The 144,179-nt window shown below is 44.1% G+C and overlaps 1 protein-coding gene across 3 annotated transcripts; it reads left to right on the top strand.

The window, feature by feature from the left end:
- Positions 1-39,228: 39,228 nt before the first annotated feature.
- Positions 39,229-108,773, top strand: LYPLA2 (lysophospholipase 2). Of its 3 annotated transcripts, none has more exons than XM_085648314.1 (10): positions 39,229-39,357; positions 44,077-44,180; positions 45,071-45,102; positions 49,046-49,111; positions 51,157-51,204; positions 52,344-52,414; positions 71,225-71,298; positions 71,592-71,693; positions 72,082-72,258; positions 107,608-108,773. In XM_085648314.1, exons 2-10 carry the CDS (start codon positions 44,103-44,105, stop codon positions 107,659-107,661), a joined length of 702 nt encoding a protein of 233 aa, XP_085504440.1. In that variant the 5' UTR covers positions 39,229-39,357; positions 44,077-44,102; the 3' UTR covers positions 107,662-108,773. The 3 variants fall into 3 exon arrangements, with proteins under 3 accessions (XP_085504440.1, XP_085504439.1, XP_085504441.1); XM_085648313.1 differs by having other exon boundaries at positions 39,267-39,398; XM_085648315.1 differs by having other exon boundaries at positions 39,313-39,424.
- Positions 108,774-144,179: the final 35,406 nt, after the last annotated feature.

Below are 144,179 nucleotides of genomic sequence, written 5' to 3'. Positions count from 1 at the left end.
AGCATTAACATAGACAAAACGTCTCGTAATTGGGACCTTATAAGTGTTTAGTCACGCAAGTGTTGATGTTGTTACACCAAGGATATTGTGCTCAATAACCAAATACTTATAAGGTCCCAAAAAAGAGACACCTATACTACCTCAGTACACATTTACTACCCCTCTTCTAACCCACTACACCTCTTTTAGCCCTCAAACCCTCTACTACCACTACACTACCCCTCTTCTCACCCTCTACCCCTCTACTATCCCTCAACCCTCTACTAACCCTCAACCCCTCTACTGTCCCTATACTACCCCTCTTCTTCCCCTCTACCCCTCTACTACCCCTCTACACTACTACAACCCCTGTAGTAGCCCTCTTCTACCCCTCTAACCCTCTAGTACCCCTCTACCACCACTATTCTACCCCTCTACCCCTCTCCTACCCCTCTTCTGCCCCTCTACTACTCCTATACACCTCTACTACCCTTCTTCTACCCATCCACCCCTATTTTGCCCCTCTACACCTCTACTACCCCTCAAGCCTTCTACTACCCCTTCTACCACTCTACTACCCCTCTACTACCCCTCTTCTACCCCTGAACACCTCTACTACCCATCTAACCCTCTTCTCCCCCTCTACCTCTCTACTACCCCTCAACCCCACAACTACCCCTATACTACCCCACTTCTACCCCGCCACTACCCCTGTACTACTCCTCTTCTACCCCTCTACTTTTCTACAACCCCTCTTCGACCTCTCTACCCCTCTTCTTCCCCTTTACCCCTCTTCTACCCCTGTACCACTGTAACTAGCAAACACAGTATGTCACGGCACCACCACAGCATCAGTGTGCACCACAACAGCATTACTCAGCACCACCACAGCATCACTAAGCGCTACCACAACATCACTCAGCGACACCACAGCATCACTCAGCGCCACCACAGCATCACTCAGCGGCATTAACAGTTCACCAAAAAAGTCAAACTTATTTTGTACAAGAACACTTACACATAGCAACACACACAAAAAAAGGTACACTCATAAGTAATGTTTCTTTATTATGTATTAACAACAATTTTGCATCTTATTAACGCTTTTCTTCAAAAATCTTTACAGAGTCTTTGGTGGGGGAATACGCAACCAGACGAAAAGGTAGGGGAATTCATTAATACTCATCAAACACTTAAAAACAGATTAGTATTTGCGTGAAAAACACATCTATTTCATCACAGAGGTAGTAACCATAATCTATCTATACCACTTAGTACATACCACCAATACATATAATATGCATAAGATTTTACAGGCTGGTTATCATCAAGGTAATGGGAAATTTGATAGCAAGTCACAAGGAAAACAATGCCTACCAAATAGTACTTTTGCAATTTTACATAGCTTTTACAAACCGGTTATTACATGGAATTCAAATGATCTACATTATATTATGGACCTTGAAGATGCTTTATATAGAGAAATGCATTCCATTAACAAAGAAACAATTATGCATCCAGATGATTTACCTAAATATATAGAACACAATAACAACATATATTCTATTACGCTAAGGAAACCTTATTATGGTAACATTCTACAACGTTTTGATAGTTTATATCCAGATTTTAGAACTGCATTAGAATTAACAATTAATAGGCATTGTGGCATACTACTTTGTATGAGTGTATATGTTGTTTCAATTTTTAAATATATGCAAACATACTTTGTATTTGATTCACATAGCAGGAACAACCAAGGCATGCCTCACCCTAATGGGACATGCATTACTATTGAAATACAAACCTTGGAAGGAGTAATTGACTATATTTTAAAACTTGCACACTGCATTAAAGTTCCATCTGAGGAATGTGTTGCATTTGAATTAACTCCAATAGATATAAGTACCATTATGAAGAAATCACTACAAAATGCAGTTAGGAAAAACAGCAAAAAGACATATTTAACCGAAAGTGAAAGACTTTATGTACATAAAACAGAACAAACTTTACACCAAAGTAAAGATAAATTAATCACTTCTTCGGAAGCTATAGCAATAATGCAAAATGAAACTAATGTTAATAGCATTTATTATTCACATCCTTCGCCAACTACTATTTCTATAGTACAAGCAAATCACCAACCAGAAAATATTATAAATATAGGGGAAAAATTAGTGCCAAAACAACTAAAAAAAAAAGATGTCCTATTACTACTGCAGAAGAGTTAGGAACAAGCAAAAAAAGGTGTGTGGAACCTAACATACACAATGTAGTCAGGATAGATAAAACAAGGAAAACAAACACACAAACTATTAGGGAAATAATTACTACTTTTCATAAGGTTATAGTAGATGGACCAGAGTATATTTGTACTATTTGAAATCAATTATGGCATAAACAGTCTTTAATGAATACACGGACTATTTGCACACAGGAAATATTTGTCCAATGTAACATTAGTAGCAACAAAACTAACTATATTTGTAGGACTTGCTATACTTACATTCTTAAAGATAAAATACCACCAAGTTCTTTCTTAAATGGGAAGAAGTTTCCAAATGTACCAACACAATTACACTTGCATAATTTAGAAAAAGATTAGTTTTTCGTCTAATTCCTTTCCTACAAATTAGATCTTTACCACGGGGGTTTCAGAAATCATTATCAGGTGCAGTTGTGAATGTCCCTGCAGATGTTATGACAGCCATTACTATTTTACCAAGGCAAATATAATGACACCATGACAATTCCGGTCAAATTAAAAAGGAAGTTAGCTATAAATCATACACACATTTTGAAAATATTAGACCAAATATTGTAAAACAAGCAGCTATATGGCTATCAAACAATAGTGCCATGTTTTTTTTTGTGTTGAATTTTTTTATTGAATTTTATCATGAAATACATAGTAACACAGAAATAATAAAACAATGAATTATTGATAGTATTAAATACATATATTGATGATAAATATGAACGAATAAATAAGAAATCATATTATATATAAATATTAAAATGAATAAATAAGTGAGTAGATATATGGTATAAAGAACATGAATAAGAACTGGATATTATACATATTATAATATATAAATTATAAATAAATCTAAATATAAAAAAGAGAATGACTTTGTACAAGATAATTAGAATAATTAGATCAGAGCACACATTTTTTTTAAAAAAAGGAGAAAATTGATATGAAAAGTGGAAGAAAGAAGAAAAGAGAAAAGAGATAAACTGTAAAGAAGAGAATAAGAGAACAGTGAGAGATAATAGAGCCGAAGGGAGGGTGGAGAAGGAGGACGGGAGTGGGGGAAATAAATTGATGAAGGATAAAGGAAAGGGAAAAAGAAAAGAAATACACAAAATATAAAATAATGAATTAGTTAATTCAAGTGTTTGCATTAGGAGAGAGAGTGGAGTTGGCATCAGTGTTAATTTCAGTTTTTTTAAAAGAAGACGGAGTCTGGAGAAATGCATCAACTTGATCTTGAAGGTTATAAATTGTGCGCTCATGTAGGGCCGTTTGCATCATCGCCACCAGCCATTCTTCCTAAGAGGGTGGAGAAGGAGCATTCCAATGACGCAAAATACAGATTTTAGCTGTAGCCAATGCAGTGTGTAGTAGACGTATTTGTGATTTAGAAAGTTTTGGAAAGTGTCGAAAATCATGTAGAAGGATTGTGGCAGGTGTAAATGGTAAAGATAATGGCATTGTGGAATGTAAAGTCTTGCCAACAAAGGACCAAAAGGACCTTGTTCCTTGGCAATCGCAAATGATATGAACTATGTCACAACCAGAGGTGGAACATCTCCAGCAATTAGTGTGTGAAAGCAATCCAGCTTTATGTAACTTAGTTTGTGACCAGTGCAATTCATGAAGGATTTTAAATATATAACATTTAAGCCTTGCTTCACGAACGCCTTTATGTAATCCCTCCAGTATCTTGTCCCATTCAGAAGCCGTATATGAAATAGATAAACGAGATTGCCATTTATTTTGTAGAGCATACGAGAGAGATTGTGAAAATAAAGGAGACATAAAGGTTTTATAAAGACCAGAGGTCACTCCTCTAAACTTTCCCCACAGATTTAGGTAAGATAGTATTGGGGACACCTGCAACACCCAAGGGGGAGATCCCAAATGTTTCCTCAGACATTGTTGAAGTTGAGAGTATCTAGAGGAGTGTTGTATGGGAAGATTAAATTCCTCACATAATTGAGAAAAGGATTTAAAATTTCCATCATGAAGAAGTTGATCTGGGGAGTAAATACCAGCTGCTTGCCATAAAGGCCAGGATAAAGTGCGACCATTGATACGGATACCTGAATTGTTCCAAAGAGGAGCCTTAACATAAATACGCCCATTTGAGCCTAGTATACGATGCCCCCTTTGCCAAGATTTGTGCACGACTGATAAGATCGGATTCTTGGGATCAGAAGAACTAGTGCCACTACCATATAAAAGAGAAAGATCTGAGTTCTTGGATAAAAGCTGACGCTCAATGGAAACCCATTGTGGGACATCTTTAGTTCCTGGCAAAAAATAAGAAAATTGGGAGATGTGTAGGGCAAGGGAATAGTGTTCAAAGGATGGAAGACCCATACCTCCACATAACTGATGGGCCTTTAATTTTGTTATAGCAAGACGTGGTTTAGCTGAGCCCCATATAAAAATCTTATTCTTAGAATCTATTAATCTAAGGGTAGCTAAAGGAATCTGGAGGGGAAGCATACCTAAAACATAGATGAAACGGGGAAGGGTGACCATTTTGATAGCTTGTACTCTAACCCAAAGAGATAAACCCAGAGCTTTCCACTTATCAAAATCCCTCTTCATTTAAGAAAGTAAAGGAGCTAAGTTATCTGCAACCATATCTTCAAAACCTTTGTTGACCAAAATTCCTAGATATTTAAGATGTGAGGACTGCCAAGGAAAAGGGAATCCTTGTAGTGCCATTAGAAATGGGTAACGCTTCACTTTTCTCCCAATTTATTTTATAACCCGAAAAGGAGGAGAAATCATTAATAATTTGAAGAAGGGATGGAAGAGATCGAGGAAGATTAGTAAGAGTAAGAAGAATATCATCTGCATATAAATAGATTTTAGAATGTCCAATTGGGAGAGGCACACCTATAATATCATCAGATTGACGGATAGCAGCAGCAAGTGGTTCCATAGCTAAAAGAAAAAGAAGGGGGGACAACGGGCAACCCTGACGTGTTCCCCTCTGAATTGGAAATGCATTGGACAAAAAACCACTGCAATTAACATGAGCTGAGGGGTTGTCATATAATAAACGCACTTTATTGATGAATTGATCACCCAAACCAAATCTATGCATAATAGTAAAAAGGTATTCCCACTCAATGCGGTCAAACGCTTTTTCTGCATCAAGCACAAGGGCCAAGGTATCTTCTGAAAGATGTTTAGCAGACCACAAGGTGTGGGCCAGGGTGCAGAGATGGTTCCGAGAAGAACGCCCTGGTACAAAACCTACTTGAGTGAAATGTATTAAAGAAGGCAGTACTTTGCGGAGTTGAGACGCCAAGATGGTAGCCAAGATTTTAATATCACAATTTAATAAAGAAATGGGACGATAGCCACCGCACAAAAGAGGGTCTTTGCCTGGTTTAGGTAGTACAGCTATAACTGCTTTATTAGAGAGAGGGCCCAATGATGATTCTTTATCAGCCTCAAGAAATGCAGCATGTAACGTATCAATCATACTATAACCTGCCCATCTATGAAATTCAGCAGGGAAGCCATCTTCCTCAGGACCTTTATGATAAGGCAGAGCAGTAATAGCTTTAGAGATCTCATTTCTTGTGATTTCACCATCAAGCACAGCTTTCCATCATCAGAAAGACGCGGAAGACTCACCTTCTCTAAAAAAAAGGACATCTTACCTAGGTCTATTTGACTACCTGGAGTATATAAGGATTGATAAAAGGAGGCAAATTCATTAACTATCTCTTGGGTCCTTGTAAGTATGTCACCTTGAGTCGATCGAATAGCTGGAATAGCCATTGCTGCTTCCCTTTGACGTAATTGTGCAGCTAACAACCTCCCGGCCTTCTCCCCTTGCTCGTAATCAGCCGCGGTGCGTCCATTGGGGTGTAGGGGCGTAGCCCCACCAGCCCTGCTGCTTGGACCCGCGGCTGCCCTACGGTAAAATAATTAAAATAAATGTTTTACCATTTACTTACTTAGCAGCACCAAAATTATTCCGGCGCCGCCGGGCAGCACCCGACTGAATCGGGAGTGCGCAGGGGGGGGCGGGCTGGCTGGTGATTGAATGATTGACACACACTGAGGTCTTTGAAAAAAACTTTTTTTCCCCCACATGTATCCTTCGGGCAGCAACTTGCCCTAGCATGCGCACCCAGGCCGGCCCCATTAGCTAGTAGGGGGGGGGGGGTGCAGGACCTGCTGGCGGCAGCCCTGGCAGCAAAAGGGCGACAGGGCGAGCAGTTACTGTGCCCTCCAAGCCAATCCTGGCGCTACATGCAGCGCCAGGATTGGCCGGTCACCGCGCAGCACAGCAGGGGCAATCCATATTGGATGCCGAGCGTGGGTGGCTCAGCCGCCCTGCACAATGGCCAATCACTGTCTCTGACTTAATGTAGTCATGCAGTGATTGGCCATTTGCGGCGCGCGGCGCTGCAGTGTCGTTGCGTGCGTCGGATCCGGTAACGGTTCACTTCACTCGCGTCGCCTCGTGGACGGTGTGTGGACACGCATCGGGCCTGCTGCTCCGTCTCCATCACTTCACGCCTGGGGGGACACACAGGTATTATGCCGGATGCGTCTTCTGACCTCTAGAGAATTTATCAGCAAGCCTGTATAGTTGATTTGGCAGCAGTTCACCGCCATTGAAGCACAACAATGCAGAGGCTGGTTTAGAGAAAGCTGACGCATTGAGTGCGCTTTTAGCACCAGCGCCTCCAGCAGGCAGCTTTTTTTTTAATGTGTATGTCTGGCATGACAGTGCCGCTGTCTGCAAGATCTAGCCTACCAATTCTTTAAAATATGCATAACGTGAGCTTCAGCTTCGCCCAGAGGCGCATATCTCACCTTGTGCTATTGCTGTTTGGTTTATGAATCCTGTCCTGAGTTCTATTATTACAATGCATGGAAGTCTATTTTACCATCCCAAATGTTTGGTAAGTCATGGCACATCCAATGATTTGTCTTGTAATTTCAGTGTGTACAGAAATCTATTGTTTTTGTTTTGGTTTATACACTGCAGCTTGCTCTTTTAATGCATTACTCAGGACTGAACATGCAAACCGTTTGGCTATGCCAATGCTTTTCTAGATTGGTTTGTGGATTGCTTGTTACGTTTATGAATGTGCGGAATGGTAATGATAATGCCTTTTAGGTATCACATGGTCTTTGAATGCTTGGATCAAAATAAGAGGCCAATGGGAGTGCTCAGCTGGAAACGTTTGCAAACCCCTGTCAGTGCTGGAGATCCGAATGCAGGCTGGCTGGAGGCAGAGATTCCAGGACAGGGGCTAAGATGGAGACACATATTCAGCATACACTGGAGATATATTTGCTGTGGGGTTTTATAGAAAGCATGACTGAGAAGATGGACATTGCACACTCTGGGGCTTACTTACAGGCCCCTTGCGCCTTCGGACGTCCCTTTTCCCATGTTAAAAGAGACGCGCTGTGCACGGTGTACCAAACGCTCACAAGGGAAAGATACCTGTGGCGGCACACCCTCCTATACAACTAGCTGAAGGTCTTGTGCATCAGCTATAGACTCAGCCTTGCCCTTGTGCCAGCCGCAGGACTATCACAGTCCCTGCTGCTTCTTTCGTGGCAGAGGACCCTAACTGCTTGCAGGACTCTCCACCCACCACAAATAATTTCTTTTGTAAGGGCTTATTAAGAACGATGTGAAAACACAAAGTTTCAAACAGATATAGACCCAAAAAGAATATTTATAAACAGTGGTTGCTCCCTAACCCCGAACAAGTTAATATATTTGATTATTTATTTATTTGGGGATACGATTGTGCTTAAATTTATAAAACAAACCTGCAAATTCAGAATATCATACTAGTCCTTGCGCAGTCTGACTTCAGGATCATTAGATTTAGCAAAAATTCTAGCTGTGGAATTTGTTCATATATTGTACCTGCGCCCCTCCTGCACAATTGCGGCTCTTCTCCTGGCCCCGTCCCAACAGCGTTCCTGCTCTCTTCCCGCGCCGTACCACCCCCCTCCAACAGCGTTCCTGCTGTCCTCCTACAGCGTTCCTGCTCTCTTCCCGTGCCATACCACCCCCTCCAACAGCGTTCCTGCTGTCCTCTAGTCCTACAGCGTTCCTGCTCTCTTTCCGCGCCGTACCATCTTCTCCCCTTCTGCAGGAGTTCTTGCTCCGCCCTGCATAGTCCTCCTGACCCTGCCTCTCTCGTGCAGATTCCTGATCCTGCCTCTCTCCTGCGGAGTTCTTGCTCCACCCTGCATAGTCCTCCTGACCCTGCCTCTCTCCTGCAGATTCCTCGATCCACGCAAAATATAATTTCGCTGTTGGAGGTTTCCCTGAACCATAAAATTCACAAGATGTTATGGGACCTGGCGGTGGCTTCTACGACATTTATTCGCCCTATAGAATCGACAATCCTGTTCCTCCGTGAACAGATATTGTCCTTTTCGTAAAAACGTACCCCCTCTCTCCTATGCAGCCAGCCTACTCCCCTTCTTTATTGCCCCTCCAGCTCTGCCCACTATGCCTTCCTCGTCCATTGCTGCCTGCTGCTCTTGCAGAATGAGGGGCACGAGTAGGAGTGACAACCGTGAGACGGTGAGAGTGGGGATAAGTGGGAGATAAGAGTTGGAGAGAGTGACAGAGCTGAGAGTGAGGGGCAAGAGATGAAAGTGAAGGGTAGCTGCCGATAGAGGCAAGGACTGAAAGTGGGGAGGCGGGGAGCAAGAGTGGCATCTGGGTAAGACGACAAGTTACTGAGGGTGAGAGACAGGGGCTAAAAAGAAAGGTACTTGCGAGCTGCATGTAAAAGACAAGAACTGGAAATGACGGGTAACACCTACGGGGGGAGGCAAACAAAAATAAGAATGCCAAGATCTGAGTGATGGAAAGGATAAAAGAGTGAGCGAGAGGAACTGAGAGTGACCTACAGGGGCCCAGCGAGATGAAAGGGTACTGAAGGAGACCGAAAAGAGGAGCGAGCGAGGGAAAGGGACTGAAGGTGTCCTAAAAGAGGAGCTAGAGGGGTGAAAGGAAAATCCTCTAATTGTCCCTGCAGTGCCTGGCGGATTCTGAAACATAAGAGGATTCGGGGACATTTCCTTCCTGGCACATAAATACAGAATCAGTGAGGGAGAATGGATGCATTGATCCTAATCTACCAGGGACAGGACTAGGAGAAGCAGGCTTCAGTTAGGAAGTGGTCCCAGAAGGGAGGGCACCGGAGGTGAGGGGGTACGGCCTCTTATTGGTGCACTGCGGGTGGGTGGGATAAAGAACTCTGGGTGCTTCCAGTTATAGAGAGAGAGCATGTCATGTGAGTGAAAGAAAGCTGTGGGCCAGCAACGCTGTAAACGTCTGTATTCTCTCTGATCCTTTGTAGGAGATTGGCGAAATCCTGAGCCAAAAACCAAGAAACATTTACCATTCCATACAAAGTATTCCTGCTTTTATATCATAGAAATACCATTCAAACCCACCTTGAAAAAGAGCATTTACCCATTAGAGCTTGCTAGGGAAGCATAGCTTGGTCCAAATGTAGGTAAGGGCGTCAATTCTGGCTTTGTCACATGGCTCAGATTCTTAGAGCGCTGAATACATTATAAAAAGCTGAAAGAAGAACTCCAGGCGGTGGGAGTTTTAAGTGGTTAGCATTTTATGTGAAGCGCAATCAATCCACCAACATCTTTTTTGCCCTCTTAAATGCCTGTTTTCTGGCACTCAGAGTAGGAATCCGAATTTACAGAAATAATGGACGTGAAGTGAATGTGACTAGAGGCAAAGGAATGCATATTCGGGGAACAGGAGTGTAAAAGTCTTTCTTCCCTTCCCACAGAGGTGATTCAGGGCAGCCTATTTATCTTTGCTGAGGATTAGGCCGCTATAAAAACAAGCAATTGCAATGCAATAGGTCTCGCATTTGCAAGAGTTTGAGCTATTGACAATGCCTTTTATTTATGTGTTTTGAAAACCTGAAAGCGGTGAGTAAATAAGCACTTTGTACTTGTAGTCCTTGCTTACGACAAGCAAGTCTGGCAGTAAACGAGGCGCAGTTACTGCCAGCCTTGGTTCTCGTAAGCAACGACGAAAACTAGAAAAGTGCGTGTTTACAACCACTTGCAAGTTTTTACAACACATACATAAAATACATGCCCGATCCGATGTCTCGGGTCTACTTCGCTATATAAAACAAAAAATAGAAACATCAGTTGTTGGCCTATATATGTAGGAGCGTTGGCAGTCTGCCAGACTATGTTTGTGGTCCCACCGTCCCAGTAGTGAACTAGCAGCAGGCGGCAGCGCAGAAGCTTAATGTGCCTGCTGCAAAGAACATATACACCTGATGCAGATCACAAAATGCATATGATGTAAATAGGTCAGTGAGGCACTGCTTTTGTCAGAGAGATCCTTTTGGTACTTGCAGTTTCTAAGTTAAAATCCTAACATACAACGGACTCTCAGAGAGCTATTAACTGTCATCTAAGAGCTGGATGCAAACTGCAAGGAAAAAATTGGAGCGTTATGTTTTTTCCCCACAGTCTTTGTTTCATTACCCTACTGTTTCAAAAATAAATTATTATCTTTTCATTTTCAGCACCTGACAACCTGAAACATTACCGCATTTTGGGGCAATTTTCCAGCAAACAACAAGAGGACCCCAACCTCCTTTGCTGCTCTCTCACCCGACCCTGGCTACAACCCAGCAAACACCAGTGTTAAAGGTAAGGAAACTGATGCTATATATTTTTTTACATGGTAGTTAGGGCTATGTATGTGGTCACTCTCAAGGCCCTCAAGCAGTGTCTTTCAGTGCCTCCAGCAACCACTATGGCACAGAGAGGCAGGAGGCAGTACGGCTCTATTTTTAGCAGTCATTTGAGATGTATTAGGATAATGCACAAGATATATGTATAATGTATTTATACTGAAATTTGAACAAAAACTACAGATAAAACAATTAGGACCTCATCAGCCTGAAATAAACCTACAGCAAACTAACCAGGACAGAGGAAAAATGTCAAAACGTACATTCTCAAATGCCTGGTACACAAAAGCTGATTGGCTTACAGGGTGCCCTATAAGAAATTCTCTGTTCTGCTTCCCCTGCTTGCTGTTTGGCGATGACTTTTCTTGGACATGGCAAGGAATGGTCGACCTGAAGCACATCGCTGAAAAAATAAAGAAGCATGCGCTCACAAGAAATCATCTGGAAAACCTGACAAGACTGGGAATGTTGGGGGAAGACGCACCAATTGAGCAGCAGATAAATGATGAGTATCGCAAATCCATTCAAAAACACAATGAAGCTGTTGATAAGAACAGACAAAATCTATCCAAGATCATTGATTGCATTCGTTTCTGTGGTGCTTTCGAACTGGCATTGCGAGGCCATGACGAATCAGAAACTTCCTCAAAACCTGGGATCTTCCGAGGCCTAGTGGATTTAATGTCAACCATAGACCAGGATTTGGAAAGACATTTAGCACATGCTACAGTCTTTAAGGGCACCTCTAATACAATACAAAAAGAACTCCTTGACTGTATGCTCGAAATTATAAGAAGCCATATTGTGCAAGAGTTGCGAAACACAGACTTTGTGGCTATTCAGGCTGATGACACCACTGATGTGTCCACTCAAACACAGTCCGTGTTAGTGTTTCGGTACCTTGACAGTGACAGAAACGTTGTGGAAAGATTTTATGGCTTCACGCATTTAAGTGACTCTAGTGCAGCAACCATCACTGAAGCAATACTGTGTCAACTGGACTTAATTTTCCCGGACCTGCCTCAAAAACAAAAACTTATCGCACAAAGCTATGATGGTGCGTCCGTAATGAGTGGAAGCCTTAGTGGAGTACAAAAAAGAATTCGAGATGTGTACCCTAATGCTCATTTTGTGCACTGTTACGCCCACCAACTCAATCTTATTATGCAACAGGCGGTATCAAAGATCAGAGAGACACGAGTTTTCTTTCAGGATATCGGAGGCATAGCAGCATTCTTCACACGTTCCCCCAAAAGAACAGAAGCCCTTCATGAGATTGTGGACAAAAGCGTACCAAGGGGATCCTCAACTCGTTGGAACTTTCACATTCGTACAGTCAACTTAATCTTTGAACAGAGGGAGGGCCTTGAGAAATGTTTTGTCGCCATAGCATCCAGAGCAGACTTTGATCACACAAGTCAGAGTGAAGCCCATGGCTTTATTAGAACACTACAAGACAAAGAGTTTCAGTTCTTACTGTTTTTATTTCATGACATAATGATTCCTGTTGATGTGTTATACGATCAGTTGCAAAGAAAAGACCTAGATACTGTCTCTGTGAAAGCCAATACATCTGCATTTGTACAACAGATTATGAAAGTGAGAGATGGGGTTGAAGATTTAGAGAGCAAACTGCCGGAGCATTCTATTTTTGCAAACTGCAGACAAAACATCACCTCTCTGGTTCAAATTGGAAAGGAGATATGTGACATTGTAATTGTGCAGGCGAAAGAACGTTTTTCATTCACAAAACATTTGGTGAGTGCGACTTTATTGCAAAGTAAAGAGTTTGCACAATATGATGAATCCTTCCCTGAGCGTGCTCTGAATCAGGCTGTGGAAGCATATCCTATGCTCAAAAAAGAGCAGCTGAGAACTGAGTTAACTGTGCTCTACGGAATGCCTGTGTACCGGAAGGCCACAAGCGCCTTGACTTTGCTGAGTTTAATTCATAAACTGCATATGGAAAACTCACTTACAGAGACAGTGACTTTACTAAAAATTGTGATTACGACTCCAATGACAACAGTAGAAGCTGAACGATGTTTTTCAGCCTTAAAGCGCATAAAGACATTCCTCAGGAACACCATGCTAGTGGAAAGACTAAATGCTTTGGCGATGCTATCTGTAGAGAGCAAGCTGGTCCAAAAGATACCGGACTTCAACATGAAAGTAATTGATAAGTTTGCTAAACTGAAAGACAGACGTGCGGATTTCATTTACAAAAAGTGAATTCTGCTACTTGTTTGTTGAATACAAGTACTTGCGTGGACCTATGTGAAGTGTGTGTACAAAGCTCAGCTCAACCAGAATCACGGTAACAGCGCATTGCGCTGCCTCTTTTATATTCAGTATATTGTAAGACTGTTTTTCTTCCCCCGCCTTTCCTTGTTTTGTTTCCCTGTTTTCCCCTTGCTTGCCATTTGTTACTCTAGAGTCTAATATTCAGTATGTTGTAAGACTGTTTTTCTTCCCCCGCCTTTCCTTGTTTTGTTTCCCTGTTTTCCCCTTGCGTGCCATTCGTTACTCTAGAGTCTAATAGAGTCGGAAGGCCGTAGGGGAAGACTGTGGACTTTTCTTCAAGTTCCTGACGCTCCTGCGGAACGAGCCTGGCAACCATTACACTGCTGTGCAACTTCTTCTACTCTTAGAGCTGAGATTTCCATGAGTCTTATAGTCTGAATTCAGCACCTGAGCATAATAGGACAGAATGTATGAAGCTCTGTGGTAATACTGAATAAGCAGCTACCTATGTTATGCCATCTATTAATGTAATAACTGCACTTTCACAGTTGCTTTATTAACCTTGCTGCTTTTTCAAATTTGCTTGAAAATGCACGCTTTTTCTTCTTTTTTTTCAAAATTTTCTTGGGGGGGGTAAACCCCCCTTTTGGGGTTCGGGCTCGCTCGCTGCGCTCGCTCGCTACGGTGCTGTATGCTAATTCGTTTGCGCCCCACCACTTTAAAATCTCACCCACCGCCCCTGCTCGTAATGTCTTCCCTTCATCCTTTGTAAAGCAAATTTAGCTTTGGATGTAAAGAGACTATTAAGAGACATACGTGCTTGCTCCAATAACTTGCGATTATGTAAGGTAGGATCCGACATATATGAAAGGGAATAGAGTTGAATATCTCGTTCTAATTCTGTCTGCTTTGCAATATTATTCTTATTGGCAAGTGCTGCATCGCGCATTAGTTGCCCTCTAATAGTGGCTTTATCCGCCGCCTAAACAGTTCTGCTGGAAGTGACAGAACCCTGGTTAATAGAGAGATAGTCCTGTAGATGGTATTGTAACTGAAGTTTACCCTTGGGCGTCCTATGTCTTTGAATGCTCATACGCCATGGTTTACGCCCTGGCTGGGATAGACCTAAATCTAAAGATAAAAGGACAGGAGAATGATCAGACAAGGCTGCTTCTAGGATACGTGATTCCGTGACTAATTGAACCGCTTTGTGCGATATCATAAAATAGTCTAAGCGGGAAAATGTACCATGTGAGGATGAGAAGAACGTATATTCTTTGTCTTGTGGATGACTAAGACGCCAATGATCAACCAAACCGTTATCCGAAAATATGTCATTTAATACCGCTCTATCCGCTGCATTGGCCTTATCAAATGAACCAGTTTTATCTAAAATAGGATCTTGTACCAAATTCCAATCCCCACCAATGAGGTATTGCGAGGCATCAATCTCTGTGAGGAGGCGATTCAATTGAAGGAAAAAATACTTTTTAGTACCAATCGGAGCATAAATAGACCCAAGACGGATGTAAGAATTCCCGATACGTAATTTGGCAAATACATATTGACCATCAGCATCTGAAAAGTCTTGGAGATCGTGACTGGAAGTGATCTGCGGAAAGGAATTGCAACTCCACATTTTCGGACAGGATTAGTATCTGTGGGGTCATTTTTAGGTCTCACCTAGCTATCGCGTAAGCGATCGCTATGCAAAACTATTGTAAGGGGCTCCCAAAAGTGCTCCCAAAAGCGGATTGCATGGCGAGCACGCGCACAATCACGTGCATCGTGCCACCATGCAATCCCTTTGGCATCCTACTTCAAAGGGTTCGCTCCCCCGCCTGGAATGCGCTCCCCCGCCCCCGCCAAGCGCGCGCGCCACACTCCGCCGGGCTTGTCTTGTTTTTCTTGTTTTTAACTGAGACAGAGCCAACTACAAGGCGGATTTTCCTTCTAGCACCCATTTGCGCTCTTCCTTTCTTGCTGTTTACTCCAATTTGATAGCTGTGCAATCATTCAGTCTGGATGCTCAAATCTATCTTTTTGTTGCTTCGCAGGTTATGTATATGTTGCTACTGCCTGCGATCGTTAGTCTTTTCTACAACTATGACGACTGCTGTGTACTTTGTATATGTTGCTACTGCCTGCGATCGTTAGTCTTTTCTACAACTATGACGACTGCTGTGTACTTTGTCAATGACATGAATTATTTTATCATGTGAAGGACATTAATTTTTACGATTCACAAAATGTGTAGTTATAATGTGTATATTTTGTTTTCAAATATTTTTTTCTGTATTTCATATGTTTTATATATACTTTTATGGCCCTAGGATAGAAAAAGTGATTTCGAGTTTGAAACACTGACAAAGAAGTGGGCAAGCCAAAAGAAAGGGAAAGAGAAATTAGCGTATGTATGTGAAGTTATTGAATAGAATGCTGAGTATTTAGGGCTATTTTTAGCATGAAATAAGTCCTTGTTTCCATATTTGGCACAAGAACACGTTTTATGCTAAAACCATTGCTAAACTGCTCATTATGCAAACAGCTGCTGCTTGCACTCTGGTCGTTCATGTTGTTACTGTGATCCCCAATAGGATGTTTCCCCCAGCGGACTGATGACCTATGGTGTAACTGCATAATTTCAGGCATTGCGTGTAACAAGCATAAAGCGAAATACTAGCAATTATGCAAGGTTACACCAGTGTAATAAACAATTCATCCTGAGACTACATATTAAAAGAGACCCATGGTAGAGCCAAACCATGAAAATGTTCAGCATGTAAATTGTGCAACACACGTCATATACAAATGTGATAGTCTCTTTAAAGAAAAAAAATATTTACCATGTGGAAGTGTTTCATTTTAGTTGAGCAGATATCACTGCATTGGGAGGCATTAAAAGGGATTGATTATAAACATAAACTTATAAATGTTCCCGCCTCCGCTCTGATGACCATGCCAATAATGAACTAAGAAGCAAGCGAGTTATCATGTAAACTCTATATTATACCAGGAGTAACATTACAGTCTATGAAATTACACCCAAGACGCTATTGTGTACTGCATGTCCTGATCTCTGGTATTTCAAGATGCTGTTCGATATGATAAATGGAAAAAGGATGCATGATTAAATAAAATATTTGCCTAAGATCACACAATTTGGTCAAGCGGGTATCACACTGTGCACCTCTGCCGCTAGAGAGGCATCTCTTTCTCGCTCCAGTTTTAACTCAACTGTTAATAATTTGGGGCTGATTTCTCAAGACATTGCGCAAAAGTCATGCTCACTCAAAGAAACAAAAAAAACTACAAAATATTGACAATACATACATTTACTTTTCACCTTGGGACTGGGGGACAGATTTAGGCCCAAAACAAATATAACACAGCTCAGAGCAGCAACCTAAGCTGCCGTCCTGCGTTGCACTAAGGGGAGAGTGCAAAAAGAACAATTGATGGTCAGAATGCAGAACGGTGTCATACATTCACCCCAGTACAGAGATCTGGGCCTAAATCCATAGTTTTTTTACTCCACATGCCATTCCAGTTTGGACCCAGCGATATGAAAATCAGTCTTGACCCTGCGCCCAATGGGAACAGTCCAGCCCGAACTGCCAGGTCAGGCCAGGTCCTCCCCTGACTGGAAACAAGCATCCTAGGACTGGTTTCAGGGTTTCACCCAACATCAGCCAGGATAGATTGACTCCAGTGGCATGGAGAGCATTTTAAATGACAATGCATTTTATTTATAAGTTTTGTAAACCTGCAAGCAGTGCATAGACACGCTCTTTGTACTTCTAGTCATTGCTTATGAGAAGCAAGACTGGCTGTAAAAGAGGCGCAGTTACTGCCTGCCTTGCTTCTCAAAAGCCACAACTTAAAAGTATAATCTGCGTGTTTACACACCGCTTGCAGGTTTTCAAAACACATAAATAAAAGGCATTATCATTTACAGTGCCAATAGCTCAAACTCTCCCAAATGCGAGACCTATTGCATTGCAAATGCTTGTGGTGAATGCTGCTGTGAATGACCTTCCCCACCCAATCTCTGCAAAGTTTGTCAGATTCAATCTCATCGAGGTGCGTTTCTTGTAATAAAGCTATGTCTAAATGTTTGGACTGTAAATAAGAAAGTACCTTCTTCCGTTTAATGTAATGAGTCAGGCCATGGACACTCCAAGTAATGGTAGATAAAGGATGAATATTAGCCATGATGGGATACAATCAAAAGGGATTGGAAATCAATGTATTAGTCAAAAATTGGAAAAATAAGAGGTAGGAATACATTGGGAGGGAAGAGGGTTGTATGGGAAGGGAGAGTACTCTGGTTGATAAGGAATAGAAAAGTGTAAGAAAATAAGTGTTTTACAGGTTAAGAAAGTTTAGTATATGAAAAGAAAAAGAGAAGAAAAGAAAAGAAAAAGACTTATGGAGGACAAACGTGATAAAGAAGCAAATAAAGAATATAATAAAGTATTGTATAGAACCATAGAGAAAGATATAAGAAAATGTAAAAGAAGGTTCTTATTGATATATATTAGAGGGATCAAAATGTTCTATGTAATCAGTATATTTCTGGCTGTTAAAATATAAAAGAGAATCAAACAAACTGATATAGATTCGTTACCTACAACTTTTAACCGCGGGTCTGGGCTCACTGGAGCACCACTACGAGTACAGACACCTTAAGGAGGGTAGACAATTAAAATGAATATCAGCCAGGACAATAAATTAGAAAAGCTGTAAAGAGAGTGAAAACTCCTGTGACCCAAATACATATAATAGTATGCGTTAGGAGGATAAGCACATTCCATTAAGAAACATAGATAAGCATTAAACGGGTCTAAAAGCAATAAATGAATGAGAATGAATACCAGAAGTTAAAGTAAACTATTAAAATGATCATTCATAAATACAATTCTCATAATATTTACATAATAAACAACATTTGATAACTTAAATTTATAAATAACTATAAGAAAAAACGTTGGTATTATTTAAGAAAGAATATCAGCAATGTAAAGATGGATAAAGAGCCTGTTCTTAAAAAGTGAGATAGTAATACAGTAAAAGCACATATCATAGCATATAACATATGACCAATGTGAAATAAAATTATAAATAATGTTTAGAATAAAATTATTTTGATAAAGGGACGGAAATAAGATACATATTAAAATACATAGTAAGTATATCCATAAGGAAAAACACTCAGTAATATATTATAATCATCTATAATAAATATAAGTAGAACTTATTCATCTTTCTGGCTGAAGATTAAGATGTAAGTAAACACAAGGAGTAAGCATTAACTGAACTTAAAGAGTCAGGTAAGTTGATAAAATGATATTAACTAAGACCGTAACTATGAGGATAATAAATAGGGACTCAACTCATTCTCCATCTGGAGCAGATTTTAAGGGAGATCTGGACTTATCTCTACGTTGATCTTGTATGGTAGTAATTCCAGACTGCAAGGCGGATGCTTGATCCTCGTGTGTACTAAAAGGCCGCTCTGTTTCTCTACCTCAAGAACGCACATCCCCAAGGTTGCGACGCCTTTCATCTGTCGACTGTTGAGGTTGTGTAGAACTTTGACCAGACTGCTCGTGAGAAATATGTTGTACATCCATGTCCTGAACTGTTAAACTGTCTAGAAAATGCTGTAAGTCTTCAGGGTTGTAAAAGTCTTGTGATTCACAATTTTTAGTAAGGCGGAAGCGAGCTGGGTCAAACAGACCATACTTAATATCCAACTTCCGCAGTTGTGGTCGCATAGCTAAGAATAGTTTCCTTCTTTCGTTGGTTTCTCTCGAGAAGTCAGCTGCCATATGTATTTTATGACCATCATAGATGTAAGATGTTTGCGTGCGAGCTGATATTAGTATCTGTCTGACTTGCTCATGTCTCAGAAAACAAGCAATTAGAGGCCGTGGTCAAGAATCCAGGTTTGGTCGTGGAAGACCAATACGATGAGCACGTTGGATTTCCAATGGTGGGTCAAAAGTAGTACCAAGTAATTTGGGAATAATTTTACATAGAAATAACCGAGCATTTTGGCCTTCAATTTTCTCCGGAAATCCAAAGAAGCGAACATTGTCTCTTCTATTGCGATCTTCCAAGTCAACAAGCTTACTGCAAAGAAGTAGAAGATCCTGGTCCCTGTTTTGTACTGAGTCAAGCCTGTTTTCCACTACAGTTAATCGCCGATCCAGCCCATCATTTTTTTGATGAAATTTCGCAATATCCGCTCTAATGGATTTGGTTTCTGTCGTGAGGGAGGAAATGTTATTATCCATTTCTGTCAGACGGCACTAATAGTTGAAATTTCCTGCAAAATACGGTTCATAGTTGCTGCTGACTCAGCGGTTGAGTTGACCAAAGATGAAGTAGGTGGTGATGGGGGTGGGTGAACCTTTAGTAGGCATAGTGCGCAGTTGCCTATGTGTGTCTACAGGAGGAGACAATTTAGAATTTTTGTTATAATTTTTGGGATTAGACATCTGTAAAATGTGTCCGCAGAGTTTTGAAAAAACCAGACACAAATGAAGCGATTAACAATCAGATGCAAACAATTAGAGCACGTAGGGGTTAATATGAGGGTGAAAGAGTAAACTTATCACATTTAATCCTGTCGGCTCACGTAAATAAATATTTTAGTCTCTTACCGATAATAATGACAAAAATAATCAGTCACAAAGGACAATGTATGGCATCTAATAATAAAATATTTAGCGTCTGTCACTGAAAAACAAGCATCAGAAACTAGTAAGATACAAATTATAAGAAAAAAGAGCTCAATCTTCTACTGCATTGTGTATAAAATCTTTAGACCTTCATAACACGCAATATAAAGCTGACAGTGTGTTCAGATCATTGAGTGAAAAAAACGCATAATATGTCATAGAAATTCCAAATAAATAATACTTCATAGGCGGAAAGATATTTCCACTGGACAGTGAGGTGGTATTAAGTGAAGATATTGCGCATTACCAACATGAAAGGGCGCTTTGAAATGAAGAGTAGCAGTCTATCTGAAAGCATGTTGGAAATAAATATATCACAGGAGAGAAAAAAGTATTAGTTTACCTGTGAACTCCATTGTTGAATTTTACTCTCTGCAGGTGTTGGCAAACGAAGGTTAGAGAATATAAAAAAAGAAAAGACAGTGAAGAACTTTTACATTTCACACATTAATCGAAGCGCAAAAGGTTGTGTGTGAAGTTTCAATAGAACAGCTGAGTTCCGATACCTCAGAAGTATTTGGTGAAAGAATAATTGTTCCAGGTTGAGATAGCCTTGAAAAGGGTCATGTAATTGCAGGAATTAATTACAGAAGCAGAAGGCAAAGATACGTCTTACCGGCTGAGAAATATTGAAGCACTGAACGAAGAGAGCCTTTTTCCGCTATGCCCGGTAATAAAACCCTCTCAGGAATGCAGCCAGAGAGGCTCTCCGGTTACGCAAGAGCCGAGGCTTCTGAGGCCCAGGAGGTGCTTGCCGGAGCAGAAAGTATTTCAGTCAGAATTAACCCTAAAAAGGGTTGTTCGACTCTGAAATTCAGCCACAAGTAAAAGCGCTGCTGTAGGAAGGCATAGCTGTCACAGGGGTGATCCTAGCTGAGGTGTAAAGTGTGCCGCCTCCGTCAAGGGTCCGTCTCGCAGTGGAGCCTCATGTACAGGCGGCCATCTTCTTTCGTGGCCAGACCACGCCCCTAATAGTGCCATGTTTAACGAATATGGAGTCACTGTTAATCCAGATTGGGAGTATATACCACCGAAACAAACGCTGATGCTGAAACATCTGAAAAAGATAATTCTTCAGATGCTTCAGACAACAGAGAAGCTGGAAATTTAGATACTATGTTAGCAAACGAAACAATTACCACTGATAATGTTAGTATCTTAAGTTTAGCACCAGCAGAACATAACACACCAAGAGGTTTATATGAAGACAAAGATTCAGAATTTTTAACTTTCCCATCCATTGTTTTGTGGTGAGCGAAGACCTAACAATAAAGATAGACACGTACCTGTACATTATAGTACCATTTGTCAATGGGAATTAAGAAGTTGTGATAGTAGAGTAGCTAAATCGATAAGTAATGTTTTCTTTAAACTAAAATAATTACATATTAAACAAATCCAAGATAAAATTAACATTTCAGTAAGGAAAGATTTTACCGGTGGGAAATGTATTACTGCAAAAGACATTAAGTATAATTTGGGGAATATTTTACAGAATAATGAAGGTTACAAAATCTTAAAAACTATACGCAGTTCCCCACCATATTGGGAAAGTTGCAAAAAGGATCTGTTTGCAATGATAAGGCAACTTGGAATACTAACTTTTTTTCTACCGTTATCTGCAGCAGCAACTAAATGGCACCATTTCATAAATATACTATTACGAGAGGAAAAACTACAAGAATGCACAGAAGAAGAGTTTCTTGGGAAACGAAGTGTAAATTAATACAACAAGATCCAATTACATGTGCAAGGCATTTTGACTATCAAGTTAGGAAATTATTTAATTGCGTTTTAATGCATAAAAGTAATCCCATTGGGAAAGTAGTTGACTACTTTTACAGAGTAGAATTTCAATAGAGGGGTTCACCACATAGACATGCATTACTATGGATTGAAAATTCTCCAATATACGGTGTGGCAACCGTAGAGGAAGTAATCAGCTTTATTGATAAATATATCATATGTAGTAAGTGTCAATAGCCACAATAACAGCCTTTGATTTCTCTACAAATGCATGGACACACCAAAAACTGTAGAAGGAAAAACAAAAGAACATGCAAATATCAATATCCTAAATATCCAATGTCAGACACAATAGTACTAGAATCTTTACCACATGACGAAACAGATAAACAATGGAAAGAAAATATCCAAGTTATCCATGAAGCTATGAATAGTCCTAATTTTAATGGGTTACATTTTAAGGAATTTTTTGACGTGATAAAAATGGATAATAAGCAATATAGTAATAGTATAAGGTCAATAATAGAAAAAAAAACTATTTTTTTAAAGAGCACACCGGGAGAATGTTTTATAAATAACTATAATTGTACTATTTTGGAGGCTTGGAGAGCAAACATTGACTTACAGTTTATATTAGATGCTTATGCTTGTGCTGTCTACATTATTTCATATATCAGTAAATCACAAAGAGGAATGAGCAAACTCATTGTACAAGCTGCAAAAGAAGTAAATTGCAATACTAATGTAAAGGAACAACTTAAACACATAGGGAAAAAAATCCTAAACTGTACAGAAATAAGTGCTCAGGAAGCCGCTTACCTCATTCTTCAAATTCCATTAAGGAAAAGTTCATGCTCATTTGTATTTATCAATACTAGCCCTCCAGAAAAAAGGACTTATTTAATGAGAGATATCGATAGTATCAATGCTTTGCCAGATACATCAATTGACATCCAATGTGAGGATATTATATTAAAATACTGCAAACGGCCAAAAGTTTTAGAAAAATGTACATTAGCTGAGTATGCGTCTAATTATAATTATACTCCTACAAGAAAAATTTTGAAGGGATAAAAATGACAGTGAAAACTTACTCATGGAAACAAATTTTTACAGTTCAGATAAGGAAGAAATAGAAATAGAAAGCACAAAAGATGAGGGGGAAAATATACACATAGACACAAAATATACCTTGAAGAAGCGCCCATGTAGTTAAATTATACGTTACTGCAGATTTAACAAAAAAATGACCCCAAAAATTATTATAGAGAAATATTAATGCTTCACTATCCATGGAGGGACGAAAGTAAAATAATATTAAATAACAACACATACTATGAAAGGTATGTACAAGTTAAAAACATTGTAGATATGCAACTTAAAATGTATACTAATAATCATGGGGAGATTAAAAACATTAATACTGAAAACACTAATGATATACTATTAACACCTCCTCTCTCACCAGTAATAAGACCTTCGGGAAAAAATAATAATGGTGGAAACAATAACGAACAGCCAATTATATATGACTTGTCATTAGATTTAGTTATTAGAAGAATTATTGAAGAACAAAGCCTAACAAATTCTATTTTACCAGATGAAAAATACTATGACATTATGCATAATTTAATTGTGTATAATGCAACGTGTATATCAGTGGCTGTGTATGGGCTCTGGGGGTATGCCAATATAAACGCTATGCAATTAATTGAAAATAAGTTTATGCGGTACATGCTGTCTGTACCCGATAGTATTGCAACCCTTAATTGTCATGAAGAGCTGGGGCAGCCGTATATCTCAGATATAATAAGAATTCAGCCCATTTTACTATGGCACAGGGTTTGGACTGTCAATGAGTGTGTTGTAAATCGTGCTATACTTCAGGATGTGCTACAACTTGAAAACGTAAATGTTTTCAAATGGTTAAAGTATGTGAAGACCTTTCTGACAGAAACTCACCGCCAACAATATTTTGAGGATCCAATTTCAATGGCACACATCTCTAGAAAATTACTGAAAAAACTATGAATGGAACACCTCAGGAAAAAAAGATTGTTAGAGGAAATAAAGAAAAAGACAGTGTGTTCTCATCAGCTGATACTGAGTGGTGCTAAATTACAACCATACTTATGCCTCTCTATGTCAAACTATGATAGATTTTGCCTTACACGTTTTAGATTTAATATTGTTTTTAGATTATTAACTTTCCCAGAAATGAACTCTTGGTCTAAGGAACTGTGTTTATGCCCATGTGATGAACTATCTTCGCAATCTGACATTCATGTGCTGTTTTTCTGTAGATTTTATACCTTGCCCCGTAGGAAATTTATTGTCCCAATTCTTAAAGAGATGATGGTAAAAAGATGCCGTCCAGCGTTTTTAGAATTGCAAAGAATGGACACTGTATTTATTGTTGCTTCTCTGACAGAATTTCTTAAATATGTTTTTAAACTGCGTAAATCGATGGATGGATAATTCTTAACCGTCCATATAGAAAACTTGCACTTCTCCCCTGTAATAGCAACTATGTATTGAGTCATTTTTAATTGTATTTGTATTTTTGTTGCTTTTATGGTTACTGTTTGTTAACCGAATAAAGTACATTTTGACCTTGACAAAACTGAGGAGCAATTAAATTTTGTTTACCATCATTTGCACTTGTTGAAAACTAAAGACACTCCATGCTATACTTTTTGCACAGGAGGAGCAGGAGTTGGGGAAAGCTTTTTAATAACTGCACTATATCAAACATTAGTACGTTATTATAATACAAAAGCTGGTGAGAATCCAGACAATATTTCTATATTGCTTACAGCTCCAACAGGCAAAGCGGCACATAATATGAATGGGAAAACACTGCATAAAACACTCACAAAGTATGAATTATGGGTTGAACATTTTAAACTATTTGAACTTACAAAAATAATGCGGCAGAAAACTGACCTTCAATTTGCAGAGTTACTAAACAGATTAAGAGAGGGAAAACATACTGAAAAAGATATTTCAGAAATAAAGCAGCGAGAAATGCAGTCAAATGACAGCCTTAGCAAAATAATACCATATATAATGTCAACTAATATAGAAGTGAATGAGATCAACAAAAACATTTTAGAACAACATAGCCAGCAATATCCAGTTTTCACAACAATAACTAAAGATACCGTCAGTTCAGATCGTGCAGAGAAAGTTAAAGAAACTATACTAAAACAATTACCAAAAGATCCTACTAAAACAATGGGACTTGCACACACATTACACATAGCTTTAAAGCTACGCTATGATTTAACTTGTAATGTTGATGTTAATGATGGATTAACAAATGGAGCTTCAGGTTTAGTAGCGTTAGTTGATTAATAATTATTAATACTCCATTTATTGTTTGGGTAGCATTTGATAATAAAAGTGTTGGGAAAATGACATCAAAGCTAATAAACACTTTTATCACTCACAAATATTGGATACATGTGTAGGAGAGTAGGGTCTGCTTTCTATGTTCACCCCCACTTTTTGCTTTTGCTTTACTGGTTTACGACTTAGATGTGGCTGTGGGCCTGCTAATCAGACCCACAGCCCTGCTGTTCTCTCTCTAAATTAATACTATGTACTTTAGGTGCATAACCCATTTGGATAGGATCACCTTATTGGCCCCTGTACAGTGTACCCTAGGTACCCAGGGCATAGGTGTACCCTAGGCCTACCAGGGGCTGCAGCATGTATTGTGCCACCCCTGGCCTGGCCTTCCATTTTGACACAACTGGCTGATCACTCAGCTGGGGCAAGGTCGTGTAATCACCCCTTGCTTAGGTGTAGTATTCCTATACCTAACTTACATATAGACACATTATTATTATATTATTATTCTGAGTTTTGTATAGCGCCTGGTTACCAGAAAGGCATCCCAGCGCTTGACGGCACAAGCCACTACTGCAAAAAAAAAAAAAAAAAAACAGGGCCTACACGGGAAACAGAAAAGTTTTTAAAAGTTTACGAAAACGGAGAATACTAGCTTCCGCGCGCAGTTGGAGGGGCAATGAATTCCACAGGGAGGCCACATTTATAGAGAACCTTCTGCCACCAGTTCTTGCCTTTTTCACCCTGCCAACCTGAAGGAGATGTTGATGGTCAGAGCGGAGAGAGCGAGAGGCCTTGTAAGGCTGGACCATTTCCTCCAAAATGGGTGGGCCCACCCCATGCAGAACTTTGTGGGCAATGCAAAGTGATTTGAATTTCACCCTGTCCCTCACCGGGAGCCAGTGCAATGCTCTCAACGCCGGGCGAGCAGATTGGCACCTAGGGAGACCCGTCAGAAGCCTAGCAGCCGCATTCTGCACTTGCTGCAGTTTATTCAGGGTAGCTTCGGGAGCACCCAGGAAAAGCGCATTGCTGAAATCCAGCCGCGAGATGATAAGTCCCTGGATGAGAAGCCTGCGGGTGGCTACTGGGAGTAAAGGCAGAATCTTCTGGGCTGAGCGGAGCAGGCCAAAGCACACGCCAGCAGTCTTTTTGGCGTGGGTTTTAAAAGAAAGGTCCTGCTCCAGCCAAACCCCCAGGCTCTTAATCTCCCGCTTGGGGGAAGGTACCGGTCCCAGACAGTCTGGCCAGCTGCTGGGGGACAGAGATGGAGAAGAGTTCCCCAGCAGCATCAATTCCGTCTTGGAGCCATTTAACTTTAGGGCAGAGCTGCACATCCAAGTGTAGATCTTTTCAAGACACGTGTGCAGCCGGTCGGGATGGTGTGCCGACTGGGAAAGGCCAACCACCAGCTGAGTATCATCAGCATAACTGATGATTTTAATACCCAGCGGCAGTACCACACTCTCCAGGGGGGCCATATAAATGTTAAATAAGGTAGGGCTCAATGAGGAGCCCTGTGGCACACCACACTGGAGAGGGGATGAAGATGATTTTTCCTGGCCTTCCCATACCTCAAATGAGCGACCTTCCAAGAAGGAGGCGAACCATTTGAGGGCCAAACCCGTAATCCCCACCCCAGAGAGCCGTTGGAGAAGCACCTGATGGTCCACGGTGTCGAAAGCAGCGCTGAGATCCAGGAGGATCACTGCCACTGATCCTCCCGAGTCCAGCATGCTTCTCGCATTCTCCACAACCGCCAGCAAGGCGGTGTCAGTCCCCTGACCAGGGCGAAAACCCGTTTGGGAATCGCCCAGAAGGGAATTGATTTCCAGAAAGTCCGAAAGGCGGCTGTTCGCCAGCTTCTCAGCCACCTTACTGATACCCGGCAGCAAGGAGATAGGCCGAAAGTTAGCGAGGTCAGCGGGATCAAGGTTAGGTTTTTTCAAAAGGGCCTTGACCACCGCGCCTTTCCAACTAGGGGGGACTACCCCCTGGACGAGAGACAGGTTTATCAGGTCCGTCACAGGGCCACCAATTATAGATGACACCTGTTTGAGATATTTAATCGGTACTGGGTCTTTCGGGGAGCCGCTCTTCATAGACCCCAGAACCGCCAAAACTTCCTCCTTAGTGACCGGACCAAGGGAGGCCAGTTCCACCGATTGCGACTTACGTTGGAAGGTGGAACTGTCCTCCAAGGACAAGACCTCCCCTGGCCGAGGAAGGGAGGCCAGTATGTTGTCAATTTTACTTTTGAAAAACGAGGCCAGTTCTGTACATTTTTTACGAGGATCCTCGTGGCGAACCGGAGGGTCGGGGGCATTCAGTAGCTCCTTAATAACCCTGAATGACTCTTTAGAAGAGTTAGCCGCCGAGCCTATACGCTCTTCAAAGAATCCTGATTTTGCCACCCGGATAGCAGATTTATACCTGCTTAGTGCCGCACGATATTCTTTGCGACTCAGCTCACTCCAGTCTCTCCTCCAGGACCGCTCTAGTCTCTTGCATCCCTTCCTCAGGGTTCTCAGTTCAGGTGAGTACCAGGGCGCAGAGCCCGTTCTCTTCCCCCTCGTGAGTTGTATCTTTTTAGGTAGGAGAGTATCCAGGGAATCCACGAGCCAGGTATGAAGGTTTGCGTCAGCAACTATAGGGTTAGATCCCAGGGAGGGCTGCGTGGCCTCCAAATGTAGCATCCAGGTGTCAACTGGGAGCCTCGACCAGGCTCTCTCCAGGGTGTGTACCCGTGAAACCACTGCAGTTGGACTATCGAATTGCCATATAGCGGACACCAAAAAATGGTCTGTCCAAGGCAGGGCAAGAGCCGAAGATGAAGTAAGATGGTCCAAGTTGGAAAATATAGGATCGAGCAGATGGCCCTTCTCATGAGTCATGCCCGAGTTGGCCAGACTAATTCCGAACGATTTAAGGTCGTCAAGCAAATCGACTCCCGCGGCATTAGTGGGGTCCTCGAAATGGATATTGAAATCCCCGAGGACAACAAAGTTGGCAGTCGAAGAGGCAAGGAGTGCAGTAGTTTCAAGAAGGGAGTTATGGAAGCTACCCAAAGGTCCAGGGGGGCGGTAGATCAACAAACCAACCAAAGACACAGTAGGAGACACCCGAAGGGAGAACTGTAAGCTCTCACAATCAGTCACCCCTCCATTCTGAATCTTACAGGCAAGCGTGTCTCTATAGAGGACAGCAATTCCTCCTCCCCTCCCTTTAGGTCTATCAAGATGGGCTATGTGGAAGCCCGGGGTGAGTGCTCTGACCATATCAGGACCAGAGCTGGGGGCGAGCCACGTCTCAGTAAGATACAGTACATCCAACTCGTGGTCTAAGATAAGAGAGTTAATTTCAATGGCATGGCTTGGCAAAGACCGGCAATTTAGTAAAGCCATGGAAATAACAGATTTCACCGCCACAGACTTGTGGCCGGTGGGACAGGCTCTACACGGTAAAAATGGAATAATTCCCATCTGAGCAAAGCTACAACTAATGGGGTGGGGCGACCGCAAAGCCAATAAGGCGTCCCTCCCATATCGAAGCCAGGTGGTAAAAGGGGCAACAGAGTCGGGTATAATGACAGACCCTGGGCCCGTCTGGGCCCGGACGGGCACAGACGGGCTTGACTCTGGCGAAACTCCGGCGATATTCCGGCGATGACGCTGCGTGATGACGCTGCGCGTCAACATGGCTGACTTTATACTCGTCGCGCGCGAGACTCTAGGGAGACTAGAGCGCTACCTACGCCTCCTACAATATCCCCTCCCAAGATGGCCACTAGAACGAGACAGTGGGCAAGGACCCGCTAAAACGCGGTGCTTTATCCGGAATTAGGTGGAGGTAAGGTGGCAGCAATGCGGGTGTGTGAGTGGCTGAATTATAAAACCAGGGGAAAAACCGAGTAACTAAATTAAAATAAAAGACAAAACGGGACGTTTTTAAAAAAAATATTTACAGCAACGAGCTGCAGCGAAATGGCAGTGAGTGCGAGGCAATCCAAAGGTGTTAAGGGTACTCACCTGGAATTTGCCTGACTTTATACTCGTCGCGCGCGAGACTCTAGGGAGACTAGAGCGCTACCTACACCTCCTACAATATCCCCTCCCAAGATGGCCACTAGAACGAGACAGTGGGCAAGGACCCGCTAAAACGCGGTGCTTTATCCGGAATTAGGTGGAGGTAAGGTGGCAGCAATGCGGGTGTGTGAGTGGCTGAATTATAAAACCAGGGGAAAAACCGAGTAACTAAATTAAAATAAAAGACAAAACGGGACGTTTTTAAAAAAAATATTTACAGCAACGAGCTGCAGCGAAATGGCAGTGAGTGCGAGGCAATCCAAAGGTGTTACCTATCAGTCACTCCTATGGCAGGCCTTGACAATCCTGGAGGCAGAGTGCTTGGTAACATGTGAGATGGTGCTCTAGCATGAGCTGAGCCTGTCTGCAGCTTTCGGAACCTTGTCCTTATAGCTGTTCTATGATATAGCCTACCATATACTCTTAAAGTGCCTTATAATCTTAGACGGTTATGGTAACTATGGTTTGGCTTTATCAAAACATGTCGTGTAAGGTGTCTAACACTCGGGAATAATACCCCCATGCCATTTCTGGACATGAGAATATTATTCCCCCCTTCTAGAGGGAAAGACATGTTAAAATCATACTTCAACTGTTAGCCTCTGACCAAAGCCTCAGCATCACAAAATGGATGCTGCTGCCACGACACAAGTCTGACCTCCTGCAGCTGGGAGTGATCCCAGCCAGGGAGGCCTGGACAATAGGTTTCCTGCTTGGGGAGGTGCTAGCACCTCCCCAGACAGCCTTTAGTGTATTGGGGCAGGGTGGGCTGAAAGGAATGAGACATGCCTGGGGCACACAAGGTGTTCCTTGCATAGTCCAGTTCAAACCGGCGCTGGGGCACTCCAGCCCCAGCTCTGGCGCGAAACTGGACAAAGGGAAGTGGGTGTAACCACCCCCTCCCAGGTCCCACCCATAAGGCGTGACCTAGCAGGTATCCCAGCCCCCCAGATTAGTATAAGAGTGGGAGTTGGGCCTCAAAACTTTAGATTATCCTGAACCTGCAAACTTGAACAGAAACTCTGGACCTTCGACATTCGACGAAAGAAGAAGACTGAAGAATCTCCCTTGTAGCCAAGGAGTGGCTACCCTGTGCAAACAGGCACTATCAAGAGACTACCCTTTGCTTTGCGACCGTTCTACGAGGAACCGACTGCAGAGCCCGACCAGAGCCTTGACTTCCAGACTTCTCCGACCCTCATCCACATCTGCAGCAGAGCTGAGATCCGTGGAGGCGACGAGCGACGTGGGACCGGCTACCTGGGAAAAGTGGCTAGTAACTTACAGCGCAGCTTCTGAGGTACCCTCGAAGTTGTGCCCCGGGGATTGAGAAGCCCCAACCCCAAGCACCATCTGCACCGAAGATCAGCCCCCCACACTCCACGAGTCCTGCGTGGGGCCCTTCAGCATTTTCCTGCTTGCCGCGTCTGTCCGGTTGCTTGCCCGCTGGCTAGTGGCCTTTGTGACGACGCTCCCTGAAATCTTCTGCGCTGGTTTGGCTCCTCCAGACTGGCTCCCGCTTCTCTGCAAAAAAGAAGCACCCCAGACCTTCCTGGTCTGCACCAGAAGCAAGTCCTTTGTTCTTCGTGGGTTCCGCTTGCCAAGGCTTGGTGAGTCCTAGTCCAACTTCGACGCCGCTGACAGCAAGAGCCTTCGTGGGACAGCTCGCCTCCTGGTCCTGGTCGTCCTCGACGCTTCCTGGTCCTCCTGGCTGCAGCGACAAGCTTCACCTTCACCTGCAACTCTTCACGACATCGCCTGGTTCCTTCCTGGTTCCACGTGGTCACTGGCTAGTGACCTTGACTCTGTCCCCTCTGCTTGCAGGTTTCTTCTCTTCTTGATCCCAGCCTTGGGATCCACCGGACACTCTCCCCTGACTGCCTGTCAGCATCTTTCTTCAGGCATCCATAGGAGTCGACGACGAAAACGACGCATCTTCACCCCTATGCACCCGCAGCCTGTGGGCTAGGTAACTTGGGTACTCCGGTGCTCATCAGGATAGTGACTATCCTAGTGTCTAGTTTTCAAGTCTCAACTTCCTAGCTACTCCGGAAGTGTCCTAAATCTATCTATTTCTAAACTGTAACATTGCTATTGACTTTTACGCATTACGCGTGAGTGTTTCCACTCTGCACACGAATCCCGTGGGCCTCCCACTTCCTAACTAACGCTAGTGTAGTGTAGCCCCAGCGATTCCCTAGGCCTAGGCCTATTCTATTTCCGTGACAGTGGTTCTTATACCACTTACTTAGTATATGGTTTGCGTGGCCCCTAGGGCCTAACTGTATTACTTACCTGTGTGACTTACTGTATGCATTAATAAGACTGTGTTGTACTTACCTCTAAACTCATAAAGAGTGCTGAGGGTTTGCTTAGAATAAATACACTTTATTTTATATATATATATCTGTTGTGGTGTCCTTTCATTTGGTATTCAAGGGATTATATATGGTATCACAGCTGGCTTCACATGCCATTCAGAGTTTAGCCTAAGACTGCTCTTGTCCATGCTACCCCTAGGATAGCTGGTCTATAAGGTTGACTTTACAACCAATCACCATAAGGGTATTTGGACTGATATAAGGTGTACACTATAACTAGTGACATCATACATCAGGCCAACTTCTCACAACATGGACACCAATACATCCTATAGCAAGACATTTCCAATATACTAAAAAATGTATTACTATTATACGCAAACAATTTCCTTTACGCCAAGCATCGGCAAGAACTATACATAGGACACAAGGGGAAACTATAGAACCACTTTATATACACTTTAATAACAGTAAAATTCATCATTTGCATTATGTAGCTTTAAGCAGAGCAAAATCTATAGAAAACATATATATTCAAAACTTTAATGAGGAGAAAATTATAGTACATCCCAAAGTAAATTTAGAAATGGAAAGATTAAGAACACATATCCCACTAGAAATTGCTGTACCACAATTAGAAACATACAATACACATATTAATATTATCACACACAATATATGGTCACTTCAGAAACATTTTAGATCTATGTTATCGGATAGAAACATGTTAAGAGCAGACATCATTTGTTTAACTGAGATAAACACTACAAAAAAGGCCACACAACTTGATTTTTTAATAGAACATTATCATCATATGATATTTGATAAATTTCATACACAAAATACAAACCATGGGATGATGCTTTACTACAAAAGGGATATTTTTATTCTACCTATTTATGAAACACAACAAGGGGTTGACATTATACATTTCACATTACATATTAATAATATTGATTACCTACTGGTAATCATATACAAACCACCACATATATTAATACAATCACTATTGCAAACAATTATAAACATAACAAACTTTTACCAAAACTACAAATACATCATTATGGGGGATTTTAACGTAGATTTGAAAAATAAAAATACTGCCACTACTGAACTTCTTGATTTCTTTAAAAAACAATTAGGATGCATACAAATCATAGACAGTTACACAACGAACTACCAAACTTTATTAGACCACATATACACAAGTGATATACTGCAAAACTATGGGACATTAGAATGCTATTACAGCGATCATAAAGCTTTATGGGTATCCATTTGATATGCTGCTAACTTTTCTATCATTTCAGATGCTGACTATTCAACAAATTATTAATAAGCCAGCAGAAGACAACAAACCGTATCAGAAACCAATCAGAGTCAACGTTATCAAGTGCTCTGAAAAAACATACTACAACAATGCTAAACAAGAAAACAAAGTCCTGTTTCATTTGGCATTAGCAGATGCAACTGGACAGATCAAAGTTACGTGTTATCAAGAAGAATTGCACAATCAAATTCAAGAAAACAATGGACTCCTAATACGCAAGTTCTTAATAAAAAACAATTCAATACTCATAAGCAAACAAACAAAAATAACAAAATATAATGCAATGCCAATATCAGACTTTATAGTCAAACAAGCAGAAAATATATTGCAACCGCCACCAGCATCACCTATTAAGGCGGTAAAAGAAGCAAGCTTACAAAGCCTTATGACAGTTTGCGGAACTATTGCAGAAGTAAGTATCAAACGCACTTTAACCCCTTCAGCGCGGCGGGAATTCCTCGCGGTGCTGAAGGGTTCGAGCGCGGGCGGGGCCATGACGGAACGGTTCCGTCATGAGCACAGCGCAACCGATGCTCATGACGGAACCGTTCCGTCATGGGCATGGAAGGGGTTAAATTACTATGCCTCTAACTCACTATTCCTCTACTAACTATTAACCCTAAATAAACAACCCATACATCATCATCATAGATATCCATCACCCGATTCCTTCAAAAATCATCCTATACCACTCTCACTATTCTACTAACTATATACAAATACATCTAATTCAAAGTTTCTACATCTAAAGCGTACTCTCTCCCTCTACATCTTTACATCCAATATATCTTTAACTCAATACACAAACAATCTGTCCCTAGCAATAACTAAATGTATCACTCACTAACAAAACCATATCTACATCTAAGACTCACACATTAAATCACTCACTAGCAACAACTACTAACAAATGCTTACATTGTATTACTAACTAACTATTGCTGTAAATAACTCACTAACTCTCTCACTAACACTCTACAGAAATAAAAATGGAATTTTAATTATGTATTTTTTTTAAAAGGAAGAACCAATTAAGACGGGCAAACAACTAACATTAAATCAATAACCTTAAAAGACTCAACGGATTTCAAGGTGACATTATGGAGAGAGGCAGCACATTTTGATACCAACATCGGAGAATACGTTACATTAACACGTCACTGTACATGAATTCAATGGACAGAAAATATGAAATACGACAAGGCACAGCAAAATCCAAGTGAGTACAAAAAGTTCAAACAGAAAAAAAACTACTTCTAGGACAGTTGCAATAACTATCACTTCTGTCGCTTCTAACACACTTCTATCCCTCTTCTAACCTTCTAACCCTCTACCATGCTAATGCCCATCAAAAAATATTCTACCCCTTTAACCCTCTTACAACCATATACCCTTTTAATACCCCTCTACCCCTCTACTACCCCTCTAGCCCAATACCACTCTTCTAACACTAAACCCCTCTAATAACACTGTACCCAACTACCCCTCCAATAACACTCTTCTAAACATCTTCTGCCACTATTCGGAACATATACACCTCTTCCACACATAAATTACACCGCAAATCCCATTCTACCCCTCTAATACACTTTTACTATACCTCTAAACTTCTAGTGCCACCTAAACTTCTTCTACACCTCTATCCCTATAACACTCTTATATCCCTCTTCTAACTTTTACCCCTCTACACCTCAACTATATTCTACTACTAAAACAGTATTCTACCCCTCTACCCCTTTACTACCCCTCTAACACTACACTACCCCCTCTACCCCTATACTATTCATCAAACTCTATAACCCCTTTTATACCCCTCTACTACCCCTCAAAACACTTCTAGCCCTCTACACTTCTTATACCACTGTCTACACACTTCTACACCTCTACCCCGCAGCTACCCCACTACCCCTCTTCTAATGATCTTATATCCCTCTTTTACACCACTACCCCTCTAATACCCCTCTAGCCCTCAAACTATCTTCTACACCTTTACCGCTACACTACCTCGCTTCTAAACAACTACCTCCATTATACCCCTCTACCTCTACTCTTTTCAAAACTCTGTCTCTATTTTACATATCTAACACTATTCTACACTTTAACAGGTCTTCAACACCTCTAACACTCTTGTACACTGAACATCTTGTCTAACCCTCTAATTATATTCTGCTTCTATTATAAACATCTAACCCTTTTCAACACCTCTACTACCCCTCAACTCCTCTAGTACCCCTCTGCTACCGCTCTACTACCCCTATAACACTCTACTACCCCTCTACAACTCTTATACTAACTTTGAGAAAAAAAATCTCATTAACACCAATAGTAATACTTCTTTCAATTCTATTCACAGGTAACAACCACCACTGGAAACCATTGAGATTGAAATATATGGCATTGAAAAAACTGAAGGCACAATAAGTACTATTACTACCCAAGTAAAAAACACGGACACGTTCCAATCAATGGATATAAGCAATAAACTTCTCATCAATTGGTTTATGCTTAATGAAGATATAGAACACTTAGCAGATGCTCTTATACACCATTTGCCACAAACATGTGAAGCTATTTTTTGCAATGGGAAAATTATTGAAATAATAAAAGATATTGCAACAGAGGAAATGATTACAATTAACCATGCATAAATTTGCAAAGTCAATACTTCATACTAATTAATAATTTGCCAATGTGAATATATAAAATATGTTAAAAATTTTGAAACTTGTACAACAATAAAAATATGTTCTGTATTGCAAAAAAAAGTATGTTTAGTTACATATTTATTTGCAAAGAACTATGTTGTATGTTAGACTTACTAGCACAACATCAATAAGTATAAGTATAATTAACAAACAACCCTTATCTGCGTATGAGGTTCACACATCCTACAGACACAACGTTCAGACACAGACTAAACTAATCTCAAAAGGTTTTATGTGTTCATGTTCTGGGAAGTTCCCCTCTTACTTCTCTTCATCACGCAAGCAAGCAAAAAGCGCTGTTCAATCACTTTAAATGGTACCATAGTACCTTTATTTAGTTACTATTTTTCTTTTATTTGCAGACTCTAATCGTAATTCTTTTTAAATAAATTAAGCTTGTCCATGCAACGTTTAGCATGAATGAAGCACTTTAGCAGATATTCCTGTAAGCTTTTCCACCTTAGTTACACATGTACTGTTTTGCTCCTTAATGTTTAAGAGTCATCACACATTTGTTAGCCTTCTTTTATGTACATAGGGACAGCTTTATCCGTGTTTAGACACTTCAGTATTCATACTAATGTTGGGACATCACTAAGCACCACCACAGCACCACTCAGCACCACCACAGCACCACCACAGCATCACTCAACACCACAACAACATCACTCATCACCACCACAAAATAACTCAGCACCACCACAACACCACCGCAGCGTCACTCAGCACCACCACCGCAGCAGCACTCAGCACCACCACAGCAGCACTACCACAGCAGCACTCAGCATCACTCAGCACCACCACCACAGCAACACGCAGCACCATCACAGCACAACTGAGCACCACCACAGCATCACTAAGTACCACAACAGCATCACTAAGCACCACCACAACATCACCTCTTCTACTCCTCTACCCCTCTTCTAACACTGTACTACCCCTCTTCTACCGCTCTACCCATTTTCCACCCCTCTACTACCCGTCAAACCCTCTATTACCCCCAACCCCTCTACTACCACTACACTAACACTCTACTACCCCTCTAGCCTTCTAACGCTCAGACCCCTCTACTACCACCCTACCCCTCTTCAACACCTCAAGCCCTCTTCAACACCAAAAACCCCTATTCTAAACCTCTACCCCTCTCCTACCACTCTACTACCCCTTGTCGACCCATCTACCCCTCTTCAACACCTCAAGCCCTCTTTGACACATCAACCCCTCTTCTAACCCTCAAACACTCTTCTATCCCTGTACTACCCCTCTTTTAACCCTCTACTACCCCTCAATACCGCAACACCTCTACTACCCATCAACACCTCTACTACCCCTCTACACCTCTATTAACCCTCTAACCATCTTCTACCCCACTACCCCTTCTCTACTCCTCTACTACACCTCTTCTACCACTCTACACCTGTTCTACCCCACTACCCCTCTTCTAACACTCTACCCCTCAACTACCCCTCAACCCTCTACTACCGTGCAAACACACTACTACGCCTCTACTACCCCTCTACTACCCATCTTCAACATTTCTACCCCTCTTCAAAACATCAACCTCTCAACACCTCTTCTAAACCTTAATATCTATTCTACCCCTCTACCCCTTTTCTACCCCTCTACACCTCTAATAACCAAATACCACCCCTCTACTATCCCTGTACTACACCTCTAATACCACTATAATACACCTCTACTAGTCCTCTACTACCCCTATACCCCTCTACTACACCTCAACCCCTCTTCTAACCCACTTCTACACCTCTACTACCCTTATTCCCTACTACCACCCCAAACCCTCTTCTCCACCTCTTCTAACCCGCGAATACACCTCTACTACCACTACACCCCTCTACTACCCCACTACCTCTCTACTACCCCTCTACCCCTCTTCTACCCCTCTACCACTGTAACTAGCAAACACACTCTGTCACAGCAGCATCACTCTACACCACCACAGCATCACTCAGCGCCACAACAGCATCATTCAGCGCCACCACAACATCACTCTGCGCCACCACAGCATCACTCAACGCAACCACAGCATCACTGAGCGCAACCACAACATCACTCTACGCCACCGCAGCATCACTCAGCGCAACCACATCACTAATCATCGCCTTAGCACTAATACACCACCACATCATCAGTCACCAACCACTAAGTATCACTCAGCATCACCTCAGCATCCTCTCGGCGCTAGTCACCACCACCTCAACATCACTTAACACCATCTCAGCCGCCTCTCAGAATATACCATCTGTTGATTAGCCGCTACCGCCTAGCCACTGCTAGTGTTATAATACAGATACTACTTCACATCCTTTAACCACCAATTGTTTATTCCCCCTCAAATACAAATTTTTAAATAATTTTTTTGTTGAACATACATTTTAACATAGAGTCGTTTGGTTCGACATAATGCATTTATACTGGGAAATGGCCACTAGAACGCGGCCGTTTCCACGCATAACCATAACCACGCATGCATTACAACACATGCATGGTTACAACGAAAAGCCTTTACCACACATGCCTTTACTACGAAATTCGTAGTAAAGGCATGTGTGGTAAAGTTAAAAGAAAACAAGCATTGGCATAGCCAACAGGTCTCGTCTTTGGGACCTTATAAGTGTTTAGCCATGCAACATTTGCATAACTAAACACTTATAAGGTCCCAAAAGCGAGACCTATTGGCTATGCCAATGCTTGTTTTAACTGCTGCAATCTATTGAAGCCTCACGGAGAACATCAAAGCGGCCGTGCGGCGCGAAAGTGATCGCGATCAAACATCAAAGCGCCGGCGAAAGTGAAAGTAATCGCGGTAAAGCGCGACGGCCGCGCACATGCACTGTAGCTCTAGGCTACAATGGTGGCACTTTTTGGAGCCCTCACAAAATGTCTCGACAGACCAGCGCATGCGCTGGGTCAGGCGAGACCTAAAAAGGGGGGTCTCCCCCCCACACAAAAAAACATGGGATTAAAAAAGAGGGCTTGGGGGGCACCCCCCAAAATAAAATATAAAAAAAACCGCACCTGATTCCGTCATTTAAAGAGAGATGTGGAGACACTTCCGCTTCCTCTTAACGATGTGAAAAGTCACCAAGGAAGATCGAGGAGAGGAGAGGTAAGGGGGAATGAGGGGGTGGTGTCACGCAGGGGTAAATTTAAAAGGGAGATTTTTAGTGTGATAACCTTTAACAAGAAAATGCCATTAACATGCATAATTTACCAACGAAAATCATTGTAAGAGTATGCGTGCTAAAGGCATTTTCGTGGTAAAGGATATGCGTGGTGATGGCATTCGCATTGTAACGCATGCGTGGTAAAGGAATGCGTTGTAAAGTCATACAACCATTTATACTCATATATAAAGTAACAGGAATGCTTCTAACACTTTTTTATTACAACTTTTAAGCATGCTGCACAGCACACACAATTCTCAACAGCACAGCACACACAATTCTCAACAGCACAGCTTAAACACATTTTGCAAAGTTAATTGCTCTGCCTAAATACTTAAAAGACCCCAAAGGCGAGACCTATTGGCTATGCCAATGATTGTTTTTATCGCTTACACTGTGAGACATGACTTGAAACAAAATCGGAAGTAAACACAGAAGGCGGACCGGAAGCATCGCCTGTAGAACTTCAGCAGTTGACATAGAAGAAGGACAGCGGAGCTTAGCCTGTCCCCCTTCTATGTCCATTGTTCTTTCTCGTCTTTGGGCTCTCTTTCGGAGACGTGAGACCCATACCCATGATGACGTTACTATAGGAACCGGCGCAACCTCCGCGTGACCCAGACGTAAGCGGAAGTTCCGCTGCGTTAGGCTGTGGAGAGAGGAGGTGAGAGAAAGGAGAGAAGAGGAGATAGAAGGCGAGAGGAGGTGAGAGAAAGGGATTTTCAGAAAGGGTGAGCAACTGTGTTTGAAAGCGAGAGGATGGGGGTGGGGTCTGACAGTAGGGGAGTAGAGGGTGTGAGAAGAGAGGGAATGAAAGGAGAGGAAGAATAATGGTGTAGGGACCGAAAAAGAGAAGGTTGGGGGTCTGCGAGAAGGGAGAGATTGGTCTATAGGAATTCAAAAAGGAAAAAAAAGGTTAAGACGGGGGGGAAGTTACCTATGAAAGGAGACGAAAGAACGGAGTGAAACAGTAGGGTGGGAGAGAAATGGAGAGCATGAGGTCCTATGTGGGGTGGATTGAAATAGATAATTACAAAGAAGAAGAAAGGGAGTCGAGAGGAGAATAATAAAGTGGATGGAGTGTCTTAAAATGGGGAGAGAGCGTGCTTTAGCAAACGTTGAAATTAAAGGGTAGGTAAGGGGGACGTAAGGCTAAATTAAAACTCAGAGGGGGGAGAGAAGAAAAATAGGAGACGTAAGAGGGGATAAAGGAGCTGGTGGGGAACAGCGCAGATGAAGAGTTTGATAAAGGTATATGGGTTCTTTTGGGATTGTAGCGACACAGGAGTCGGGTTAGTCCATATATTTTGTAAGAAGCTTGGTGTTGCTTTGTTTCGGGGTTTTCAGACCCTCTTTTGGTAACTATGAAGAGCAGAGCTCCCAGCATGCCCAGCTCTTACTCCTTCCAAGGGAGCAATAGCCTCCTCAATGTTTAGCCTGATGCAGTGGTAAATGTTGGATCAGTTGCTGTTCTCCCTCTCTTACGTGGTAGCCGTTTCCCCCATTATTACTTAAAGATTGCATGCATCAGACAAGTAATTATCTTAACTACCGTTGTAAAAATAATTTATAATGTTGCATTGGTTACTAGTAAAGCGCTTAATGCTTCCACCACAAAGTAAATGGAGGGGGCAAGCAAATGTAGGCCAAGAAGAGAGCAAATAAAGGGAGAGGCATGTGAATAGGAAAAGCTGCCCCAGAATGCTTACACAACAGAAGCTGACCGAGCAATAGTTCATATTCGAAAGCCAACCTTTGGAGTCTAGTTGCAACAGGAAGAACGCAGCAGAATAGGTAAGCCAGGGATCGGTGGTTAGAAAGAGATAGTGAATGGAGTCCAGAAGCACACCTCTGTCTGAACCTGAGCACGTCATTGAATTACAAATCAAAGATAGTCTGTCTGTTTGTTTGAAGATGGGCACGAAAGATTCGAAGGGATGTAGAAGGCTTTCTTTGACTGCACTGTGACACTTGGATACAGCCCAGAATGATTACCAAATGACTGAGAGCAATTCAAGCATCCCATTACCACTTATAATGATTTATGAGTAGGTCCATAAACAGTAGGTATAAGTCCCACTTAGGATCCAAGAGCTTGCTAGGCCATAGGACTGAAGCTTCGCTGATGAGGCCCAACATTGCTAAAAGTGGCCTGGGTTGCTTTTGTTTTTGTTCACAGAGCATTTAGCCTAAAAAGTCAAACTAGACCTTCCATTTTATTGTAATTTTCATATAGTTGTCCCCTGTCTGTAATCAATACATTGTAGGCATCCCTTACTGCACGCAACCAACTTATCTTCCATAATCCATTCATCAGATTTCAGACAGCACTCTGCCCCCCACATAGCACACCACAACATTGTTCTTATCTCCCCTCCGAATAGTAATACAGTACATACGAAACTGAAACCTCTCACCATCTCCTCTATAGTACCTCTCTAGAAACTTATTGTTGGTAAGTCCTGCAAAATAACAATACTGCCAGGCACCACACCAGCATACACCATAGAAACCTAGAGATAGCACAAACCTAATACACACTTACATGATGAGCATCGTATAACAAGGCATTAAAGCGGATTTTGCCGCATATGCATAGAACACAATTTGTGAGCCAATAAGCAACATTCAACACCCAATAAAGAGAAAGTGCTTTGAAACCCTCACACAGCTAAAACACCACTTAGACGCTCTAAAATAGTGCTTTCTTTATTTTCACAATAACACGCCATTTTGTAACATAACTGTTAACAAGCTTTATACAAGCCTTAAATAACAAAACACCAACAAACATGCTCTATAAAACAGTTCCTCCTGCTCGATCGATTCCTAGATCCACACAAAAGGTTTTCCAGATAGGAAATGCACTGAGATTCCATAACAGTGGTGATTGTCCCTTAACAAGTAAAATAACATTACATAACTTAATGTCACAAACTGGCTAAATAACGATGAAATGAATTGCGGCCCAAAGTGATTACAAGTAACTGACATTAATTCAAGAAATCACTCCATCACTTTAGTTTTCTAAGTCCTGTGTAGGAGGGGCTAAACCCAAATCTGGGCCTTAAGCTTACAGTGGTGCATGAATCCTGTTGCACCTTGCTAGTGAGGTTCAAAAGTCTCAAAACAGTGTGAGTTGCTTGTTTATCTGTTCAGAGGGGCACGGCCTAGCAGTTCGTGGTGAACTGTTGCTTTTGGAGAAGGGCCAAGATTGATATGCATATGGTTGGTCCTTCTACGTAATAGCACCAACAAACTATTTGATGCTATCCAGGGTGACTTCCAGGTTCTGACGTTAATTCGAGTGTTTCAACCATCACTTTTTATTTTTTTGCTAAATGAATAAACCGAAGTAGGAGGGTTTATGCCCATAAATGGGTCCCAAATTGATCGTGCTATGTAACTTAAAATGACTCAGAAGTGCGTGTGCTCCCAGTTAGAATGGACACACATTTGTAATTTGAACTCGGCTGTCCCTTATGGATTAGGGCCGAGCCTGAATTGCGTATGGGTGATCCATGTCTGTATAGGCATAAATGAGCACACAAAAAAAGATAGTCTAGGAAGCGACCCGGGGTGATTACCAATGTCTGAGATTAATTCAAGCACTTGTTCCTCACTTTTTGTGCACAAGACCATAGCCAGCCTCCTCTTCATTTACTAAGGGGTATGTGCTAGGTGTTACAACTGTGGCTGATAGGTACTACACTCTTCTTCATTTTTATTAAGCCAATTGAATTCTGGCGGTTTGTCTGGATGCTGAAGTCCAAGCTTAGACAAACACAGCTGAAGGTGACTTAGATTAGGCCACCAAAGTAGAGGACCCCGCTGTACTTTACCTGAACAGTTACTATGGTGAAGTCCTATTCTCTTGGCCTCACTAGAGCATGGCCTGGCATTTGGGCATGCAGTAGGTAACGGGTTGCAAGCCTGTGTCTGTTTTGCCATAGGATTTTTAGGACACAATGAGACTGGACCCAAAAAAGAGCACAAAAAAGTGTTGGTAAAGGAAATAGGCCTCACCTTCAGCAGAGGTGTTAGCTTTACTAATGGTTTTTGCCATTTTCTTGTAGCATTAGCCAAAAAAAGAGGGAAAATAAACAAAATGTCGTGTGCGTTCCATGACGCTATGCTGGCCGAGAACAATGCTGTATAGTTGCTCATGGTTTTTTTTTTTTTTTTTACGTGCTATTCCAAGATGGTGGGCACCAATCTTGACACCGTAAATAGATTACTGTTCCAACATGGCGGATACTAGTCTTGGAGCTCTAAATTAAAAAAGAGTGTGTGTATTTGAAAATGCGTATTTTAAAAAGAGCTGTCTAGCAGCAAATTGCAGCTCCTGAGCCTCCAAAGAATTAAAAACTATACATCCCCCAATAACTTTGGTTTGTTGGGATATAAGGATCAGTGCTTCGTAACAGATGTGGTAGGGTTTGTGGTGGAGTTCTGGTAAAGTGTGATGTTCTTGTAGATCATTCTGCTTGGTGATGGCCCTGTGCGTTATTTTAAACTTATTTTCTTATTATAATACTGCATTGTTAGTCACAGAAATTGTTAAATTCTACATTTTCTCGTATTCTGCCCATGGGCCATCAACAAGGATTCCATGCAATTTACGTGATGCACCAGGGGTTACTCACCAACTCATCATTTATGCTCATAGTCCATGTGCAGTAATTACAGTATTAAGAATCATACAGTATGAGGAAACAAAAGCCCTATAACGATGCGCAGCAGACACTGGTGACGGAATTCGCTCTAAATATTCAGGTTACCAAACCATTAATTATCCATTTTGCGGGACCGGGCAACTGCCCATCATTTGGGGGTTATTTGGTCGGTTTGGGAGGGGACCCCACTGCTTAGCAATATCTGACTCTACTGCGCACGGGTGTCCGGACTATCCCAGGTCTCTGTATGTGACAAAGAGGTGTTTGGTTGTGTTCTTTGTGTATTATCTGATTCCGGCTTTAGTTGTGAGTCTGGCATTCGCAGCGCGTCCAACATGTGTCCCCAGTACTCTAAATCATGTTCAGCATGTTTGTCTGTCGTACTATCTTCAGACGACTTTCTTCCGCCACCCCCCACTCCTGCATGTCTGACAGCCATGTATCAAATTCTTGTGAGCATTGTTAGAAGTGCTTGCTGTTCGTGTTTAGGGTAGTTATGGGTGTATAGGGGAAAAAGTAGTGTCTTTAGTATTTGGGCGTTTAGTAGAGTGGGAAATCGTTTGTAATCTTTCCAGTGATGGAGTTGGGGGCAGAGGTGGAGGGGTAGGATGGTGATGTTGAGGGCAGAAGTGGAAGTCTAGCATGGTGTTTTGCTCATAAATCGCAGCTCAAAGTTATGCTGAATGTATATAATTTTTTTTTGGCAGGTCCTACGTGTCAGCCCCCTCATTGTATGTGCGGTAACAACATGTCTGTGCCTCTCCTCGCCGATGCTGTCACTATCTCCGGCACAGAGCGGGAAACAGCAGCAGTAAGTTTGGCACTTAGCTTTTGTAGATGTTCATGACTGTCAGAACTTCAGCAAACCCCTCTGCAGACTGGTGGTTTGGGGTGGAGGAGTATTCAGATGTGCATTGGATTTTTTTGATATATGCTTATCTGGTGAGACCGATAGACTGTAGCCTAAAACAGATAAACAATTTTAAGTGGCTTCAAAATGGTGAGGGCTTTCACTGTACTGGCCTGCAAGTCCAGTAGGAAATTTCATTTTGGACATAGTGCTATAGCTTTGTTTTCCTCGTCTCCCAGTGCGATACAGCGAAGAGGCAGCCTAAATGGGGTGAAACTTTGCTGCAAGTATGATTAAACATGATTAAACAAGTGGCCCTGCAGACCATCGGGTGAAATATTGAACATACTGCGAGGTGAAGTACAGTGGACATCCAATCTTGTAGACAGTAGTGTATATTGGGTGACATTGGGTCTCACGTGCTGTACAACCTCTCTAAAATGTGATTTTTTGCTCATTTCCTTTTAAGTAGACTGTATAAAGATGGCAATCATTTTCCTTCTGTATGACTACTGGATTAATTGAGTTATATGTTATGCAGTTCTGAACCCTCGATAGTGACCGGTCTATCCAGAACAGTAGGACATCTGCTACTGGTCCAAACCTATAAGTAATAAAACTTTGTTTCAGTGGGGAGAGCCGGGAATACTTCTTGTAACTTGTGATGGGGAAGGCTGGCTGCCATTCACCCTAGGTGGCACAACACATTTTGTCTGTGTACAGCATGTTTACCTCATGAAAGCAATGCATCTTAAACCAAATGAGTGAGTTTGCACGCCTGCATCATCCCCAACAACTTTGGCTTTGAATCTCTCGTCTCAGTATATTTCTTTTGCTTCTTTAATCCCCAGGTAATCTTCTTACATGGATTGGGCGACACCGGGTAAGTGTTTGCTATGTATATTTTTATATGTTCTCTGAACAATGAGACTTAGTCTAAGAAAATCAATCATCTGTGCTGAGAACACGGGATGCATTCACAAGACTTCCTTAACCCATTGGATAGAGTTATGCGCTGCATGTTTTAAAAAATACTGTTAAAATAATTTGGTCTACTGTGTGTCTTCGCTACCCCATGCTTCTTCCTCAGTCACCTTTGTGAGTTCCATAGAGCTGCCACTGTGTTAAGCACCTGTTATCAAAAGTTCTGCATTGAAACGAAGGTTATGTAATCAGGATTTTTTGCATCGGCTGTTGCAGTTGAATTCCTTTTTGAATGTTGCTTATTGTGATTTATAGTTGTTTTCCTGGTTAGTTCTTTAAAGTTCTGTGTGAGTGTTTGGATCCTTATTTGCACTGAGGACACGTGGCAGTCTTTTGAATATTGATGGAAGTACAGTACATGAGCAATCGAAACAGAGCACCATCCAGGTGAAGGTTTCTGTAGTCTTTTTTATGTCATTGGGAATTGATAAATAATTACACAGTATGTAATTAGGGAAGGACATAATACATCATCTCCTAATATCAAGAATCACATGGCGCGCTGTCATCTAAGATTAAGGAGTGATATGCAGCACTGTTTGAAACTAAGAAGTGTTGTCCATGGATTATAAGTTATATAATCATGAAACTGACATCTGTGTATCAGATTTGTGAATATGGGCTAAGCTGGGCTAACAAAAGCATTGTAGGGCACTCTGCAGCTTTTAGTGTCTGACACGGGCAGTAGTTTAGCCAGCAGATGATATCAGTATCTTTGCCGATGTTATAAAATTTTATAAAATATTTACTTGACTAACGGATGGAATACTAAAGAAATCTATTTGTCTCATTAAAAAAAAGAAATCCACTTGTTTCTTTTAGTGCCATGCAATGCAGTGACAAATTATGGTAGTGCCCTCTTTATACAAGATGTTTGATTATCTCTGATGAAAACTGGGCTCATATATAATAGAGGGTTCGGATTCCAGTAAGGCTTTGATTTCGTCATCTTTATGCATATCTACATACAGGGACTGGAAGTAGGCGGGAATCGGTTGTTCCAGGGTTGGAATGCAGCAGATAATCAATCGAGATGGAGGGCTTTATTACATTTTAAGACAAATGCCCCATTTCTGTTCATCAGGTGGAGAGCAGACACCTTGAATGGGCAGCAACTTCCCAAGTAGAGGAAATTGTCTATGCCATGGAATGTAATTGCCTTTATTAGAAGACCCACTGTGCTTGCTGGAAATAGGTCGATCCTAACCTGGATAGGTAGAAAGCTGCCTTCTCAGGAAATCTTCAGCAGTGGATGCTTAGAGAAGAACATTTTGATACTTGAAGGCGCTAACCATCTGGAACTGAATATCTTTAGCATCTTCGGATGCAAGGATGGTGCTTTGTTACTGTGTGAACAGGGCCATGATTTGTAGAGGCACATTCTTCCCTTTTGTTATTGTGGTAGAAGAGGACGTCCAGACAAGGTATTTTCAAAAGGATTGTGTTTCACATTAGGTTTGAAGACCAGGAATTTTTACCAAGCAGAGCAATAGTACATTCTATTAGGGATAAATTACGACTTCAGCAGTCCTCAGTATCACAGCTCTCAAAGCTAAATATAAAGTACAATTCGTAACTTTCTCTGTATGATTCACAGGTATGCTGGCTAAACTAAGGAATTCTAAGAGGAGTTGAGTATTCTAAATAATATTTCGATAGACAGGTTGTTTCCCTTCCTTCCCAGTCTAATCCCTGCTTTGTAGTATGTCCTTAAAGTATGTCAATCTAGAATATATGAACAATAGAGAATTAGTAACTTACCTGTAACTTGCTTTCTGGCATTCATATTTTCCATAACCTATGATTCAGCACTCCTGAAGTCTGTTGCAGTCTCACTAAGAAAATAGTGTCAATGTATGATTCATGGAATTTTAAGTGGCCCCTGAAGGCTGAATTTATAGTACTCGTCCTTCATGGACTGTACAAATGTTAGTCGAGTGTCTGGAAGAACTACATAAGCGAAACCTCTAAAGTGGAAAAAACAAATCTGGCTTTCTTCAGGTGGGTGCTGGGGAATAATTAACCATTATTTACAAAATGAAAAGCACCAAGTGTATACAAAAAAACTAGATCAAGCACCTTGACTAACCTGCACATCCCATGAACTGAATCAAAACCAGGCATCTTTTACAATATACAAATCTGCAAGGGCCAGGATTGACACCATTCTGCCAATAGTATGCAAAGAATGAACATACTATATGGCTCCAGGATCCCATGGCAGTGGAGACACAGATTGCATTGGATTCCCTGATAGGCTAGTGGTAATGTTCTTCCAGAGAGGAACACTGTCAGGGATAGCTAACACAACACACGGCACATTCACGTTCTCTCTAACATAACAGAAAAATGTAGACACTCTGCACACAACTTCTGATGTAGATTACACTGATGCACACCTGGGGCTGTAATACAGCAGTGCCCCGGGAGTGCAACGGGCATTTGCGCCCACTGTGTGCGCCCCGTGGCACTTTGATATTACAGAAGTGGCTGCAGGAGCTTATGTGGCCCCTTCTGTCATAAAAATAGCGCTGGCGCAAATTAAGCGACAGCGCAATCACGAGGTGGTGTTCCCTCATTTGCATGGTGGTGTGGCCCTATTCAAATGAGGGAATCCCTTTGCCTCTGTGCCCACGCCATATTATAGACACAACACAGGCACAGAGGCAACTGAGCATCAGGAGGCACACTGACCGTGCCCCACCTTAAAAGTGGCACACTGTCAGTGCGCCCCCTGATGGCAACTCTCGGGAAGGGGCCACTCTGCACCCGTCTGCAAAGGAATCTCTTTCCCTTATTCAAAGTGCATGCAGATGCTGCCCGCACAGTGAAACATGGAGTGACTGCTTCAAAGTCGCTCCATTTATCATTTAAATGCGAGTTCGTGGCTGCCCAAGGGTCAGCACATTCAGTGTAATAGGGCGCACTTTGCATTTTTGCGTCCGGCGCACCTGTGTTAAGGCGCGCCATGGCGCAAATAGGGAAAGTGCACCCTATCTATAATACAGCCCCAGATCTCCTTCTGACTTATCTTTGATCCTGTGGAAGGCAGTGGTGCAGTGGCACTTGGCACCTGCAGGTAAAAGTTCCTTGAAATCCATGGCTAAGCTGGCCTGGCCCCTGTGAAATTATTTGTTGTAGGCAGTGCATTGAGGACAAAACACAGGAGTCTAACATTAAGCATATGAGAGTGCTGGGGTCATGCAAGTATGGTATAGGGTCTGCAATACCTTCGTACGCAGGGTGGCAGGCACAAACTGATTCTTTCTGGGGACATGTGCTAAGCTGTGTAAAAACAAGACTGTTAAAAACCGAGTGCAGTTTCCTAATGATCCCTCTGTCCCCTCCCATCCGGCATTACAGTCTCTGTACTAGGCAGGGGCAGTAAAAGGTATAAATGCTTGTGCTAGAACATTGGAAGAACATCCCATATAGCAGCGTCATTCCAATTTCCATATCAATGACTGAATATGCACTTCCTTCCTTGAGTCCCTCTATCATTTGTAGTGAATGACGCTGCATGATTGAGTACAAACTTAAAACCTTGTGCTTCTGTGATGATATGGATGCTGGAGAACCAGTAAAGTTGTCTTCTTATTTGCCTTAATCTTACTCCTGAATCTTATAGAGCCCTTTTTAAAGGAGAGAGAGAGAGAGAGCAGCATCACAAGGTATAACGTGGCATCAATGGGCAGAATGAGTACGTTGTACAGCTCTTATTTTTAAGCTCTTATGCTTCTCTCTTTTCTTCGAAGTCCCTGATCTTCTGTCCTTCAATGATTTTAGCATTTGCTATGTCAATATTGCCAGACAGTGTTGTGAATTGATCTTTCTCTCCTCAGACATGGCTGGGCTGAAGCAATGTCTGCAATTCGACTTCCCTATGTGAAGTATATATGTCCTCATGCGTAAGTATGTCTCTAACACCAAATATAAGCTCAAGTACTGCCCACCATTTCAATTTACTGAGACATATCCTTTCTTAGAAACAGTTTTGTTTTTTTGCATACCGCAGCCACAAGTTCTCCATCTGCTGCCTATTCATAGATACTGCACTTTTGAGCAATCATATGTTGTTTTACTCACTATAGCCGGTGTATCTGCCGCTGCTGCTACTAGCAATGATTACTTTGCGCACTGATTCTAGTTTGCTAGCAGCTGGCCCCTCGGAGATGCTCTCAGTAACTGTTAGGGTCATGCATATTGTGCCTGGGTAATGTCCTTCGCTGTCCTATCAAAAACTATTTCAGTATTGGTGACCGGTTTTGATATGTGCAGTTAGGGGAAATAGTCTCCCTTTCAGGTGGCAGTTGGTGGTCAGATTAAATGGTTGTAATATAGCTAACAGTCGTAATGCGACAAAGAGCATTGAAGTACAAGGGCTATGTAGTAACACATTTGCGAAAAAACGTGGTGCACCACTTGAGGTACAACGTTCTCCTGAGCTCTCTTTAGATCTCCCTCATGTTTTTACAAATTATTTTGATAAAGTGTCATTTGTTAGTAAAAGATGGAGAATTGAATGTCTGATGGTAATTTCACACTTATTATTTACTGCCACTATTGGCTGTTAGCATTACCATTATTGGATTTAGCCTGAAGATTACATTCTTTGCTGCTTTTAAATCTGCCCTTCGCTTTTATTTTTGGGCTGACTTGAGTGCTGTTCTGGGGAAAGTTTGAAGTTGCTGGGTCAGGAGACCAACTGTCCTCTTTTCAAAAAAAATCTAAACACCTAGCTCTTCCAATAGACCCTTTTTCATTTTCTTTTCATGGCATGTTCTGATAAATTGGATCTTTGCCAGGACACCCAGTCTCTGGGATGCCATGCACGTTAAAAATATCTTAACATAACACTTGTAGAGTGGCATCATGAGGAAGAGGTAACGAGGACATGTGATAATCGTCCTAGTCTGGAGTTTAATTTTTGTTTTTCACATGCAATAATCTGACTTTATATGTTCTGTTGGTGCTACTGAAGGACCCCATAGACTGTGGTGTGTGTTTGTTCCTAGGGTAGGGCTTTTCTGCTCCTATGTAGTATCCACACATATATCCGCACAGCGCCGAGACGCCTACGGGTATTCGTTCGCGCTTAACAAATGTCAAAAATAAAATAAATAAATAAATATCCAGTATTGCTGTGTCTTTAGGGAACTCTTATCTAGTATCCCCACCTTTATGGCTTAATGGTGCATTCATGCGTGTGACCCTGTTTACAACTACATATTTACTCCCTTGATGGCACTGTTGGCTCTCAAATTAGGTTTGGTGTTTGATGTTCCTGTGTGGACTCTATTGAATTTTCTATTGGCTTAACTTTTCCCCAGTTAGGTTGGTATCCCTTGCCCCTGTGTAGACTCCATGTAAATTTCCCTTGATGATTTTACCTACATCTCTAGGATGCTGACTTCTCTTACTGGTGAGTGGGCTCCTTATAATACCCACCCTTGGGGCCCCTTCTGGTGCATCTGTGGTTTTTCCGACGAATATGCAGTCCATTCCTAAAGACTGTAAATATGTGTGCATGACGATCTGCAACAACCCACACATATGTGCAGGGATAGTCACAGTACCATGCCGCATGGACTTCACCCAACATGCCCATATAGGCCAAACTGTAAACAGTAATCTTTCATCCATTCATTTTGAAGGGAACCTAGAATTTAGGTGAAAATCTGAGTGTTGACACCTTTGCAGTGGATATGAAGCACTAAATACATAATACAAAACAACTACGTACTTAGATAATCATTCAGAAAGTGCTTTGGGCCTAACTGTGAATAAGAAAATGCTATGCTGTGTGTATCTTTACACTTTAGTTGCATTGCACAAGTTTCATTTCCCGATTAGTGTCCATTACGTATACACAAATCCTGCGATGCAGCCCTCCCTTCAGTTGCTGTGAATCTACTAACCGTGCCTTATTTTGACATAATTTCCTCTTTTATAGACCGAGAATTCCAGTGACACTCAATATGAAGATGGTGATGCCGTCCTGGTCAGTGTTGTTATTGTTTTATTTTCTGTTAACATTTGAAATGATTCATAGCATGCATATGGATGGTGTTTCTGTTCAGTCTACTTTTGTAGTGGTAATTGATGTGCCTGTGTCCACACACAAGTGTGGACACTTATCGGTCTGCTTTGAGCCATAACCAGATCAGTGACTGATATTCTTAGAGGGTAATCTGTAGAGAATTTGAGGCACTCTACTACAACTCTGGCTCACCTAGTTTTCTGCAGGACGCTTCAATGGTTGTGGCTCTCCACTCATTGCCTTGCTATCCAGGCCTATTATTCTTGTTGCAGGTGTTTGTGATTCTGCCATCCTTAACCCTGGTGCTATTTACCGTGGTGGCAGGTTACAGTCTCTGTTCGCCCATCTCCTCATTAACACTTCGTTGGAGCAAGGCATATAACTTAGCCTTCCACACTAAATATGAAAGACAGAAGCCTTGACCTTAGGGCTTCTATCTAAGCTATTGTGTGATGCAAATATTCTGTGAAAAACATCAGGCCCTTGTGTTAAGCAGAGACTGCCAACATTTTCTATTTAATGTTAGAAATGTTTTGAACTTTGTGACAGCTTAAGTGAACCTTCATTACCCTTGATACCCTATCCACCAACTATTTGCCCTACCTCAACCCCATAAATGATATCTGCTCATCATGCGGGTGTTGAAAGGCAACAGATCAAACAAAGGAGTACTTCTTGCAGCATGTCCAGAAGTGCCAGGCACTGCCTGGCCCCAGACTCTGGTGTCTTTGGTCTCTGATGTCCAGTCATATTGTCTTTAAGACAGAAGGATGGACCACAGAAGAAAGGAGGTATCAAAGATGTAAAGGACTTCTCTGATCACGTTTTGCTTTACATCTGTCTGTTTTTTACCACATTTGGTTGGTGAGGATAGTATGTCCTTCAGTTTAATTAATGTTTTCCAGATCAATTTGGAACCGGTTGGTGGAAAATTTTCTTTGTCTTTTTTGTTGTTGCAGGGAATAGTATATATCTGCAGAGGTTTTTGAACATACGGATGTTTGTTCATCCCCTTCAGTGTTGCACCATGTCTTGAATTTGCATGGAAATTGTGCAATAATGTTTCTGAATTGGGGTGTTTCTTTTCATATTTCTGCCAGGTTTGACTTGATGGGCTTGAGTCCCGATGCCCCTGAAGATGAGGCTGGAATAAAAAAAGCATCCGAAAGCAGTAAGAAACAAGCATTAACAAAGCTTGCAAGTCTATCTTGCATTGTATCAGTGAGCTCAAAAGAAATTCATGCAGTTAACACACAGAGTTGACAAAGGCTGGAGCCATTATTGCATGCATGTGAAATTGTAGAGTATAAAATGACGGTAGGAACTATATTATCCTTTGTATTACCAATAGTTAATGGTAAGTCAGTGGCACAGTTTAACGATCATTACTCTGCTGAAGCCCAGTATGACTTAGTGCTGCTCACAACAAACAGCTAAAAGTGTCTGTTGCCAGACACTAAAAATCATGACCCCTTTCTCCCCCCAAGGCCCCTCCTACAGCAGTCCATTTACAAATTATTGTTAGGTGCATTAGTCAAAATATTTCAGTTAAACTGATCCTAAAGCGCTTTTCTTTCCCTGTGCTTTTTTTGTTTACAACACATGGCCTTTCAAATTATAAACGGCTAGGTCTCCCTCCTGCCTGCAGTACCCCCTCGGTGTCCCTGCAGGGCCCTCCCCCACCGATAGTGCTTCCGGTTAGAACCATCCCCTGATAAGGACGTGTTTTCAAGCCCCAGCGCGAGCCTCATGTCAAATGGAGCCTTGTTTGCTGCGAGGTTGCCCCCACAAGACTCTAATCTTTCACAGAAGGCTTCAAACACGCCCTGCGTGCGAAATCTGCACAAACAGCAGCCCGTTCTTTACCAGCGCTGACAAAGCCTATAGGAACTTTCTTTTACATATGGTTTGCTGAAGATGCGCACTGTATGACGCCCAGCTGGTCGATGTGTGAATAATGACTGTCTATGGAAGCTGTGTGTTTGTTGCTGGTGTGGCTGCTGGCCTGTGTGCAATGGGGCCTATATATGTCTGCAGTCTAGCAGGCGCGCAGTGGCTGCTTGTTGGTCTCCTGCCCTCCTTGCATGGATACTCTATGTGCCCCTCTGTGCCAGTGCCTCCGTCTGTTTGGCATATGAACACAGATGCATGTTTGCTCTCTGGCTTGAGGGGGCAAGGTTCTGTTGAAGTGCTGCCCGACCCGGCCTCCCTTCAAACTCTCCCTGTCAGTGCCTCTGCGAGCGCTTACTCGTGGCACTCTTCCCCTGTCCCTCTTTCTGGACCTCGCTCCCGTCCGGGGGCGCTGCCTTTATTTACGCTCTCTCTCGTGTATCACTTTGCACTCTGCGTATATGTCACTCTCTCAATACCTCTATCACTCATGAGCTCTCTCTATCGCAGCTCTGTCTGTGTATCATGCCCTGTCTCTCTCTAGCACCTTCTGTATTTCTGTCGCTCTCTCAGTATCTCTCTCGTGGAGCCGCTGGCTAGTAAAACCCAACCGCTCTGAATGACCAAGACATCTGCAAATGAGGCTCAAGAGCAGGGCAGTGAGGAGACAAAAGTTCAGCGAACCCACAGGCGGTGTCGGGGGCAGATACCGGCGGCGCATACCTCACCCGGGAGCTGAGCGGCCCACACCTGACGCTGAGGGCATCACTGGCCACCCATCACGTACGTAGGACACAGCGGGGAAAGCCGACAGGCCGCACGTGCCACAGAGACACGCGGCAGGCGCCGGTGACTACCGGCTTGGGTCCTGATTGTTGGCTGCAAATGGGGGAGGAGGGCAGAGGATCAAGTGCGACCTCCCAGGTCAAGATCGACAAGTATGCCTTTGCTAAGGACTTCCCAGCCCCACCGGAACGACAAGCCCCATCTGAAAAAACACCACCGCCAGAGGGGCAAGCCAAGGTAACACTGGAGGATATTATGTCTGCCCTCAACAAGGCCCAGACAACGGTGGGGTCCATTTCTTTCGGCGTTTCCTTCCTCAGGGCGGACTTTCAAAAAATTACCGCCCGGGTTACAGAGGTCGAGAAAGTTACGACATCTCACTAAAGATACCAATACCCTGATAAAGAAGGTCAGCCAATGGAGGCCGAGAATAAGAGCATGGCGGCCAAACTTGACGATCAGGAGGGGCGCTCACGGCGCAATAACGTGCGAATTACTGGCGTTCCGGAGAGCGAGGGTGGCCAGGCAATGGATCTCTACATTGAAGACCTCATAAAAAATAGACTTAAGCCCAGAGGGCTTTCAACATTCTTCTCGGTGGAAAGAGCGCATAGTGTGCCCGGAGGCAGACCTAAGCCTGGGGTTCCCCCAAGGCCCATCCTGGCCTGCATCTTTAATTTCCGGGATAGAGACGCTATACTACAGATGGCCCGGGTGGTCCCCCCGCTACGCATACAGAACTCGGTGGTCTCATTCTTTCCGGACTACACAGCAACAGTTACGAAACGACGGGCGCAGCTTCCTTGAGGTTAAGAAAGAACTCGGAAGCAGGGAGTTATCATACTCCATGCTGTTTCCTGCAAAACTACGTGTGGTAGCTGACGGGAAGACATGGTTCTTTGACACACCGGAAAAAGATCAGGAATGGCTCGAGGGCTGGAGGCGCATAGGGGGACCGTGACGTATAGACAAGGCTCGACAGAGGCTCAGAGACGAAGACGACTATCAAGATTCCAGACGAGAGCATAAAGAAGGGGCTCCCTCGAGTACAGCGACTGCAATGTGACATCTCAGCCGCTTCGCACCTGTGGGACCGTATCAGTGGGTTGCCACCGATCTGGGGACAATCCAACTACAGGGAATAAGGGGCTCGGGGCAAGTGGTCGTCCACGGCCCGGGATCGGCTCCGCTGAACAAAATAAAAATTTACTTTCACGGCAAAATTTCTTTGCCGTCAGGTGGGGGAACGAAAGGGGCGCTTCCGGACTTCCTCCCCTCGCACGCAAGTACTGGTTAATGGGATTGAAGCTCTCTGCAATGTTGGGGTGGCGGGTAGTTGGGGGTCTGCCTGGCAGGGGAGCAGGGAGGGGGGTGATGAGGGGAGATTGGTTTTCTTTTTTGTTGTTGGTTTTTGTTCAGGAATGTTTTGGTTGCCACAAACACACAAGTGCAATTACAACAGGTAGATTTCGCCACACGACCGATTTCCCACAGGCTTACCAATCCGTGGCTTCAAGCCTCCTATCCAGTAACGCATTTACAATTCCTTAGACAATGCTATCGGGGACCACAGGCTCACAGTTAGATCATGAGCGCATGCAGGGCAAATCATTGAACATAATATCCTGGAATGTGAATGGGCTTGGGAATAAGATCAAACGGAGTCTAGTGTTGCAATATCTCAGGAGGCACGGCCCGTCAGTCTGCCTTTTACAAGAAACCCACTTGGTGGGCACTGCGGTTAAAGCACTGGATAGATGGAGGTTCAAGATGGTGACCCACTCAGAGTTTACTTCAGGATCTCGAGGAGTCTAGCTCCTGATCAGAAAGAGCTGCCCTGTAATAGTGAATGAGTCATGGACAGATGACCAGAGGCGCTTTTCGGCGGCCTCATGTCAGTGGGAGGGGAAGGTGTATAATTTTGTTTGTGTACATACCACCGGCACTTCACACACTTGCCTTCCCAGCCCTGGGCAAATTTCTGTTAGACCTGCCCCCTGGAGAACTGGTAATAGGGGAAGATTTTAATGCCACAATGGATGATGCCACGGACAGATGCCTATCGAGGGGGACGGTGGCAAGCGCATGGATCGTACGAGACTTCACCCAGGCCTTGGGCTTGGTGGATATCTGGCGCATGCGACACCCAACAGACCATCAGTACACGTACCACTCTGGCGCTTATAACAGTCTCTCACGGATAGATCTCTTCCTCACAACACCGACTGCTCAGGGCACTATACAAGACATCACACACCTCCCTCGGGGAATCTCAGATCACTCACCTATACTGCTACTGTACGCACCACATACTGTACGCACCACACCTCATGGGACGGAGACGTGTTTTCCCCATCCACCCCGGATACATCAGGGTACCAACCATACGTAAAGGCATACATAGGACCACTAGCCAATACTTTCAGGAGAATGAATATTCGGTGGCCTCCCCAGTCACACTCTGAGAGGCGTACAAGACGGTCATACGTGGCCAGGCCATCTCTGTGGTCACGGCCCACAAACGAGACATGATTCAGCAGATACTGACATTAGAACAGGCGATGGAACTCGCGGAGGGCGCCCACACTGCGGATCCCAACGAGGACACTGCCCCCCCCCCCCCTTAGCCTATTAAGCAAGCCTACAGGGATCAGATGTGGGAGGAAGCTCAGGCACGCATCATGAAGACGCAGCACAAGATATATGAAGTGGGGGACAAGTCTGGCAAATTATTAGCGTGGTTGGAGAAAAAAGAAAGGGCCAGCCGGTGGGTTGCACAACTCCAATTATGTAGTGGGGTAATGATAGTAGATCCTGATGACATCGTTACGGCGTTTGCACGCAACTATGAAGCCGTGTATACTCTAGTAGCCACCACAACGATAGAAGAAAACTTAGATTTTCTAATCGGCATAAATCTCCCTAAACTCACGCCGCAGGATGTGCAATCATTAGAGGCGGACCTCACAAGAGAAGAAATTGCAGCTGCTATTAGAGGGCTGCAATAAGGGAAAGCATTATGACCCAATGGCGTCCCCGTGGAGTTGTTCAAAAGGGAGTCGGAAACTCTGGTGCCACACCTGCTGCGAATGTATCAGGCCAGCCTAGCAGCGGGCTCACTCCCCCGTGATCAAAGGGTAGCAACGATTGTTACGATCTTAAGCCTGGTAAACCCCCACAGGAGTGCAACTCTTATAGACCAATTTCACTTCTTAACACGGAGGTGAAAATACTGGCTAAGGCATTAGCAACTAGACTACAGCCCCACCTCGCGACACTCATACACCCAGATCAATCCGGTTTCATGCCGGGCAGAAACACGGCGATGAACCTTAGACGATTACATGGGGTGTTGGCGAGGGCGCCGTACATCCAAGAGGAGGCGGTGATACTCTCCCTAGATGCCAGTATGGCCTTCGACCGGGTTGAATGGCCCTTCCTGTTCGCGGTGCTGCGGCACATGGGCTTTTGACCCACATTTTGTGCTTGGATACAGCTGCTCTATGCACAGCCACTGGTGCAGGTGACGGTCAATGGGCGCCTTTCGGAGGACTTTCCGTTGGGGAGGGGAACCAGGCAGGGCTGTCCCCTCTCCACGCTCCTGTTCGCCCTAGCATTGGAGCCGCTCGCGGCATGGATAAGGAGAGACCCAGTGATTTCGGGATTAAGGTGGGAGGCGGGATTGGAGGACTGTATCTCCCTTTACGCCGACGATACTTTACTGTACCTGACACATCCGAGACGGTCCATTAACTGCCTACTCGACATTTGCGCGTCCTATGTGAGGGTCTCCGGCTATACCATCGACAGGGCCAAATCAATGCTATATACACTGCAGGGCACCCACCCTCCCCCCCCCCAATCCTACCCCGGGGAGCGGAGATATAGATAACACAGACCGGTTTCAAATACCTGGGTATAAATATCGCACCCCATCACGAACGTTTCATGGAACGTAATCTGCTCCCACCGCTGCGAAGACTGAAAGACGATGTTAAAAACTGGCACTCACTCCCATTGACACTACTGGGGAGAGCGGCATTGTTCAAGATGATGGCCCTCCCCAGGTTCCTATACGCGTTACAAAATGCCCCCGCACCGGTTCCCGACTCGTATTTTAAAGCCATTGAGGCGGAGGTGGGCCTTCTATGGGAGGGAAAACCTCATCGGATAGCTTTGAGTAAACTAACGTGCAGTTGGTACGACTGCGGCATCGCCCTGCCCAACATTCGGTTATACTTCTGGGCATCCCAGCTCATAGTGATCAATCTATGTGGCTGCACGCCCCACAGGATGAGCCAGCTCTGCGCCTAGATAGGCTCATGTTGGGTGTGAATGGTCCCATGGAAGCACTGTACGATAAGCACAAGAAAAACACGCTAGTTGGACCCACGGCCCACACCGTGCAAATCTGCTACACAGCGCAGCGCGCATTGGGATGGGAGGGAGTGATTACGCGGCATACCCCACTGTGGGACTCCCCGAGACTCGGCAAGTTGCGCACATGCAAAGGTTTCACTGGATGGGATCTTATCGGTATTTCCAAAGTCGGCGACTTATGGAAAAAGGGTACGGTGGTTCCCTTTGCACAATTACAAGAAACGTATCAAATGACGGGCAAGAAACAGTACAGATGCACTCAAATAAGACATGCCCTTACTAAGAACATACCCCCTGGAACAGATCTTCCTGAGTCCTCCCCGCTCGAGGACAGTCTACTCACACGCGCTATCCAAAAAGGCAATCTCTCTCACTTGTCGAAAACTGGTAAATAATCAGAAAGATCCCACACAGACATTAAAAGAGAGCTGGCAAGCAGAGGTGGGGGAAATGGATGAACAGGAGTACTGGCATCCCCACGGGAGGTGGCAACCCCTTCCAGGTTAAAACTTGTGCAGCTAAAAATATTACATAGAACTTACTATACAAGATCGGTAATGCATAAAATAGGGAGGGCTGATACGCCACTTTGCTTGAGGGGCTGCGGGCTTATTGGGTCCTTCCATCATACAATATGGGACTGCCCTCACATCTCACACTACTGGAGAGCTGTTATGACAACGATCACCCAGGTATGTGGGTTTGAAGTCCCTCCCGAGCCCCGAATGTGTCTACTTAATGTGTGGGATCACTGACCTTAATCATGCGGCGCAGAGCTGGGCTACACTCAGCGTCACCCTAGCTAAAAGGTACATTGGAAGACACTGGGGTGCCCGAGTTGCACCGACCCATCAGCAGTGGACTCGAGATCTTGACAGTGCCATGGTAGCAGAGAAAGCAGTCTTTATCAACAGGGCATGCCCTCGAAAGTGGGCACGAGTGTGGGGGAACTGGAACAACTTTCGGGGAAACATGCTCCCCCCCCCCCCCTCCCGACGACTCAGACATTGGCATGAGTGACTGATTCTCACAATATGGCGATGATATGAGGGTAATATTAAATGTGGCTCGCAATACCGCGGTAATTGTGTGGCAACGGGGGTACGTATCTGCACCTACATGTCCTTTGGTGTGTAAGAATTTGCCAAGTGTACCCAACAATAACAAGCCTTTGCAGTGCAATAGGTCTCGCCTTTGGGACCTTATAAGTGTTTAGCCATGCAACAGTTGATGTTGTTGCACCAAGGATATTGTGCTGGATAACTAAACAATTGTAAGGTCCCAAAGGCGAGACCTATTGGCTATGCCAGTGCTTGTTTTTTTAGGAGCAGTTTGAAATAGTATGGACTATTTCAACATGTCTAGCCTTTGAGAATATTGTCACAGATTTTAATCAGCTGATTAAAAGGACCGTCTCTAAACCAACATAATAATCAAATCAAACTAAAAAGGAACCACCCTGCCACTGATAGCTGGAAGTGGAATATCTTGATATTGTCTAGTTTGAATGTTCTCAAAATGACCAAGGCACAAATATAGAATAAAATATATAAATGTACTGATGCATACATTTTTATAAATATTTAATACAAAATTCTCAAATACATTTGGATTTAAACCCTTTCAATAAATACAAAATAACCAGCACTAATACTCAATGGATAACCTGTATATCTAATTTCCGTCCCCCCTATCAAATAACATTTAAACTCCACATCTAAACATACTCGCTTCTCACATCACTCAAAATATAGACAAACTACTATTACCTGCCCCACAATGTAATATAGCTTCTTAGATATCCTCAGTACAAATACAGAAACAGAATTACAAAAAACAGGAGCAAGAGACAATACATCAGGATGTTAAAAAGCAGATTAATATTTCATATGTTTTTCAATATTGGCTCGGCACACTGTTATTACATATATTCATATAGAACTAATCAAGATAAACCACGTGCCTGGATCAATCACTGCTTAATCAAATATTGTGTAATTTAACATAAGCTGGTGCGCTCCTGTGGTAACCTGCGCCGACGTGCGTTTCGGTGACCACCCCAAAATTGGTTACACCATTGTCAGGGCACTTGTGCAAGCTGTTCCAAACTTCACAGTGGAATGGAGCACGGGGGACAAAAAGGAGGGAATCTCACAGATCTGTCCAACAAGTATAGAGGAAATACCCTAGCTGTTAGCTGGATGAACTCTAGTCCATGGGTACACCTACATGAAAGTGCCAAAAATCTCAGGACAGAATACTCTGTTCCTGAAACAATAAGGATAAATATATTTTCTAGTGATCGTGTTGCTCTAGACACCAGTCGTGTCGATAAAGATAATCCAGAGTTAAAACAGAACATCACAGGGGAATAACCTCACGAACGTCCCAATAAAACGTGTCACGTTTGGCCAATGAAGTGTCCGGGGTTAGGCCGTCTCTAAACCAATGCATGCTTCAGATGTGAGTACCTCTAGACGGTTCGACTCTATTTGTTCTGTTGTGAACAGACTTCTTCATGTAGCTCTTTCCAAGAAGTCCAGGGATTAAGGTGGAAGTGGCATTATATAGAGCCCCTTTAAAATGAAGGCAAGCTGAGATTAAAGAGACTTATGGGAATCGGTAATGGCTGCATGTTACCATAAATATTCTAAATTGTTTTGGCACACTGTAATTGTATTAAGTCGAATAACAGACATAGCTTGAGTTTGGGAATCCATGTTTCTGCTGATTGTTGGCTGATGCGCTTCCAAAGCATGTACTCCTTAGGAGTCTAATAGCATGAGTGTTGGCTCTAAAGTTGAAGCTATTGATATATAATTTAATCATCAGGATGTTGTTCTTGCCTTGATGTTAAGCTCGCCTGGCTAGCTTCCAGAACCAGATGGTGTACCTATGGACCTATTTAAGTCAAGTATCCCTTTCTGGGCTCCTTAGTTTACTAAAGTGTTCAACAGTATCAGTAAACTAGATTTCCCAGTTTGTGGGCTACATCAACAATTATTCCTATTTTTTAGGAAGGGCAGCCGAGCTGAACCTTGCTGTTGTAGCCTATGTCTTTTATAGATTATACGTCAATAGTGGTGGGCTGGTTTCTTTGTATTACATTTTCGGAATGGGTTAATAACCAAATTCTGTTTTAAGTCCAGTATGGTTTTCACAAAGGCTTTGATCCCGTGGAGCAATGCCCAAATTTCCATCTTATTATTGGTAAATATACCATGGCTAAAGAATTCCCAGTCTACCTGTCCTTCACAAACCTTCCCTGCGCATTTACCCAGTAAATAGGTGTAAGCCCTGGATGCATTTAGCCCAGACCGATGTTGCTATTCCCATTACATATCTGTTTTACACTCCAATCTCTCAACATCTTAGATTTGGTCACAACCGTAAGCTCACAGATTCTTTTAAAATAGAAATAGTGTGTGCTAAGGTTGTGTATTTGCCCTTATTTTTATTTTGTATAGCAATAACTTCAATTCCTTTTTATTTAAATGTGCAAGTGATAGATTCAAGACCTATACAGCTCTTTTATCAACCAGTGATGCTTTTTTAACGGTCCGAACACCCAACAGCCTTAAGATTTTGGTAGAAGCCTTTATTCTCCTTTATCGAAGATTTTTTTAGACCTTGAAACAAATTTAACCAAATCGTGTGTTCTGACTTGTGGTTCTAATAGTGGTTGGATGTGCAGTGTCTAACAGAGCGCTGATGCAAATTCCCCAGTTTTCATACTTGAGAGTAGTATTTAATTCCAGAAATACTTGGTTATCTGGTATTGCCGCTAGACTTCAAATATTCTGCCAGTTGATAGGTGCCATTTTTAATCTTGCATCCAATTTTAGACAGTAAACCTGTAGCCACTGTCCTCAACTGTGCGGGTACACAGATCCCAAGATTTCGCAATTGGAGGAGAATACTTTTTGCGCCTGCTTGTGCTCTTTACCAATGAGCTCTCCACACTACTATTACCACGAGGAGCTAGGTTTACAAAATGCTCAAGATGTTATAAAGTTTGCTCCCCTTTTACTCTGGATTTGAATATGGAGAAGTCCAAGGCAGTTCCAACTCATAATGTTATTTTAGATTGCATAAATGTGACGAGAGTATGTAGACTCCATGGTTATTTTGATATAAATAAATGGAAATGAAGAATTTTGGTAGGGTGTCATTATTTACGAATCCTCTTAAAATGAAGACCTCTGACAAATCTTAGTTAAAGATCTTTTTTATTGAGTGCATATCACTTGGTAAAGAGTCTTCTGAGTTATTCAAACCATCCATTAGACAAAGTTATTAACCAAATATGTAATGGAATAAAACCATATATGTAGCTTCCTTGGGTATCTAGTATTGCCGCTAGGCTTCATACAAGTACCTTTTAAAGATCTCTCATCACGATTTTGTGTTCAAAGTGCATGTCCTCTTTGATGTTTTGCAGCGTGAATCTTCTCTGGATTCACATACTGTGCATTATTCTGCCATCTAGTGATTGTGTCTGTAACTCTACTCTTGTAGTAGTCTCTTTTCTCTTTCTTCTCTTTTTAGGTCTCGGTCGGCGTGGGCTGCGCATGTGCAGTCTCGCTGGCGAGATTTAATGATTTAGAGGTAATTCTGTAAAGGGCTTCAAGCACTGTCCCTCTTTCCCATTGGCTAGCGTCACCGTTTATGCTAAACGGTGGCCAGCCATTGGGCAAGAGCACTTTGTGACGTAGACTTTTCCATTTTTCGACCGGCCTACTTGGACGGGCTCGTCCGCTTTCCGGCTGAAGTAAAAGGTTTCCTATCTTTATCGGGCCATGTGTTTAAACACATGGCCCCATAAAGACAAGAAATCGCTTACAACAGAAGGAGAGCAGGCCGCATGTTTATTTTTGCATCGCACTTTAAAGTGAGAGCGCGATGCAAAAATAAACAGTGGCTGACTGGCGAGCACTTTTTTTTGCGTGCGTTCTTTCATTGTTTTTTCCTCTCATGACGTCTTCGCGTCTGTTTTGTAACCAAAGATGCTGATCGTTAATTCTCCAATTGCTTGCTGAAAATTAATTTTGGAGCTTTCATCATACGTCTTGTTTGCTTTCTTTGCAGGCCCTTTCTTTCCATCTCTCACCCCGCCCTCTTTTGTTAAATTCCTCTCACTCATTCCTTCCCGCCTTACCTCTTTCTTTCCATTTTTTTTCTTTCCTTTTCCTTCTTGTTCGGTTCTGTAATATGCCTCTTTCTGTTTTCGATAGGAACACTCATCATCGCAACAGTTATATTAACGATATTTATTCCGCTATCAAAAACGATACCATCAAGAAGCGCAGCAGTATTAATACTAATAATACTTGTGTAATGTACCTAGTGCTTATGTAGAGCGCTACGATGCCTTCGGACCGAGTTGGCACTCAGTAAAAAAGAATAATAACACTATCAACAAATATAATGGTAGGAACACGGTTGCGAGATGCCACATGGTTCCGGGCTCCTTGATGTCAGCTCACCCTTCTATCCCACTAACCACCACCCCCTCACTCACCCCCGTGTCCACCCTTCACCCGCAGTCAGGGGGTTCATTGCCTCGACCGCTGCTCTGGATCCCAGCTGTTGCGCAGCCTGTCCCTTTCAGACCGAATTACACGCACAATATTGATTATTAAACTAATGGGGGGGGTGGGGAGGTCTGGACAAGTAGGGGCGGGGCAATAAAGGCTGCAGAGGGTACAAGCCGCCGCCCCTGAGCCTGGAACGAACCTAGCACATAACAACAAAACATTACGATGCAGAGATCCCCGAGACCTGCACCCCAGGGGCTTTTATTATTATTTTTATTATTTTTTAATGGACGGGAAGGAGGTGACTAAAGAGATGCTACACTGTGTGTGAAGCAAGGTCCCACACCATCGGGCGCTTCTCGTGCTCCAAGCAGGTTAAATACAGCTCACTTCATGCCCCCGCGCTGCAGGCTCAGACTCCATCTTAGATGACTACCAGTGTGAACTCAATCCCACACGGTATTAGTGACGTTGCACAGTGCTCTTTGACTGACAACCAGCGTGCCTCGAGGCAGAGGCTCTACACTGTATGTGAAGCGAGGTCCCACACCATCGGGCGCTTCTCGTGCTCCAAGCAGGTTAAAGACGGCAAGTACAGAATCTTAATAGCACAACAATTGTAATTCGGGATTGAGGCAAACTACTGTCTCATAGTGCAGACACTGTTGACTGGGTGTGAAATTCACAGTGAGTGATGCACCAAAAAAGAATCGCAGTCTAAGCATTTCAAGGAATACAAAAGGGAGTCCTTTTTTTATTTTTATTTTTTTAAACAATCAAGATAAGAGTGGCACCCCGTCATTTGCAGGGGTTCTAAAATTAACGAGTGCTTATTCTGTGCCCGATTAAGAGTTGAAATGAGGTATAACGTTTTAACAGTGCATGTCACACTGCATTTCAAGCAGTGTAACCAGCGCTTGCTCGCCATTTGCTCCGGCACATTGCGGCGCCAGCTTTCGACTACCAGCAAATATATATATATATATGATACTGTTGTGGGCACAACTGGCCGTTGGTGGGGGAGGGGCCTTAGGGTTTTCATCCTGCTATCCTGTTTCACTTCTAAGCAGAAGGATGAGCTACCTCCTGCCAAATGATGACCTGACTCCTAATTGGCTGCTGCGGTAGAAGATCACGCAGTGATAGGGCAGATACAGTTCTCTACTGTGCCTCACACTAGATGAAATACTTATGCACTTTGGCTGCTAAAATGGGGTGCATTCTCTCTTTTCCTCAGGCATCCGGTTAGTATACAAACAAGCATTAAAAATGCAATAGGTCTCGCCTTGTAATAAGGTAAAGCCATTTGTTTTGCTATACAATAACATTAGCAAAGCAAATGGCTTTAACTTATTCAAAGGCGAGACCAGTTGCATTTTCAATGCTTGTTTTTGATGTGGTTGGGGGTGCCAAAATTCCTCACCATTTGGTGCTTATTCCAGTTCCTCATGATATCAGACACCCTCCCCGGAATCCTCTGCTCATGATCAACGTCTGTTTTTTTCCTTCCAGGTGATTGTCCATTTACTATTCCTTTCTCTTGATTGTATCTTATGTTTGTCACTGTTTACTTTGCCTCGCCTCACTTCCTGGAACTTGGGCAACTTCCTCCATTCTCTGACCAACAGGGCGGTGCACGTTTGGCGTCCGTCCAACGTACTGGCGATAGCTGCTGAAACTCTTTACTCACGATCTGCAGCCCTATTCTCTTGTCGCTCTCTCAATGTCCGATTTTAATCCGTGTGGACAACCTATTTTACCATCCGATATCTTGCACTGCTGCGACGAGGGCTTTAGAATCTTCTTCTCCTTTTCTAATAGGATAAATATGTCCGTAAGGAACAATAGTGCCAGGTTCTATTGATAGGGAGCAATACTAACTCATTTTAGGGGGAAGTGAGTATATTTTAGCCTTTCCAAAAACTGGAGAAACGGCATGAGATTAGACTTCAGGAACTGGACCTCAAGTTAATGCTGTAGCATGAACAGTTTGATTTACTTTAGGAGTCTTCTATTCTCTCTTTGGAATATTATTTTTAGGGGCCCAAACCATATGAATGAACGTTCCATAGACTCCACTATCTGACAATGCACGTGCATCAACAACTTCCCATTCGTTCATTCTCATTCTCATGAAACACATGATTGTGACCTGCCTTCCCTTTCTCAGGAAATGATTAGTTTCTTCCAAGATTCCTTTGAGGACTTTTGGGATCAATCTGAATTATAAGGTTCACCATCACCACAGTATGAACTCAACCTGGCTTTGCTCAGCATCCTTCTCATTCTCAGTCAAAGATTGCTTTGCTGCCCCAATTTTTATGAGCTGTTGAAGCAATGGTTTAACTCAAATTTTTTGTCTGCCAGATAAATATTCTCTAATAGAATTGGAAAGAAATAGAATACTTCCCGCTGGACTTCATTTCTTTTCATCTTTCCTGTAATAAATCTTCAATTAGCTGCACTAAGTCAGCAACTTCAGAAAAAGAAGTACAGTATCACAAACAAATCAACTCCTCCTTAATGTCTTAATGATCAAAAAATAGCCAAATGAGTTCTTTCAAGCTATGTAACTCAGACGTTTATTGGTCACAGAACTCAAAATATCTATTCGACCTTGCTGAATATTGCACAACTCTTCTTCAGTGAAAGGATCTTGATCAGGGCATTCAAACATCGTAAACTCAAGTAAGAAGGTATCAGAAGTGGGCAAACATGCATTCAAAGTTGTTGCTAGAGGAGTTAGCCAAGCCAAAGCAGATTCAGTAAGGCAACTGCTTAAGTAACCCACATTTAATTTGTGTTGATTGAACTGAGCAGGGTCAAAAGCATTTTGCACTGTAAGAGAATCCAAAAATTCTCTTTAACAGTCCCCAGAAAAAATGGGGCACTTAAAAGAGCTACTGTGATATCAGTGAACCTTAAAACCTTGGTCAGCCTTAATGCCTCATTTTTAGGTCTCGCCTAGCGTTGCTGTGCACATGCGCTGCTCACTCGGTGAGGTTTATTGCTAATGAGGAGTTTGGGAAAAGGGCTTTAAGGGCTTTAAGCCCCGCCCCTTATTTCCATTGGCTGGAGTAAGATAAGTGTTCACAACAGCTGTGAAGCAGGCACGGAGCTCAGAGGCTCACGGGGAGGACAAGGGATTCCGGCAGACTCTGGGTGCTTGCACTTTCTATTTGAGATCTCTCTTCCCGGATGAATCCTTGTTTTATTTTTTGTTAGGTTGAAACACATCTGGGGGGTGATCCATTCCACTTCTCACACCAGAAAGGGGTTTATTCCAGCCTTCACAGAGCATGTGAGAAGCGGAGGCCCGAGAGGCCTCCCACGGCCTCAGTGACTCCCATACAATCATTGGGACGGAGCTGCTGGTGAAAAAGTGTGGCCCCCTCGGCGATCCGTAGGTGTGGAGCGCCAAGAAGGATAACTTTTCAGAGGGGGTGGGATGTGAAGTACCACACATTCAAGCCCCTGCCCCTACTGAGCGGGCTGCAGGCGATGGTCACGTGGGCCTGTTTGTCGTGTTTTTTAAAAACGGATGACAAGGGTGAGAGGCTTGAAAAGGGCCACTTTAATGAACTGCCTTGCACCAGTGCAGCACCAACCCCCCACCCCACCCCACCTTCTCTAGATCCTGGGGCGGCAGACCGAGAGCAGCAGGGAGGGAGGGGGCAGAGAGCAGCAGCATAAAGCACCTCCCCTCCTGAGGGAGCAGGGTGATAATACAGAGTGAAAAAGTGCCGCTCACCACACAATGGGCCTATTATGGAGCGGAGTGGCTCCGCTGACTTTGTGGAGAGCTTTAAATGTGTCAACAGGGCACCGAGGCTCTTCAAGCGCCCAGCACGGGTGGGATATTTTATCTGGCGCTATATATACACTGAGAGGCTGTAGGTAGGGGGAAGGGGCGTGCTTTATACCAGCAACGGGCCATGGGGACGTGACAGTCCTGGAAAAGTCAGGAGTTTGTGATTAGATCATCCCAAAACGAGCATCTCTTGAGAGTGAGGCAGAGATGTCACAGGCCGAGGCGCCATGTGTGGCGGAAGTCCATCCTTCACAGCACTGCATAAAACAACCGTGCCAAGGCCTGCTTGGTGGCCAAACTCTTCCTACTGTGACCAAAAATATACTATTTAAAGCTTTTCCAGTTCAAGTGGTCTAGCTGCTAACTAAAATAAATGAAAAAAAATATTGATGACTTATACCTCCCCCCCCCCCTTGCCCCCCGTGACTCTAAATATATCAGTATGCCCCCCCCCACACACACATTCTCAGGCGAGAGGCCAGCTTCATGACCTCTCCCTAACCCCAACGATTCTAAATATATCCGTATGCCCCCCCACATCCCACGGGTGAGAGGCCACCTTCATGAAGGGGTATATTGAGATGGAGGGTTAGCTACTTGAGCCTTGTTATGCTAGTTCCTGAGAAAGGTGCATATCGTAAGCAAACCTATGGAGTCATGGGAATCTCAATCTGTCTAGGAATGAATGCTGTGAAAGCCTGTTTTCCTTCTTGATTGTTCTCAGAAAGGGCGGGTCCTCCCAGTAGTATAGTGGCACAGTGCACTTAATAACACGTGTGAATAGTTTCAAGTGTTTGGAGCCTTGCTTGTCTACTTCTGCTGCAATGCTGCCAAAGAGGTTGTTGGCATTTATTTGTTACCTCCTAATTGTGACCTTCTTCAGTGAACACTTGCAGAGATAATTTAACGTAAAGCATTCTTGAATGGCAACAAGTGAAGAGATTTAATTTTCGATAGCTTTGTGACTACATTGTCGAAGGCTGTGTAGTGTACGAGCGTCTGAATTCTGCTTGCCCTGTAAGCAGTTGTGCATGTATTCAGGAAGTCAAATAGAGGCACTACAAGCACAATTGACTTTGTCCAAGACAAGAGCCAAAATGAAAGAAACGGACTTGAACCACATTGGAAATTTCAGGTGCCATTGGCAGATTACATTTTCTCCAGTAGGGTTAGTAAGGAAATGCCACAAAGGTTGTGATCCCATCATTCCACTTTTGAGAGGATTAATATTTAAGTTGTTACATTCTATCCAATGGTCAAGGAGTGGTGGAAAAGGACCTATAATGCCTGTCTACACTTGATTTTTGAAGAGTGACAATCCTACAAAATGTATCTGCTTAACCAGTGTCAGAATAGAGGCATTAAAATAAGTGTGAACAAGTTAGAGAACTCTCAAACACAAGTAATGACACCAGTGAAAGATGGAAAGGCGCTAAGAGGGCGTTGTGAATATTTGTAATCTGTGGAGGGAGCTGTTGAAAGGTGCAAGGGTATGAAACCTTGCCAAAAGAATCAATGTTTAGGACAGTGGTATTGAAGACTGCAGACGTTGTTATTGTTAGTTGTCATTTTTAGTTCATCCCCTGATCTACCATTGGTATGGCATTGCAGCACACTCAGTAATCCAGAGATAGCTTTATACATTTTTCTAAGGTTTCCATCAGACTGAAATCTGATTTTGATTTGTAGAGCTGGGGATCAAAGTTCTTTGCTTCTGTCTAGTGAGTATGTCAACCCTCGTGAGTTGTGGGTTTGAAGGGCTGGGCCTTCTCATTCCATGTACATTGCTCAGTAGATGTTTAGGTAGATTGTGGAAGCATGTGTTATTGAACACCTTAGTGACCTGTTAGCTGCATATTTGGGCAGTGATGGGTGCATGTTCAGGGTTCTATACATTCTGTTAGAAAGATGTACCTACTAATATTAGGCCTCTAATGCTGTTGCCTTCAACTTACATTGAAGATGGAGGTAAAGACAGACTCTCACTCTGTGCCTTGTACTGTCCTGAAAATTGTGTGTACAGGATATAGCAATTTGGTTGTTTGGGGAAAAACCTTCTGTACCATTGTAAAACTGGGTTTACATAGCTTGGTTGGATATGGCTAGTTTGTAATTGGTCTACAGTTTGGTATATCAGATAGGCCTACACCTTAGTGACCTGTTAGCTGCATATTTGGGCAGTGATGGGTGCATGTTCAGGGTTCTATACATTCTGTTAGAAAGATGTACCTACTAATATTAGGCCTCTAATGCTGTTGCCTTCAACTTACATTGAAGATGGAGGTAAAGACAGACTCTCACTCTGTGCCTTGTACTGTCCTGAAAATTGTGTGTACAGGATATAGCAATTTGGTTGTTTGGGGAAAAACCTTCTGTACCATTGTAAAACTGGGTTTACATAGCTTGGTTGGATATGGCTAGTTTGTAATTGGTCTACAGTTTGGTATATCAGATAGGCCTACTTGCTGTTTCTTCAGTAAACGGATTACTACTTACTTTTTGAGTTGTCTGCCTTTTTGAGTTTGCCGCCTGGCATTTGATCAAGATCTTTACTTATTTGTTCATTTCAGACCTTTTTGTATTGACTGATCAGTGAAGCTCTTGCAATGTTGTCCTATTCACAGAGGGATTTGAAGATGTTCCATAAAAAAAATATTGGTTTTTGCTTCCTTTTTTTCCAGAAGCAAGTTTCTTTCGAAATGCAATAGAGTTACATTATTTGTATAGCATTGTGTTGAAAAGTGACAGATGGTTTTGCTATTTGGACGTGGGATACCAATGTTGTTCTGTAACACCCCCCACAAGAGGAGCAGTTGTTCATTTAGCACTACAGAATGTGGAAGAGGCTGATGAATGGCAGCTGAAGCTGACCTTACTCTCATGACTTCAAAGTTGTACCAATTATTAAATTAGAGCTAATGCTTTCCTACTGGGAAAGTTGACTTGAAAATTGTGTTTGAATGATGGATAACTGTTGGAACAGACTTTGAGTGTGGTTCTCCTGCACGTTGGGTGGCTTATGCCTGGCCCTTTATTTCAGAAGTTCACATCATATAGGAGGAGAACACTTTTATGTCCATTAGGCAATACCATTATGATTGCCACTTTGAAATTAACACCAAATTAGAACAAGAGGTCGCATAATCATCTTTTTGAAGGACGGCTGAGGCTGACGACAAAGGTTTCAGGTAGTCTTGCTGGGCTAGAAAACGTAGGAAACGGTCAGCCCCAGACACATGTTTGTTACTAACATGTTTTGATCCAGTTGCTTTGGAGGCCCAGGGAGAGCTGGTCATTTCTTTTACATCAATAAGATAACTGTTTTTTGTCAGGTTCTGGAGCCACCGTCACTCCTAGATAGTTCCTTCTTGGTTGCAGTGGTAGATATGCTTAGATCCATTAGTATAATGGCCACACATCAGATGACTGCAAATGAAGTAACTTCAGGCACCTAGTGTGGAAATGATTCTGAATACCTCGCTTCACTTTTCTGTATCTAAACTATTAGGTTTTCAAGCAACACTTGTCCATTTTGGGATGAGTCCTTCACTGGTAACTTTTTTTTTTTTTATTGCAGTCAAAGCGATTATTGAGCATGAGGTGAAGAATGGGATCCCAGCCAGTCGCATTATACTAGGAGGATTTTCACAGGTAACAATGTGGTGTAACTGTCACACACTCTCCTTCCAAAGCCCACCCCCTTCTCCCTCACACCAAGGAGTTATTCGAGAGAATGTCCCTAATCATGTGGAAATCACTTAAATTTGAATTGTAACTCTGGGACTCAACTGAAAGGATGCGGAACACATCTTCCTTCACTCCAATTGGGATATGGTGTGGGGAACCAGTACTTCAACCGGGTGGGTTCGGCGTGTGTTGCCTTGAACACATCATTTTATGTGCAAAATACTTTCTTTTGCTTTTATCCTTTTCTTGTATTATAGGGAGGGGCTCTTTCATTGTACACAGCTCTCACCTGCCCACACAAGCTTTGCGCAGTTGTAGGGCTCAGCTGCTGGCTGCCTCTTCACCAAACATTTCCTCAGGTAAGTATTCCTTCTTGCTTACAGATGGGTAAGCACATTTTGTGATACTGGAGCGTACAAGGGTGATCCATAAAAAAAGGGTGCAAGTCTGAGAATGAAGGTGTGTGGAATGGGATATGAAATGAAGAAGTAGGAGGAAAGTGTGATGTCCTAAAAAGAAAAAAACATTAGCAAAACTACCGTCGCTGAGTATGCTCTGTGTGAAGAGCTCTGCAGAGAGTAAGTAGTAGATTGTGTCTCAAGGTTCATCCAACTAGAGCTTGTCATGCTGCTGTGCGCCCCGGAGATAATCAACTGTAGGCCCTCGGAGTAAGCTGCATGTGTGCACAGCACATTCTGAACCTGTACAGTTGAGTTGCTTACACTCCTGTGGTCATCTTTTCTTTAGGCTGCTGGCAATGGTGTGAACAAGGACATTCCCATCCTGCAGTGTCACGGAGAGATGGACCCCATGATTCCAGTTCGCTTTGGAGCCCTAACTTCTGAAAAGCTCAAGTGTGTTGTAAATCCCTCAAAAGTGCAGTTTAAAACCTACCCTGGACTGATGCACAGCTCTTGTACCCAGGTCAGTGAAAGTTTGCACAAGCACATTAAGTACAGAGCACAGCTGTCTTTTGCATGCCGCATTGTTTCAGAATTTCACTGGACCTATATATAACAACTAAGCAAACAAAAAGGAGCTTAGAGTGTAGTGAGTGATGCACGTGTCAGGCAGGCTATTGCGTGTCTATCTCCTAAATGCTGCAAAGGCTCTGTTTGGCAGGAATGAGTGTACTCCCCACTTGTATGCTACAATTTGTCGATATCGGGCAGCAGAACCTTTACATAACACAAAGCTTCTGTGTCGGGCACAATTGAGCGTTTGTCTGGTGCATGCAGTTGGGGTTCCATGCATGCATTTAGAGTACACCTATCTCCTGAAGGCTGTAGGAGGTCCATGTGAGTCAGTGTGTATTGTTGCAAACTGCTCTGCCCTACCCCTTTCTTATTTTGTTCACCACCACCTTTTATTTTTGTTGCATGGTTTTAGGATAACACCTGCATTGGGAATAGTACATGTGCAGATGCATATGACTGCATAGGTTCTGATGAAGCTTCTAGATTCTGTTGCTGTGCAAATACCCATGTTTGTTGGTGCTGCGTTGACCCACATAGTGATTAAATATATAGTGATCTGTCTCATCAGTGGTGCTGAATTGTGGATACACGTTAGATGCTTAGATATATAAATTGCATTTATATAGCGCTTACCACCCCTGACGAGGAATTGAAGCGTTGTTTCGCGAGCAGCATGCTACTCCGGAACTCAAAGTTGATTAGTGATGGATTAGTATGGGGAACTTTCAGTTGTTAAGTTGAGCGGTTGACATGTGAGTTAGTTAGTAAGATTGAATAGGATAAAGGAGGGATAGAAGAAGAGCCTAGAAAGTGTTATTTAGGAGATCATAGTAGTAAAATAAGGTTTGGAATGACGCAAACAACGGATAGAGGAGGGAAGGGTCTAGAAAGGGTTATTAGGGAGGTCATAGCAGTACAATGAGTAGAGGTAGAGGATATATTGCAAGAGGGATAGGATGAGACACACAGAGTAGTGAATTGGAGAAAGTTGAAGGTTTTTTTTTTCTACTGTAGGAGTGTGTGTGTGTATGTGTGTGTATATACACACACACACAGAAAGGTAAACATGCATCTGGAAAATAATAAAGCGGTATCAAGTTGTAATATATAAAGCCCCAGTACATGTATGGATAAATAATTAGACACTCCAGCTTTCACGTGTTGCTGTGCATAAAGATAATTTATTTGTGTTTTTTACATTTGTTTATTTATATTTGTTTTATATTTTCACGAATATTTCAATAGTGAAGAACTTATAGATACAATTGTTATGATCGTATTGGCATATTGTGGTAGATAAAATACAAACAGAAACCCATAAGCATATAATTAAATAACATATGTAAACTATTCGGTGACCTATATACATGTTTTTTTTTAAAAATTTTATAATCAAATTTATCAGCATTTGAGAAAAACAAGACCTAGAGACAGCATGGGCGTGCACAATGTATCGAAGTCCATCACCAGTAGACAACAGGAGACTCGGCCTGAATATAAGGCCCTCAAACAAGCCATTTCATGGGAAAAAGCAATGTAGCGAGACCGAAGAAAGACATGCACAGTATTCAAAACAGCAAATTAAGCCACTTGCCCCAAACCTTTTCAAATTTTTCAGGACATCCCCGGGCCTCAAAGACTGGTTCCTCTTGGACCGCGCACCAATCCACCCCTCGTCGCCACTTACGTACGGTAGGAGGTTTGGCCTGTGACCAGGCCGCTGCAATATCTTGCTTTTCCACTGCAACCGCAGTGCCCAAGAAGCGTTTGTCAGCTCTAGAGCCGTCCAGACCATCAAATACTCCCCGGAGAAGGCGCAAGGGATCATGGGGGACCAGCCATCCCAAAGTCTGCGTGAGCTCCGATTCCACACCCGCCCAGAATGAATCGAGAACAGGGCACAGCTAGAACATGTGATAAAAATCAGCCGGGGCATGTACAGTCTGGGGAGGAGCGTAGTCTTGCCCTGTACAGGCGCGCGGGGTAAGGTTTGCCGTGTGAAGGTAATAAAGTTGGATGAGACATAATTTAGAGGAGGTCGTCAGTTTTGGGAGCCATGAGAGCGTCTTGTCCGTCTGCTTCCTCCAGGGGACCCAGCCATTCCTCCCAGCGGGTGTGCAGCGAGTCTTGGGTTCGGGGGGTCATAGTTCACAAGGGGGTGGTAGATCCGTGACACCCCCCATCTACCCAAGTTCCCCATCTTGACCTGGGCTTCTAGCAGACTGAATTCAGGAAGTGAGGTGTCTGGTGGGAAGTGCATAGTGAGGGCGTGTCGGAGCTGCAAGTACTTATAAAATCGGGTGGTGTGAAGGGAGTGGCGTTGCTGCAGGTTGGAGAAGGCAGATATGTGGTCCCCTACCCAGATGTCCCCAAGGAGTGAAATTCCGATCCCACTGCCGAAAGCCCTGCAGGGTCGATGCCTCACCTATATACATGTTAATCATGGAATATATCTATATATCTATATATCAACCAAAGTGCTGCTCTTCCTCGTAAAATAACAGCATGCCGTGGACTCAAAATATTGCAAAAAGCAGTCTTTTTATTTTCAGCTTGGCAACAACTCTACGCGTTTCAGAGCTTACACTGCTTGGTCACTTGGTTGCCAAGCTGAAAATAAAATCGCCGCTTATTGCAATATTTTGAGTCCACGGCATGCTGTTATTTTACGAGGAAGAGCAGCGCTTTGGTTGATTGATTTGCACCCGCCACCCCTTCGTGGAGGCTCCGGTAAGGCGTCCTTGTTTTGCTGTGGGAATAATAAATATATATTATATTTCTATAAAGAAATGCACTTGTATGTGCCAGTCTATTCTGTTGAAAGACAGATGTTGAGCTGTTTAATTACATAGCTGTCCATATGCCCATCTCCACTCTTGAAAGGTTGAGACACAAATAGCTTCTTACATAAGGCAGGCTCTAGTGTTTTCTCTGTAGCATTGACATGGAAAAACAAGAGGGCCCAAATGTAATGGTGACATTGTGGTGGATCTGGTAATGGAAGGTAGTGTTGCAGCACAGGGAGTTGTAGGCAGGGGCAATTTATAGTAGGCAGTGTAACCCATATTGATGGAGCAAGACTTTGAAAGCTACATGATGAAGTCAAATATTTATATGTGACGCTGGATCCGGCGGAGTTCTTTCGGCGCAATTTAAGCCCCCCGATGGATCGCCTCAAGCGGGATGTGCTTCACTGGGGAGCGCTGCCACTGACTCTGTTGGGGGGAGCGGCGCTCTTCAAAATGATGGCTCTGCCGCGTTTCCTATATGTACTTGAAAACACGCCATACCCGGTGCCGCCGGCCTACTTCCGCGCGATAGCAACGCAAGTCTCCAGCCTGTTGTGGGGTAACAAGCCGGCACGCATTGCGCAAACCAAACTAGTTCGTGGGTGGTACGACGGGGGAATTGCGCTCCCGGATATCCAGCTCTATTATTGGGCATACCAGCTGAAGGTGATTAACCAATGGCTCCACGCGCCACAGTCTGATCCGGCGTTTAGGGCAGACAGAGACATACTAGGTGAGAGGGGTATGCTGTCCCCTTTATATGATGGACGATTGGCACCGAAGCTGATCGGCCCTTTGCGACAGACGGTGTCTATCTGGCACGCAGCACAGGCTAAACTCGGGTGGCGGGGAGTACTGACTCAACTCACACCTCTGTGGGATGCTAAGCAACTGGGGCGGCTGAGGGGTAGCAAAGGATTCGATGCCTGGGATTCCATCGGCATTTCGGTAGTGGGCGACATGTGGCACAGGGGGGGCAATCGTTCAGTTCACGCGACTGCAGCAGCAATATGAGCTCGCTCCCTCGGAGTGGTTCAGATACACTCAGATTAAACACGCCCTGATGTCGCATCTGACACCCGGGCAGGAGGTTCCGGAGTCATCCCCGCTGGAAGACAGGTTGCTGACGGAGTATATGCCCAAGAAGGCTACGTCCCTCACATACCGCAAGCTCATTAATAATCTGACGGACCCCATGGAGCCCCTGCGGGAGAGGTGGGCAGAGGAGGTAGGGGAATTTGATGACCCGGAATGGCGCAAGACGCTGGCCTCGCCGCGAGAGGCGGGTATCCCCTCAAGGCTGCGCCTGGTGCAGCTTCGGATCCTGCACCGCTCGTACTACACCGGACAGTTACTGCACAAAATGAGTAGAGCAACACATCCCTTCTGCTTGCGTGGTTGTGGGGAGGTGGGGACCTTTTACCACACTATCTGGGACTGCCCAATCATCCGAGATTTCTGGAGACGAGTGATGAGGACGATGTCACAGGTGTGCGGAGTGTCATTGGTGCCTGAACCCTGGCGATGCTTGTTAAATGTGTGGGAGCCCAATGACCTCAATCGGCAGGCGCAGAACTGGGTGACACTGGGGATCATCACGGCTAAAAGGAACATAGCCCAAAAATGGGGGGCGGAGAGGGGACCAACACTGACCGCATGGAGTAGGGACATGGATGCAGCAATGTTTGCGGAACACTCTGTGTTTATCAGGCGGGGGTGCCCCCGAAAGTGGGACAAGGTTTGGGGGGCTTGGAACAAATTCAGAGGGGAAATATGCAACCCTCCACCACTGTCACAAGATGAATCTTCGGACTCGGACTGAGGGGGAGGCTCCGGGGATGAAGGGGTCAGAGACTGTTGCCGGCTATGCGGCACTGTGCTGGTCTGGGATCCACTTATGTATTGCCAAATGGTGTATGTTATTGACAGACATGATGGGATGTGTGCTGTTCCAAGTGTCTTGTTGGTTTGCTTACAAGAAAATTTATAAAAATGTCTTAAAAAAAAAATATATATATTTATGTGATTACATCGCAAACCCACATCAGGGAACACTATCCTGCATAGCAGCAGCTTCCACCCAAAACATACAATTGAAAGTATTCCGTACGGTGAAATGTTGCGTGTACGCAGGATATGCAGCAAACATGACGACCTAAACATAGCACAGCAAGAATGTAAATCTAGATTTTTAGGTAGAGGCTATGGTCAAAAGGTGATAGATCATGCAATTGCCCGTACTAAAACAGTGACTAGAAGTGACCTACTGTTCAAACCCTCACACAATAAGATCAGACAAGCAAACACCAGTGAAAATACAGTCAACAATCCCAGGTTAATTCTAACATACAATAACCAAAGAAATTGGATTAGGAATATAATCAAAAGTAATTGGCACCTTATGTTAAGTGATCCAGTCATTGGTGACAAAATGCCAGCTTCCCCCACCATCACCTTCAGAAAAGCATGTAGTACCAGTGATCACCTAGTCCGTAGCAGCCCTGAAGTTCCCACTAACCCCAACTGGCTGACCAAACGTAAAGGTTTTGTGAGGTGTGCAGCATGCAAGGCATGTAAATATATTGAAAGCAAAACCACGTAACACTCGCCTTTCAATGACAAACCTACTCTCATCAGTAAGTTTTTAACGTGCAAATCTGAGTTTGCGGTTTACATATTAGAATGCTCTTGTGGATTGAGATATATCGGCTGCACACGTCTCCAGGTCCACAAGAGGATATTACAACATCTCCGGTCAATTACCAACAACGATAGTTCCTATCCGGTAGCCCATCACTTCAACGAAACACACAATAAAGATTTGAATCCGTTGAAGTACTATATAATAGATAATGTCCCCCTATTAAGACGGGGAGGCAATACTCTGGCGACTGGAAACAAAATCTATTCTAGAACTAGACCGTAAGAATCCGCACGATTTGAATACTACTGAAGATTTGTACACCTGGCTCTAATATGAATACTCCGAATACTGAATATAACTCTGTAAATACATCATGATATTTTAATCTGCCCCTCCTCCTTGATATAATGCCTGGTGTTTTTACTAGGAGTACCATGGGCTCATGGTACACAGTAGTCACTTTATTGAACAAAGAATAAAAATGTTTGTTAAAAAACAGCACATTAGCACTTTTATAGCACACTTTGCACATGTCATGTACTGTACTATGAACTTCATCACAATTATATAAGTGGATCCAATATAAGCACAGGTTTAATATAGCAAACACAATATGCAGATATGGATTACCCATCAATAATACAACAGTGGCGTCAACAGCTAAAGTTGCGACATAATTGGAATTTTAATTATGTGTCATTTGTATGTTATTTTGTATAAAAAAAAATGTATTTTACAATTTTACTGTTTTTAGGAAAGTAGCAAATTTGCACATCATTGAATTATTGAAAATGTAATATCAATCAGATCATGCATTGTGCTGATATAACCTGCATGAAGGCTCGGATACAACATTACCGGGAGATATGTGGCTTTTTAACTTGTGTGTTAATGGATGTAATAACATAGTGGGATATTTATTAATATTTATGAATGTTCCGTAAAGGTATTTATTTATTTAGATGAAGTTTCCAAATATATATACTGAGATTCATGACGAATGCAAAGTAGAATAACAGAGGAACAACATGTTAGTCTGTCTTTTATATTTACTATCGCCAGTAATCACTGTCACTTTAAAAATCGGGGAAAAATGTGAGCATGTCATGTGATCAAGGGCTCTGGGTAGCCCGAAACGCGTCATGGCGGCAAGAAGCAACAAATAAATACCTGCAAGCACTAATTAATTGGAATCCGTTCCATTCTTTTATGAGGAAATACAAGGAGTATCTCTCTATCTGTGTATATATATATATATATATATATATATATATGTATATATATATATTACACACACACACACACACACAGATGTATACATGTATACGTGTGTGTATATATATATTTGTGTTTCTATAGGAAATACATTTTTTGGGTTGCGTATGTCACATTACCACGGATGTGGCGGCAGCCAGCTTAAGACTTGGGACCCAGTATTGAGCCCTAAAGGGTGCAGGGGAATACCCTGACCCCCTATGCCGTGGGGGGGGGGGGGGTCGTTTTGTCAATTCTTTTTCATTTTTATTTTTGCGCAAATTCTCAGAGGATCTGTGGTAAAAAAATTAAAAAGTTGTTTCCATAAAATACCTCCCGGGTTGGGGTTGGGACTGGGGACTGTGTGCAAAGGTTAGGGAAAGGGGTTGCGTCGCCGCCCTCCCTAAGCCTCTAAGAGGTGCAGGGGCCCTGTCATAAATAAAGGGGAGAGTGTGTGTGGACCTCTCCCCTAGCCGTAAAGGCCCCGGGGACCCCAGTCCATGGCTCCAAAAACACATTAGGGGGGGCATGTGGGCCCCCCCTTGTCCCTAAAAAGGCCCCAGGAACCCCATTCTCCACAAGGCTGCATATCAATAGATTGGAAGGGAAGCCGTGCGGCTCCCTTCCCAGAGCTGTTCAATGGCCTCTGGGACCCCATCCTCCGGGGCCAGCTCAAGTATGGTTACCTGGTTTCTTCAACTCCCAGGACACGGTCTATTTCCCTGCCTTGGAGCACAGGCGAGGAAAGTAAAATTGTCTCCCACAGGGTGGTAGCACAAAGCTGATACCACCTGATGGGAAAACAAAACTGTTCGAGGCATATGAGCTGCAGAATATATACTTGTGCATAGATTGCTATCTGGTGTTGGGCTCGGATGTTTGCACTTTGTTGTTGTATTGGAAGAAGTTCTTTGTAGTCACGAGATAATTGACTTCTCCTTAGGACTATAGTGCGCATGGGCATCAACTCCATCCTCAGTTTTTTTCCGCCATCGGGTTCGGATGTAACTTGCTGCGCTCTGGGTCGGTGTCGTACTCGATCCCCTTTCGATGCGCAATCCCTCACAGCTCTACAGTATTGTTTCGATAGCGTTCCCCTTTGACGCGCATCCAAAAATTCATCAAGACCTTCGATTCCGGTCGTCGACGTGGGCCGTTGGGCCTATCTGCGCCATCAGGCCCTGCAGTCAATGGAAAGAACTCCATTTAAAAAATGCCCCATGTGTGGTGCTGAATTCCTACACACTGATCTCCACGAGGTCTGTAACCTTTGCCTCTCTCCAGAACAGGAGGACAAAGATGGCGAGGCCTGTGCTTTCGTCAGATCAAAGAAGACCATGTGTGATCGCCAGGCTCGACGTCACATAATGTCTCCATCTACTACCTCGGCGCCGCACGACATCTTCGATGCAGGACCGATGTTCCAACAGAACAAGAACCGGAGGATAAAGACATCATTGTCTCCAAGGCCGACGAATCGGATGCCGAGGATCAGCCGGTTACTCCAGGTCAACGGATCGTGAGTACCGACATCCCTGCCCCATCTAAAACAAAAGATGAGGCTCAGGTAACACCTTCGGCTCTGGTCGACACCGAGATAATACTTCAGATGCCCCGCCCTCGGGCCCTGCTCCGAAGCCCAAAGAAAAGCCTTCAGGCAGCTCGGGACAGAGTCAGCCACGTACCGGTACCGAAAAACAATCCAGGGCACCGAAACAAAAGCCCTACACAAACACAGTGCCATGCCCTGTTACATCGGCACCGAAGACTGCTTTGACGCCGAGCCTTTCGGTACCGAAACACACCGAGGACAAGCCCTAGGAACTGAAGAAAAACCATAAATCTTCGGAGCCGAAAAAGATTTCGGACTCAAACTCCACCAAAGCATAAGGAGACCAAGACCCCTCCTAAAGCTACAGAGACTAAATCAAGGCACCAATTGGAACCAAAATCATTGGTGCCAAAAAAAGACAATGGCTGCAAAGAACTGTTTCAACCAGATTCTGTGGATCCGAAACAAACAACCCTACACATTGTCCCTTTTACAGGTCATATAACAACAATACCACGTAAAAATAGGAAATTGGACACCTTAGAAGTACCTGAGGTACCTTTAAAGAAGAGAGACATAGGAACTTCACCTTTCAGACCTTCCTCTCCATCTCCAAATCTTCCAACGATACCACTTTCTCCCACACTCTCCACTGCTTCCTTCTTCACCTGCACCACAAGATGATGAGGATGATTTTGGGGATGCGGATAAAGACCCAAAAGGGGATAATGATGATGATGACATACACAGTATCCCACCACCTGACCCTTGGGACGATTATAATAATGTCCCAAATGTACCTGAACCAGACTTCTACTCATCTAAACCATCCCCTCCAGACGACAACATAGGTTTTGCACAACTAATAAATAGAGCTGCCAAATATCATGGGGTAGCGTTACACTCGAACCCTTTGGAGGAAGATTTTTAATTAGAGACTTTTACACATCACAAAAGTCAACAAGTACTTTACCTATGTTAAAAGGTATGATTAAACCTGCACCTGATGTGTTTAAAGACCCCGTCAGGGCTAGAGTTCTCAATCCCAGGGTTGATAAAAAGTATAAACCAGATCCAAATGATCCAGCTTGTTTCAAAGGGCAACTCCCTTTAGCACTACTCCCTGGTAGTGTCAAATGCCCCTAAACGGGCAAATTCCCAAACATGTGATGCCCCTCCTCCGGATAAAGAATATAAATTGTTGGACGCATCTGGTAAACAGGTTGCGTCACAGGCAGCAAATTTCTTTTTTTTTTTTTTTAAATATTTTTATTGTATTTTCATAAGTACACAAACAAACAATACAGTCATGGCTTTCAGTCTAAGATACAATTAAACTAGTTATTGCTTCTCATATGCAAAAACATATTCAATAACATTAAGAAAAAGTAACGTGGCTAATTAATCCATTTCTCCACCGGAGCCCATATCTTAGAAGCAAGCTCCCGCCTCCGCCTACCCTTTATTGAATAGACTGAAGATTCAAGTTTATGGATAGCAAGCAGTCTAGTTCTCCAGTTAATAAATGTCAGGGCTTCAGGAGAAAGCCATTGTGAAGTTATACATAAACGAATCGTGGACATAGCAATGACCAAAAACGCAGACGTATACCATGAATTGCCCAAAGATACTACCCCATCATAGCCCATTATCACCATCTCAGGTGTCAAGGTACATTGAATCTTTAACATAAAATTAATAAAACGTTCTATATCTGATATGAATTCAATCAATTTAGGACAAGAAAAAAACATATGGCTTGCATTTGCTGCGTATAACCCACACCTTGAGCAATGGTTCCCTTTACTACTACCCCATTTTGCAATTCTTGCAGGTGTATAATAAAGATCGAACATTGACATATAACTTTGAGTCCGAAGACTACCGGAGACCAAAACTTTACTTGCGAACTCCAAAGCCGGGTTTAAATCCATACCCGTCTTCCCTAATTTATCTGCCCACCTTGACCCTTGTGCACATAGATCATCCAGTAGGCTAGATAGTAAATGCTGATATATCATACCTATTTTGGCTTTCTTCCGAATGAGTTCAAAAATCTCTATTTTATCGAATAGTAATGGATTTCCTACAAGCTGTGCAAACAAAACACTTCCAACCTGAAGGTATTTAAAAAAATCATGAGGATAGAGCTGATATTTATCCTTCAAGCCTGAAAAAGATAGCAGTTGCCCATCCCCCACCAAATCTCCAATAACCTGAACTCCTTGTACTTGCCATCTAGACATTACCAGATCTTGGCAAATGGAGGGTGAAAAAAGTCGGGATGCTTTAAAAGGAGTATATACGTTAAACTGGTGAATGGACAATTTCCGCCGAATTCGCTGCCAGATTAGGAACATGGCATTAATTACCTTGAATCTAGTTTTTTAAAAGTAACTCTGTTCTAGAATTTTAACCAGAATACCCTCAGCCGCAGTGCCTAAACCAATCTCAAAAATAGTAGGATAATTACATAGCGAAACTTTGAATCTATTACCTAGAAGCGGCACTCCCAAAGTCTGTACTATTGCAGATCAATAATACAGCACCAGATTAGGTACTGCCCAACCGCCTCGATTCAAAGGAAGGCACATCCACTTGGCAGCCCTGCGAGAGCGCTTATACCCCCACAGAAACCTATAGATGATCCTATCTGCCTTAGCCAAACTGCTTTGAGATATTACTAAAGGAATTGTCCTAAAGAGATATAAGAACTTTGGCAATATAAGCATTTTAAGAACACTACATCGGCCGTAAAGAGACAAATGTAAATGATCCAATCGTTTAAGTTTAGTATTTACTGTGTCTATAACCGGAAGAATATTTAAATCCGGAATAGCATCGACTGCCGCTGAAATTCTTACCCCAAGATACGTTGCTTCCCTAACTATTAAAGTCCCAGAGTATGACATATCTGTCGTTTGAACAACCTGGGTCTTAGCCACATTTAACTTATACCCAGACACTGAGCCAAATTGTGCTGCAGACACGTTAAGTACCTGAAGTGCAGAGGAGACATCCGACGTTAACACAACAATGTCGTCTGCATAGGCAAGGGCTCGATACTCTGTGGTGCCAACTCTTATAGGTACTATACTCCTATCCCCCTTCAATTTTACTTAGAAACGGATCAATATATAGGGCGAACAATAAGGGGGAACACGGACACCCCTGTCGAGTGCCCCTACTAATATTAAAATAATCGGTCATCTGGCCCGAAATACGAAGTGCTGCCTCTGGAGAGATATACAGTGCCTGAACAGCGTGGATAAATTCAGTACTAAAGCCCTTCCACCTGAGCACGGCCCACAAGAACCCCCAGGAGACCCTGTCGAACGCTTTCTCAGCGTCCAACAGGATCACCCCGAGGGGAGAAGCCGTGGCCTGTGCCCAATCCAATAGTGCAATGACACGCCGAACATGGTCTGCAGTGTCACGACCAGGAATAAATCCATGTTGGCGCAGGGATACTAATGGGACTATTACCTCGACTAGTCTAGTGGCTAATATTTTCGAAAATATTTTGGAATCGCTGTTAATAAGAGAAATTGGCCGAAAAGATGATGGGCACAACTCTGGCTTACCTTTTTTTTTTGAACAAGACAATCGTAGTCTGCCGCCATGAGTCAGGGACCATTCCTTTCTGAGCAGCCCTAAAAACAGCAAGGAGGTCTTGCCGAATCTCTGTAAAAAAAAACTTGTAGAACTCGAGAGGCACAGCGTCTGGGCCTGTAGCCTTGCCATTGGCCAATGCTTTGACCGCTAATACCACCTCCTCCCATGAGATAGGGGCAGATAATAATTCGTTCTGTTCAGGTGATATCTTAGAAGTATTTTGGCTCGATAAAAAGTCCCCAATCTCTGATTCTACCTGGCTGCTCGCAAAGCTCTGCATAGAATTTTAAAAATACTCCATTTACTCCTTCTGGAGTATCCTTAACCATACCATTTTCATCCTGTATTCGCGTGACACGACTCTGTACGCTTTTCTGATGGAGCCTCTTCGCTAAAACCCTTCCCGAATTTTCACCAAATTCAAACATCATGGTACGATATTGTAAATACTTAGCAGCTAAGTCTACGCCGAAAGACTCCAAAAGTTTAGATTTTAATATAGCTACAACTTGCTGGGCGTGTTCTACATCACAGGCATTTTTAATTTTAGAGGCTAGTTCTAATTCTGCTAATCTAAGCTCCTCCATACGACAATTCAATTGCTCTTGCTCTTGCTCTTGCTTCCACCGAAATGAAGAGAAACTTTTAGTCTCTCCGCGAACTGCAGCCTTTAAAGCGTCCCATACCACCTGATCAGAGGCTGTACCTCTTTTAATGTCAAGAAACTCTATTAACCCTTTTCTTATATGTACCTTGTAGGCCTCATCAAACAGAAGTTTCCTTTCGAAAGTCCACTGCCTGGGGGGCTTCCTAATTCGAGGCCAGGAGCACTCAACAATTAATGCATTATGATCAGATAAAGTCCTAGGAGAGACATAGATGGAGGATGCTTCGGCAAGCAGCTCTGATAATTTATTATGTGGGGCAGAGTAATATGTATACCCATCATCCAATTCATTATGTCTGTTCCATAGATCTGCCAACCCATGCTCTTGTACTAAGGCCTGGAGTGCTTTAAACACCTTGGGCTTCCTACCACTATAGTTGCTATCAACTGCCAAGTTAAAGTCACTGAGTAAATTGATATTCAAATCCCCACAGAATAAAAGTGGATAGGGCCAGGCAGCTAATTCTACATTTAGGAATTTAAACACATCGGGGTCGTCGCTATTAGACCCGTAAACCGTACAGATGGTTAATAATCTTTGCCCAACCGAAATCTCAGCTATAATCCATCTGCCGAATTTATCCTCACGAATTTTCCTACAGACCCCTGTCCCACGCTTCATAAGAATAGCCACTCCTCTAATCATAGAGGTCTGTTTGGAGCATACAATTAAATCATACCCTGGCAGCTTCAAACAATCGCGCCTCCCCCAGGGTATATATGTTTCCTGTAAGCATAATAAGTCAACATGCATAGCGTGAACCATCTTAGAAAATAACGCTCGCAGCAAATTTCTGGCGCATTACCAACGCCCAAGCTTTACTGGCCAGGTATGATAGGGAGCATTATGATGAGCTGAAGATGCTCATGCAACATCTTCCAGGACAATAGAAGTCCAAAGCTAACGATCTCGTACAAGAGGGAAAGCTAATTACAAACACCTCTATCAAATGTGCTCTTGATGCAGCGGGCACAGCATCTTGTGCCATCAATACAAGCATCTTACTACGCACTCACGCATGGCTACGCAAATCTGGTTTTAAGCAGGAAGTGCAGTCTACAATTCTTAATCAGCCTTTTGATAAAGATCACTTGTTTGGAGCTACTGTAGACACATCTTTAGAAAAGATGAAAAAAGACACAGAAACAGCTAAGTCCTTACAGTCACCAACTACTAGAGGTTCCTTTTATCCCTCCTTTTATATGAGCGCCTCTAAAACCATTGGGACAGACAGCCCCTCTGCTTCATATAAAAGCGCCACTCCAACTTCCTCTAACAGAGGATGTTTAGAGGGGGTTTCAGAGGGAATAACAAAGGAAGAGGCCATGGGAATTACACACACACACACACCTCCCCTACCACAAAATGGTGACTTTCCTCCATTCCCCCAGACCACTCCACTCCGGTCGGGGGAAGACCTTCACAGTTTCTACCTGTCTGGAATTCCATCACCACAGACTGGTGGGTGAGACAAATTATCTAGTATGGTTATTGCCTGGAACTCCCCTCTACTCCCTCACATATACCTCCCAAACAACGTCCAATGTCCACAGAACATCTAACGCTTCTAAAACCAGAGATTCTCTCTCTTGCAAAAGAATGCAATAGAACCGGTTCCCCTACATCAAGGTACAGGGGTTTACTCCCTCTACTTCCTCATCCTAAAAAAGGACGGTACTCTCAGGCCAGTATTAGACCTCGGACCGTTAAACCTGTACATACAATCCGACCACTTTCATATGGTCACTCTCCAATAGGTCCTCCCACTGCTCCAACAAGGCAATTTCCTTGCCACTCTAGATCTCAAAGACGCCTACTTTCACATTCCTATTCACCCTGCTCACAGGAAATATCTACGGTTTGTACTGGACGGTCAGCACTACCCATTCATAGTCCTCCCATTCGGATTGACTACAGCACCCAGGGTCTTCACAAAATGTCTTGCAGTAGTAGCAGCTCACTTGCGAAGACAACACATTCATGTGTTTCCTTACTTCGACGACTGGCTCATAAAAGCCAAGTCACGCAGCAATTGTGTGCACCACACACACAAAACAATCTAGCTGCTGCACAGCTTAAACCTCACCAAGTCACATCTTCAACAGTCCCACACACAACAGTATATAGGCGCCACAATAGATACTTCAAAAGCCCTTGCATACCCGACTCCAGACAGGATAGCCAGCATGCAAGCTCTCATAACAAAATTACAACCTCAACACTCACTACCAGCTCGAGTGTTCATGCAGCTAATGGGGATGATGGCCTCTTGCATTTTTATCGTACCTTACGCAAGAATCCAAATGTGTCCATTACCGGAATGTTTAGCACATCAGTGGAACCAGGCTCAAGGTCAGCTTACAGATCTGGTGTTGGTGGACAGCCGCACACATCTCTCTCTGCAGTGGTGGAACACACAAAACCTTTCCAAAGGGCGGCCGTTCCTAGACCCGGGTCCACAAATAGTGCTAACAGACGCATCGCTCACCGGCTGAGAAGCTCATCTCTTAAACCATACCATTCAGGGCATGTGAACCCCTCAACAGAAACTGCTCCACATCAATCACCTGGAATTACTGGCGATTTTTCTCGCATTAAAATCATTCCAAATACATCTCGTAGGCAAAGCTGTCCTCGTTCATACGGACAATATGACAGCAATGTACTATGTACAAAAACAGGAGGGCGGGGGGGGAGACACTCTTTACAGCTTTCACGCCTAGCACAAAGCATATGGAGATGGGCCATTCCTCAAAAAATATACCTCTTAGCAGAACATCTCCCAGGGGTACACAATCTAATTGCGGATCTCCTCCGTCAACAGAGACAGTAGATCCACGAATGGGAACTTCATCTGCAAGTTCTTAATCCGTTTTTTCAGATGTGGGGCCAGCCACACACACATCTGTTCACTACACGTTTAAACGCACAATGCCCAAGCTTTGCCTCCAGGTATCCACGCCCATTGTCCAGAGGCAATGCGATATGGATGAACTGGTCAGGCAGATTTGCGTACGTTTTTCTGCCTCTCCCGCTCATTCCATTACTGGTGCGCAAGCTCAAACAGTCTCACATTGATCCTGGTTGCTCCTACATGGGCCTGGCAACCATGGTTCACAACCCTGCTGGAACTCTCAGTAGTTCCACATCAAAAGTGGCACCTTTCTCCAAAGCTCCTCACACAGAACCATGGAGAAATAAGGCATCCAGACCCAGCTCAACTGAGCCTAGCGATCTGGCTCTTGAAGTCTTAGAGTTTGGTTACCTCAATCTCCTGCCAGACTGTATGAATATCATTAAGGAGGCTAGACATCCTACCACTAGAGCTTGCTATGCAGCTAAATGGAAAAGATTTGTTATCTACTGTAATAAAACAATCAATCCACTAGATGCTTCATTTCAAAACATTATTTGTTATCTCTTGCAGCTACAAAAATGTAATCTGGCATACACATCTATATGATTACATCTTGCTGTCATAGCCGCTTGCCTACAAAACAGACAACACTTGTCATTGTTTAAGGTACCTGCTATCAAAGCATTCATGGAAGGCTTTAAAAGGATAATTCGTCCCAGAGTTCCACCCTCTCCAGAGTGGAACCTAAACATTGTCCTTACCAGGCTCATGGGTCCCCCATTTGAACTTTACATAAATGTGAGTTACAGTTTCTCACATGGAAAGTAGCTTTCCTTGTGGCGATCACATCTCTTAGAAGAGTTAGTGAACTCCCGGCATTAAACATACAAGAACCATTTTTGCAAATACATCACAACAAAAGTGGTTCTTAGGACAAACCCTAAATTCTTACCGCAAGTCGTTTCTGCTTTCCACCTTTACCAGTCTGTTGAGCTGCCAGTCTTTTTTCCTCAACCAGACTCAGTAGCAGAACTGGCTCTTCATACGCTTAACGTCAAAAGAGCTATCCTTTACTACATTGAAAGGACAAAAACTTTCAGGAAAACTAAACAACTTTTTGTAGCTTTCTCACCACCACATAATAAGGGCAACCCTATATCAAAACCTGGAATTGCCAGGTGGATCGTTAAATGCATCCAGATAGGCAAAACGTACATTATCTATTCCCCCTAGAGCGCATTCCACACACAAACTAGGGGCTTCTATGGCATTCTTAGGGAACGTTCCCATAGATGACATTTGTACAGCAGTAACATGATTTACACCGCACACTTCGGACACTTTCACAAAACACTATTGTGTAGATGTGCAGGAAAAACAGGCTAGTGTGGGCCAGGCTGTACTAAGGACACTTTTTCAAACCACTGCAACAGATGCAGGTGGCCACCACTAGGGAGAGTACTACTGTAGTCTATGCACAAGTATATATTCTGCAGCTCATATGTCTCAAACGGAAAATGCTACTTACCAGTACGCCTTTGTTCTTGGCATGTAGAGCTGCACAATTATATATGCCCACCCGCGTACCTTTATCTGTTGCAGTGCTATCTTACTTAGATACATCACACATGGACCTCTCTTTATGTTTCTCACAAACTCCATCATCACCCTTTATGGCGAAAAACAGTCTGAGGATGGAGTCGATGCCCACGCGCACTAAGGAGGAGTCACTTAACTCGTGACTACAAAGAACTTCTTCCAATACAATAACAAAGTGCAAACATCCGAGCCCAACACCAGATGGCGATCTATGCAATAGTATATAATTCTGCAACTGTACATGCCAAGAACTGGTAAGTAGCATTTTCCTTCTCTGTTGTAAGAGCAACACCAGCTCCCGCTGCATCTGAGATGGGTGCAAGCAGGGGAGCCGACGGGGCTGCACGCGCCCAGTTTTTCCTCTCAGCCCGGAATGGGGCCAGCTGTGGTATGCCTAGAGTGGGCATCAAGGCAACCAAAAACAAGCATTGGCATAGCCAATAGGTCTCGCTTTTGGTACCTTATTAGTATTTAGTTATGCAGCACAATATCCTTGGTGCAATAACATCTACTATTGCATAGCTAAAAACTTATAAGGTCCCAAATGCGAGACCTATAGGCTATGCCAATGCTTGTTTATTTACAGCAGCATGTGTTCGTTCCAGCGAGAGGTATTGACTGCTCACACTAAAGTTCGGATGTGAAAGTGAAACTTAGTGGTAATGATGCACCCACTGACGCCTTGGGAATGAGCTATCCCAGCTCCAGCCTATCCGTGCAGATATTAAAAAGACCATCAGCCATCTTGTGTCCTATGAGAAGCCAAGTAATTACTTCAACGGAGATCGGAGTAATCCCTTATGAAGCCATTCAGTTACAGTCAGCACGGGACCGTAATTGTATTGTGAAGAAGCTGACAGTCATTTACATGCAAACACAGTGCCATTCACACGCAAGCGGCGTCGCGGGAGGTGTCTGTCATTAGTAAGCCGTGCCACATTTGCGCGCCTAAACAGCTTACCCGGCATCAAAGCCCACAGCCCCATTGAAGGGAAGAACCCGCAATGAAGGTTAATTTCTCAATTTGTGAAATGTTATACACGAGGAATTGAAACAGAGAGGGTACAAGGCTAGAAGAAGGGCTCCTGGTTAAGGAATTAAACAACGCATTGTAAAAATGTAATTGCTTTATCGCCTTGCGGCACAGAAGTGAATTCATTATGAATTCAAAGAGGGGGAGGGGAAAAAGGATAAAACACGATTGAATGGTGGGTAGAAGGAACGAGCGCAGGTTTAAAAAAAAAAAAAACAACGTTGCTACAACCAAAAGGCATTCGCTCATCTCATCTGCAATAGGACGCAGCGCTGTGGGAAGGAGATGTTTCAGGTCATGAGATAGGTCCGAAGCAATGACCAACAAGTTACAAAGTGGGGTATCAAACAGAGAAGCTGACTTGTCGAGGAGCAGCTGGGACACACGTAGGCGGTTGCCATGGCAGCAGGCAGAAACCTACCATACAAGGGAAAGGTTTCTGTTGACCAGTGCAGAATTAAACAGGCAACTACTGTGAAAAACAAGATTTAAATCTAAAAGAAAGACCAGACATCAAGTCGATGTCAAACTTTGGGTGACACTACTGCCGAAAGATACATTATGTGGTAACAAAATGCTATTCAAACCGACTAAGCGCTCACCTCTTGTTAGCGTGTAGCAGTGGTTGAAACCCACGTCTCCTCACGATAGTACTAGCGTGATGACGTATGCGATTTTAAACGGACATGTGATTGAAAGAATAACTTTATTGGTAACTCCTTGCTCATGCAAAACTACGTCTGCTACTGAAAACCACAGTGCGGCGCTCTGCGGGCGGGGGAGCGCATTCCAGGCGGGGGAGCGGACCCTTTGAAGTAGGTGCACGCGCCAGTGGGCTGAAGCGCTTCCCAAAAGTGGATTGCATGGCGGCACGATGCACGTGATTGTGCGCGTGCTCGCCATGCAATCCGCTTTTGGGAGCACTTTTGGGAGCCCCTTACTAGAGTCTCGCATAGCGATTGCTATCGCAATAGCTAGACGAGACCTAAAAAACCTGAAACTCCTTAACAGTAATAATAATCTGGGATGCCCAGGACACCCCTTAAATAAAAACATATTGCTACCTTCTGCGTGGCATCGAGAAAAGGGGGTGCAGGCAGGGAGCAGGCGGGGCCACTAGTGCTCTCCCTGTAAAAAAAAAACAAAAAAACCACAAACTAGGTTGTGTCCAGAGTGGGACCGGGACACCCAGAAAATTACTAGCCAAAAAGTGAGTAATAAAGAGTGGCCACGGTCTCTCATTTATTATTCTGTGCTCCTTGAAGGAGCTCCCCTTAATGCTCTGCGGGGGCTATTTACATATTTTTTACGTTGATGTCTCCGGAAGGAGCAGGGGCACCACCAACACTTTTGTTTGTGTTGTGCAGGGTTGCTAGAAATTCACTGAAAAAACAAAGGTTAAAGTGACGTTATAGTTGGGTGAAAATGTGACTGAAAACATGGTGTTTAAAACATACAACCCCCCTGAATTTCACTAGTTATAGGCATGTCAAGTAACTATAACTCGTGGTCTAGGGTAGCTATAACTCACGCCTTGCATTTTGATAGAAAAATGCTACCTGAGACGTTTAAGTACACAAAACATTCTCTTGACCATTCGTATAAGTGACTTGTCATTGTCTTATTAGTCATTAAAAACTAATAAAATAAATGGAAAAATAGCCATGTACTGCTCATATTACATCACTCATGAAATGTTCTGTGACATTTTTGCTAATATCACTGCAACAGTTGCTTTGACATCAAATAGGCCTGCACCACTAAAATAGCAAGTTGGTGGATATATGCCTGTCTTCCTAGCTAAGTTAAACATTGCTGGTCGTGTATATATATATATATATATATATATATATATATATATATATATATATATATATATATCCTACTGGCGGTCGCCAGTAGGTAGTTATAGTTAGGACCCTGTTTCCATAGGAAATCCGCAACATTCTATTTTGAATAACTTTGGCGCCGGTCGACGAATCCTCGCTAATTTTTCAAAATAGGTGGGGCGCTACGCTCCGCTCCTACCCTGAAAGTCTCGGGGGGATTCGTCAAGCGGGGGCTGAGATAAAAGGGGGGTCCCAAAACGCGTTTTTCCCATGCATTTTTCCATAGGACCTTTAGACACAGCTACAGCCCGAACGGCTGAACAGAATTACTTGAAATTTGGCAGAGAGCTAGTCCTCAGGTCAAGGAAGTGCCTTTTGTAGGTTTGGTGTAAATCTGTTCAGTAGATTCTGAGAAAATAGCCTTTAAATCAATATATATATCTGAGCCAGCTTACAGTGCGCTTACGGTACGCTTACCGTACGCGTACGGTGGCGTGCGCGAGCGTGATTCTGATTGGCTCTTAGATCTTAGTAAACATTCGAATCGGTCGAAACCAGGAAGCGGCGGCCGCCATTTTCTCTCTCGCTCTCTGAGTTGGGCAGCAAAAACGAAGCCAAAAAATGGCTAAAGAGGCAGTTTCGTCACATCCTAACCACCCAGCATTGATATAGGGGTCCCCAAACAACCCTCAAGCCCAAAAAAATATTTATTTTTTTTTCGGAAATTCGCCGATTACGCTTACCGTACGCGTACGGTAAAAATTATAAAAAAAAAAAATTATCCACATTCTCCCCACCCCGTGTGCAAATGGTGCCCGAAGGGCACCATTTGTGCATGGCATATTAAATATATCAAATTAACAAAGAATACATTTCAAAAAGATGCGCATAATATGTCCCCCATGTGCGCACGGTGCCACCCCGTGTGCAAATGGTGCCCGAAGGGCACCATTTGTGCATGGCATATAACAACAATAAAATTAACAAAGAATACATTTCAAAAAGATGCGCATAATATGTCCCCCATGTGCGCACGGTGCGCGAAGCGCATCGTACGTACATGGCCCATCCCGCATAATGTGGGCACGCACCGCGTGACCACCGTGTGTGCACGGCACTAACTGCGTAAAGTGGGCGCGCGGTGCGCGAAGCGCACCGCGTGCTTCGCGCACCGTGCGCGCACGGAACGAACTGCGTTAACTGGGCGCGCAACGCCACGAATGGCGTAAAGTAACTTAGCATTTAAAAAACCGTACAAATTCACTGAAAAAACCATAGGTTTCACACACGTTATAGTTAGGAATTAGCATTTAAAAAACCTTGCAAATTCACTGAAAAAACCATAGGTTTCACACATGTTATAGTTAGCTGGACATTTTACTGATAAAAAACCAATGAAATTCCCCCGTTATAGTTAGTGCAGGCAACTATAACTCACGCGACCGCAATCTTCTGCTGATGACATATGTGTCTTTATGAAAAAAAAATATTTGTAATATATGTATAGCTAAAAATTAATGGAAGAAGACATGGGCAAATAAGTGTCTAAATACAGTATTCGCATCAGCAGAGGATTGCGGTCGCGTGAGTTATAGTTGCCTGCACTAACTAGAACGGGGGAATTTCATTGGTTTTTTATCAGTAAAATGTCCAGCTAACTATAACATGTGTGAAACCTATGGTTTTTTCAGTGAATATATATATATATATATATATATATATATATATATATATATATATATATATATATATATATATATATATATATATATATATACACACTTAAAAAACCATAGGTTTCACGCATGTTATAGTTAGCTGGACATATCACTCGTAAAAAACCATTGAAATTCCCCCGTTATAGTTAGTTCAGATAACTATAACTTACTGTTACTACTACGCTCCATCTTTCCCTGCTGGCGAAAAACAATCTGAGGATGGAGCCGAAGCCCATGCGCAAAATGAACCAAGGGAGGAGTCACCCAACTCGTGACTTCCAAAGACTTCCCAAGAGGAAAAACAAACTGCAAACATCCGGCCCCAACACCAGATGGCGATGTATGCACAGTGTGTAGATCTGCAGCTCTACATGCCAAGAACAGATGCATACTGGTAAGTAGCATATTCCTTCCCTTTCAGATCCTACCAAAAAGCTACTGCCTGTCATGAAAAAACTTGACGAGTTCCAAAATGTATTGGGTTCCAGGATACATTAGTCCAAACCTCAAAGGTCTAAATATTTCTTCTGCCTCTGCCCTATTACAAGCAGAGGTTGCACCCTCAAAGTGGTCTACTAAAAACCTGGACATAGAGAGAACCATAATTGTTACCAAAGGGGGAGACCTGCCAAATTAAAAGCCTCTATACAAATATAACTCATTAGTTGGAGGAACAAAGCTGTCCTAACCAAAGAGGGTAGCAGCCCTCAAAAGGACCATACATCCTAAAGTAATGAACATTTTCCAACTACTACCCTTTCCAATACCAAAAGGGTATTGCACAATGTCTCAAGATTTGTGAAGTGGGGTATAGAACATTGTATATTTCAAGAGATGGTGCCTTACATAGGAGTTGGCAATGTCTGGAGAAACAAGGTGAGGCAGGCACTGGAGAGGGGGCATACAACATTTGTCCATGGGATAGAAAGTGGCATGATAACATTGCCAACAGGATGTGCTCGTCCTTTGCTCCAGGACCCTCACCGACATTACAGATTAAATCTTGGTGAGATTGGCATGCAGAGGTAGAGAAAGGGAGACTTGTGTGGGAACATTGTGACCTTTTACACTGTTAGCAGCGGATGCCCTGCAGATCCTGTGGCCACATAGTTGCGGCCTGCCCCTAAGTGGAGGAATCTGGCCTGGAGTGACGTGTCCCATTGATTAGGAGAGTCTGGCAGGGCTTGCTGATCCCCAAAAGAGAAAGGAAATTGAGTCTTGCAAGGGATTTGAATGCCAATAAGAGCATGCAGGAACGGCTGTAAAGAGTAAAGCTGATATGGCGCAGACAAGCCTGTAGGGAGGGACTTTCAGAATCTGAGTGAGGCATCAGCGAGTTCCTGGGCATTGAGACAGTACACCTGTTGGAGACTTCAGCCCCGGGAGGTTATGGAGACTGTGACAAGAACGTTAAGAAGAGCATAGCCTGCTCAAAAGGCGTCGGTGCGGGCAGAGCCCTGTGCTGCATTTGCTTCTTGCTGCCCCGCAACCACCTAGAACAGGCAGTGAAGTTGTGGCAACTGAGACTGTTGGCAGTACGGCATGCGCCATGGGGAATAGGAGTGGTGGGGCTTTGTCAGCTATGGAAAGGATTGAGCTTTCCTGAACCTGGATGGCCTGAGACGCACACTGTATGCAGCATGAGAGGCATTTAGCAAATAGACACTGACAAGTGGAAAGTGTAACAATGGAGATTACATGGGTACTACCAAATACAAACAGTATATGGTGATAATTCAGTGAGCATGAATGTTGCTGCATTGATAACCTCAGATTAATTGTCTGTATTGAAGTTAGAACATATGAGCTGGGCACCTGAGTCTACATAAAGACTGAAGGTCAACACATCCTGGCAATGTTATTTCCAACAGAAAAGGAGATTATGTTTGAAGATTGTTGTTGAAAAAGTGTCTTTTCAGAGCCCAATATATTCTGGACTGAAGAGCGGTCAGTGAACAAATAACACCTTGCTCTTTGAGCCTGTGGCAAGTTGGTGAGTAGGGGTGACTGATATTACAGCAGTATACCCTGTTCTTGGCGTGACTGCTGCCTCAGTTCTCTCTCCAACCCCAACCACAAAGTCACACCATGGGGAAAGATAGGTCAGCCAGCTCAGCCCAACAAACTAAAGTTAGTCAATATGCCAGGGGCAGCTTGAACTCAGGTAGACATAGGGATGGGGGTGAGCCACAGGGAGCAATGTGAACACCTAACTGTATGAGGACACTGGAAATGGAGAAGGCTTTGGATTAGTTAAAGTCTAATTTAAAGGAAGCTAAGCTCCCAAATTAGTTGACTGACTGAGATCACTCCGTGACTTGAAGCCCATGTGTAGGGTGGGTCTCGTCGGAACAATTTGTTTTATGGGGTTTCCAAAACTTGCTGAGGGTGTGACTCCCACGATACTTCTTGACTTATGGATGAAATATACCCTGAAGACTGACGTGACGGTCTGTCTCCTTTGTTAATAATTGAAGGTATGCAAAGCACTTCCTCTGCCTCCTGAAGCCTCCCCAAGAGCTTTATTTGCCAGAATCATGAATTATTCGGATAGGCACATAATCCTACAGAGTGCCACACATATTGACGACTGAAATAAGAGGATCAAGTCATTAGAATTTTCCTGGATTACTTACAATCAGTCTAGAACAAGAGGAAATCCTTAGTGAAACGGAGAGCAGTGAACTTGCAGTACATGTTGTATCACATGCAATTCTGCCTGAAATAGCATCAGGGCGGTTCACATTTCTTCACATCTCTGAAAGATTTGTGGGACAGGTTGGTTGTTTGTAACCAAAGTCATGCTTGAGCATGATCTGGCCGGTTTGAGGATCCACAAGGAGGGTGCTGATGCAATGCGAGGGAGGGGAGGAGCAGAATATGTGCTCCCTCTCTACAGCCCTCTGAAGCTACAGTAGTGGTGGTGGAGGATGGTAATTTGGCAATTGAACATTGCTCTGGTGCTCTTGTACCAGACTATGGTATAGAGAGTATAACTGAAAGGGACTTGGAAAAATGCCCTCTCCCTGAATGAAAATGGGTAACTGAGTGGACAAGCGATCCTGGTACTATGTATGGTTTACCTTGTGGGGAGTTGCTGTGGACTGCTCGCACTGTACCCCCTCCCACTGCCTATTCAATAAGATTTAGTAGTATACCTTGTTCATTGTTAATTTTGCATGAAATAATTTGCAGGCTACTAAGGATCTTGCAGATAGAGAAAATGGGCTGACGCAGGTTGTTGGTTAATATTGGTGTATTCTGAGAAGCGGGGTTTGAATGGGGTTTTTGTTAGGTTTGTAGAGTACATAATTGCCATCTCAAAGGGTGATAAATAGAGGCCAATTGACATTCATTAGAATGTCACCCACTTTTATAGCAAGCCACAGATCACCTGTTTAGTTGGACTCCTTTTGGAGACAGAAATGATCCAGGTCATTATTATGGGCACCAGTGCAAAATGTATTGCTTGGAATGTCCATGACCTAAATTGCTATATAAAAAGAAATGGGCTGTACATATTTTAAAATGATAGTTTGTCAATATTGCGTTTGTACTGGAAACACACTTGATGGATCACGAAGTGGAGAAAATTGAAGGGTCATATGTTCTGTCCAACATATTAATCCTGTGCCAGAGGGATGCTTTTCTAGGTGGCCCCAGTTGTCCTATTTCAGCAAAGTCACACTAGAGCTGATGTGGAGGAGAGCTATGTCCTGGTGCACGGACTACTGGATGGGGTGGGAATCTACCTACTGAATAATTATGCACCTAACATAGATGATAAATTATATTTCTGATCTCTTTGACACATTTTCTCCAGATGTGGATATCCCGCTTATTTGGGGGGAGTAATTATAATTGTTCTTTAGATGATAGCTTGGACAGACACCCACTCAAAATCTGGAATGAGCCGCTTGAGAAGATTATGACAAATCTAAAGTGCATTGATATATGGCCAGGATAGTACCCTAACACTAAAGAGTATTTGTATCATGCATTGGTATATGATGCATACAGTTGGTTAGACCGCATTTTGGATAGGAGTTGTTTGGTGACCAGGGTTGAAATGACACAATACCTGTTTTGATTCCTCTCAAACCATACTCCACTCCTAATTAAGTATAGTTTGACGCCAAAGCCTGCTAGTAGACCTACATTGTGCTTGTCGGACAAGTTATTTACCTTCTGTAACTCCTTATCTGTAGAAACATAGTCTATCTGCAGATTCCTTGCCTTTGAACTTCCAGGTGTCAGACTGAATCTGGAAGATTTTTCTTAGCAGTACCATAGTGCGCCGATAGATGGCGTCGGTCAACACTGTTTTATATATATATATATATAACCGCCACTCCGGCGCTCTGACGTCCGTACTATTCATGACTTTCCACACCGGAAGCGCAGAGCCATAAGTGGCTGACCATGGTGTGATAAAAAGAACTAGGACCCTAAAGAGGAACAGGCCTGACACTAAAAACTATTTTGTAGTATGGATGGGTCGGTAAAGAGTCTGCAGCTAGACTACGTCTCTGCCAGATAAGGCATTACATAAGGTAAGTAACTTGTCCATCTAATAGACATCTAGCCCCAGATTCCTTACCTTTGAACAGATACCCAAACAATTCCTACCCTGGAGGTGGGACTGCGAAAAAGCTTTAGACAAGAAAGTCCTGCAAGACAGAGCAGCCAAACTGAGCCGTCCCTACGAACCTGAAAATCCAGGCAATAGTGTCTTGCGAACGTGTGCAAAGACGCCCACGTGGCCAGATATCAGCAATTGGCACACCACACTGAAGGGCTGTGGTGGCTGCCTTCGCTCTTGTGGAATAGACCCTAAGACCTTTTGGAGGCTGCTTCTTCGCCAAGGTGTAACATATTTTAATACAGAGGATAACCCAGCGTGAGATGGTCCTCTTGTGAACAGCACACCCCTTCTTTGCTCCCACATACGCTATAAAGAGTTGATCATTCACCCAGAACTCTTTGGTGCAATCAAGGTAGAACAATAACGTCCTTTTTGGGTCCAGACAGTGGAGTCTCTCCTCTTCTGTAGAAGGATACGGAGGTGCATAGAAAGTAGGCCGAGTAACCGATTGTCCCAGATGGAAGGGTGTTACAACCTTCGGTAGAAAAGATGCCCTAGTACGGAGTACCACTATGTCCAGAAATACGATCAGGTAAGGAGACAGAGGTAATTGCCACCAAAAAGGCTGTTTTGACACTTGGCAACTGTAGAAGGCTGTTGTGCAGTGGCCCAAACAGTGGGCACATCAAGAAACCTTGGCATAATAAAAGGAGAAGGGGGAAACAAGTGGGTTAACCCCTTCAAAAATCTCTGCACCAGAGGGTAGTTAAAAGGTGAAGGCTGATCTGGCATCCGAAGAAAAGCTGAGAGGGCCGAAAGGTAGCCCTTCAGAGTGTCTAGAGCACAGCCCTGCTGGGCCAAGGATAGGATGAACAGGAGAACATCTGACAGAGAGGCAGGTAAGGGGGTCAGGGGACCCTTCTGTACAATATTTACAACATTTGTTCTATCGGCAGGCGTATACCCATTTTGTGGAGGGATGCCTGGCTGACAGAGTAACTTCGCAAACTTCGAGAGTAAGGTCAAAAGCTGTCACTGTTAAATATCCACGCAAGGAGGCGGAGAGTGGACAGAAAATCCTCCTGAAGGGCCAGAATGACTAGAGGATTGATGCTCATTGCCAGAAGCTTGGGATACCATACTTTCCGCGCCCAGTCCGGAGCCACAAGAATGACTTGTTCCCGGTTGCGTCTGATCTTCTTGAGCACTCTGGGCAGGAGTGGTATGGGCGGAAAGACATACAGGAGGCCTGAGCTCTACTCGTGACAAAAAGCATAGTCAAGAGAGAGTCACTTTGGAAACTCCAACGCGCAAAACTGCTGACTGTGCATTCTCTTCGGAGGTGAACAGATCTAACCAAGGCTCTCCCTACCGCTGAAACAGACCTTGTACTACCTCCGGATGGAGACGCCACTTGAGTTCCGCTGCTCTGGCATTCTGGGAACCAGCCAGATGTTGAACCACCAGAGAAATGCCCTGTTCCAGCCAGAGGCGCAGGGCCTCTTGACAGAGTCCACCACCCTACACGTTGCAGTACCACATGGCGGTAGTGTTGTCCGTGAACACCTGAGCCAGCCTTCCCTTGATTGATGGTAAAAAGGCTTTAAGTGCCAATCGGATTGCCCGAAGCTCTAATAGGTTGATATGGAGCCTGGCTTCCGCAGGAGACTAGAGTCCTCTGATCGTCACCTCCCCTAGGTGACCTCCCCATCCCAGAAGAGACGCATCTGTGACTACTGTGAGATTTGGGTGAGGAAGGGAGAGGGTTCTCTCTCTGTCCCAATTGCAGTTCGTCACCCACCCCTGCAGGTCTTTCGCAGTGCACTCCGATATCTCGACCAGGTCGGTGAGATTTCCCCAATGCTGTGCCCATTGGAATGTCCGGTCCCACTGCAAAGCCTGCCATCTGGTATGGTCCACTAGCAGGATGCCATGAGTCCCAGCAGCCGCAGAGCCATTCTCACCGAAATCCAAGATGGAGGCTGAAACATCGGTATCATAGCCTGAATATCCTGTACTTGCTGTTCAGGAGGATAGGCCCGAAACTGTACCGTGTGCAGAACCGCTCTGATATATGGGATTGTCTGAGAGGGAATCGGGTGTGAATTCGGCACTTTGATGGTGAACCCCCCAGCTAATGCAGGAGGATCGCCGTAGGCTGGAGGTGGGAGAAGACTGCTTGGGACGAGCCCGCCCTCAACAACCAGTTGTCGAGATAGGGGAAGACTGGAACCCAGATGGGATGCGACCTCCGCCATCACCTTGGTGAGCACCCGAAGGGCACTGCTGAGGCCGAAAGGGAGCACGGCTAACTGAAAGTGCTTGTGAACCACAGGTAGCGACGATGGGCAAGCAGGACGGGGATAAACATAGGTGTTCAAGTCCAGCACTGCTATCCAGTCTTCCGGGTCCAGGGAAGACGGGACCTGAGCATCTTGAACTTCTCCTTTTTGAGAAAGTAGTTGATGGCTCCACGGTCGAGGATAGGATGAAGGCCTCCGTCCTTCTTTCAGACCAGAAAATAGTGGAAATAACAACCACAGCCTATTTCTGGCCTGGGAACCCTCTCTAAAGCTCACTTGGCCAAGAGAGTTTTGATGTCCTCATGGAGTAGGGCAAGGTGATCCTCCGTCAGCTGATCATAACTGGAGGCATGGATGGAGGGGCAGTCTAGAAGGGGAGGGAGTAGCTTCGTCGGACAATTTGCCACACCCACCTGTCCGAGGTGATGCTCCACCAGTGGTGGTGATGTTGACGTATTCTGCCACCAACTGGGTGTGAATGATCCTGGGGGATCGGACTAGGAGGGTTTTGCAGTGGGATTGTGGCTTGGCTTCTGGCCTCCTGGGGTCTGGGTGAACTGGCCCCGCAGAGGTTGCTGAACCTGCGGGCCCCTCTGGCTGGAATAGGGTTGGCTCAGTTGGTAACCCCTTCCGGAGCCACGAAAGGAGCAAAAAGCAGACACAGGCTGGGATGTTGTGGTGAGGCCCAAGAACTTGGCTGTAGCCCGCAAGTCCTTAAAACGCTCAAGTGCTCCATCTGCTTTGTCTCCAAAGAGATGGGATACATCAAAAGGCATGTCCACAAGATCAGCCTGGACATTCCCTGAAAACCCAGATTTCCTCAGCCAGGCGTGGCGGTGTACGGCCACAGTCGTGGAAATCGCTCTACCCACTGAGTCTGTCGTATCAAAGCCACATCGGATGGCGAGCTTCACTGCATCTCTCCCATCTGAAATTGCTTGGGAGGGCAGAATCCGGTCCTCCTCCGAGACTCTGGGCAGCACCTGCTCAACCGTGTCCGATATTGCATAAAATAACAGCCCCGAAGGCTTGCGTGTTCACCGACCATAGTGCTAGACTGACGGAAGAGATTTTTTTTCCCCGAAAGTTTTCCAGTCTCTTGGATTTCCTGTCCTGGGGTGCGGAAGGTAATGTGGGTGGTGAGGAAAGCTGGTTTGCCCAGTGCAGGGTGATGGCGGCAGGCAATTGTTCTGTTCACTGGGGCTCCTGTGCTGGGGTTGGACCAGGTGCCCAGAAGAATCTCCGTCAAGGCCTCATTGGAAGGCAGAAAGGGTTCCGAGGCGGAGATACCAGGCTGCATGACCCAGTGGCGGTTCGGCAGGAGAGTGAGGCGGGTGGGGCAAGGCCAGGGTGGGGGGGGGCGTTTGTGGACTCCGACATATGGCGGAACGGAGTAAATTAAGTAAATAATTAAAACAATTTAACTTGCGCGCGCTGCATCGCAGAGTTGGTGATGCAGCGCATGCAGGGTAAATTGTTTTATTAATTAATTTACTTAATTTACCCCGTTCCGCGGAATGTCGGAGTCCACAACCCTGACCCACCCCCGCCTCACCGCCACGCAGCACTCCCTCGGCGAGCCGCCACTGGCATGACCTCTGTCAAGATATTAGTCTTGACTGCCACCGTAGGGAGCTGCAGGTCCAAAAGCTCCGCAGCCCTACACACCACCATAGCAAATGATGCCCCCTCCTCCGTAGCCAGATTAGAAGGAGACAGAATGCCAGAAACTGGGGAGGTGTCCAAGCCACTGGCATCACCCAGTTCCTCATCAGTCCATGTCTTGAGTTTGCGGGATTTCTAAGGGATCCCACTCTATCTCCAAATTCTCGGCATCCATTCCTAACCCTTCAGAACAGGACCAGTTGAACGGCATGGAGCCATACTGCTCCGTCAGCGATGATCTCTGCGTCGGTGGACCCCTGACAGGCTCTGTGTCGCCGGAATGAGGATTGGGGAGGCAACACCGAGGACCTTAGCGGCGGGCGTGGCGCTGGGGAAGTTCGCTGTGGAGGTGCAACTGGCGCCGGTCCAGACCCGGAAACAGGTGCAGTAGGAGGCTGTGGTGCCGGGGCCAGAGCCAAAGGTGCGGAACACATGGGGATTCCTCTGTCATCCAAGCCTGTCTGGCCCAAAGGCGCGCCGTCATGGCCGCGCCGCCCAAATATAGTGCACATGATGTCATAAAACTCCTTAAGCTTGTCAGGGGTCACTCTCGGCCCCGGAAAAGAAGGGATATGTGGTTCCGACCCAGGCACCCGCTCCACGGGGCCTCGAACACCGAGTTTCCTCTGTCTCGGTGCGCGACGTTTTGTGATGCCTGTTACCTGACCTCGACGACTTGGAAGAAGATTACTTTGATCCTCCGGAGCGGTGCTCGGACCTTCCTCTCTACAGGGATCGAGACCAAGATCGACGGGCGACCTTCGAGGTGCCACACTTCAAGTAGCTTTAGAGACTGCTCCCTCAAAGCTTTGGGTGCATTGGCTCGGCAATCGGAGCACAACTTTGTGCTGTGGCGGCACTTCAGGCACCAGAGACCGTCCGTGACCAACATGGTGCGGTGACAGGCGCCACAGGGCTTTAACCCGAAGATCTTCTTACTAGACAGCCCTAGCACACAAAAAAGGAATCAACAAAAAGTCGAAAAAAGTCTGTCAGAAAATGACAGTGGGTAAAGCTCTCTTCGATGGATCTGTGCTGGCCGGCGTAGAAAGAAAAGAACTGATGTCAGTGCGCCAGAGTAGCGGGTATATTGACGACGTGGACGTCCTGACGCCCACTATCACGACACCATCATGCAGAGTCGACAGACTCCATCAACCGGCACGCAGGGGTGCTGCTAAGATAAATCTTCTGGATCCAGCCTGATTCCTGGAAGTTCAAACGTAAGAAATCTGCAGCTAGAGACCTTTAAAAGACCCTGGATTTATATTGGGGATTGGTTCTACAATTAGTCCCCAATTCAAAAATAACGGTGGTGGGTGGGAATCCACTGTTACTAGGGCAACTGAGGAGGATGCTCTGAAAGTTGTTCTCTGGGAGCACGCTATATGGAATTAAACAGTTGCAACATAACCTAGTATGGATTGAAAAGTAGTTGACTCGACTCTAAACACACAGACCAGGTGGTGCTCTTAAATGGTAGAGGCATAGCTTGGAGTAGGGAAAGACTGGGACGCCTCGGATAGACTCACCTACAGGGACTTTAGACAACGGTTACATCAAAATGGTGATAGGCCAGGTCAAATGTTAGCAAGGCTACTGAGGAGAGAGTGCCCATCCTCTGCTATATTGTCCTTGAATTGCCCTGATAAGAAAATAGCGACCCAGGTGGCAAAAAGCTCCATGTCTGCACAACACCTGACCACAGTGTACAAAAAGCATCCCTCTCCTTTGGAAGAACAAATAACCAGCTTTGTGAATGACTTCCAGATCCCATTGTTTACTCTGGAGCAAGCTGCCGCGTCGGAGAAAAACCTTACTAAAGAAGAAATCCTGGTGGCCCTTAGTGATATGCTGGCAGGGAAGAAAGACTCCAGGTTCATACTGTTTCCCCCAGAGTTTTATTGTAAATTTCAGGGGGTTCTTGGTAGAGAGAAGGAGGCGCTAAATTGACAGATGCTCATGGCTCCTGAGCGAAGCTCTGGTTCAAATGGTGTTGAAACCAGATGGAGATCGCCATATACAGGAGTCTTATAGAACATAGTCTGTGATTAATGTACATGTTGAATATATTATCCAGAACCTTAGCCAACAGGCTCATACTAGTGATTGCTGAATTGGCCTAGCAAGAGCAATGCAGCGTTATTCTGGACGGAAACACGCAGATGAATATACAGAAATGACACCATGTTATGAATATGCTTGAGGGGTCACAGCTAGAAGGTGCTCTAGTGGCTTGAGATGTAGCTAAAGCCTTTACACAGTAGGGTGGGAAAGTGTGCATATGGTATGGCAGAAGATGGGATTTGGCCCAAAGGTTAGGTATTGGATTAAATGACTTTATACTGACCCTGTGTCCAGAATGAAGTCGGTGGGGCAAGGGTGAAGTCGGTAGGGCTTAGTATATGATAGCTCGAATATTGAGAGAAGCAAGAGATTGTGATATCTGCTTTCACTGCTATTATTTTTTCTGGCAGTGGAGCCCCTTGCGTTCCGGCTACGTTAACACATGATGACTGAGGAATAAAGGTGGAGAGCACAACCCATGTTCTGTCCATATACGTGTACAACACTTTAATATATATTTCTGACCCAGTGGAAGCAAACCTCATCTTGTTGAATGAGCTACAAAACTTTGTCTGACTTTCTGGCTTAGAACCTAATACTAATAAGACACTATTTTTCTCATTGGCAGCATGTGCATGCATCTCTTCATAAACTGCTGCAAGTGAGCTACAAATGGAAAACCGATTAATTGATCTTTGGGGATGCACATAGCGCACACCAAATGCACAATACCTGTATGATACAGACCGGGGCATTCTAGGGTTAACAACATCTGTTGGTTTTAGGAACACTATAGCTGTTGTGGTGATGAGCAGGGTGGCACTGGCAAATATGGTCGTCCTCTTTAGATGTCAATATACTTTACAGAATTCGATCTGTTCTATTCCCTGATCAATTTTCAAGGATCTCCATCTGCTATTAACTTCATTGGTTTGGGCAGGAAAACGAAGCAGGGTGCTAAGGGAACATGTGAAAACAGACAAAATGGAGGGAGAGCTGGGAATTTCGGATATGGAGCTTTATTTCCTAACCACACAACTATAGCATAACGTATCTTCATGTAGTGGAGATGAGAACTGGGAGGAAGACCTTCTTAGAGCACTGTTTAAATAGATATGCTCGCTTGCTACTTGATGCTGAGGAAGAATCAATCCGCCTAACTGTATATGGAGTGGTAACGGCGTGGGATGTTGCGGACAAAAGAGTACTCTGGGTGAGGGGAGCAGGGGGGTTCCTCCATCCACGAGAACATCACAAATATGGTCTGTCTCGCAGTGGAGAGGATGTCTTTCACTTGGAGATCTAAATCCAGAGGAATCATTTATAACATTTGAAGAGGGTCTGAGACATTCAGATGGGGAGGTAGACCGTTCTTGCAATTTTTTTAAGATAACCCACATGGTCAGTGAGATATCGACCGATTTCACCTTGGTCTAGCGTCTGAAACATTAGAGATGTTGCTAGGCAGCGGATGTGGCTGAAAACTGGTGTATCGGCTTCACAAAGCCCTGAAGAGAAAGAGAGTGAAAAGTCCTATGAATTCTCGATTGCAATAGGAAGTGGATCAGCAAGAGCCCCTCTCTGGTATGTGGCCTGTGCTCCAGTCCAAATGATTACTAGCCACACTATATTTAAACTGTATCATTTTAATACCTTGCATCGTACGTACTTAAAACCACTCTGACTTTACAAAATATTTGCAGACAGAACTCGCAAATGTCCGAATATAGAAGGGATTGAGCTGCATTCCTCCATATGTTCTGGGAATGTCAGCCTGTCAGAAATTAATGAGTTCGTCACAAACTTGAATAGAGAGATATTGATTGATTTAACTTCTGTAGTGAAGCACTGCATCTTAGGGCTCATGCCCAAACCTAAAACAAAAGTAAAATGCCATACAAATTTGTCATGCTGGGTTGATATTGGGGAAAATGGCACATACCTATCCATTGAATGTCGTCAAGAGTGCCTACAGTCAATGCCTGGCTGAAAGATATGACTGGCATTGGCCAAGGAATGTAGGCTGAGAGGTCAAGGCTGATAAAGTCCTGGAAGAGCTGGTGGGCAGACATGGTAAATTGATTAACTACAGGGTTGGAATAGGCTGAAAACAATTATAGCATGGACTCTGGCGCCTAATAAATAACAGTCAACATACAAATGTTTTTCCTTTTATTAATGGATCGGCCCCGGATGCCATAGATATGAGATGTTCCTATGTACAAATGTATGTTGCATTGGAGTTTTTGCACAGAAATGCAATTATTGGATGAGTAATAATAGGTCTTTGCCTTGCATATGTTGTAGTCTCATATAAGAGGGTAATCTGAAGTAAATAGATTTGTCAATGTGCTTTCGCACTCTTGTCAAGATGTTCACAAGTATTGTGCCGTATTTTGTTAACTTTTTACTAACATGAAGATTTACCGAAAAATGATGTGAGATGGACAACTTCTTGAGGAGTAGAAAATAGTGGTAGGCAGAGACTAAAGACCTGGGCAGTGGTGAATTCAGTATTTTCAGACAACTGAGGTGGAGCAGACTGCACCACCGCATGCTGGAGGTGATGCAGACCATGTCCATTTGTGAAGGAGTTGTTGCAGCCCTCCCCTCGAGAGGCTGTCTCAAGGCACACAATGTAAGGGCAGACAATTTCCGAACAAAGGTGGGAGAACACCTCAAGGTAAAGGAATAGGGAAGATGCCCTCTTCTTGAGGCATATGAGTGTGGGAGGGTAGCATCTTGAGTTATAAGACTTGGAGGAAAATAATCTCTATTCACACGATGTGGAGTTAGAACAGGTCTATAGATACTGGATATTGGAGGTAGGTGTGAGAGGTGTCCCGCATTGTCAAGTAGAGTAGTTGTTAGACAAGGTTCAGGAAGTGGGCCAAACTGCATTTTGTGCAACAGAAGTTAGAGGGGCATTATGCTTTTAAGGTGCCGGAGGTGAAGGCTGATGGCATCTAGAGAGACTTTTAATGAGTACAAACTGCACCACTGGGTACAGCAGTTGAGGAAGACAGCTTATCAGTGCACAGGCAAGAAGACTGAACGTGTCATAGCACATAATTAAAGCTTCTTAATGTCTGTTTTATGCCACATTTTTTTTTAACAGGAAATGGATGCTGTGAAAGATTTCATAGAGAAGCTTCTTCCCAGAGTCTTTTAGAAGTACTCGGACTGTATCAAGGAGAAAAGTGGTTGCAGCCTCTGACCTCTCAACCGGAACCTGAAATCTGCAAAAGGAAGCCATGCCAACCAACCTCAACTTTTTTTTTGTTTCCTGCATCCTTCCTGATTCTCACGTCTGTCCTTAATCTGGGGAACATGCGTGGAACCTTATGTCTGTTCTCCGCCCCGGTCTGGTACACATGTGTGGATCTTCATGTCTGTCCTCCATCTCTGCCGGCACGTGTATGTGAATATTTCTGCCTATCCTTCTCCCTGGTCCTGCATATTACGTGCTTGAATGCTGCACTTTTTCTTTCTTCAATGTTGAACATACTCTGATGATGAGAGCAATGGTCATCCGCCTACATCTGCCTCCTGCTGTGCTCTTGCAAAAGGAGAGGGCTGTTCATTTGGGGTTGGGGGTGTGTGGATGTGGTCATCCGCCTACATCTGCCTCCTGCTCCTTGCCTGTTGCAAAAGGAGAGGTGTGTTAATTTGGGGTATGCGGACAGGGACAAGGTTGTCTGCGATCAGGTCACTTCTCTACCTCTGGGTGTGGTCTGAAGGGTTTTGTTTAGGATTGGCCTCTGCTTTCCAGTCCACGATGAAGGAGCAATGTGGCTGTCCGCCCCATCTTTCACCTGATGACCTCTGTGTTGCACTGTAGAATTCTGGGATTGCTATGGCAAGTGGCCCTTTTATCTCCTGGTGTACCCTCGGTGCTCTGCGACCGTGGTGATCCACACCTTCCTTCTTCCTCATAGTCTCTGGGGCAGCATTGTAGTGCCCTGCCTCCTTTTTCTCATGGTGTTCTCCAATGAGGGAAGATGCTGTGGCATAATTCTTTCTGGCTCCTGTGTAATCTTAAGGGATGAGAGTGCTTTTGTCATTTATGGTGTTCAACCACTTATGTGTTCCAGTACACCTTGAGAATGAGCTCTGGTTTCCCCAGCTCCCTCCAGCTCCCTCTTTGCAGTGGGAATGCCATGATGATGTATGATGATTGACTCTTCTCTGCCTTCTTCTGTTGCCAGAGGGCACTACTTTGTTGATATGTCACTTCTGCTCCTAGTGTATTCTGGAGTACTGACATCAGTTCAGTTTTCCCAAATATTACTTTTCATGATCACTGATAATTTACACTATAATTATTAAGTATTTACAAACATTCTGTATTTTTAATGCAACAGTATTTTGCCGTTCACTACTGGTGCCAGGTAGACCACCATCTTTTTTTGTGCGCACATTTACAGGGGGCACAAATGCTCCCTGTCTGCTGCCGATGCCAAGACTTGGGCTTAGTTTAGTTCTGGATATATAGATAGTTATGGAATATTGAGAGGAGTCTGAGTCAGTGATGTCCCCTCTTACTGCTATTGGTTGCCCTAGCGGGGGCACCCCTTGCAGTCTGCCTACGTAAACACATGATGGACTTGGGAATAAAGGTGGGGAGCAGAACCCATGTTGTGTCCATGTACGCGGACAGCACTTATATATATATATATATATATATATATATATATATAGGTCTAACCCTGTCCTTATTCCCAACAGCTTTCTATAGGCTAATGGATCTGTGGCAATATCATCTTACTCCTACATTTTTAGTAGCATATAGCACTTTGCTGCACCTCCCATGGTATTGTGTTTTAGTCTGTGTGCTGCTCTGTTCAAGGACTTGCTCTGCAGCAGCTTCCGGGTTATTGAGACTTGTTCTGCAGTAGCTCTGATGGACCTCTGTTCCTTCTGTGGCATTTTCAGTGAGACCTGGGCTTGTCCAGCAGCAGCTGCAATGTAACTGTGGCTTGCACATCGCTTGTTATGTTAATACATTTTATAGAGCGCGCAATTACCATAAGGCATCTTGGTGCTAGTGTCATTTTAACGAGAAGTTTTGAATGATCGGATAGCAGACCTTGGGGGTTTGTAGTCCACTGGAGAAGAGCTATTGAAGTATGTTGCTAAAGAGATGGCATTTCAATTCCTTCCTACATTTCAATAGGTTGGGCTAATCTCTGAGTTGGTTAGTGGTAGCCATCATAACATTAAGACTCATTGTGCTACAGACCTTGCTGATGCCAGTGCTCATTCTGCTTTAGCCACAGTGCTTGCTCTCGCTGCTGGAGCTCAATTTGAACTACACAGCAGTTGCCAAGGAGTCAGGACTTAGATGTATCAGCGGCCTCACTGCAGCATTACCACTTGTGCTACAATTTCTTGACTCATTCTACAAGCTAAGTTTTTAACTAACTGTCAGCATGTCAAAATTCCTCAAAGTATAACTTTCACGGACAGGCATTTGCCAGTAATCCAGAAAGGGCTGTTCTCTCACGACTGTACTGTAAACTCTCAATGTCTCCCTCTCCTCCTGAAAAAGGCACCAACTACTGTATTACTGTTGTATTTTATCTATTTGTGCCACATATACATTTTTTGGTTCTTTTGCAACTGCAATGATGTCTTGTGCCAGGCTGCTATAGCTGCAGTGGTCCCAGCTGTTTTCAGTGTTGGAGGATATGGCCCCCTTCAGCCTCACACTCCTGTCTCCTTTTGATGCATTGGGCATACCTCCCTCCAGCTTCACAGAGCAAGAGGCATGTCTCTCTCTTGTTCTGTCATACTGCACAGTTAACAACTCCCTCCGAATGTCCTGTGCGCACCTGCCTGTTTCAAGGCTTCCTTCTATTGTTCGTGGCATAGCTCTTTCCAGCTGCATATGGTTTGACTTCTATAAGTTCACACCATTTACACAGGTTCCGGTTCTTAATAACCATTTCAATGCTGCTGATCTTGTAGGCATTTTAGAGATGAGAATCTTATTTTGTTTCTTTAAATTATTATTTTTACTTTCTAAAGGCTTAAAGCCTAGAATTTTCAGTCGGGTCTCTGTGGTAAGACTTGGGATCCCCTTTGAATTCTGACAGTTTCCCCTGACCTGATGCTGCATTGATGAGTCCCCCAGTGCATCTGCAATTTCAGATAAGCCCTTCACATACTGTGTGGGCGCTTGACATCCTCATTCATGCCTCAATGTCCAAGCCGTAGTTTATAGTGTATGGTATTAAAAAAAGTTTTAAATTTTTTAATATGTATGTATTTCTGCTGTTGGCTCTGCTGTATTGAGTCGGTTATTCATGATTGGTGGTTCTAAAACAATTAGACCAGATTCTGAATTACCTGCTGTCTGTTCCAGCATGTCAAGGAGTGTTTTGGATTGTAGAACAAATTTGCTACAATATGTTTTTTCCATGTCTCGTCCCCAATCATTGCTGTTCCAAGCTCTGCTTCATTAGTGATGCAGTTCAGTGATATTAGGCAGGATTTATCCTAAGCTGGTTCTCTCTCATTGTCTCTTGTTCTCTCGCTCGCTCGCGCTTTACCTCTTTTATTTCTCTCTCCTCCCCCTTAGACCGGGTCTACCTTGATTTGCAGTTCATCATCATCGTGGGTTGTCTCTTCTGTAGATACTTCTGTCCTGGACTACAGTGCCCTGCCTCTGGTAGTGGTACGGGGAATAGGTTTGTTCAAAAATGCACTGGTTGTAGTCTTGAAAGACATTTAGCAATGTTTCTTTCTTTGCTCAAGGTTGGCTTATCTATTTTAATATTTGAACTTTGAGCTGTGGGGTTTTCCTTCCATATCATGTATTCCTACTGGAATTGTTTGATTAAATGGAGAGACTCGTCTAGCCTTGACGTTTTCATTTTCAAGGGTTACGTTTACACAGCCCTTGTGTAGCTGATCCATAATTATGGTACTAACACTTCAGCAAAGGGTCAGGGCACACCAGCTATCAATTGGAGAAAGTGGTGCTCTACTGTTGGGGTTATATGATACACTTGAATGTGTTTTGTACCGAGAAAATTTATTTCTCAAGATTTAAAATAAAAATCTAAACAACGGGTCAGATGAGTCAGAAATAATTGTTTCACATAAAGGGGAGTACGCCTGGCACTGTACAATGATTATGGTTAACTCCAGCAGTGCAATATCACTTATGAAATTTGACTCTTTCGTGGCCTTTTAAATGGTTTTGCAGGGTTTCAGAATTCATAACCATTTTTGTGACTTTCTTCAGGGAAACAAATTTTTGAATGAAAATATCAAATACAAGTGACCACAGTATGTGTTTCTGATACTAATGGTTGTACCAGTTGATTTATTTGGCAGTTAATTCTCAGTATTCTTAAGTAGTCTTAGCTTATAGTGGTTTGATTCTTTTGTTGAAGAAAATACATCAACGTATATATGAAAGGGGTGGTGAGATCAATTTTACTTATAGGGGCTTAGGGAGAATTTATACACAACGTACTACCTGTTTCAATCAGTCAGAAAAGACAGCAGAAACAAATCCTTAATGGCAAAGGTTGTGTCCTGGCCCTTGACCTAGAACGACAGTGCAGTACGAACTCTAGGAGTCTGAGTCTTTGTCTGAGTCTTTGTTCTGCCAAATGTGGACTCTTCCATGACCAGCAGTCAGATCCTTGAAGGAACTGCTGCTGGTTCATGGTATAGCGGTGTGATCTAACATGATGTGAACCACTTGTTGATATCGGAGTCACTTCTCATGCACACCACACGCTCAGTGGAGTGTCCTCTGGTATCTCAGCAGTTTATTCATTGATGACTTTTAAGGCTTCGTTTTCATAACAGTAACCTTTGTCCACTGAGGCATACAAGATAGTCCCTACAGTACTCCTAATGCATCCAGTGCCATGTCTTTATATAAGCAGTCATTACCATGTCTACCTTGCCTTCCCACTCCGAAAGGGCCCAGATTCTGGAAGCTCAAATTGCGCCTCTTGTTTGGTTTCTGGTTGGTGTGTATTGTCTTAATGTGTCACATATGCCTTGGTATGGGGTAGAAGCACAGCTTTTTTCCCTCAGGAGCACACCAACCAATTCCCCTTGGAATGATGTAAAGAATATTCCTTATTTATCTGTAAGTTGAATTTTTCCATACTCCTTGTTCTTCAGTATCCATTACCTTTGTGATTAGTATAATACTTAAGTTAATCCTCCTCCTTGGATTGCCCCGTAAAAAGTATAATCTCTTTTTTGCAATGTGTGTTTTAGCAATGCCTTTTCAGATGTCGGAGACTGCTGTACTGCATGAAGAATTTTGCTTCTACACTCATATGAGTAATTACATTCCCGTTTATGATCTTGGACGTCATTGGCCTGTAGGTCTGAAGTTGAGCTGGCTGTATCCATTAAAGAGGAATTATTAGAAAAAGAATGCCTCTTAAAGTGCAATCCCTGAAGGAGTTGAGTGTGTGGAAATGTATTGCAGATGATTTATGGCCCAAGTATTATAGCAATCACAAAGGAAAAGTATATTGAACAGTAGTGGTTCAGATGAAAATATACATTGAATGATGTAAAATGTGGAACAATCTTTTAAAGGTGTTACAGGCAAATGTGCAAAATTATTGCACTAGAATTAAAAAAAATTTACAAGAAAAGCTTTTAGCTGATCTAGTGGGAAATTGGTTGGTATAGTTCCAGAGGAAATGAGTTAGCCTTTTTTCCTCAGTTATGCTGAGCAGCCAGAGTGGTACATGCCGGAAGCCGCATTGGATACACATTATTGAAATAACATAAAATAACTTTGGAACAAGGCATGTAGGAGCTCTGTGCATTGCTAGGAGCAGTACCTGGTGCCCCTTTGATTACCTCGATGCTGGGAGCTACTGTTCATCTGGAAGCAATGTCCAGTGCAGCATGTTTCAGCGCAATATATTGTGCAGACCTTGGACTCAGAATTTCCAGGAGGTGTACTCCGTTCTTGGTGTTCCTGTTTGCCATGGACCACATGGTGCATGTTAATATTTGCTTTTCATTCACGCTATGCACCACTGACCTGCTATGAACAGGACCCAAATACCTCTGTACTCTCTTGAGTTTCTTGCATGTCTCTGGCCTTAGAGGGGCCCCTTTGCAGGGACAGTAAATATAGTTTCTTCGTAAGATGCATAATAAGACACATTCAATAACAACGTGTCCTCCATCAACCCGTGTCCCCTATGATGTTTTATAAAGCGGCTGAAGGGGCCTGCAGTAGACTAATTTCAGAGACTTTGACAGCCCGTATTTCTTCCCCTTACCAATGAGCCAGAACAGATGTGTACAAGGTTTGTCTGTAGCACCTATTACTGTCATGCTTTACTTTTTACTGTAACCTTAGGGCTGCAAGAGGGCCCTGGTGGGTTTTTCCTGTGACCCTTGTTTGCAACACTAGGTTTCACTTAAGGTGTTTTATTGACATATGGCAATTAATCCTGACTGATGTTTTATTTAGATGACAATAAAACGGCTAATCCCGAACACCAAGGAGTTTAACACCTTCTGACTGATGGATAGACAGCTATGGAAATTGTATTAAATGATGTTAATTCCTCTGATGTCTGTACACTGTTAACATCTGGTAGCAGTATAGCCTTACTAGTATTCAGCCTTCGTCAGCATTGTGTGGACTGCGATTGATTATGCCCACCGTAAGTAGTGAGTGATCGCTGAACCTCCCTGATGTCAGCCCACCGGCATAAAAAAAAGCAATAATGTTTCGGTTCTGGTATGCGCAAGCAGTGTTTGAGCTCTTTTGAGATGTGTAAATCAGAAGTGTTGTCTTGTTAGGAGCGTCACCCTAGACCTGTAATGCAGCATTCCCCAAAGTCTTTGCAGGGTAAATCTTATTGTTATGATATTGACATCCTGTGAATCAGTGTGTTCCTCCTAAACACCATCGGCCGTACATGACTGTTGCGCTTGTTCCCTTGATATGTATATTTTGATTTTACTGATTTAGAGCATTCCACACTGCAGTTGGGTGCATGCAAAAAGACAGGCTGTAGACCAAGACCTCGGGAAGAGAGTCAGCAGGAATCTCTAGAATTACATGACAGTGGAGGCAGCCAAGCGGGCACAGATCTTGGTCACTGATCATATGTGTAGGGGTTTGGGGGAAAGTAGGTGGAAGGGGAGAGAGCCCTTGTGTTGTACACATTCCTCTGGGATGGCGGTGTACATGCATTTCTCAAGACTAAAGCTTTGTGTACACCGATTATTTGGCAGTATGGTTATGGTCCACAGAACTGAGGGTGGTAGCTATGTGAGTGCTGGTGTAAGGGTGACAGCTGTATATGCCTACAGGAAGGGTGATGTGTGTATACAAATCTGATTGGGGTGGCTATATACATGATGCATGGCTGTGTAGACACATAACCGCTATCAGCAGAGGGTTTGTGCTGATTGCAGCTAAGCAAATACTGTCACCCGTTCCTGAGTTCCTCTACTTTCTTTTGTCTTCCCTTTACAACATGTTTTTGTTTAGTCCAAATAAAGAAATTCTCAACCTGTCGTGTGTTTGTGTTACCTTCTTGGATCAAAGATCATTTGCTCTGTATTTGTGTTATGCAAGAACACTTTTTTTTTTTAGTTATTTCCAGAAGTGGTATAGCATGCATGCCAGTGTTTCCAACTGTAGTTCTGTTTTTTTTCATCAGTATGTAATAGGTACACATGCTTTGCAAATCCCTGGAACTTCCAAAAGGCTTAAGAAAAACTTGGTCAGCCAATGGATTAAATCGTGTTTTTGTAATCCGTACATTTTAATGGAGGGTAATTTTCGGACTGGATCTAAAAAAATATTTCAGCAAATGCCACCAGCTGGTGTTGAACAACTTATGAGAATGAGCTGAACAGGCTCAGGATGTGACATCAGAATAGCACAGGATGGAGTCAGGATAGCATAGGATGGTGTCTACTCTTCTTTTTCCAAGTCTTTACACACAAATACAAGAAATCAGCCAAAACTTCATTTTCTTTCCCATTTGAGTGTTTTCCAAATCTAGTAGAGAGTTGTCCTCCAAAGGGAGTTTCTACTGTGCAGATTCAAGCCTTCCAAAAGGCTATGATTGCCATATTCAATCCTCCAACAGGGGTGTGGAATTTAATAAAATATCTACTTGTCCATGGGGCAGGTTGCTTCATAAACCTACTTGTCCTGTAACAAAATCCACTTGTCCCTTTTGTGCCATGTAATGCGGTGACCAATTACGCAGTAATCTCATTATATAAGAGTTCTGATATAGCCTCTCTTATAATGCCAGGGCTCGTACCATTATAGGGTGTGAATACTAGCAATTCTCTTATGTTGCTATGTTTCTGCAGGTCTACATACTGGGGATAAAGGTAGTGGTAAGCAATAGTTCAAGGGTTGGAATGCCCTTTTGAGTCTGTGCAAACCTACTAACTTGCATGTTTTAAGGGTTTTCACCAACTCTTTTCTAATTTTTTCCCATACTGAAAATGGTTAGAAATTTCCTCCCGACAGTGGAAGATGTAAAACGTTTTCCCGGGTTGGGGAAAGATGTGGTTGGAGAAAAAGTGAACTTAAAACATTCAGATTTTCACATGAACAAATCTACACATGCACATTGCTCGTGCTAAAATGCACTTCACAAATATTTTCTAGGAGTACTATTTCTTGGCCTACTTTTGTAAATTCTTGTGAATTCGCAAACTGTATATATGCACTTAATGCCAGGATATATACCATGGTTGCACTTTTGAGACTGTTTAATAATTGGCCTTCTAATTTGGCCTAGCTTTAACCATGACCTTTTCTGTTTACAAGGAGCATATTGGCGCACAATGTAGTTTTGATTAGCGCCAGGAACTACTGTGCCAATGTGTGCTTTTTGAGACAAAAACAATTTTTTTTTGCTATTGCCAATGCTTGTTAGAATGGTGCTGGCCCAGCAGCTCCCACACCGATATGGTTTTACGAAAACCATGCCTAAACAAGTCACGCATTGACAAAAACAAAAGTCTGACCACCAATTTCAGACCTACTGGCTTTGCAAATGCTTGTTTATTTTTGTTTCCCATAATCTTATTTAAACTTGTTACACTGATTTTCCATTATGAATATTTTGGGGAAATACAAGGATACATCAACATGTTACTAAATGATGCTGCAAAGATATGGTACCTAAAATCTTATAGTAGTTTAGCAAAATGTTTTTTTCCTACTTGCATTTTTTGTGTGAACATTTTATTTTAAAAGCAAAGAATCCTCATTCAAGCTTCTGCAAATATTTGCATATAATCAGAGAGAATTCTGGAAGCTTTATACATAGCCTCATTTTACTAAACTTTGGAAACGTGTGTACACATTTATACTGGAACCACCGTCGGTAGTGCTGGCCGAGCTTACAACATTTACTTTTAGTGCACGGACTAATAATAAAGGCTTTGCATTAATGAACCATAAATACAAGTTTGAACAGCATGGACACACATGTACATACATATGGACACATATATGACCTTAACTGTAGACAATGCCCTTCCCTGATCTGTAATGTGGTACTGTAAACTGGCAGTCAAAGGGTTTGTGCTGTAGGGGGTTGAACCTACTTGTCTGAAAGACAAAATACACATGAAACCTGTTGCCCTTGACCCCAAACAATATGTCCCTGGCGTAGGGCTATAGGAGTTCCACATCCCTGCTCCAAACTCTGGTCCTGACTCTGGACCCTTTAAGGTGGCAACATGCTTGTTGACCAACTCTGCTTTGAAGTCTGTTGACTCTGGCCCCAGCTTCAGTTCCAGTTTGTGCTACTTCACATCTGTTTTCTCCATCACCTGCTGCCAGCTCAGTTGTGCCGAGCACGCTACTAGCAGTGTCATTTCTGGGTTCTGCACTGACTGCAACAAATTCTCATATAAATAGGCCTGCACCTTCAGACCCACTTTTTTCCTTTCTTTTTTTTTTTTTTTTTAAACTTGCGCTCTGTGTGTCATTGGTTAAGTCTTTTGATATAGGGGATAAGCTAGATGCTATTCTCCTGATTCATACAGTTAGTCTTGACACTCTGAGCATGTCGTAAAAAAACGTCGCTAACCTTACCCTCCCCGCTCCAGCTATGCCAGAAGTAGATGGTGTGGCGAAATTTGTAGCAACAAGCATATGTGTCGCAATATCTCTCTGAGACAGCTCAAGTCTCCTGAAATGCTCAAACATCAAATTAATAATACATTCTAATCAATCATTTCAGCTAATTTTAGAGTTAATACCTGAAATATTCCAGCTAAAGATCAATAAGTTACCCAGTGTGCCATTCAGAAAAACGTAGCTAGGATTGTTACACTTAATTGCTAAAACAGTATTGTACGATGGGAATCTGTCCAGACTGTTCAAATGAAGCCCTAAAACGCATAGAGCATCAGTCTATCTGCTTAATGTTATCCAAGTCCTGGTATCTATTATACAGCAGTAGATGAAAACTATGTGACTGGACAATAAAAATGTCAGTTGGATTGTTAGACAACGCAGCAGTGTGATGGAACGAAAAACAGTGACAGTACTTTGATTGCACAAAGACCCCTTGTCTCATTCACTTGTTGACACAACATAAATCTTCTTAAAGTTGATCACAACACAATCCCCAGGTAAAGACTTAACAGAGGGGCCCGACCCAGACAACTCTTCTGACAAGTAAAATCTGATCAATGTTAACAGCATTGAAACTTAAATGTTTAGATAACCAATGCAAAATCTTTTTTTATTATTTTATTCCATAGTTGTGCAGTTGTATGTACCCTGACCTTCACACCACCCACCAATAGGATTCACAAGCAATACAGCCACTTAAGAGGTTGTAAACGCCAGTCTGTGGTCCAATGGTGGTTTTTAATGCAACTCCATTAGCACCCATTTTGGCCATTGAGGGTCCATGATGGAGGATTTGGACATGATGCTGCGTTATAGTTTTCAGTATCCTCCATTCCTATATCATCAACATCTCTATGAATTCTTTGTGATTCCAACCCACCACTTTCCAGTCAGGGAATATTTGACATTATTCTTCTAGAAGGAACTTCAGACCAATACCTCCTGCAGATGTTCAAAAAGTTATTCTTCTCACCTTTCAGAAAAATCCTCCTACTGTTATTCCATGGCCCACCCAGATAGAGAAGACATCGTCCTCATTGCAAAAAAGAGCTATTGAATTTGTCATTTAGATGGGTGTCAAGTGTCAGCAGCACCACCTCCATGGACACGTCATCCTCCAACACAGAACATGTTGTTCAAGCTACAGGTCACAGCCAACTTCACCTTAAAAGGCACTCATATATCCTGTACCAACTGAACCGACACCATTACAGACTTCGCCACACCACTCTTCCTCAATACTAGCAATTGCATCCTACTCGAAGATCTGAACTTCCATCTAGAACAACATGTCAACTCAAAACAACTCAACAAAGACCTTGGAAGCCTGGGCCTCACCAAATGAGTAAAGGGTACCTACCCATGTAGCGGGACACCTCTTGGACCCTAATTGTCCCCCCTTTGAAAACCTCCCAGTCGATGAGCCCACACAACTCTCCAGGACAGACCATGCCCTTATCAACAACAGGCTCCCCAGAGCCATCAAGAAGTTTAATAATTGTATCCAGCTGACAACAAATCACATGACCGATTTGAAGGCAGGACATGCCCTTCAGAGCAAAAAAATTATTACAGAAAGAGCGAAAGATATAATCAAAATGCCAGAAGATTAACCTTCCAACCTAAAGAGCCACATGTCAGAAGTCCAGCTACAAAAACACCAACTCTCACCATCAGGAAAGGAATTAGAAATGCTCATGGCCCAGACAGATAGGATAGCTACAGACATGCGAAGCGCTATTAGGAACATGAAGTATACGCTACTGCTCAGAACGTTCTCTCTAAAATTATCCAGACTCAAAAATCGGCACGCAATCTCCACAATAAGCTCAACACAACCCCACTACCTCTTGCCAATAGGATTTACCGGCCACGTATCTTAGACATTTGTCGGACATAGAAACTCAAAACCTACTACTTTCTTATGATACGACTTCCAAACTACTCGAAAAAATAAGCGACCAGAAGATTCAGGTGGTCCCAATTAATGTTGACAGAATAACTCATACAAATCAAAGAAAACCAAACTCTAATAACCTGAAAGAAATAACGCTGAGCCTTCAGGGGACCGACTCCAATTCTGAACAAGAAAACTCTACAAAAAAGATCTCGCGCCTACTTATCAACTGCCGCCAGCAATGAAACCTGCCGCTGACATTGCCGACCTAATCATGAATGAAGATACTGACTTGGCTATTCTAAAGGAAACATGACTATCTGAATCATCCTCCCCATGCCTAGACGTGCTGGTGCCACCAAACTATAACATTATAAGACTAATCAAAATGGGAGGAGGAGTGGCCTGCATCCACAGATCAAACATCCCCAAAGTTCTCTCAGACCCTATAGACTCATGTGACTACCTGGGGCTCACAGTACGATTCACAGACCGCCAAGAGTACAAACCACATGCATTCTATCACCCCCCAGGCAAAAACCTAACTTTCATAGATCATTTAATGGAAATTATTACAACCAACTCAGAACCCCACTCCAATGATATTTACCGAGGAGACTTCAATATTCACTGGAACGACAACCAAGATAACCAGGTCAACATTCTGAAAGAATTCTTAACAGACCACTCACTAGTACAAGCATGTGCCCTACCAACACGCTCCAAAGGAGCCACACTAGACTAGATAATCTCCAACAGTAAATACGATCCAAGCAATCTCAATCGTACCTTGTGACTGGTCCAATCACCACATTATTACCTTCCAAATACCAGCAACAAAAAAAAAGAAAACAATCTTGCAACCTATCAAACCCAAACATTGGGTAAGAGACACTAGATACCTGAACTCTGAGACTCTACATTGCAAGGCGAGAAAGAATTGCAAGCCCCGCCTGAACTAACAGACAGAGATCTTACAGACCACTACAATTGTACGATATCTAAAATAATTAGACATTGCACCCCTAAAGCTGAAAGAATTCAGACTAAAGATAAAAACCCATGGTTCAACGGATCACTTAATGAAGAAAGACGTAAACTCTGAATAACTGAACGAATATGGAGACCTACTCCGTCATCCCCCCCTTAAAACAACTAAGAATGATGAGAAAAACCTACAATAAAAGCGTACTTTAATCAAAAAAAGAATTTTTCAGAAAGGAACCTGAAAACTCAAAGAGCAGACCGAGGAACTCTTCGACATATTAAAAGAACAATCTAACAAATTAGCCAAATCCTTCCTATTAACATCCAAATCAGATCTGAACTGTGAAGATTGCTCAACATTCTTTACTGATAAAGCCAGCTCATTGGAGAGAACTCGAGAATAACGCTGAAAAAGCATCAATCCTAAGGAACGAGCATAGGGGGAACCATGCCCTACCACCACAAATAATGCCCAAAAATAATGACCACTGGTCAACCTTCAAACTATATGATCAGCAGGACATTACAAAAATATTACTATCTTTGAAACCTAATAATCATTACAATGACCCTCTGCCGGCAAAATGCTGGCCCTCCTGCAACCTCATGGTCATCCCCTTCTAGACTAAGATTATTAATGAATCACTTGCCCAAGGTACAATTCCAGACTTCCTAAAAACAGCCCAGGTCATCCCTCTTCTAGAGAAACCTACGGAGAACCCATCGGACCCAAACAACTCAGTAATAACCATTCCCCTACTAACCAAAGTCCTACAAAAATGTGCTCACAATCAATTAAGTCAACACATTACTGAATTTGAAGTACTAAATTACTGCCAATCAGGGTTCAGACCAAACCACAGTACGGAGATAGCACTTCTGGACCTATTGTGAGAAAGTGCCATCTTTCTTGCCTGGTATGCCCCCACTTTTTGCTGAATTGCTGAATGTACTTTGATTGAGTGTGCCCTGGACTCCTGCCAATCAGGTGCCCAGGGCCTATGTTCCTTCCCTAAAACAAACCAAACCCAAATTGGCAAACCTTGGCCACATGTCAGCCCCTGGTAAATGGTACCCTAAGTACCCAGGGCTTTGTGACCCAGGAAGGCCTCTAAGAGCTGCAGCACTCATTGTGCCACCCTTAGAGGCCCTGTACCCTTACACACACACACACACACTGCCTTTGCAGGCTGAGTGTTTGGGTGCAAGACAAAAACAAAGTCGACATGCCACACATCCCTGTGTGCCATGCCCATCACATACACTGCCATGGCATACATCAGTCACCCCTCTAGCTGGGTGCCTTATGCCAATGGTGTGGGCACAGGAGCAAGAGCCCTGTGCCCCTACAGTGCCCAGGTCCATCCCTGAGCCCTGTAAGTGCAGTGCTGCCATTTAAAGAGTACATGGTGCTGGGAGCTCGTCAAACACGAGCTCCACAGCACCATAATGGCAACACTAAAGACTGGGAAGTTTGGTATCAAACTTCTCAGCACATTAAACCCACACTGATGCCAGTGTGGGATTTGATGTACCCAGCACACCAGAGGGCATCTTAGAGGTGCCCCCTTGAACCTAACCTACAAATCCATGTCTGCTCTGAGGCTGCCTAGGCTGCCACCCAGCAGACATGTTGCTGGACCCCTGGGTAGGAGAGCCCCTGCTCTCCTGGTCTTGCAACAATGCACATCCTGGGCGAGGTGCTAAATCTCCTCCCCCAGGATGGGCAGGGGGAAGCTTCAAAGGCATGCCGCCTCTGTGAGTTTCCCCAGGCCCCTGCAACCCCCCAATCTGGCGGGAAGCTTTGGCCGGAAACCCCAAATAAGGACAGGGGATGTGCCAGCCTGCCAACCCCACCCCTCAGGTGGGGGAGGCGAGGTGAAGCACATCTCCGGGCTCTCGCCATATTGAAGATGGGGAGCCATACCCTATCAGGACTAGGCTACTGCCCCCCTCCCACAGGAGAGAGGCAGGATAGGGGGTGTACCCACCCCAGGACGGGGACCCATTGTTCCCTGCCCTTCACCTACCTGTAACGCCCCTAAATCTAGTATTTAGGGGCACCCTGAACCTTCCTTCCCCAGATTCCAGATTTGAAACTACAAGAAGAGCAAGAAGAACCAAGACCTGCCCTGAAGCTGCTAAAAAGAGGAAGACACCAACTGCTTTGGCCCCAGCCCTACCGGCCTGTCGACCCTCGAACCTGCTCCTGCTCCAGCGCGGCATCTCTCGTGGCCAGCAACCTCACCAACCCCAAAGGACCTGGCTACCTTTTGGCTCTAAGCCCCTAGGACTCCCATGAGTAGAGGCTCTACTGTAAACCGATCTCTAACCCCTGGCAGCAGCCCGGAACCGCGAACCCAGCACACTGCACCAGCTGAACCTGGCCAGTCCCGGAGTGAACAAAGACCCTGAGGACGACCCCACGGCGACTGTGACCCCGAGTCCGGCACCCAAGGACCTCCCTCGACATTCCTGAAGAAGCCTGCAGCCTCAGAACCAGGTGCCCCCCCAACCGCGATCAACTGAGGGTAAGATTTCCCGAAATCTAAAGGCACCCCTGCACGCGGCGCCCCACGGCCCCCTGTGTCCAACCCCAGGGTACATACCTATCCTCCAACTACCCAACTTACCTCTCGAAGTGGTGGTGGCACCTGAAGAGTCCTCGTCCCCGAGCTTGCAGTCTTTTTCCTAACCGGAGATTTCCCATTGACATCCATTGAGCGCCCGAAGGCTCAAAAGCACTCTGCACCCAGCCGCCCGAGTGGCTTCCTACTTCCCCACTTGCCCTGTGTAAGTGACCAGGAGCCCAGCTCCCACAGCTGCGTGGCTTGCCAGTCAGCAGCCACCAAACAAGGCCCCCCTATCCCTCATAGGATAACATTGGGCCTAACTCTCTCTGCACCCGGCCGCCCTAGAGCCGCTGAGGGTGAACCAACTGTACCTACCTGACCCTGGGAGACCCCTCAGTCTGTGCCCAGAACCTCAACTCTGCCAGTCGAGTACTTACCCTTAAACCGCAAACTCTATTTTCCTCATAGGGTAACATTGACTGGCTTTTTCCTGAAATTTCTTCTAAGTGTGGACTTTTCAAATCTTCAAATATTCACCAAAAATCAGCCGAGTGACAAAAACTAATTTACTCACCTGTTCCTAGGTGAACTCCCAGTGCTGGATCTTGGTGCCCAGCACTGACACTGAAAATCTCTACAACTGTACTTACCCTTAACTCAATTTTCTTCCATAGGAAACCATTGATTGTTTTTCTGTGAAATGTCTTCTAAGTGTCGATTTCTGCAATCTTTAAAAATTCTTCAAAAATCGTATAATATCTGAAAACGTAATTGCTTACCTGTTTTGGATAAAGGTCCCAGTACTGAGTCTAGGCACTCAGTACTGGATTACAAAAGTAACGAGAACGTACTGTACCTGTAACCTGCATTTTCTTCCATAGGGAATCCTTGATTGTTTTCTCTGAAATATTTTCTAAGTGTCAACTTTTAAAATAGCTAAATATTAGTTAAAAATCATTACAGTACTAAAGTCGACTTTCATCACTTGATTCTGAGAACTGACCCAGGACTGAATCTAGGATCCAGTCCTGGAATTCCAAAAGTAATCTAAAAAGTAATCTGTTGCAAATAACTTGAATTTACCATTGAGCTCAATGTATTGTTGTATTTAAAAATAGAGTTGCCTACTGCAACCTCTTGTAACTGTTTACTTAAATCTACTGCATATTGCAAAAGTATTTATATGAAACATCTACTGTTGAGAAAGTATATTTTAACTCCAAGTGTTGGTTCTAAAATAAAACGAGCATATATTTTTTATATATAAACCATTGGCCTAGAGTTCAGTTATTGAGTGTGTGAAACCATTTGCTGACTGAGTGTGTACAACAAATGCTTTACACTGTCCTCTGGTACTGCCTTACTGCTCGACCAAGCTACCACTTCACAGAGTAAGATTATACCTAACTTTAACCTCTGTCAAACCCTGGGGGACTGTGGACTCTGTACACCCTGTACCTATTAAGGAACAGTATATACAGAGCCACTTTCTCACACCTATCGTCTGCATTTGACACAGTAAACCATCCCATATTACTAGAACAACTGGAAAATAGGATGGGCTTATCGGGTACTGTTCTGAAATGGTTCTACTCCTTCCTAGAGAACAAATCGCAAAAATTCCTGGTGGACAACAAGCTAACCCCACCATCTCCGATCCAAATTGGGGTGCCACAAGGATCAACCCTATCCCCGTCACTATTTAACCTATACATCGAACGATTAACTGAAGTACTGTATAAAGCTAACATTTCCTTTTACATGTATGCTGACAACACCCAGCTGTATATGAAGATATAATCTCCGTAACAGATCAACACTATGAACCAAGCTCTCAAGAAAGCCGTTGAAGGGGTAGCTGACCATCATTTTAAGCAGAGGTCTTCAAACTTTTTGATGTTGAGACCCCCTTGCCAAACCTTTTTAGGCGTAAGGACCCCCTCCTGACAACATTTTGTAGAAACTGGAACTCCTCATCATCAACATCTATCGACAACCATAAATGCCCGTTAGACCTGGCATCTTTTGGCATGTTTCTGCTGTTTTGTTCCTTTCTGAGCTCCTAGTTTTGACTCTTTTTTTTTTTCTGGCTTAGAGTCTCTGCGCACTATCTCACTGTTGTTCAGTGTTAAAGTGCAAGTGCTGCTATTCTAAATTGTATTATGGATTGGTGTTTCCATAAGTGGCATGTTTGAATTACTAGTAATTCCCTAGTAAAGTGCACTGAGGGTGCCCGGGCCTGTAAATCAAATGCTGCTGGTGGGCCTGCAGTACTGAATGTGCCACTCACCCAAGCAGCCCTGAAAAGGATTGTCAGACCTGCCACTGCAGTGTTTGCGTGCGGTTTGTATCTGTCATGTCGACCTGGCAAGTGCACCCACTTGCCAGGCCCTAATCTTCACTTTCCTTACATGTACGTTACTCCTAAGGAAGGCCCAAGGTACCCCTGTGGGCAGGGTGCCGTGTATATTAAAGGTAGGACATGTACTGGTGTGTGTGACATGTCCTTGTTGTGAATTACAGTGTTTCATTTTTCACTATGAAAAGGCTATCTGTTCCATAGGATAGCATGGAAGTTTACTTATAACTTCTTTTAAGTATATCTACCCATTGGGACAAGATAAAGAAATGGGGTTTAGTATGCCTGTACTCAGAATATAAAAATACATCTTTTAGTGAAAATGATTTTTATGGTTTGTGTTTGAAAATACCACTTTTGGAAAGTAGGATAGTTTCTTGGTTTGCCATCCTGTGTGCCTCTGCTGTGTTTGTGGATTGACTGTCTGATTTTGGAGTGACATGGGCTGGGGATGTGTATTCTCATCTGACAGCCACTGGGGGGTCGAGGTTTGCCCTGCCTTTCCTGGATGAGTCAGGGATGAGCTGAATAAACCTGGACTGCATTTAGAGTAATGGGAGAAGATTTCTTTGCGCCTAGATGGGCTGGTCTGCCTTGGACAATGCTGTCTCCATCTCCTGCCAGGAAGCTGGGCCAGAGAGGATAGAACTGGTTTGGGCTTGGTACAGGCACTCTCTGCCCAAAAATACAAAGAGAAACTGAGTATAAATATTGGGGCCCAAACCCAAGAACATTAGAACTTGGTGGAATCAAGGATCCTGCCAAGAAGAAGAGCTGGGAGTGCTACCTCTTTGCTGCGTTGGTGCTTTGTTGGGTTGGCCTGAAGTTGCTGCTTCTGCCTTGGGCTGTGAAAGGACTGGACTGAACTTTCGTTACTTGTGCTGAGTATCTTCAAGGGCTTGAAGTAGAGCTTGCCTCCTGTTCTGAAGTCTCAGGGACCGCAAAGACTTCACCTACGTCTGGTACCGCCTCTGGAATCGTGGTTTCAGTTGCCACAGAAAGGGGTAAGCAACCAACTATGACTCAGTCGCTGGCTCCCTGTCCTGAAGACACCGCAGAGGGCATCGCTGGATCTCACACCGCAACCCTGGTCTCACTGACGACGACCGCCGCCGCCGAGCTGCTGCTTGCACTATGACCTGTGGGCACCGCACTCCGCATCCCCTCGCTTCACCTCTCCACCCTGGTCTCACCGACACCATAGCTAACTTCGACAACGTGACTGCACCGTGGCTTGGGGGCACTGCTCTTAAGTCTTGCGACACACCGCCCCATCCCACACCGCAGTCCAGACCTGACTAGAAGGAAGGGTCCCTAATTGGACAAAGGTACAAACCATTGCCAACTAGAGACCTCCATTTCTAACCGCTCCCAATTACCACAGCAAATAATTTTTATGGTGGGCAAATGATATTAAACAGTGTTTAGCAAACCAAAGGTCATTGAGCGTAGAGGTGTAGCCAAAGGTGTCGCTAAAAACTAAGGGCCTCAATTATGAGAAATTGGCATAGGGCAGCGCCGCAAGCCTTCTTGTGGCGCTGCCCTATGCCAATGTGAAAGGGCAGGAATGCACTGTATTTATGAAATATGGTGCATTCCAGTCCTTTTCCCTTGCATTGGCCCACAAATTTCTGCCTAGCACACACATAGGCAGGATTGTTTTTGTACGGGAAGGGACACCTTCCTTCATCAAAACAATCCAGAGGGGCGTTTTCCTATTTCTATGTGAGCTGCAGAATGCAGCACACATGGAAAGAGGAAATGATGAGGAGAAATGAAAACATTTCTGCCCCGTTACACCTCCACTGGGGAGGCATCCGTTTTTGGAGCTGCCCCAGGTTTACGTGATTTTGTAAATATGGGGCAGCATCGAAATCCATGGGCTTTGCATGGAAACCACACGCAAAGCCCATGGAACACCTCCTTGATGCAGAGTAAGGCAGAGCAGAGACTTGCGCTGCTATGTCTTACTCCATATCTATGAGGCCATGCAAAGCCATGCAGGGTGACTTTGCGTCACCTCATAGTATGGTTGAGATGCTTGAGCAGCCGGAGCATCAAAAAAGGGATGCTCTGGCGGCGCAAGCCTCTCATAAATAAGCCTAAAATATTCTGTACGTTTTTAGGTCTTTCACCATCAGGTATCCACATATAAAATAATGGGCAGCATAAATGAAAAATAAATAAAAAAAGTTATTGCTCAGTGAGAAATACACGTAGTACATTATGAAACCTCTATTAGTTAATGCACTGCAGAGGTCTGTGACTAACCAGAGAACCATAGAATTAAATCTTGATTGGTGCAGTCGAGAATAGTGATGTTCATTTTTAGTACTACGAAGTCACAGTCTGTGACAGAAAGCACTGCAAATATGTAAGTCAATTTTTTATAGCTTCATTACACATAGGGTAAAATAGAATGCTTCAAAACTTGCAAATAGTTTTACCATAAAATGGTGCTTTCAAAATATAGATTTGAATAATACCAGAGAGTATGTAATGCAATATTTTTTTTTACATAACTGTCCCTTCTACACCTCTTTAGGGGCACTAAGGGCTGTGGAAATACAGTTAAAGCAAGAACTTTCCAGCCCAGTTGTGAACTCTTTGCACTTCCACTCAATTTAACAAATCTTTGTCATCACAAGGCGCCAGAACTGCTCCCGAGCATCTTTTACACTTGCAGATTAACTGAAAGGCACATTTGCCTTTCATTTTGGCAAGCGGCAGATAACGATCTAAATTAGCTTTCCCAGGACGGCTGTCTTTTTGCAGGGATAACTGAAGCTTGGGAATCTGCGACCCCGTTCCCAGGACTCCAGGACCCTCCTGGGGGTGCGCCCCACAGATTGAAGACCTCTGTCTTAAGCTAAACTCACAGAAAACCGAATTCCTGCTTATCTCCCCTCCTAAAAGTTCAGCCAAGATTAAAGAATGGACCAAGATGATCACAGCACTAAACGGTACTCCAGATAGTTGACTCAATCAAATCACTGGGTATCACTCTGGATAAAGAGCTAAACATGCAAGCACATGTCAACACCAGGGCAAAAAACGCTTGTTTCTGTCTGAATTACCTCAGAAAAATGAAGCCACTCCTCGATCCCGTGGATCTAAAAATGGCAGTACAGGCACTGGTCATATCAAGAATTGAATATGGATGCGCAACGCTATCAGGACTCCCTAAGATATCAACAGCTCTCCTAAAAGCCTGCCTCAATGCAGCAACTAGACTTATAAAGGGAACCAAAAAATACGACCACATCTCTCCACATCTGAAAACGCTCAACTGGCTACCAAACGAGGCAAGACTAGAGCTAAAAATTGCACTAATACATCACAAAACTCCTCACTACCTAGCCTATAAAGTTACGCTGTCCGGAGGCACTAGACCCTCGAGGGGATCGGAGGATTTTCTACTGAAACCAGCATTATTCTGTAAGAAAAAGACTTACGATAGAGCGTTCACGGGAGCTGCACCAAGGATCTGGAATGTGCTCCCACCGAACATCAGAAGAATCACCTATGCTCCACAATTCAAAAAGGAGACCAAGTCCTTTCTGATGGGTAAATTTCTCCCATAACGAACAATGTGGTGAACATCACAATTCTTTAACCAGCTTGGATATAGAAGAACTTGGGAATGACCCTATCTTAAATCTAATGTACGATTCGACAATCTGGACTGTAATCTATTGATTGATTGATTTATTTTTTTACTCCTCATTACGTTTGTTTTATGTATGGATAAATATATGCCAATGCTAATGGAATTCATAGACTGCTCTTGCTGTGAAAGAATTAATATCTGCGATTTCGAAGGCAGTTGAAATGTAAAGCGCTCTTGACACCCAAACCCTGGGTCTGGTTCGCACTATAGAATAAATAAATAAAATATCCCCTCTTTTGCTGACTCCCTGGCCCTCCTCAAACACAGCAATACAACAAGAGTTAAACCCCAAGCTAGTTGGTACATGGAGGAACTCAAACGGATGAAATGCCACTGCCGTAGTGCAAAGGAAGAATAAACCAGGACAATGCAGACAGGAGCACATTGACATCTGCCCTGAGACACTACCACCAAATGATCCAGGCTCCTAGATTCGCCTCTCTGGCAGATAGCATCAATGCCACCACTAACAGAAGCAAGAAAATCTTTGCCATTGAGAAGGATTCCCCCCTTACCAGCAGCCGCCTTCAATTCTATCACGTCCTTGCAGGACTTCTGCACCACTCAATTCTTCAGCCATAAAATCACTACCATATACAGCAACTTCAACCCGCAACTGTTCCCGACAGACCTCACCAAATGCCCCCCGATTTTATCCAAAGAAACCGTGCTAACCACATGGCCTGCCATCACCCCAGAAAAGAATGCCGCCATCACTCCATCCACTCAGCGGCCCCATCGGACATCTGCCCCACCACACCTACTCCCGACAACTGCAACTCATCAGTGCTCTGCTTACCCCCTTTCTGAACGCCTCCATCTGTTCCATGATCTTCCCAGATGCTTGGAAACCGGCAACTGTCCTCCCGTTGCTGAAGATACCTTCAGAGGACCCTTCAGCACTCGCCAACTACATACCAATCTCCCTGAAACTATTCCCATCAAAAGCCTTAGAGAAAATCATCAACCTCACCGACTACCTCAATGACCACCAATCCTCAACACCATTCATTCTGGTTTCAGACCTAACCACAGCTTGGAAACTGCCTCCATTGCCTGCCACTAATGTCATCTGCATGACTCTGGATGGAGCGCACACAGCGGCCTTCATCCTCCTCAACGTGCCCGCATCGTTTGACATGGTCTCCCATGCCAGCCAATGCATACACTACATCGGAATCCAAGGACATGCACTTCAATAGATCTGCTCCTTCCTGACAGGAAGGACTCAGTCAGCCTGGCATAGTACACCTGGTGCACCGGTGAGCTCATCTGTGAAGTTCTGAAAGGATCCTCCCTGAAAGCAACCCTCTTCAATGCACACATGATCCCACTAACCAGCAAAATTTGCTCACACAACCTTAATGTTTTCGCCAGCAACTCATTCTCTCCCTTACGGACATGATGCCCAGTAACCAGATCAAGGTCAATGCCTCCATGACTGAAATCGCCCATTAGATGAAGATCAGCTTTCTGAAGCTGGACACAGACAAGACCGAAATTGTGATCTTTGGAACAAGCACTTCACCCTGGGACTCTACCTGATGACTAACAGAGCTAGCACCGACACCCAGGCCTTGGATCATCGTCATCTGCAAACTCAACATGACCCTCCAAGTCAACGCCATCCACAACCTCATGCTTCCATACCCTGAAGATGTTGAGAAAAATGTCAAATGGCTCCCGATCACTACATGCACACCATTTTTACAAGGAAGTTTTATTATGAGAGCACCCTCTGTGCTGAGATCAACAAAAACAAGCATTGGCATAGCCAATAGGTCTCGACTTTGGGACCTTATGTGTTTAGCCATGCAACAGTTGATGTTGTTGCACCAAGGATATTGTGCTGCATAACTAGATACTAATAAGGTCCCAAAAGCGAGACCTATTGACTATGCCAATGCTTGTTTCATGATTATTGCCAATGTCTTATGTTCCTTTCTACACATACAATTCATTATTCTGCATGTGTGGTCTAATTCCATTTATTTATTCTTTTTGCAAACGTTGTCCTTGCAATAAAAGTGCTTTAATTATCTGCCACAACTAATCATACCTTGTTGGACACTGTAGCTTAACTTCGTATCGATGCCCGGTGCTGTCCCGGCACACATTCATTTACACATGCTTTACTAACAGGTACAATTTATAGCAAGGTGTTTGTGAGAGTAAATGGCTTGGTGGGTTGATGTGGGGATGATGGCATGGATAATTCAAGGTGGCAGCTGAGTTTAAAGCACTGATGAAGCTGGTGCAGAATGACATTCGCAACTTGGATGGTGTAGCGCTGGATGTTTGCAGGATGGTGGTTCGGTTGGTGAATGTGGCACTGGTGGGAGGGTCTTGGGTTGGGACCTGGATTGCAGCAAGATATTAGTGAGGGTTGGTGGCTGGGTGAGGATGATAGAGGGGTAGGTTAGTGAGTCTGAAGATCGTGGCGAGTAGGAGGGGTCGTTTGAATGGTTGTGGGGTGGGAAAAGTGTGTTGGCAGTGGGTGTGGAGAAACGTGGGTGGGTTATAGTGTTTTTATTTTTTTCCCTCTGTGTCCTGTCTTGGAGCTCCACTTCCCTCATTGTGTGCCAGTGTCAAGGGGCTTGGCGCTGTCATGTGGCCACAGATATATTGCTGCTTTATAGCAGGTTGTAACCCAGGGCAACGCTGGGGCACGGGGGGGGGCTGGGCAGCACAGGGTCATTGTATCATCCTCTGCCTCTGTTCCTGTGTTTTGGCTGTTGCTCCACAGATGCGAGATCTCCCTGCACGCCCACAGTCAGCAACATTACAATCGTAACATCTGGAGCAGAAGTGTAAGTGGCGGGGAGAAGGAGGGGGGCGACTGAAAGGAGCTGTTGCATTTGGTTTCACCAAAACAAGGAAGGAAGTCGCATTAGGCGCTGTGGTCGGGGGCAGAGTCTGTGGCTCCTGATGCTAGGAGCAAACAATTGGGGAGGTCAAAGGACAACTGAGTGGGGTCAACGAGACACTGTGGGGTGCATTTTGTGACTGTGTAAAAGGGGGAACCTCTTGAGGCCACGACGAAGTCTTCAAAACGCCTGTGCCGTGAGAAAGGGTTTATTGGCCAGTGGGCGTCGAGTAGCCACCTGAATGAATGCAGAGGACACCCACAAGCCTTTTTAATTAATGGAAATTACCTTTACCCTGTTGCATTTATAACCAGAATCAGTAGTTTGAAAAGCACGAGGCAGCTCTCATCCTTCGTATGAAAAACAACTTTAAGAAATAGAACGTTTAAATGCACTTTCAACTGCAAACATTTTTTCACGTGCACAGAAGCTCAGCCTGTGATTTTTACATGTAAAGAAGTGCGACGGGCTCTAATGAAAAGCCATCCTGAAAGGACAGTGAGTAGAATCAGGAAAGACGGTTTGTGGTTTCCGACAGGAACTGCATTTCTGGCTGCAAACACAACCCCGTAAATGTGTGGGCGTTTTGAAACGCAATCTCCTTCCCTTCTGAGTAACTAAAACCATCTCGGGGAAGATATGAATTGTGAAGAGATGTGTAAGGGTGCTCGTGAGGGATGTAAATAGCTAATGATAATATTTTAAAGCACACGCCGTGCAGGAGTAAATAACTAATGCTGATTTGGTGCACGTGCTTTAACGGGGGCCCAAGAGCGATGCGCTTAATGAGAAAGAGATAGGAAAGCCAGATGGCAGCTGTGCGCGTAACCGCAAGCTCTAGGCCACAAGCAAAAGCATGTGGTCGTACTTTTTAAAGCCCACTTACTAAATATCTTGCCAGTGCAACGCATGCGCTGGCTCAGGCGAGACCTAAAAATCACCAAAAGCCTGCAGACCATTCAGAACCCGGCAGCCAGAGTCATTCTGAATCTCCCATGCCACACTCACCTCACATCATACCACACCTGAAGGAGCTCCACTGGCTCCCCATACACAAACAAGGACATTTCAGATTCCTCTACCACACTTTCAAGGCACTACTTAACACTGGCTCAGCAATTGTATCTTCTTTCACAAACCTTTCATATACCTTCGCTCGTCCACACTCCTACTTGCTCACATCCCACGCATACGTAAAACCAGATCAGGCAGTCAAACTTACTCCTACATCTCTCCAGATCAGGCAGGCAAACCTACTCCTACATCTCTCCTAAAACATGGAATGGCATGCCGCTACACATAACAGCCTCCTCCTCACTTCTTGAATTCTGCAAGAAATTGAAGACTTGTCTTTTTGAGTAGTGCGACTAGGCCTGGCTAGTTTTGCTCCTACTCAGCGCTATGATACCCTCCCAGGTGGTAGTGCGCACTACAAACTGCATAACATAACAGGTTGTTATTCTTGATACTTTCTTATCCCAAAGAAAAGTGGACGTCTTCATCTGATCTTGGTAAGTTGAACTAATTCTACAAAAAGGCAAACTTCACCATGTTAAATTTTCAGGCCTACAAGACCCAGAATGCTTGTTTCCTTGTGCAAATTCCAAGCATCATGTGAAATATCAGATTTACTGGTTGGTGGGTGGGTGGGGTGTGAGGCTATGCATTTTCAATTCTTCAACAGCAACTGTATTTACAGAGGTTATAGTGGTGTTTGTGGGTGTTTCATCAGTAGGGTCACCTTTTACTTGTGTGTGGGCGAATGGCTCTCAAAGGCCTCCTCACTGGCGTGCGTATTGGAAAGTCTTCAAAGTACAGTCATGCTTTTGCAAGAGTTGGGATTCCCCCTGACCGGGAAAAACTGTGTCACATTCTGTGTCAGCACATTCAGTTTATGGGGGTGAATCTAGACGCCTCCCAGCTCTATGCTTTTCTACCCATGGAAAGGTTATTGAAGTTAGATGATTTCAAACATAGCAACATCTCGGTATCTGACAACCAGTGCAGTACTTTTTGTTATGCCTCATGGCGCCTCTTTTTTTCATGACATGTTACACTCACCTGTGCTGAGGATCACTTCACTGGTGGCTGTGGAATCAGTAGTTTGACAGCATGAAGGTCATATAATTACAAGAAGAAAACAAAAATCACAGCGGCCCTTAAAGAACCCAGAGCAATCTAATATACAGTGCCCTTTGGTCCTCAATCGAGGCTCTGCTTCTCATCCGTGATTTGGCGCTGTAAGCTATCACGTGTGCCCTCAGTACTTTTTGCATGTAACTATTAAATGTTTAGGTTAGATTCTGATGGACAATATATCTGCTAGGTTTTTATCTAAACTAGGAGGAATGCGCTTTTTTTTCAGCTTTGTAAGGTAGCAGTAGAGATAGGAGACTGGACTACAGAGGGACAAATTGGTCTGTCAGCACTTCATTTGGTGTGGGAGGAGAATTTGTACAGATTTCTCGAGCAACAGGCTTTCCTACAAACATACGTGGTATCTTCTGCCTGTAGTGTACATTTGGGTTTACCTTTGGGGTACTCCCCCAATTAACCTGTTTGCCACCATCATGACGAACAGGAAATGCAAACTGTTTGGCTCTCTGGAGTTTGAGAGAGAAGGCACTGTGGAAGGCTCTACTGTTGCCATTGATGTCTGATCTCCATCACAGGTCTTTCTCCTTTTCCCTTAACGCAGAAGGTGTTCAAAAGACAAGTCGTCAATACACTGGAAGCTCTTCCTAAGGTAGTCTTTTTATTATCTGCTGCTAACCCTTTGAAACTTTCCAATTGTATGCCCATTTCCTTGATCCCCTTTGTTTCTAAAGACCCACCTGTCAAATATTTAAAGCAGAAGATGAAGGTGCTAATCTAAGCAAGCTTCAGACCTAGCAACATAGCATCAGTTCAGTTGAATTCAATTCTTTATTGTAAAGTTGCTGCCATTCATGACAATGCTCCGTTGAAAGGCGGTGTCTACAATGGACTTTGCTCGCCCATTTAATATCAAATTTGACAACAAAACCTATGAAATTATTTATTATCACTATTAATACAAATTAGTAGACTTATTGACTACGGAGCTTAGCTGCGAGGCTAGCAGTAAACCTCACACACCTACTGGCCAGTTGAATATCTTTGCTAGTTATATAATAAATAACTGCTTCCACAATGAACAAAATATTCAGTTTTAAAAATAGAGGCTTCAACAGAATCATACATGCTGTACAAAAGGAAGAAAACTAAGGGCAACGGCACAGCAGGCGCATCCGTTTCTCGTCTGTCATCGCTGTTTCTGTTGCTAATCCCTGCAGGATTCCAAATCAGTTGAAATTTACCAAAATGAATCCTAAGGTATTTTGTTTCCATGAAAACCGAGGATGGGGTACGATTGTTATGAGCTGAAACATTAAATCAGGTTAGCATGTTTGATTACCTACAGATTTTCTCAAACCCTGGTAGAAGGTACTGGAGCCCCAAATGGGTTCAGTGCCAAGCTGATGAAGGCCTTATACAAAAAACTGTGCCAATATTTACTTGGTGACTTAGTCCACATTACTGCCTTTAAAGACATAGCAGGTGATTTACTGAATCAATACCGTGAATGTAAGACATTTGTTCCCATTGCTAACAGCTGATTCTGAAGGGTGAATTCAAGCGTCACCTGAGATCGTAAAGAGGTGTTGGGTAAGCTGAACAGTGGGGCCTAATCACTCAGGTAAATATACATATGTATGTGTACTCGCATGTATTTACTACTAAGCCTAGGCGTAGCTATTTACTATTTCTGAGTGTAGTTTAGTCTCCACCCCCTAAAGTCAGGGAGTGGAGCCTCTTGCAACAGGATTTGCAGGTATAAAGTTACTAATAGCAACTTACACACTTAATTGGAGATCTCCATTGTGGTGGAGATCTCCATATGATAAAGTGTGGGTAATATTAATAAAGTTTATTATTTCCCATCGGGGAATACTTACTATTAATTGGGAGGGGTGTAGGGAAATTAAAGGAGGGAGGGGTTGGTAAGGGACCTGATAATAAAAACACACATCCAGTAAAACTAAGATCTGAAAGAGATAATTAGTTATGGATTCCTCACCCTAGAATTACCCCCAGGTGTCAGACTGCATCCTGTGAATTTTTCTTCAGCAGTACCCCTGCGCGTTTGTCGTTGGCGTCGTTGTTGCCGAAATGACGTTGCTGTATCTACTTAGACGCCGCCCCTGCGCGCTGACGTCAATTCTTTCTTTTTCCACGCCAGCCAGCACAGATCTGGAAAGAGCAGTACCTCGAGTCACTTTTTTACTCCAATTTTGCGACTTTTTGTCGACTTCTTTTTGAGTCGTTACGACTCCTGATGCACAGGAATGTCCTCTCGGCAGACCGGCTTCAAGCCTTGTGGCTCCTATCATAAGCTTATGTTGGGAACGGACCCCCATCTTGCGTGCATCTGGGGCCTGGAGTGCGACCCCGACCTGAAGTCGTGCTCCGACTGCCAGGCCATGGCCCGAAGTCTTTGCGGGAGCGGTCCTGAAAGCTTCTGGATGCCCGGCAGTCGGCTTCGTGCCGCTCGAGGTCCTGGACGAGAGGGTGGCCGCAGGACCGATCGCAGAGCCATCACCACCATTCCTCGTTGAAGTCTTCGTCTTCAGGTAAGTCGAAGCACAAAAAGAAGACGAAGAAGCACCATCTCTCTTCGCGTTCTCCCCGTCCGTCTGTGTATGCGGCAGGTAGTCATCGGCTCTGTCCACAGAGACTGTTGGGTAGACTCCGAGCCTCCCTCCCTTTCCGGGAGCTGGAGCAACCCCAGCCCAACTTCGTAGCTTTTACGAAGCCCTCCATTCTATTTTTCGGCAGTCTGACTCTGCTGGTGCGCCTTCGGGCCCTGCTGACTCGGCTGGGGGCTCTAGGCCTTTGGTGCCAGCGGCTTTGACCTTGTGACAACTCCTCCGGTGCCGAATCCAGTAGCAACAACTACGCCCTCCGCCAAAGTCGACCCCAGCCTCCCCCTTGATGTGGACACAGAGCTGGACTGCCATCGCCCGACGTCATTTCGTTTTTTGTACCCCTGTTCTTTGCCCTGAGTGGCTACCAGAGGAGGGTGAGGTGGACTCGGAGGGGTCTGTGGCCCCTATGGCAGACCAGTTGGAAGAACCGGACTGGAGAGAGGAGTTGGGTGAGGCCAGTGGTCTGGACACTTCTCTAGACCTTGGCATGCTTTCTCCCCCTATGGTGGCTACGGAGGAGGGTGCATCATATGCAGTGGTGTTGCGTAGGGTGGCTGAGGTCCTAAACCTCGAGCTTCCTATGGTGGCAGTTAGGACTACCCTTCTAACCGAGGTGCCTCAACCGGTAGCAGCCTCTTCAGAGCCCCTGCTGCCGTTCAATGAGGCCCTCACGGACATCCTTTTGGGCACTTGGCCCAACCCCAACACAGGGGCTCCTGTGGATAGGATGATTGCCCGACGCACCGCCCGGCCCCGGGTGACCCCATTTTCCTCTCCCAACATCCCACCTCTGAGAGCTTGGTGGTTTAAGCCTCCACTTTCAAGGGCGCATTCCCTACCGCACCACCTAATAAGGAATCCAAGAAGCTGGACCATCTTGGGAAGAAAATATTTTCTTCCTCCAGCTTAGGACTGCGGTTGGTGAACACCACATGTCTCCTGGGCTGTTATTCCCATTCTGTGTGGGACTCGATCACGCAGGTGCTGCCTCAGTGCCCGGAGGAGGCCTGGGCTGTGCTCTCCCGTACAGTGGCCGGAGCAAGAGACGCAGCAAAGTACACCATAAGGTGGGGGCTGGAAACCGCCGACTCCCTAGGCAGGACGATTTCAACGTCAGTAGCCCTATAACACTACGCCTGGCTGAGGTCCACTGGCTTTTTGGGTGATGTCCAAGCTACACTTATGGACATGCCCTTTGATGGCCGTCGCTTGTTTGGCGACAAAACAGACAACGCGCTTGAGAGGTTTTTTTGGAAATCTTTTTATTGAATTTTAAACAGATACAACTTACATATATAATCAAGAGGCAAGCGGCACATACCAACATACAAGATTGTGCATTGTTTTTTTGTTTTTTTTTATTATTCTTTTTATTAAGTTCAACAATGTCATACATACATGTGGCATATAGTGCAGCCCGATCATCCCAGCTCTCATTACATTGACAACGGTAGGTAACAATCTAGTCATATTGAGTCCGATTCTCTTCCTCTATTCCTCTGCATTTCCAGTTCCTTCGATGGGGAGACACACAGGAAACCACGGTATCCCCCTCCTGGGCACTTGCACTTTAACTATTTACGCTCTGGGCAGTCCCGCGCAGCTGATTGCATAGCTGCAGCGGGCCACAACATCTTTGCCGCCATTCCCCAGAGGCCACTGGCCATGCCCCCCTCCAACAGTCCACGCCCCCCCCCCCACCAAAGTCATTTAAACGCGCTGAATGCGAGCGCGAGGCAGAGGCATATCGAACTCCTGAGGCGGAAGCCGGGAGAAAGCACAAATTGCATTTACTTTTAAATTTGTTGTATTAACTGTATTTTTATCTACTCACTTCCCCCTCCTGGGCACTTGCACTTTAACTATTTACGCTCTGGGCAGTCCCGCGCTGCAGCGGGCCACAACATCTTCGCCGCCATTCTCCAGAGGCCACAGGCCACGCCACCCTCCAACAGGCCACGCCCCTCCCATCTCCCTTCCTAATAATAATGTGCTTTCCCCGCACGTGCAGCGGACGGGCGCGCCAAAGGCAAGCCCGTCTGCGCCCTTTCGGGCCCAGGGGCCATACCCCCTGGTCAAATTGTGTGCCCTCGATTATGCTATGACACTGATCAGATCCTCGCTCTTAGACCTTCAAGGGATCATCCGACAGCTACTTTTAATATGCTAGATCAGTTTCCACAATGCTGCCCTCATTGCTCCTTCCATCTGGATACTCCACAACGATGTTGTAGCCTAGCTTCCCGAGTAGGAACTCACTCCCCTTTAAGTTATACCTTCCTCAGATTGAACTGCCGTTCCCTGCCCAAACACAAACGTGAGATTTTCGATCTCCTCACAGATGAATCCCCTGACGCACTTTTTATTACAGAAACGTGGCTTCGCGATAGTTCCGGACCAGACATTGCAGAAGCCCTCCCTGCTCAATATGCGATTGTAAGGCACGATCGCCCCAGGAAAATTGGAGGCGGTGTGGCAATAATATTTAAAAATATTTATCAATGCCATCTTGATCCTGCTCCGTTAAACGGCTGTGAGGCAGCGTATTTTAAGCTGGCTCTCCAACCTAAAACCACCCTTTCGGGCCTACTAGTGTATCGCCCTCCAGGTCTTGCTAACGCATGGCAGTTACAACTTTCTGAACTCATACTATCTACATCTAGTAACTTTTTCGTCGTCAGTGATCTGAATGTTCATTTGGACGACCGTAATGACAGTCTGGCCTGCAACCTCATTGCGGACTTTGCTTCCATGAATCTCCTTTTATATAACAAGGGCTCCACCCACAAGGGCGTACATCTCCTAGACCCAATCTTTTCTAATAGTATCCATGTCAAGTGTTCCGCGGCGGTGCCAGTTATCTGGTCTGATCATTTCTTAATTAAATTTACCGTCACTAACAATGAGAACACACCTACTCACAAACCTGATACTAACACACAGAAAAGGGACTGGAAAAAGTTCGACTCTGCTACTTTTAATAAAATCCTAACTGATCTCAAGCCTGAAAATATATTTGCATCCAATGATATGGATGTGATGGCCAGTGCCGCTATTGATTGGCTCTTTGAAGCCATAAATACCTGTCTTCCCACTACCCACAAGAAAGGGATAATCCACAATGCCCCCGCTCCTTGGTATAATGAGACGCTCCGCATGCACAAATCTAAATGTAAGAAATTAGAACGCTTATGGAGGAAAGATTACTCCCTTATTTCTGGTACCGCCTATAAAACAGAACTGAAATGCTATCATAAGGAGTGTGCTACAACCAGGGCTATCCACGTCAATAAGACTATCAACGAAGCAATAAATAAATCAAAAACTCTGTTTAACGTGGTGAAGGAGCTTGCTGGTTCACAGACCACGGCAACACCTCCCCAGTTATCCAACATGAAATGCGATGAGCTTGCTCAGTACTTTATTTCCAAAATTACGAATATACATCAGGACATTTTTGCTCAAAGCAACTTAAATGTTTCCGCGATTTCTCCTCAGACTAGGGAAGAGGCTGTCAACTTGTTGGTGTCATCTTCGCCTCAACTGTTGTCCTGGCCTGATCTCTGCCCGGAAACTCTCTCAGAAACATTGAGCAAAGTTTAGTCAGGATCCCCGCTTGACCCTTTGCCCGCCCCGATACTACGCTCTCTGAATTCTTCACATCTTTCCACTATTTGTAAAATGTTAAACCACTCGCTTGATACTGCAACCGTTCCCAGTTGTTGGAAGCATGCTATGGTCACCCCGCTCTTGAAAAAGCCACTGGCGGATCCTAAGGTGACCGTCAACTACCGTCCCATTTCTTTACTACCGGCATTTTCGAAAATTTTGGAACAACACATCCATGTTCATCTCTCAAAATTTGTAATAGACAACAGCCTTTTGCATCCATCCCAGTCTGGATTTCGCCCCGGCTTCTCTACGGAGACGACCCTTTTGGGCGTTACAGACAATCTGCGCTTGCTCTTGGATCGAGGAGAAACAGTTGCGCTGATCTTACTTGATCTCAGCACAGCTTTTGATACTGTGTTACACAGTATCCTTCTCAAATCCCTCGCTGCCATCGGCATTGGCAATAAAGCCTTGGAATGGCTTGCATCCTTTTTGTCTGACCGTACCTTTCAAATCTTTTCTAAGTCATCCTCCTCAAAGAGCTATTCCTCCCCCCATGGTGTACCCCAGGGGTCAATCCTTAGTCCTCTTCTTTTTAATTTATATGTCACACCTTTGGCTTATGTTGCACAATGTTCTGGCTTAAACCTTTACTCTTACGCTGATGAGTCACAAATTGGTTTTTCACTATCTCAAATTGATCCCACGGTTCCTTCTCCTTTGCAAGCAGGACTCAGCAAAATATCTGGATGGATGAACAGCAACTTACTCAAATTAAATGGCGGAAAGACTGAGGTCCTGGTCCTTGGTAACAAACCCGACCTCTGGAACCTAAGACATTGGCCTACTACCATGGGTCCCCGACCAACTCCATCTGAACAAGTGCGAAACCTGGGAGTAATTATCGACAGGGGACTATCCATGAAAGATCAGGTCAACAAAGTCGCAGCCACCTGTTTTACCATCCTACGATGGCTACGTAAAATCTTTTGGATACTCCCCATAAACACCCAGAGATCTGTTGTGAATGCCTTGGTAACCTCGAGATTAGATTACGGCAACGTGCTCTACCTGGGGTCTACCAAGGCCGTCACACGTCGCCTTCAGCTGGTACAAAATGCCGCAGCTCGGCTTCTCTGTGGCTGTCGGAAACGTGACCATATTACAGAACGCCTGAGAGAGCTGCACTGGCTTCATGTTGAAAATCGTATAAAGTTTAAAGCTTTGAGCTTTATGCATAAGATCAAAATTGGATCAGCTCCCCTTTACCTTCAGGCCCTTGTCAGCCCCTACCTTCCTGCTCGCTCACTTCGTTCCTCATCCCATCATCTCTTCAATGTACCAAGGTTTAAACTCACCAGAATTGGGCGGTGGTTCCTTTGCTAACTGAGGACCCAGACTGTGGAACTCACTTCCTTTGGCCATTCGGATGGAAAACTGTCATATGCGATTTCGCAGAGCGGTGAAAACCTGGCTCTTTGATCTCTAAATCTTCTGCCTGATGTTGTTGATCTGTCTCTTAGCGCCGGGAAACCCTCATGGGTAGCTGTCGCGCTCAATAAATTCAATTAATAATAATAATAATAATAATAATATTCGTTCCATTTCCCCCATTTCCTGTCCCATTTCTTTGGGCACCCTCGTGTTTTGAAAACTTCAGTTTCTGCGACCATGCACCTATCTAGTTCTTTCAACCACTGGGTGGGGGAAGGTATATCTTTTGCCCCCCATTGTCTCGCTATCTCTCGTTTGACCAGGGTGTATCCCAGTGAGGTAAGTTGTTGCTCTACCTCTGTGAGATCTGTGGGGGGCCAAATATTAAGGAGTCCCAGTCGTGAAGTAAGGTGTAATTCCTTTCCCAGGGCTTTGTGTATGTGTGTCGTTGCCCCCTCCCACACGCGTCTCAGCTCGGGGCATTCCCAAATCATGTGGAAGAAAGTCGCTGGTTGTGAGCAGCCCTTAAGACAGAGCACGTCTGGTCTAGCCCCTATTATTGCTAACGTAGTGCCCGACATATAGGACCTATGGAGAATGAGAAGTTGTATCACTTTGAATCTGGGGTTAATTGCTGCTTCTTTGGGGGACATTAGTGCCGACTGCCAGTCCTCGTCATCCATTATCCCCACATCTCCCTGCCATTGCTCCCTTAGCTTACTAAATGGGTCTGGTAAGTTATTACAAATCTTCCTGTAAGTTAGTGATATCGCTTTCGTCTGGAGCGGTCCGTCGAGCAATCTGTCCTCTAGTGGGGACGAGTCTGGTATATCTTTAAGGTCTGGTATCGCCGTAGTAAGGGCATGTCTAACTTGCAGATATCGAAAGCATTCTCTGTGGTTCATTTCATATTTCACCCGGAGTTCGTCGAACCTACAAAGTGACCCCTTGTTAATTAGGTCCCCGACTGTAGATATCCCTATAGTGTCCCACTTGACAAATCCCGGCTGGTGACACAGGAGCCCTAGTTGCTGAGTATACCACAGGGGTGTGTGTTTTGTTATTCTGTTGGACCACCCCAGTCGGGAATTCGCCTGGTGCCATATCTTGACCGTGTGGGAGGTGGGCCCAAAGTATCTGTTTTTCCCAGACCTGGAGTATAGAGCCCCCAAGTATCCCAATCTTCCTGTTTGTTGTCTATCCAATTGATACACTGGATCAACCGGGGTGCGATAAATCCAGTGATTTATCACCACCAGTTGCGACGCCCAGTAGTACATTCGAAGGTCCGGGAGGGCAAACCCCCCGTCATACCACCCCTTTGTCAGTTTTGTTAGAGCTATAATGGGAGCCCCCCCGTCCCACAGCAGCGTCCGGATTTCACTCTCTACTCCGGCGAAGTAAGTATCTGGGATAGGCTGCGGGCAATTCTGCATTATATATAGAAACCGCGGGAGAGCTAACATTTTAAAGAGGACCACTCGGGCAAGGAGGGAAAGAGGTCTCCAGTGTTTTACGTCTGCTCTCAGTCTGGCCAACGGTGGCGCCAGTTTGCACTCATAGAAGAGGTTGGGATCTGTGGTGATACCCTACTGTGGTTACTTCCACGTTGCACCCTCTGGGGAGGCTCGGGGCTGACCCCCTGAGTACAAACAGCACTGATTTACTCCAGTTTATGGCATAACCGGAGTATTTTCCGAAATTTGTGAAAATATTTAACACCCCGTGAAGGGACCTGTAGGGAGAGGCAAGATATAATAGAATATCATCCGCATATAGCGATATACGGTTGTGTTGCTCATCTGTCCATTTTAGGCCCCTTATCATAACGTCTCTCCGCACCCATGCGGCCAGCGGTTCCAGCATAAGGGCAAATATCAGCGGTGAGAGGGGGCATCCCTGCCGGGTGCCCCTTCCTAGTGTGAACGTTCATGATGTGCAATTGTTGACGCGCACCTGGCCCTTTATGTCGGTGTATAACAGCCGTACCCACCCCCTTAATTTCGGTCCAAAGCCCATTCTGTTTAGGACTTCGAACAAGTATGGCCATTCGATTGAGTCAAATGCCATAGTGGCATCCAAGGACAACACCACTGCATCCTCCTCCATGCCTTCCCGCCTGGCCAGCACGTTGTGAAGGCGTCTGATGTTAAGTGCTGTGTTCCTCCCCGGCATCAAGCCGGATTGGTCCGGGTGGACCAATGAGGATATGACCCCTACCAGGCGCAAGGCCAACATTTTTGCTAGTACCTTAGCTTCCACGTTCACTAAAGATATTGGTCTGTAGGAGATACATACTTCGGCCGGTTTCCCTGGCTTGCGGAGTACCACTATGGTTGCCAATCTCTGGTCTTCAGGCAGAACCCCTTGCTCAAGGCTTTCCACAAACATTGATCGTAGATGCGGTGCCGCCTGGGACGCCACCAGAT

The sequence above is a fragment of the Triturus cristatus genome, chromosome 3_2, assembly GCF_964204655.1.
Source record: "Triturus cristatus chromosome 3_2, aTriCri1.1, whole genome shotgun sequence".
NCBI classification, from domain to species: Eukaryota; Metazoa; Chordata; class Amphibia; order Caudata; family Salamandridae; genus Triturus; species Triturus cristatus.
This window is presented reverse-complemented; position numbering and strand designations above follow the sequence as displayed.

Coding starts and splice junctions, on each gene's coding strand:
- LYPLA2 (XM_085648314.1), top strand. CDS start 44,103: ATGTGCGGTAACAACATGTCTGTGCCTCTCCTCGCCGATGCTGTCACT. Junction 45,103..49,045: donor CATGGATTGGGCGACACCGG/GTAAGTGTTTGC, acceptor TTCTCTCCTCAG/ACATGGCTGGGCTGAAGCAA. Junction 52,415..71,224: donor AAAAAAAGCATCCGAAAGCA/GTAAGAAACAAG, acceptor TTTTTATTGCAG/TCAAAGCGATTATTGAGCAT.